The following is a 144,179-nucleotide window of genomic DNA, read 5'->3' on the forward strand; positions in this document are numbered from 1 at the left end:
AGCATATTGTCTTGCAAGTATTGCTATTGCATTGGTTCGCCTTTTAGCCTATGTCTCTCCATTTTGATGTGGCCCTTCTCTAGACTGTTTATTATATACTATTTAGCATCATTTTGAAGATAAAATGTTAAAGACTGTGGCAATTTCCTCCTAAGCAAAACAAACACTCGGGCCTTTATATGCACACCAATAAGACAAACCACAGAAGTGAACTTTCCTTTTTGGCATTATATGTTCTTTTTCCCTCATGTGTCAGCGATTTGACCTAGCTTACATGATTTCTTATGCATCAAAAGGCGGTTTCTAACTCAGGAGTTAGGAAAGATATGAGATTGTCTATCACAAATAGTCCTGCCTATGTTGCTTGTCTGCAAATCACATGTGGAAATGACTCCACTAAGTTGTCCCAGAGATTATTAGATGTTAAGAATGAATGCCATTTCCTCATCAGAGAAGTCTCTTTGTAAGTCTTTAGCCCACTTGATGAGGGGGCTATTGGTTCTTTGCGGTTTTGTTTTGGAAGAGGGTAATTTTTTTAGTTCTGCATATATTTTAGATATGAGGCCTTTGTCCGTTGAATGTCCAGTAAAGATCTTCTCCCAGTCTGTGGGCTTTCTGTTTATCTTGCAAGCTATGTCCTTTGCCTTGCAGAAGCTCTGCAGTTTGATGCAGTCCCATTTGTCCAACCTTTCTTTGATTTGTAGCCTTTCTGGGTCTTTGTTCAGGAAGTTCCGTCCTGCGCCAAGGAGCCCAAGTGTTTCTCCTACTCCTTCCTTTAGTGTTTTCAGGGTGTCTGTTTTGATTTCAAGGTCTTTAATCCATTTGGAATTGATTTTGGTGCAGGGTGATATATAAGGATCTAGTTTTAGTTTGTTGCATGTGTTGAGCCAGTTTTGCCAGCACCATTTGTTAAAGAGGCTATCTTTCTTCCATACTATTGTTTTAGCTCCTTTATCAAAGATTAAGTAGGCGTAGTTCTGTGGGTTCATTTCTGGGTCTTCAATTCTGTTCCATTGGTCTCCAGGCCTGTTCCGGTGCCAATACCAAGCTGTTTTTATTACTACAGCTTTATAATACAGCTTGACTTTGGGTATGAGAATGGCCAGGAGACATGAAAAAATGCTCTACATCACTGGCCATAAAAGAAATGCAAATCAAAACAACATTGAGATTCCATCTCACCCCAGTAAGAATGTCATATATCAAGAAAACTAACAATAACAGTTGTTGGAGGGGATGTGGCCAAAAGGGAACCCTACTTCATTGTTGGTGGGAATGTAAACTGATTCAGCCACTCTGGCAAGCAGTATGGAGATTCCTCAGAAGGCTAAATATAGAACTCCCCTATGACCCAGCAGCCCCACTTTTGGGTATCTATCCAAAAGACCACAAACAAAATCACAGTAATGCCACCAGCACAACAATGTTCATCGCAGCACAATTTGTCATAGCGAGAATCTGGAACCAACCCAGATGCCCCTCAGTAGACGAATGGATCAGGAAAATGTGGTACATATACACAATGGAATATTATGCCTCTATCAGAAAGAATGACATTGTCCCATTTGTAAGGAAATGGAAGGACTTGGAAAAAATTATACTAAGTGAAGTGAGCCAGACCCAAAGAAACATGGACTCTATGGTCTCCCTTATGGGGAATAATAAGTACAGGTTTAGGCAATTCATAGCAGAGCATCACAAGGCCCAATAGCTATACCCTTATGAACACCTGAGACGATGCTAAGTGAAATGAACTCCATGTTATGGAGACAATTGTTATATCACAGTTGTAACTACTTTCAACGTCACATGTGTATCTGTAGCTTCTACTATTGATGATGTTCTTGTATCACCTTCCTGTGGTTGTACCTACACTATCTCTGTAATCTTATCTGAGTATATTGGAAACCGTGTATACTGGTATTGGAACTAGGAAATTGAAAGGGAATACCAAAATTGAGAGACACAGGTTAAAAAAAAAAGACAAACAACTACAAAAGCAATACTTGCAAAACTGTTTGGTGTAAGTGAACTGAACACCTTAGGGGGGAAAGGGTAAGGAGGAGAGGGAAGGGGGGTATGAGGGACAAGGTAACAAACAGTACAAAGAAATGTATCCAATGCCTAACGTATGAAACTGTAACCTCTCTGTACATCAGTTTGATAATAAAAATTTGAAAAAAAAAAAAAAGAATGAATGCCAGTGTAAGAATCTCACAGGCTTTACTGGCAGGGCTGGCTTTGAGCCACAATTCTCAAATCTCAGCCTCTTTGGAAGTTTTTATTACAGATGTGAGCCACCGAGCTCTGCTTCCCTCGCTCCTTCCTTCCTTCCTTCCTTCCTTCCTTCCTTCCTTCCTTCCTTCCTTCCTTCCTTCCTCTCTCCCTTCCTTCCTTCCTTCCTTCCTCCTTCCCTCTTTTTCTCCCTCCCTCCCTCCCTCCCTCCCCCCCTCCCTCCCTCCCTCTCTCTTTCTTTCTTTTTGAAACACTACATCCATTCTCCAGGGGTCTCATCTCAGATGATCCATCCCCGCTGATATTTTTTAAAGTTAAATTCTATTCAAACCTAATCATATGGATAAAGAAGAAAGAAGCAAGTGGGGAGAGAGGGAGAAGAATGGAAGAAAGAAAAAGAACAGAGGAAGACAGAGGAGATAAGGGATATTATACTGTAGATTTTATAAAGAGGATATTTTGAGAAAAAAAAGAATGAATGCCAGAAGAATTTTACAGATGCCTCCATATTTTAAATCATTAAAAAAAAAAACAAACCTGTGGGCACAACTCACATCTGCTCTGTCCTCAAGCAGCAGAAACACTGTATTTAACATATTATTGACCTCAATTTCTCTTTTCTTCAAAAATGTGGATGTTTAATGCATATTATAGTTTATAAAAGCTACATAATAAATAGGAAGTTATATAATAGTAAAAGGAGAAGCATTCCTCATCTGGAAAGAAAAAGTCCTGAGCACCAGGTCAAAACTGCAGTTACCAAACATTTCAGCACATTGTAAAACTTATTTCTGGAATTTAGTTTGAATAGCTCACTGAAGGAAGATGTGATTATTTGTGCATTTTGTTTGGGTTTAAACAAATCTGTTGGCTTTCTGCAAAGAGAACAGAGACAAATGGTTTAAACAGACCTTAGCGCTGTGTTTCACTACACTGCCATAAACAAGCTAGATGAAATTAAGCATGCAGCAGGATGGAAAATTTTTTGCTGGCGTTATCACAAGTGCTTACCATAAATATGTTCTACTACATTCAGAAACTAGGGCTTTCAAAGCTGTGGATTTATCTCATCTGTACTTTTCATACTGGCTGCACTTGTTTGTTTATTTTGGTTTGCTTTGTTTTGTGTGATTATCATACACAACTGAATTATGCAGAAAACACACCATTAATTTTCTCTATTGTTTGCAAAACATTAACGAGGGATTATGTAAACATTGATATTTTTAATGGAAACACCATTCATTTTAGTGAATTTATTGGTTAGGAAGGTAGAGATGGCTGGTATTATTTAAATAAATATGTGGAAAAGGCTCTCTGTCTTGACACATGACTGATTTTTTTTACAGAATTTTCATACATGTATCTTGGACTATTTTTAAATAATTATGAAAGCATTGGTATGTCATACTGTATAAAAATACATAATTAAGTGACCTCAGTGCAGTATTGAACTTAGTTTTCTTTTACTTAGAGCAGGATGTAAGTCTAATAAGAGTAGAATTTTACAGTGATAAACACAAGGACAGAGTTTTTTTTTTTCTTTTAATTATAGAAATAAGTAAATAAGCCAGGCACTGGTGACTCACACATGTAATCCTAGCTACTCAGAAGGTTGAGGTCTGAGGGTCCCAGATCAATGCCAGCCCAAGCAAGAAAGTCCATGAGACTCTAATCTTGAATTAACCAGCAGAATACCGAAAGTGGAGCTGTGGCTCAAAGTTGTAAAATGCTAGCCTTGAGCAAAAGAGCTCTAGAACACGGGAAAGAGCCCATGCAGAGTTCAAGCATCAGAGCTGACCAGAAAAAAAAAGAAAAAAAAAAACTAGAGAGGGACAGAAATAAATAAATAATAAAGATAAAAAGGTCAAACCCTTTTTCAGCATGTCATCCAGAAGTGTGTATATGTATACATATACATACAATTAGATATATAAATTACATGTGTGCATATGTACATATGTACATATATACATTGAATAAATCATACATACACACATACACGCACATATATATCCATATAACTATACAACCAAATAATTATATTTCCTGAAAGGTAAAGCCTTCTATTTCTATTTTTTAAAAAATCTCCAGTATATCATTGTTATTTATACTTACTTCCTTATGTTGCAACAAGCCAGAACTTATTACATATTTCTGACTATAATTTGGTAGCCTTTGATCAAACCTTTCCACATCTCTCCATCCTTCCTCCCAGGTCTGGGAAGTTTACCTCTTTCTATTTACAGTCATGTTGTAGGAGTTTCTTTATTTAAGAAGTATGCCATGGGATTCTTTCCTAAGGCTGCATATTACAGTACCTTTGGCTTTATCACTGCTTCATAGAGTTGTGTCTTTCCATTGTACCCACAAGCTACAGAATGAGTAATTTGATCAAGGCATAGAGTCCAATGTGTGTTTGCTGTTTCCAAGGAAATATTGTTAAATAAGTTGGTACATTTGAATTACAAAGAAAGGTGCAACATTTTTGGTAAGAAATATAAGTAGTAATATAAGTTTGTAGTTCTAGAGTTAAAATTTGTGCAAAATATCTAGGAAGTGGAAAAATCTTTTCTCAACTATCTGTGACCTGTACATGCAGACAGTAAAATCTCATTTTACTTTTTATCTGCACTATAGATTGGTCACTGGCCACATATTGCTGTAGAGCGAAAATTAATTGCAATCAATTAATTTACCAACATTGTAAATTGATTTTGTTACTCTCACTAGGCATATTGAAATACTCAGTAGCTACATGTAGAACCGCAGAAGAATATTAGTATTGAAAAGTGAACTGAATATATTTCTCCAGTAGAGAACATTTTACCCAACACTGCTGATCTGCTTCTCTACCGTAACTAGGTATGGATCAAAGTTTTTATTTCATGAAGTATTGTGTTTGTTATATTATTGTGATATATGTTTATATTTTTCTTTTACTAATAAATACTGTCATTTATGTCAAAGTGAATTACAAGGAAAGCCATGGTGATAAGTGTTTTTTATATATTTATTTGCAAATGTATATATGATATATGATAAATATATTATAATCAATTTATATTTATTTATAAGTACATATAAATGAATGTTTAAATAAATATATTTAATTTTTATATTTACCACAAAATTATAAATAAATTTATGAATATATACAAGTATATGTATAAATATATGAATATTAAATAAAATATATGAATATATATTGATTGCATACATAATACATTTATATTAAATGAATATATAGCTATATAATAAATTTATATTATTTATATATTTGTAATATATCTATAAATGTGTGTGCATATAACTGAGTTTTATTTTTTAGCATTTATTTATTTATTTTTAAGATTTCTTAACTTTTATTTATTTATTTATTTTTATTGTCAAACTGATATACAGAGCAGTTACAGTTTCATACTTTAGGCATTGGATACATTTCTTGTATGGTTTATAACTGAGTTTTAAACAGGTCCTAAATAAATGACTTTGTATATCAACACAGTAATTCATCAACATAAGGTGTACATATTTTTCATTTCTCCTAACAATGTGTAATTTGAATATATTTAATCACTTATTCCTTATTAAAAACACACAGTGCTATTTTCTTATATTTTCACTTTAATAATAAACATCATGCTGGGAGCTAGGGCCCCATGCCTGTAAGCTTAAGTACTCATGAGATCTGAGGACCCCATTTGGAGACAGCTTCATGGGCAGGAATGTCCGTGAAACTCTCATCCCCAATAAACTACCACTGAAAATGGAGCTGACAATGGTAATTGGGCTAAAGTGGTAGAGTGCTAACCTTGAGAAATTGCAGCTCAAGGATAGTTCCCAGGCCCTGAGTTTTAAGCACAAGACCATCACCAAATATGTAAATAAACAAAGAAATTATAGTCATATAAACATGATATTTATTTTTATCCAACTCCCAATTGCACACTTACTACCCTAAAGGTGTATTTAATTCTGAAATAATTTAGATGGTCTTAGATAAGGAGCATAATTAGTAATTTTTCTACAATTTTATGAAATTGGCACTCAATCTTAAAAAATATTAACTAGGTTTTTTAAAGTATTGTGAAAGCAGCATTTTACTGACTTCTTCCTTCCTTTGTTGCCATTGAGAAATGAATTCATAACTTGTCTTCTCCCATTAACTTGTATATCTTTTTCAGTCCTCTCCTTAATATTCTGTCCTTGAAATGCTTCCTAGCTCCTATTTCTCCAGTTTCTTTCCTCTGCTGACTCTTTTACATCTATCCATGTAGTATGGTGTGTGTGTGGTGAGTAGAGGGATAAAAGGAGAAGCTGTTGCTTTTGTAAAAAATTTAATTTTATTGTCTAGGTGAGGTATAGTGTTGTTACATACATAAGGTAATGAATACATTTCTTATCAAACTAGCCGACCTCCTCTCTCATTTTTCTTCCACTTTCCCTCTTCCCAATCATCACCCCCTTGTTGTACAGTTAATTTCCAACTTGTTGTTTTGTGAGTCTTGCTGTTGCATTGGTTCGCCCTTTGTCCTTTGTCTTACCATTTTGATGCTCCCTTCTCTTCCCTAATTCAAATAAACATATATGCAATACCGGGAGTACCAAAGTCGATACAGTGACAATAGAGGATAAACCATAGAAAGGAAAAACACAAGAAAGAGAAACAATTTCCCAAAGTACATTAAAAAATAACAGCAACAATGAAAAAAACACCTCGTTTCCATATCTTGGAGTTCATTTCGATTGTCATCATCTTATGTGATCATATGTGCATAGCTATTGAGCTCTAGTGATCGCTACTACTATCCTAGACATACACTAGAATTTTTACCATGGAGGGAACTATAGACTGTGTTTCTTTGGCTCTGGCTCAACTAATTTAGTATTTTTTTCCATGTCTTTCCATTTCCTTACTGATGGGGTTATGTCATTATTCCTGGTGGAAGCATAGAATTCCATTGTGTATATATACCACATTTTCCTCATCCATTCTCCTATTGTGGGACATTTGGGTTGGTTCCATATCTTAGCTATGTTAAATAAAGCTGCAATGAATATGGTTGTGCTGGTAGCCTAATTTGTGATCAATTGAGTAAATGCCCAGAATGGGGTTGCCGGGGCCCCACGGGAGCTCAATGTTTCGTCTTTCAAGGAACTTACACACTGCTTTCCAGAGCATTTGAACCCGTTTACACTCCCACCAACATTGTAGTAGCCGTGGCTGGGGAAATGGCCTAGAGGCAAGAGCGCTTGCCTTGTATACATGAAGCCCTGGGTTCCATTCCCCAGCATCACATATACAGAAAGCAGCCAGGAGTGGTAGCGTGCTAGCCTTGAGCAAAAAGAAGCCAAGGGCAGTACCCATGCTCTGAGTCCAAGGCCCAGGACTGGGCAAACAAACAAACAAACAAAAAACATTGTAGTAGCCTTCCCTTTGAGCCACATGCCTCCCAGCCTCTGTTGTGATTACTTTTCTTAATAATGGTCATTGGAACTGGGGTGAGGTAGAATCTCAGTGCTGTTTTGATTAAACCCTGAACGGAAGAACAGTGCGGGAGGAATATCAATACCAAACTTCACACTCTATTATAAAGCTATCGCAACAAATAAGTTGATGCTTTTATGTGAAGCAAATTTCCAAGAATTTTCCTTGGATTCTCTTTGGCGTCGACGTCTGCAGATAAAGACCCACACTTTCAGAACCACATTTTAGCCAATGTCAATATGAGCTTGTGTAGCCATTGTTTTCCCCCAAAGAGAATTTTGTCCTGCATCCTGGCGTGCTTAGCCACCTATAATCCAAGCTACTCTTCAAGTGGAATCTGTGTCTGGAGTTCTCTTTCTTTACCCATAGCAACCGACCCACTAAAACACAATCTGTGCGGTCCATTACAAGCCAAAGGTCTGCGGCTACACCTATTAGCAGAGGCCTTGTTCCTATTTTCACTTCATCCTCTAGGATTTTCCTTCGTGGATGGATTGGGTCACCGATTCCACAACCCTACCCCTGATGCTATATACAACCCTACATATGTAAAATCCTTTTGTGTTTTTTGTTTTTGTAAGTCACTATCCTAGTACTGCAGAAAATGGAAATTTTATAAGCAAGATTAGGTTGCTAGTGCCATAGAGGTAAGAGCTTATCCCAAGGACAAAGACCCTGACCTTGAGGGCTTCTTCCCGGGCTAACGCCCCCTCCATCCCTGGGGCAGCCTCGGGACACCCCATCACCCCAGGGGAACTTGCCTTCCTGAGTGGCACTGCAGGCCACCAAGCTCCCCAGAGGCTGCTGCTGCTGCCCCCATCAGCACCCAAAGCAAGATCCCACCCCAACGACCCCGAGCTCTGGGGCTGCTGGCACCCACCACCCAGACTGTCAGGGGTAAGCTCCCCACCACAGAGGAGGGCCCCCGGGCAACACTAACCGACACCAATCCCACCAGAGCTGAGCCCACCATCACTGCGCCCCCCCTCCCCCCGTGTCTCAGCCAAGACCTCAGGGAAGAGGTATATTTTCATTAGGTATATTATATATCACATTCATTATTATTATAAAATTGACTTCAAACTAAAATTAGTCAGAAGAGACAAAGAAGGTTATTACATACTAATAAAGGGATCTCTCCTACAGGAGGACATAACCATCCTAAATATCTAGTCACCAAAATGTGTCCAACGAACACTACTGACTCTCAAAGCACATTTAGACCCAAGCACACTGGTTGTTGGAAAGGTTAGCACACCACTGTCACCTTTGGGTAGAACAACACACGGAAACTCAACAGAGAAACCTCAGAAGCCAACAACTGCCTAGATCAACTAGACTTAACTGGTATCTAGCTACAGAATATTCCACCCAGCAACACCAGAATATACGTTCTGCTCCGCAGCAGCACAAGGATCATTCTCCAAAATAGAACACATTTTAGGGAACAGAGAAAATCTATACGAATTCAGAAATAATGAAATTATTCCCTGCATTCTCTCAGACCAAAATGGAATAAAATTAGAACTCAACACTGTAAGCCACAATAGAAAATACTGTAATTTGTGGAGACTGAAGAACACACTGTTGAATTGCCAGTGGGTCATTGAAGAAATCAGAATGGAAATTTTTACATTTGTGTGATTTAACCAAAACGAGCACACAAAATCCCAACTTCTCTGGGACACAGGAAGGCAGTTCTCAGAGGAAAACTTATAGCTCTGAGTGCCTTCATCAACAAATTGGAGAAGTCCCAATCCAACAATGTAATGCACTTGAAACTCCTTGAAAAAAAAGAAACAAGCCAAAACCTAAGCCAATAGATGTAAGCAAATAATAAAAATCAAATCAAAATTAAATGAATTAGAGTCCAAAACAAACAAAACAAAAATGAACCCACAGACAGAATGAACAAAACAAAGAGTTGGTTCTTCAAAAAAATTAACAAAATTGAGAGAGCCTTAGCAAATATTACCAAAAAAAACAAACAAAACAAAAGAGCACACACGTAAATAAACAAGAGAAAATGATTGATACATTACAACAGAAAAAACAAAGATTTGGAATACTGTAGGGAAATGTTTCTCAAACCTATATCCTAACAAATTTGAGAATTTGGAAGAGATGGACAAATTACTAGCAAATGTTGTTATGCCCAAACTAAACCAAGAAGATTTAAACCATCTAAATAGACTCATATCAAGTAATGAAATAGAAATGGCAATAAAAGTCCTCCCAACAAAGAAAAGCCCAAGACCAGATGGCTTCATAGCTGAGTTCTATAAGGCCTTCAAAACAGAATTCACACCAATACTCCTCAAATTCTTCAACGAAATTGAAAGTGAAAGTTTGCTACCTAACACATTCTATAATGCCAGTATAACCCTCATCCCAAAACCAGACAGGGACTCATCAAAGAAAGGGAACTATAGGCCCATTTATTTGATGAACACCGATGCAATACTTATCAACAAAATTCTGGCCAATCAATTTCAACAAGTCATAAAAATAATGTACACTATGATCAAATCAGATTAATTCCAGGGAGGCAAAGCTGGTTTAATGTAAGCAAGTCAATTAAATATTGCATCAACAGGAGCAAGGATAAGAACCACATTATGTTTTCCATAAATACAGAAAAAGAATTTGACAAGATACAACACCCATTTATGATGAAAGCTCTGGAGAAACTTGGAATTCAAGGAACGTTCCTGAATATAATAAAGTGTATGTATGACAAGCCCACAGCTAACATAATACATAATGGTGAAAACTTAAAACCATTTATTTTAAAATCAAGAGAGACCAGGATTTCTGCTCTCCCTACTCCTCTTCAATATAATAAATACTAGAATTCCTCACCAGAGCAACAAGGAAAGATGCAAATACAAATGGGATCCAGTTAGGGAAAGATGAAGTAAAACTCTTTCTCTTTTCAGAAGACATGATCCTGTATTTAAAGAACCCTGTAGAATACTTCCAAGTTATTTGAGCTGATCCAAAACTTTGGCAAAGTAGCAGGATAGAAAATTACTCCTCAAAATTCAATGGCTTTTCTGAATGCCAACAATGTGAATAGCAAGGCTGAAATCAGGAAAGCAACTCCTTTTGCAATAGCTCCCCCAAAATTAAAATAACCTTAACTAAAAAAGTGAAAAACCTCTAGGACGAAAACTTTTAAAACTTAAAAAAGGAAATTACACAGAACTAAGGAAGTGGAAAAAGCCTCCCCTGTTCCTGGATTGGGAGGATTAACATCTTGAAAATGGCCATACTTCTAAAGGCTATCTACACATTCAATGCAATGTCCTTCAATATCCCAACACCATTCTTTAATGAAATAGATGAAGCAATCCAAAACTTTATATGGAACAGCAAAAGACCCCAAATAGCAAAAACAATCCTAAACAGGAAGCACAGTGCTGGAGGGAATATCAATTGAGAACTTCAAAGACTATTACAAAGTTATAGTAAAGTCTCTAGCAATCAATGTGTTTGGATCTATGGTGTTTTTAGAGTCAGTAGTGTTTGTTTGATAAAGTTGGGTGCTCTGTATTTGGTGTGTAGATGTTTAATATGGTTATATTCCTATAGGAGAGATCCCTTTATTAGTATGTAGTAAACTTCTTTGTCTCTTCTTACTGTTTTTAATTTGAAGTCAGTTTTATCTGATACTATGACTGCAACTCTGGCCTGCTTATAGAGGCCCTTTGGTCAATAGATTTTCTTCCAGCCTTTCACTTTTAGAATACGTTTTCTTTTGTTATCTAGATGTGTCTCTTGGAGGCAGGAGAAAGATGGATCTTGATTTTTGATCCAATTTATGAGTCTATGCCATTTAACTGGTGAGTTAAGTCCATTAATATAGGGAGTTAGGATTGAGAGATAATTGATAGTTCCTTTCATTATGTCTATATTTTTCATGGCTCCATCTTTCCAATTCTTCTTCTAATAACCTGGTTTTCTATTTAGGGTTCATTTCTCTGTCTTTATTGTAATCTTGATGATTTTCAATTTCTAGGACATCCTTGTGGATTTTCTGTAGAAATGAGAATGGCCAAGAGACGCATGAAGAAGTGCTCCATATCTCTGGCCATAAAAGATATGCAACTCTAAACAACAATGAGATTCCACCTCACCCCAGTAAGAATGGCCATTATCAGGAAACATAATAACAAATGCTGGAGAGGATGTGGCCAAAAGGGAACCTTATCACATTGTTGGTGGGAATGTAAATTTGTTCAACCACTCTGGAAAGCAGTATGAAGGTTCCTCAGAAGGCTAAACATAGAGCTCTCCTACCACCTAGCAGCCCCACTTTGGGTCACCTACCCAAAAGATTACAAGCAAGAAAACACTACAGCCACCAGCACAACTATGCTCATCATAGCACAATTAGTCATTGCTAAGATATGGAACCAACCCAGATGCCCCTCAGTACATGAGTGGATCAGGAAAACATGGTACAGATAACCAGTGGAATTCTATGCCTCTATCAGGAAGAATGACACTACCCCATTCATAAGGAAATGGAAGGACTTGAAAAAAGTCATACTAAGTCAAGTGAGCCAGACCCAAAGAAACATGGATGCTATGGTTTCCCTCATAGGGAATAATTAGTACATGTTAAGGTAGGTCATAGCAGAAAATCACAATAGCCCAATAGCTATGCCCGTATGAACATATAAGATGATGCTAAGTGAAATGAACTCCATGTTATGGAAACAAGTGGTATGTCACTGTTGTAATTATTTTCAACATACCATGTGAAACAGTGCCCTTTTTTCCCTTTTTTTTCCTTTCAGAAAGACAAAAGATGAGTGTTTTCTCTTATATAGAGAAGCTAGTTTAGCATATAAATGTCTAAATAAGTATGGTTGATGATATGAAAGGTATTCAACTATATTGACTGAAACAGGATAGTATAAGATAGAAGAAAAAGATTTAATGGAGATCTCAAATAGTGCAATAACTTAGAATGGCTAAACTGAATGGCTAAACTAAATAAAACACCAGGAAGTGGGTTCTTTTAAGGAGTGGGGTAGGTTCAAAGGGATAAGGGTAGAGGAATGAAGAGAACAACAGGGAGAATGTATTTAAAACAAACCCAATGTATACACCACAAAATCAAGAAAAAATGATTTAAGGGGTCAGTGGGGGAGGGATATATGAGAATGTTTGAAGGGTGAAAGGGGAGACACTGGTGTAGATATATTGTACTCATAAGCTGCTCTGTTTCATGGAAATGCCTTTTCAAAACTACTTAAAGATTACATGTATATACATAGATATGTGAAATGTGTGTATTGCACCTAAGAATATGAATTACATGTGACATTCAGAGTTATTTGGTTCTAATTTGAGCACAGTGGTTTATGGCTGTAATCCCAGTTACCTGAGAGGAATGGTTGCCCTGATCACAAGGCACAAGACCATATCTAACAAGCAACCAATACACCGAACTAATGTACTGCAAGTCTGAGTTTATTTTCCAGGACCACATATACTTATAAAGGATATTTAATTGTATTAAAAAGTTGCTGCTAAGAATTTATAAGTGATATATTTACAATACGTCTTAACAATATTTATTTAATCATTTGTGTTCACATCATTTGGCTGTAATAATTCAAATTTAAATTGAATGTCAGCTGTTATAAAGCAGAAAGTTAATTTTTTGATGTGTTTAGAACACTAAAATTACTTAAGAAGGGGCTTCTAGTTTTTAACTGGAGACTTTTTATTACTGAATAATGTTAGGTCCTCTCCCTGAGGGCTACATGCAGATGCCCCCACCTCATTAAGTCTCCACCCAGTTACCTGGGTAACCTGCAGACCGGGAGGCAGTTACCTCCCCTTTCCCTGAGGTCACCTCCTAATCCACCTGGCCACACCCCTTGCCCCTGCCCTAGATAAAGCAGGGCTGGGTGGGGGTCTCTCTCTCTCTCTCCCTTCTCTCTGGCCATGGATCACCTTGGCCACAGGCCAGCAGTTCGGTAATAAACGTTCTCTCCTGCCTGAATACCGCGTGGCGTTCTCCTTTACCGGCTACCTACTTTAAAAAACCTAACATATATGGTGCCATGACTCGGGAAGGGCTTAAGAGTCAGGACAGGCAGAATTCCCATCTATTTTTCTTCTTTTTTGGGAGTATCCCCAGTCCTGACGGCCCTTTTTCCGCGAACTGAACTGCTGCGAGTCGCCACGCGGCACTTTTCACTAATACCATTGCGGGCCTCCACATCCACATCCACCTCCACACCACGTGTCTACCCTGGTGAGTGAAACTGCTGCTGCTCGGGTTCTCTGCCGCTCTGTCCGCCGCTTCTGCCGCTCCTTCCGCCGCTTCTGCCTGGTAAGCTCATTCACTCACCAGGCGCCTCCCTCCCGTGCTTTTGGGGTTTTGCATCACAGACACACCCGAGCCCGGACGCTGCTAGCACGCCTCTTGACAATGAGGCCTGCTCGAAATACTCGCTCAGATACAGTTTTTGCCACTGCAATGAAGACTCTGCTAGCACGCCTCTTGACAGTGCAATGAGGCCTGCTCGAAATACTCGCTCAAATACAGTTTTTGCCACTGCAATGGTAAATGGTTAGAAGTCACTTATATTCAGGCTCTCTTTCTCTTTTCCTCTCTTTCTCTTCCTTTTTCTCCCTCTCTCTTTCATCTTCCTGCTTACTTGCTTACTTTATAAAATTCCCAAGTCGTACCATCATTGTGTGCCTTGCTCACAAAGCTGCCTCTTTTCACAGACCTCTAAAACTGAGGCTTGACCACCAATGTGCTTTGTCAGCAAAGATATCTAAAAGTTCTCTTCTCTAGCATTGACCACATGGTTTTAAAATATTGGGCAAAAAAAAAAAAAGAAGTCATTTACTATTGGAATTCCAAGAGTCTACTGCTGAAATTCATTTTTGCATGCTGTAAAACCTATATGCACAGTGTATATGTCTGTGTAAATGTCATTAGTTAGTATGTCCATCTAGCTATATATCTGTGCTAAAACTCATCACATCTACTGAGTTTTGTCATTGCAGAATTCTGGCAAGTATTTGGTCAGTTCTTGACAAGGTACAGGTAAGCTCTAGTCCCCTTGGTCTCCTTGTTGTTTTAATTGGAAATCAAAAAGGGCTTTTGTGGCAAAGACTCCTTGGATTGCAGTTCGAAGCCAGCCAGGGCTGAAAATCTCTCTCAAACTCTATCTCCCAACTAACCAGCGAAGAGCCAGGCTGGAAGCATGGCTGAAGAGACTGATCTCTAACCAGCCAAATGCTGGAAGTGGAGCTCAAGTGGTAGAGTACTAGCCTCGAGCAGAAGTGCTCAGGGACAGTGCCCAGGCCCTGAGTTCAAACCCAGTGAATGCCAATGGGGGCAAGCCATCCCAGCAACAAGCACCTAGACCACTGGGACTCAGCCAGTTCTGGGAACAAGGATCAGGGAGAGGAGTAAGAGGAGAATTATGTCACATCCTAAATGGAGTCACTTTGTCTCGCCCTTTCAAAATTAATCAGAGCCGGGGGATCAAGAGATAGTAGCTTGTCCATATAATGTCCATGCCTGAGTATAAGAACTGTTCAAGTAATCCAATTTTTAATTTTGTGCCCTAAACCCTTCCTTTTGCCTTAATTTTTTTTTTGTCCAGCCCCTGCCTCATGAGACTTCTTCCAGGCTTCATTCAAGGACTGGCATCTACCACCAAGGGCCCCTGCTGCTCGCCTTCTCCAGGAGAGGCCACATTTCTGCCTTTTACCCCTAATGCCGACGCCCCTTGTCAGCAGAAAGCAGCCAGAGAGAGTCTTCATCCTTTTTCATAACTATTAAAAGGCTGGAATGTTAGGTCCTCTCCCTGAGGGCTACATGCAGATGCCCCCACCTCATTAAGTCTCCACCCAGTTACTTGGGTAACCTGCAGACCTGGAGGCAGTTACCTCCCCTTTCCCTGAGGTCACCTCCTAATCCACCTGGCCACACCCCTTGCCCCTGCCCTAAATAAAGCAGGGCTGGGTGTGGGTCTCTCTCTCTCTCTCTTCCTTCTCTCCAGCCATGGGTCATCTTGGCCACAGGCCAGCAGTTCGGTAATAAACTTTCTTTCCTGCCTGAATACCGCGTGGCGTTCTCCTTTACCGGCTACCTACTTTAAAAAACCTAACAAATAATAATTTCTTTAAGCCTAATAGGTATGGAGTTCAAAAAAACACGCAGTTTTATATGCCTACCTGATCTAGGGAAGGGAAAGAAAAACGAGGGTGTAAGATATCACAAAAAAATGTACTCAATGCCCTATTACATAACTGTACCCCTTTTGCACAAGAACTTGTTAACAAAATTTAATTAATGAAAAAACAATTTTATAAAAATGGGGGAAACATAAAGTTTTTACTGTTATTAAGCACAGCTCCTTTAAAATGCTTATAGAAAATTAGAAATATATAAATGAAGAAGCATCATTCTTTATGATCCAGTAACTTACTTACATATATAATATCCAAAATAAATGAATAGTCTTAATAATATTTTTTTCATGAACCAAATTCGAAAAATACATCTGCACTAATAAAATCTGGGAATACAAAACAAAGGAATTCATATATACTTCTATTATTATGAGTCTGTGTGTGTGTGTGTGTGTGTGTGTGTATGTGTAGCCAGAGAGACAAAAAGTAAGTCTGCATGAGATTCAATTCATCAATTGAAGGAAAGAAAATCTGAAGAATATAAAGCACACCTGACCATGAACCTCATGGAGTTACATAGAATGGGTTTTCTGCCTCTCGTCATGAAAATTCACAAAGGGCTGATGGTGGGTCTGATCTCATCTATGTGAAGCTCTGAACTACTATTCCACAAAGACACAGAAAGGGACCGACCAAAGAACAGCAGAGAAGCCATGCTGACATTCAATGAAGGCCCTAACTGCTTTTTTACAGTGTTCTTCAATGTGTTACTTCTATCATGCTGAGACCTGCATAAAAATGAAATGTCATACTTCACTACCCTTCCAGCCAGTGGTAGAGTTTATTTTCTTGTCTTCTGATGGAGTTCACAAATTTAATAACTGCCTTTTATCCTAGTCTCTATACTCCCTTTCAGCCTCCTATTCAGTCTTCCCTCTCGGCAGGCTTGCAGGAAATGCCTCATTTTAGGTTTTCTGTGAAGGACATAATAGACAAGAAAAGCAAAAGAGAAGAAGATATTATCTATCATTTAGAAATGGACAAGGGGCAATCAGACCATTTTAATAGAGGCTGAGTGGAATAAAGGACTCCTTGTTATTGTGATATTTACCATGTTCTTTTGGGTGAGACAATTTGGGCTGGGATAAATTGAGTAGCTTTTATGGAAAAGTACATTATGATTGTTCTGATCATTGTGTTTTTAAAAACATAATTTATCCATAATGAAATATATAGGTAATGTCAGAAAAAATGCTGATAAAATATGACTGATTTTTTTCTCATTAACAAATACAGTGATGCATTTGAGTGTTTCTGCTCTGATGCATGTGGCTATAATTAATAATGACTTCTTCCACATGCTTCCTAAATGACAATGGCAATATCACTATTAATAACACATATTATATTACTATATAAGTTTTTCTGAACGTTAGATAATAATAAAGTAGGCAAAGACATTGTTTCTAGAGAAATATCATCTGTGGAACAATAAATAATCTACTTGCTTATTATGGACTGAATGGGCAGCACATGGCCCTTTTTGTTTGTTTGTTCATTTTGTTTTGTTTTGAAGTTCTTTCGGGCCTACAGTAAAGCAAGAGCATTACAAGCAAATTGCAAGAGGAAGTTGGTAACTAGTCATCTTTGTTCCTATTCCATGCTCTATACATTTCACCTCTGATTAAAAACACAGCATGTGAGAATGAATCATTGTTAATCTCAAAGAAAATGGATGCTCACATTGAATTATTTAAATGCTAATTGCAGTGCTTTGCCTACAAATAATCAACCAGAATTTTTAACTAGAGGATGCTTAATTCTCTTCTGAAATACCAAGTGGCTCTCAATGTTTCCACAGTCCTTCATGCATTCCAATAAGTCAACATCAAACTAGGTGCTTTAAAAGAAGCCTGAGACTGACAAATGGTGGAATTAATTTTCTACCACAATGCATTCTTGCTTTATAGCATTAGAAATAGGAATACATGTTTTCCCATGCACTTGGAACATTTGAATAGTAGACACATTTATTATGACTCTGTTCTCTTTATATCCTTTACAATTTCACCAGAATTCTTTTTATTCCATTTCAGTTTTACCCTTCCAAAGCTAAAGGCAGAGGATTTTGTGAGATATTATGAATTGTCTCACAGTTAAATCATAATCTCAGTGAAAATCTTGAAAGAACTAATAAAAGGAGATAGTACGGGGCTGGGAATATGGCCTAGTGGTAGAGCACTTGCCTCACATACATGAAACCTTGGGTTCACATATACCACATATACAGCATAGCACCACATATACAGACAAAGCCAGAAGTGGTGCTGTGGCTCAAGTGGTAGAGTGCTAGCCTTGAGCAAAAATAAGCCAGGGACAGTGCCCAGGCCCCAAGTTCAAGTCCCAGAACTGGCAAAAAAAAAAAAAAAAGGAGATAAAACAAGTTGGACTATTAAGGAGAACAATTCATTACCTTTGGTGGCTCAGGGTTCATCTGAGGCATTTATTGAAATATAGAGGTCCCTAAAATATATAGAAATACACGTCTGGGGATTTGTAGTAGATATTTTTGGCAGGAGCTTGACAAATTTGCATTTTGATGTTCACCTTTTCATTGACTCCTTTGCATTTAGCAAAGCATATTTTGAGAAATTTTTCATTTGTGTTTTTATTGGTGTGTGTATAGTAACTCTAAAAAATACTAGGTTTAATGATGGCATTTTCATACCTTATAAAAGCATTCATACTTTATAGAAGCATTTTATTGCTTTATAAAAAAGCAATTTTGGTGATATTTACCCTTCCTATTATGTAAACACCCCCCTTTCCCTTCCCTTTGTCCCTCTCCTGTTCTGCCAAGGGTTTCTTTCCATATCTAATTCTTGTACATTCCACATATCAGAGAAATATGCTCATTATAGCCAATGTCCTTCTTCTAATTCAGCTCAACAGATTATTTTATTTCACTGCTTCTTTCCTGTAATCTTACTCTAAACTAATCTTTCTCTCTTTAAGATAACTTCTGTTTCCTAGACATATACTAATTATTTTCAATGAGAGAAACCATAGAGTCTCTGCTTCTTTGGGCTTGGATCACTTCACTTAGTGTGATTCTTTTTTTCCAAATCTCTGTATTTCTGAACTAATGGGGTGATGTCATTGTTTCTGATTGAAGCATAGAATTACATTGTGTGTATATATCAAAATATCTTGATCCATTCATCTATTGAGGGCCATCTTGGTTGGTTCCATATTTCAGCTGTGGTAACTAATGCTACAATGAAAATGGTTGTGCTGGAAGCATTGTATGGCCTTGCTTGTGATCCTTTTGGTAAATGCCTGACAGTGGGATTGTCCTAGCAGATGATCACAATAGCTCAGTAGCTCAATAGCTACCTATGATTACATAAGGAGATGCTGAGCGAAATGAACTCCAAGATATGGAAAAAAGTGGTTTATCATAGTTGTTTATTTTTAATGTATTATGTGAAATTATTTCTTTTATCTTCCCTATGGTTTATCCCCTGTTGTCACTGTATTTGATTTTGGTACCCTGGTTATTGTATATATTTATGTGAATTAGGGAAGTGAAGGAAAACATGAAAATGGTGAGACAAAGGACAAATATTGAACCAATGCAACAGTGAGACTTACAAGAAAATAGGGTGTAAAGTAACTGTAAAACTTTGTGGGGGGAAAATTGGGGTGGAGGGAAGGTAGGAGAAAAATGAGGAAGGAGGTAACAAGTTTGACTAGAAATGTACTCACTACCTTATGCATGCTGCTGTAACTCTTCTGTATATCACCTTGACAGTAAATTTTTTTTAAACTTCTGTTTCATTGTTTTCCTTTCTTTGTTTCTATTACTATACCTAAATAAGTGTATTTCACACACATAGAATAACACAATAGCTGTGTGTTACTCACAAGAACTATTTTCACCTTGCCATGGTATTGTATTCACTTTGCCATATTGTCTTAATCTTGTCATACTTGTAACTGAAACACACACACACACACACACACACACACACACACATGCATTTTTTTAATGAAGCAGCAGTAGTAGTAGTCAACAGCATTTGACTCATATCTGATACTACTTTGTTTGTTCTCTTAATTTTAATTGGTGCTAAGTACTCAATCTACCCACACATGAGATTTCACTTGTTTTTTCACTATCAGCCCTAGAGTCCCAGGGCCCTTCAAGTGTCACTGTGTATAACGACTTACTTGACAGTGCCTTACTGTCCAAAATGTCAGCACAGGACACATACATTTGTTTGGTGATACAGGAGAAGATGTGCTTTCATCCTGATTTGTCTGAGGATAGGAACACCACCTACTATATAGAATACTTTTACTCCCTGTGAACTCCTTCTGCAACTATAAGATGGTATCATCCAAATAATGTAGGTTTAAAACTTTGAGTATATTACTTATTTACTGGTCACCTTCATCACTTCAGTTACTTTCCAATTGAAAATGGCAAGTTGTCAATTAAATATTTATAACTCCTTTAAATAATACATACTTAACACTGTGAACTCAATGTCCATAGATGCAATGTAAGTTGCATTCTTACAGTGGTAGTTTGGGGTCCCTAGGCTTTTTCACACAGTACCTAATGTTTTTCACTTCTTGGTAAATAGTGTTTTTGTTTGTTTGTTTATTGAAGTAATAAACATCCCAGATCACTCTTAGTTACAATTGTAGCTCTCAACATTTGTAGTTTTCCTGATACAGACCCAGGTTTGACAGTACACGGTAATGATGATACTACTTCAACCAGAGAACTTAGAGGATGATGAAGTAACTTAGCAATCTTCAGTGAAGTTCTCATCTGAAAGTGAATAATTGGATAGGATAGTTTTGACATTTCCATTGTAGGAAATACAGTTCATTCAATGTTAATTAGTTTAGTTAATCTATTGTTGACATTTACATCAGTGAACGAAGCAAACAATACCAATGCTATGTTGAAGGTACAGAACCAACCTATATGAAATAATTTTAATATGTTGTATTGTAATGTTTACATGAAAGCTATTCATGTAATTTACTTTGACCTATGAAGTAAGCATAATACGACTCCAATTAAATTAAATCCTCGAATTCTTAGTAATAAGACAAAGATGTTAAAAAAGAATAATGACTAGCTACTAAAGTGCATAATGAATTGATCTTCCATACACTTCAATAATATAATTTAATATATTCCTTGGCAGCAAGACAGTAGTTTTGTCGGGAGATGCTTCAGTGAGTAGTTTCTGAATCAGAGAGATGAATTCATTTTGGATTTCTACACTGGCTGGATATAAAATATATTTTTCCACTAGGAAAAATATAACAGGGATTATGAATAACCCAACAGCACTAGGTATTCAGATGACACAGAAGTATCTGCTCAACATTTTCATATATGCATTAACACTATGTATGTTTCTAATAGATCAGGAAAATTTCTTAGCAATATGTTTTCAAATTGTCTCTTTCAGTGAGCACATTTACAATTCATATCTCCAAAGTTTTAGAATCATTCATTATTAAAGTTTCAGAAGGCTGAGTAATGCTACGGATTAATGCATATGTACATATGATGGATGCATAATGTTTTCATGACAACCGTTTCAAGTTAAACTTTTTTTTTGCCTAATGAGGTGTGTGGACTTCAAGCTCAAGAACATTTTAATGTAAATAAATACAAGACTATTGTAAAGCCTTGTGCATTCAGCACAGTCATTGACATGATGTCTTCTTGCTCAGTTACAAATGTCCCTGATGAAGAATAAACAAACAGGATAACAAACCACTATGGAATTATGGGAAATTCAAATTTCCAGTTACTCAGCTATTGCACTCACCGGTTTTGATTGCTTCATTTGGAAAGTTGGTATTTATATGCCTCTGACTTTGTTTAAGGAAAAAAAAATAATAATCAAATCCAAGCACAGTAGGCTTTTCAAAGCAATCGCTGTTCTTGTTTTCTACAACATGGGGAATAAAATGTAGCTGAGGTCTGATATTTCATTGGTTTGGTTCGGTCATGTTTTCATCACCTCGGTGCTCCTGCAGAATGGGTGGCACAGCCCAGTCCCCCCAGGTGGGACACACAAAAGAGGCATGGTACTCCGCCTGACAGAGAGGCTGCCTTGCAGTAGCTTTTCTTATTCATTAAAAGATTTGAAAACACAATTCCTTCATGCATATACATCGGATTGTTCCTTCCTTTCACCCATTTTGCCTAGTTGTTAGGACCAAATCTCATGTTCATTAACCTGCCTCTTGTGGTTGTGCTGTAACATTTTCTTTATGTTAAAACATTAAGTAAGCCCAGGCGTAAGTACAGCTGAAATGGCATTCCTTCTTTAATATCCATAGACTTATGAAATAAAAAATAATCAAGATCTCTGTTCATTCAATTTCAGTTATAAAAGTGGAAGCTCTTATCTCAAAAAACGTTGGAAGATACCTGGAAACAAAACCCATTCTCCAAAGCCTATTTAATGAAAATGATTTTAGCCTAAACATTTCAGATAATTACTTCTTAAGTTTTGTACTTGTTAATCAAGTTACTATTTCAGCCATAACTTTATTTCTTTCTGTTGCAAATATTCAAACTTGATTTCATGAAATTTAAGTATATAGGTTATAATAAATAAGAAAAAAGTGTCATAACACATAAAATTTTTGAATACATTAGTAGAAATAAATGAGTCAAAAATAAAATGTATTGATTTGTTTTGGATACTTCCTATTTCTGTTGAAATTTTAGAGTACAGGACATGCTCACATATGAAAGATACATACATCATTAGTAGATTAATATATGCTATCTAGTTACCTCCAAAGCACTTGTTCATCTATGATGACCTATATTGCAGAAAACCATTTCATATGCTTATTGGCAATCAAAAACCTTGCGATGCTAAGCACTTCATTGTCTACTGAAAAGAATATATTTTTATCCACTAGTAAGAGTTGTACGCATAAGTTCTGGACGTACCCTCTTACAGGTGTGTTTAGTATATCTTCACCAATATCTGGCCTGTACTCTGTATGCCATTTGATAATAAACAGAAAAATTTACCAACATGCAGTGCCTCTGAAAATTTCTTTGTTAATTTTAATTAAAAATTAATTTTAATTTAAAAAATTCATTGTGAAATTTTCCACACACATAAATCCTCATAATTCTTCTTAATCCCCTCCCTCCTCATTCCTTTCTTTCTTTCTCTCCTTCATTCCTTCCTTTCTGTCTGTCTCTCTATTTCTTTCTTTTTTTCTTATTTGTGTCTTTTTTTTTTCTTTTTCTTTTTTTTTTCTGTTGTTGCTTTGCTCTGGTCCTGCGGCTTGAACTAAGGGTCTAGATCTGGACCCGAGATTATTGGTCAAATTTAGCACTCTTGTCATTTGAGCCATAGTTCAACTTCTGGCTTTTTGGTGTTTAACTGGAGATAAGAATGTTACTGACTTTTCTGCCCAGGCTGGCTTCCATCCGAGATCCTCTGAGCTCAGTCTCTGAAGTAGTAAGATTATAGGTGTAAGCCACCAGAGCTTCATTTCTCCTTTCCCTCCGATTCTACGCAATAGCTTTGGAGAATGAGTGTTGTGTGTTCTTTAATTATATGTTAATGTAAGTTTGTGTTTCAATTCTTAGATATGTAAATCAAAGTAGATGTATGTATATTAGTATATTTATTATATTAGAATAATATTATATATGTAAGGTTAAATACCTGCCTTCTTGATCCCTGGTTGAATTTTCTGCATTCAGCATTGGTTTGGTAAGGCCTGCTTTGGTCTGAGCTGGTAATATATGCTACTCTGGACTTACAGCAGAGGTCATAGTCCTTAGGGCTGATTATAAATTGCAATAACCGTTGTCACAGGGCATGGGACGTCTGCTTATTTCTTCTGTCTGAACGTGTGTTTTGTCAGTCACACCGAGCCATTCTAGGCATCCAAAGAAACGAACTTTCTAAGAGTTAAGGTTCCCATGGGTGAGGAGAAGGGGACAAGAGGAAGAGAAAAATCCTTTTTGAGATGACAGAGGCGCTCCACCATGAGGGGAGGGGAAGAGATGTAAACAGGGCAGCGTGACATTGAAGAACGAGTTTGTCAAAAGCTAGCTGGAAACGGTTTCCTTTTTTAGGGATTTTAGGAACATTTCCTCCACTTATCTCAGTTGGCAGCAGCATAGCGGTTGTTGTCAGTTCTCAGGAAGAAGCAGCTGTGAATCTCACATCTGCTCGCTCACTCCTCTGCTGGTACCCGCTTCCAGGGAGGAACAAGCTCTGATCGTCTCCTCAAGGAGGATGCTAGGAATGACACTGTCCAGCTTCTCCGCCGGGGTGTGCAGGTGATGCGACTCGCGTGCTAACAGATATTCCACTCATTTTAGTAACTTCAGGTGAGGTTACCTGACCATTTGAGGTTAGATTTATTTGGGCATATATACATATATATATATATATATATATATATATATATGGTAGGTCACATAACTATCATAACTATGTCACATCAGGGCAAGTAATTACTCTAAGAATTTAAGAAGGAGCCCCATCCCCACTTTCTGTGACTCAGGGAAATGAAAGCACGTATCAAGGTAAGCTTTCATCCTTCTGGTGATTACACTGAAAGCCATCTATCAAACCCACATTGCCCAGGAAGTACCATCCACACACCATCCAGAAATAGCAGTTTGTGACATTTTAATTCCAATATTTTGTTGCTGTCACCTAACCAACTGGGCTAACAACAGCATTTCCCCATCTCTCTCTCTCTCTCTGTCTTGTCTCTGTCTCTACCTCTCACACACACACACACACACACACACAGACACACACACACACACACACACACTCAAAGGAAGAACACGTAACTTTTCTATGTCATATCACGTCAGTGTCAGGTTGATGAAGGGCAAATGTGGTCACCCTCACTACAGTTTTGACACTGATGAAATGAGCACCCATCATATTAAAACGTATCCATCATGGTGATGATAGGGAAATAACTCTTTCTAATTGCTGCTCCAGAAATGACTCATAAAATAATAGCTAAATTTTGTTGAGCAAAGCAAATCACAAAAAATACTTAATTTCTAGAATGCAGGGTTGTACAAATGAACATACTGAAGAAATGAATTAACAAATGTAGTACTGATCATAATGATTATTACAATTAAGTTAAAAAATGCATTTAGAAAGACAGAATGCGTTATGAAAACTATGAGGTACACAAACAAAGGTTGACCCATGTTGACCTTTCCAAAATTTAAATCTAAAAATATTTAAATTCAAATAAGCTGTATCCATCAACAAATTAGACACACTAAAGCTTTAGAATTTGAAAATAAAGAAATTAAAATGATAATAAACCAGTGGAACTCCATTTTTAAAGAGGAGATATCAATCCTTTGTCTTATAGATGTCAAGGTTTGCCTCAGCTCTGAGTACCACATTCATGACATTTTATACCTTTTAAAAAATAGAGGATATTTTTTGAGAAAAAAAAAAACAAGAAGTACTTATTCACTATTCTCTTTAATTTACAATTCAATAATTGTTATTGGAAAATACTTAGAAAAGAATTATATCTACTATTTATTCTAGGAGAGAATAATCATAGACAATGCTAGGCAGGATTAAATTCTAATGTGAGATTTAACATCTTCAGTGCCAATAGAAAACAACAACCATTGATTACCATAACAGTGATAATGACAAAAAACAATGAAACAAAGAGATTTTGATAGGATATCCTGTTGATACATAATTTACAAATTATCTATCTAGCACTGCCCTGTAGATATTACTAAAGCAATCTTACTGTATGAGGTATTTATTACCTAAAATGATTAGAGATTTTGTTTTATTTAGAACCAACAAAGGTCAGGCTGAATAAATAGCCAGAAGTGATACTGAATTTCAGATCATTTAAAATTTATTGTTTGTCACATTAAATAGGTTTTCTTGACTTTTCTGGAAGATCCTACTAATTTCATGTTCACTTTTTATGTAATCCTTGCAAAGAAACATTCACATTTTTTTTTGTGTATGTCTGGCAAGAACCAAGCTAAAGCAAAAAAAAAAAGGTTTTATTTAAGATGAAATATTTTCAATGATTTGTGTTCATTTTGTTTTATTTTGACATGAAACTACTCGTTAAAAAAAGTCTGTGACAACTTTCTGAAGCTAGTAAATATGTCTTAAAATATATGACATCTGTTCTTGAATAAGCTTTTTTTTTTCTTGTGCTGAAGTTTGTTCTAAGGCACTTTGTTACTTGATCCACACATCCAGCCCTTTTTGCTTTATTTTTAAGATAGGTCTGGATGGTAGCGTTCCAATCACACTTGCCATTGTAGCTGAGGAGACCTGTGCACACCACTGCTTGAAGTTGTGAGTTTTCATGAGTTGTGAGTCTTTTAACCTAGGATGACCTATAGCTTAAACCTTAGGTGGATCTAGGATTATAGGAGTGAACCACTGCATCTTGACTCAAATCTGCTTAATAATACATATTCAATATTTCTTTTTTTTTTTTTTTTTTTTGGCCAGTCCTGGGCCTTGGACTCAGGGCCTGAGCACTGTCCCTGGCTTCTTCCCGCTCAAGGCTAGCACTCTGCCACTTGAGCCACAGCGCCACTTCTGGCCGTTTTCTGTATATGTGGTGCTGGGGAATCGAACCCAGGGCCTCGTGTATCCGAGGCAGGCACTCTTGCCACTAGGCTATATCCCCAGCCCCATATTCAATATTTCTAAAATTCATAATATCCATACAACAATTTTGTACTTTGCATCAAATTCACTTTAAATAAGGAAGCCCAATTTATCATTAAAGAAATGTATTTGACATACATCTCTCTAAAAGTAAGGAGAATATTCATTGTGTGTGTGTGTGTGTGTGTGTGTGTGTGTGTGTGTGTGTGTTGCCAGCTCTGAGGCTTGAATTTCCCGGCCTCACAATCTCACTTAACGTTTTTCCCCAGTGTTGATACTCTACCCCCTGAGCTATACATAATAGTTTGGACATTTTGCTGATTGGAGGTAAGAACCTAGTGGACTTTCCAGACTGGCTTAGAATTAGACTCCTTCGATCTTAGTCTACCAAGTAGTGAGAAATACATGGCATGAGACACCAGAGCTAGTTAAGAAATTATTGAGTAGAATGGCATGCTTTTATGTGTTTTTTTTTTCTCATGTTATTTCTTTATAATATATATGAGGTTTTCTGGACCTATGCCTCTTAAGAATCCATTAAGCAGAAATGAAACCATTGGGGGAAAAAAAAATCCCACGGGTTGTGTAGTCGGTCTCAAAAGTGTTTATTACCATCGACAAGAAAATACATCAACATTCATCAAAGCATCACATATCTTAACATGTGTAAGCATCCTCAAAAGGTCCAAGCTTATGAGAAGAAAAACAAGTGAAAACTAAATTTAATCTGTATTTTCCATCCTTCAGAAAGAGTTCAAGACATGTGTCTAATCAATCTACTCATTGACTAATCATTATTGACTGGAGATAATTGCCTTTAAAAAAGCTTTTATTCCTTTTATGCTTATCCCAGGATACTTCAAGGAGCCTGTTTGTAACTAGGACAACAACTTGAGACATTGCCTCAAGAAAGATTTATTTAAAATACACGGATATCATTAATCTCATGTCAGCACTTGGCTAGGCAAGCAATTCTGCTTAAGTGTGCAATTGCACACTGCTGAGCTGTCATGCTGGCATGCACACTAGAGCTCTGACATTTCAGTTTAGCAAAGTGTATTCCTTGGTTCCACAGGAGATGAGAAGATGAATTTAATATTTGGAATACTTTGCCTTTATAACTAATCAGTACCTTCATCAACAATAGCCTGAGGGAGCAAGTAGCATGCATGAAAAAAAGTGGTGTCCTTTACATACTGCAAGATTTTTTTTTCTTGTGAAAAGGTAAAGAATGTCCAACCATAATGTTTTTGAAAAAATACATAACCCCCCAACTTCTTTATGATGTATTACACAGACAGAATAAATCCAACTGGGTGTGGTCTCCTTTTGAAAAGAATAATCATTGCTCCTCAACTGTTAAAGGGATGAAACACATCATTTCTCTAAAGCTAAAGTGAAAAGTGATCTCTGTTCAGAGATTATTTTTATGATCATGTAGGAGATTTAGAAAATCCAAAACATTTAACACCCCAACTCTGGATCAGTGATCTTTCCCAGAGTTATCCAGGTCTCTGGGACTGGTGGCAAGAGCAGTGGCCATTAAAACTTCAGGTATGGTGTCTATAAGTAAGTCTACAAGACGAGTAAGAGACCCATTTCTTGTGGATTTTACCAGCACTAATAGGAAGAGGAATTGAATGACATCCAATTGTGTGCCTATACTGCAAACTATATGTAGAATTTAAACACAGAAAAATAATGTAGAATCTCTACACAATATGTAGATGCACTTTCTATATTCTGAGGTATGTATATGTTAAATAAATATAAAATTAAATAAAATGCAATTGTCAAAACTTAAATTGTCAAAATTCTGACATATAGTGTAGATACAATAGGTAATCAGAAGCAAATAAATAAGAAATTATTAGATATTTGCTGGAGGAAAGCTTAAGCAAGTAATTATTATAATTTGGTAGTGTTTAAACAACAAAATCCTGTATGCATAATAGGACAAAATAAATGATAAATGAAAATACTATTTTTCAATTTCTTATGTTCACCATAAGGTGATTATTTTGTCAGTCCTTCTTAGGTGACAAAATTGAGACTTAGAGGGTTGAATAATTTACTTAGGAACAGACAGGCAGTAAGTTTTAGGACTTAAATTGGGGTATGAATTGAATAGAAATCTTGGATTTTTAGACTACAGAGCTAGTATTTGAAAGCCCCAAACATCTGCCAAAAGAAGAAGATTACAGTAAATTTTTAACTAGCCAATATATCATGGACAAACAGAAGTTTACTGTTCATTAGGAAAATACATTTTTCTTGAATGCATTCAACATTTGGTTTTTGTTTTATTTAGAAAGTTCAAGAAAAATAATATCCCTATGTGGTGCAATACACATATGGTGATTTATACTTGAATATATTCACACTCACAGATGAAATCTGGGAAGAGGATAAAGAGTAGCGATATGTTCCTGGTGCATTTCAATTGCAAAAAAACAAGTTTCTTGAGTAGAAGTAACTCTTTATGAAACAGGATCAATGGAGAAGGCATTTGTACACTAATAAATGGTGGCTTTATAGGAAAGTTGCAATCAAAGGTAATAAGTAAGTATCCTTGGTATTCATTCTATTAAGAAAATGTGTTATTCCTTTCAATGTGGAAGTAATTTGAAAAAAAATAATAACATAAGAAGAATAGCCTTGGCAGGTAGAAGTCCTTTTGTCCATTCATAGCATCTGTCTCTGCCACCCTAACTGATTTGTTTATGAGCCCACTGGACAAAGATGGGCTAAGGAAAGAAGCTGGCTGTTTTCCACAGAATGAAGCACGATAGCCAATTAATTAAATTCCTCCTCTCTTGAAGTCACCCTTTGCTTAGCACAATTACGGGATGTAGACACCATCTTACTTTTGTACATTTTGATAAATCTGTCCTTCCATATATTTATCTCTCACATTTCCAAACTTGTGCAGCTCAAGTTCATGACCATAGGGCCACTGCAGCTTGTAAACCAATGCACAGTGGCACAGTTGGGCACTTGCTTATTGCCATGTTCAAGCAAAGTGAATAATAAGTTGTAATTCTGGAAGCACTGTCCTCTAGGAGAATTTTCCTTCTCCATTCTCCATCAAGGATGTCTTAGAAAGTAGCAATCAGGCTAGAGACATAGTTTTTACTCAATGTCTGCTCATTGTACAGAAACTTCTAGAAACCAGACCACAGCTCTGGTTTTGTCTGTCAAATGACTCTAGGGGACTCCTTATAAGGCTATAGATTCAAGCTGGAAAATGAAAAATAATGTTGCAAAAATTAAGAACCAAGGGCCTTGGAGCCACTTGCTCCTTTCAGCTACTGACTTATGTTAACTAGATCACATAGTAAATTAGTGACTCTTGGATCTCTATTAAACCCAGTGTCAAGAAAGGAGGAGTTACCTGCCCAAAGTGGTAGAAGTCTGCTCAGAAATACTAATGCTTACACTGTGATTCACCCCTAAGATCCAGCTACATGCTGAAGAGCACTACTAACACTTTGAGCATTATTGGACCCATTGGATCACAGGATTAAGCTAGGAAGAAATCCTGCATGACAGTCTGATTCTGTTACAGAGTTATCTCTTGTTCTGGGCTCCACTGAAAACTAGCAAGCAGCTTTTCAAGTAAATCTGTCAGACTCACACACTTGATGAAGGGGTGTGTTCAGCATTTCAAATTCATAGGGACTTACTTAGATGTTGCGCATCCTATTTGCATAAGCAAAAATGAAACAATTTACCTTTCTCCTGAAAAGTGATACTTCAACCTTGCACACATTGGAATTTCATGAAATTCATAACTTGGTGAAATTTAGTTGGATTTGTTTCCCACCCTTTGACACAAGTGTTAGCAATACATCCAAAGAAATTGCTAATTAGCCCTCACTAAACTCCATCCACACAATATAATCAATACAAGGGAGCAGTTTGATATTCTGTGGAAAAGAAAATTGATCAAAACCTCTATGAATTTAACTACAGCATGAGTTTGGATAGTTGATGTACCCCTAACTGCTAACCTTGCAAAGTGACAGCAAGGTGCTTCTAAAGGTCCTTACCAACAGGCGTAAGTGGAGAAATATATGTTGTGACAAAACTAGAATACCAGGATATATTTAATTGCTCAAGCATTGAAAGCACACATATAACAGCAGCTGTAATGTAATAGGAAGGAGAATTTGATATAGCAGGAATCACCACAGCTCCATTTGTCTAGTCCATAATGTTGTCACTAATCTCTTCAATTCCTGGAGAAATATGGTATTGCTTTTGGTCTACTCTATCGCTAGGAAGATGAAATTCTAATAGCTTCCATATTTTTGAACCTCCACACAATAATGTTTTTACTCTAAATGTCAAGTGATCAATGTGAGAATTCTGGGGCTCTAGAATATATTGATTCCAATTAGACATTCCAGAGTCCCCTTGACTCAAGTGTGTGTGTGTGTGTGTGTGTGTGTGTGTGTGTGTGTGTGTGAAAAATGAAGTTCATGTTTGGCAGTTAAGGAGCTGAAATACATTTGTCTTATGATTTGAGTTAGAATTTGTTTCATTGACTTAAAAAGTTTCTATTTATATGGATTTAGTAAAAAATTAAGAGTTAGAACTTTCAACCTTGCTGTCCATCAGAAAAACTATGCCTACCTTGGCAATTATCAGTCAGTCCTATCACTCCTAAAATCGAGTATTCCTGTTCCAGTGAGAGTTGCCACAGCCGGGGCCTCAGATCCTAATGTTGCGTCTGGACTACTAAGGCAAACAATCTTCGAACTCATTGTATTAATAACTGATTGCTCATGAGGAAAGGAAAGTTGTATTTCCTAGGCTCTTCATTGTTCGACTCTCAGTCAACGAATTCTAATATTCCAATCTCCCAAAATACTTGAAATCTTCCTTTGCATTAAAACGAGTCCAAGCTGATGTTTCCGAGTGGCTCACTGCAGGCCACTACTTGATACACATCTCAGACAACAAATCAAACACACTATTTGAGTGCCTGTCGATACCTAGAGTAGCAGCGTTTAATAAATTTCCTGCTTGATGAGCACACATTAATAAATTTGGACAGCCACAAATTTCCATTCCATTGACCATTATCCCATACTTCCATGGCCCACACTCTCCCATCCCACTTATTTCTTTCTATGTAAATTTAAAAACTGAACTAGTGCTTTCGGAGTATGGTACGTCTCTGAATAGTGTACACTTTTGAGCTTTAGCCAATGGAAGTTTTATCCTTTCAGATAGGAATAGAGAGGTTTAAAAAAGTCGCTTGTTCTGGCAAAGAAAACTTCTGAGAATTGAGGGGCTCAATGTCATAAAGTCATGAGATTCCTTCTCTACATTCCCGTTTAATTTTCACAAAGCCGCTTCTTAATCATGAGAACTGATTCACAAACAATAAGTAGACAGCTGTAGATTTATAATTGCACTGAAATCCAAATAGTTACAGATTAAGTCTCTGTGTCTGACTCCAAACGATTTTCAGCCCTTCAGCTATGGAAGCTACTGACCTCTCTTAGGGTACAATAGAGACTCTCAGATCACGTAAGTTGCACATTTGAATCCCTCAGGTCACCCTTTTACCCCATTTTATCCAGCATCCAGTGCAACAACGATTTCTTATGCCAATTCATTTGACAAAAAGGTTCAAAAGAAAGTTACACATTGTCCACCAGATTTTTGCTTCTTACAAGCAGTTAATTAAAAGAATCCAACAGGAATACTTTGTATATCTTTAATACAAGGTCACATCATTGACAGCTAACCTGTGGCATGCTCTCTTTGATACCTGCAAGATGGACATTTGTATCTCCAACTCTAGTCAGTTCAGAGATACAACTTCAGAAGCCCAGAACACATAGGAAAAAAATTACTTTTAAAAGTGTGTCTTTCTTTAAAACAGCTCTGGGGACTAGATATGTGCAGCTCTCCAAGTAAACAGAAACAACAGGATATACATATGCACAGAAACACATTTTCATAAATATTTAGCTTACATAATGTTGCACATTACTCTGGTTCCCCTTTAAATTCTTATGTGGAAATATTAATCCTCAATATGATAGCATTAGGAAGAGAGGAAGCTAGTTAGATCATAAAGGAAACCTCCTAATGATTGTGATTATTGCCCTAGAATAGAAGCAGCATAGAATTTCTTAGCCTTTCCCTACATGGATAAAGAGCATTAGCTCATATTTTATAAGGAAAAGTCTCTCAGCTGATACTCTATCTGCTAGGACCTTCAGATTGGCCTTTCCAGGCTCTCTAGAATTATGATAAACAAAAGTTTAAAAAAATACAGTTTGTTACAGTAGACCAAGCTAAGAAAATAATTAAATCATGAAAACTTTCAGCAAGATGAAGACCCAAAAGAACTGACTGTATTGCTCTCTCACAACTCAGGAATGTTATTCAAACCCTAATAATAGTTGAACAAGTATCTGAGCATTACAAACCTCATTCAAGTTGACACACAAGATTGACCATTATTGAACATTATGGCTGGATCCGTAGATGGATGGACAAATAAATAATTAGATAGCAGAGAGATGATAGATGTTTGATTGATTGATTTATAAATCATTAATAACCAGATATAGCATACATGTATATGTGTGCATATATATATATATATATATATATATATATACTTACAATGAAATAGAAGGAATGACATGAAAGAAGGAAGGAAAGACAGAAGAAAGGAAGGGAGGGAGGAAGGAAGCAAGGAAGCAAACAAGGAAGAGAAAGAAAATGAAAGTTTGCTTCCAAAACTAAAAGGAAAAATATGCATACCAAATGAAACTGTGTTGAAGAAATTAGCAAAGTAGCAATACTGATTCATTAGACATATCAAATGTTTCAACCATGCACATAAGACAGGTCAGTAAAATACTTCATGTCTCCAATTGTGCTTAATTTGTAATTTTTCCACTGAACTTTTACTCTCATTATTATATTTTTGTATTTTAATGGAAGATTTTAGGGACTCAAAATACATTATTCACTAATGAAATATTTTTGTGTGTGTATGCTGTAAGGAGACTTTTTCAGGGTCAATTCCATTGGAAAGATTAAAGGTCTCATGCATTGAAATTTCATTTCCTTTGACATTAAATTTATTGATTTTTTTTCTTTAAAAGATGTTTATATACTTCAATTTCACTATGTTCTAGAGGGGAGTGTATAATTAAGTATTGATATTCTGAAATACATGTGTTAAAATAGAAGAATTTATAGCTTCTTATTTTGAAAATAGTCAAAATATAAGACTAGAGACATTTCTTGATGTTTATGATGATGTTCAATTATTCCTACATTCTGCTTCAGAGAAGATCAAAATTAATTCATAGCAAAGAAAAATCCACTGAGGATTTCTTACAATTATAATTATATGTTTTTGTCCTTACTGAATCAAACACAAACACAAAAACGATGATTGATTTTGAAACCAGGGAATTGCTGTGTGTGTCAAACATCAAGTCACATTTCTTTATTGAAAAAGATACTATCTGCACCAAGAATACCAAGTCAGAAGTCATTGTTATGAGTTGTATAAAAATTCAATGCGATTGCAGAGGGGAAAATTTTTTAAATATATATTTCAAACTCACTGTTTCTTTGAGTAGGAACTGTTTACATCTGATCAGAAATAACTAAGAAATACTTGTGATTCATAGGAGATGAGGAATGAAGAGTTGTTGTTTTCCAGTCCTGGGCCTTGGACTCAGGGCCTGAGCACTGTCCCTGTCCCTGGCTTCTTCCCGCTCAAGGCTAGCTAGCACTCTGCCACTTGAGCCACAGCGCCGCTTCTGGCCGTTTTCTGTATATGTGGTGCTGGGGAATCGAACCTAGGGCCTCGTGTATCCGAGGCAGGCACTCTTGCCACTAGGCTATATCCCCAGCCCCAGGAATGAAGAGTTTTAACTCCATTTGTTACTTCACTTTGCCTACTAGAGAGGATGGCAAACGGTTAGCGTGCAGTTATCTGGGAATGAAGCATCCACACACACTTAGTAATCTACACATATGTATATGAATACTGTGCATTGCAGTGGAGGATAGAAATGGAGACAAAATATTAGTTTGAATCATCTTCCTATTAACTTTTAGTTATATGATCTCTCTGAAGTTCTATTTGCCCTCTTTAAAAATACAGGAAAAGTCAGGTAGTGGTGGCTCACACCTGTAATGCTAGCTACCCAGGAGGCTGAGATCCAAGGGCTGTGGTTTAATGTCAACCCAGGAAGGAAAGACATTCTTATCTCCAGTTAACCATTCAAAAGTCTAAAGGGGGCTGGGGATATGGCCTAGTGGCAAGAGTGCCTGCCTCATATACATGAGGCCCTGGGTTCGATGCCCCAGCACCACATATACAGAAAATGGCCAGAAGTGGCGCTGTGGCTCAAGTGGCAGAGTGCTAGCCTTGAGCAAAAAGAAGCCAGGGACCGTGCTCAAGCCCTGAGTCCAAGCCCCAGGACTGGCAAAAAAAAAAAAAAAAAAAAAGTCTAAAGTGAGTGGTAGAGATATAGCTTTGGGCAAAAGACATCAGAGACCGTGCTCAGACTCTTAGTTCAAGCCTCAAGAGAAATAGAAAATTAATTTTAAAAAACATTAGGCATAAAATAAGTACTTTATTGTATACTAAGACTCTTATTATGAGTAGACTGCTACTATAGTGCTTGAACAAAATATTGTTTTGAGTTTACTAATATATAAGGAATGCCTTAACTGCTGTACAATATCTGTATTTGCCAAATGAAATTTTATTAAGGATAGCTTTTGGTAGCTATTCATGTGTAAAGTTACCAGAAAGACAAACTTTTCATGACTTTTACCACTGAAAGAATAAAAAAAAGACAGAAGTGTCACTTCAATGTCATATTTAAGTTTTTATCTCCATTATTTCACTTACCACATTATTTAATTCTGATTTAATGGAAAGGGAAAATACATTTAAACTGATTACAATTTTTTTCATAATGTGATGCATAATAATTTCATTGATTTACTGAGATGTGAAAATTTATTTTGGACTGGCTGCATTTACGATAAAGCACATCACTTTATTTATTTATAAATTATATTTTAGGTTGAAATGTATGTTTATGATAGAAAGAAAATTAGAAGTGCTAGCGTGTATAATTAACATAAACATTATCAAACTTGTTCTTTTACCATATCAGCAAATTTTTATGTGCTCCTAAAATGATAAGCTTTGAAAAGCCATATCAGCAAAATAATTTTAATAAAAATGTTAGAGAAGAGAGAACTATGGCATTTTTTTATCTTGTTAAATATTTAGGCTACATTGTGAGTTATCTTTTAAAACTCTTGATTCAATGTTAGGTTCCTCCTTTTTGCATAAATTTCATCAGTTGCTGACAAAATAAGAAAATTTTAGGTGAAATGAACCAAACCACATTTTGGATTTTCTTCATAAAACCTCTAAAGACAAAGTTTGCATAAGTATACTGCAAAGAAGAAATTTCTGTTATCTTTAATCTCTTAACATTGACTAAAAATTTTAATTTACCTTGCTTCAGAAATTGGATTATAACTTCTTGCCATTTTGTGGCATATCATCTAATGTTATTTCAATATAATCTCTTTTATTTCTGAAATCCACTATATTTACATAGCTATTGTGATTTTGAAATACAAAAAATAAATATTCTCTTAAAACAGAATATATCTATGAAAATATAGAAGAATATAGAAACTGGCAAATATCAAAATTTAACTCCTCAGGAAGCTGAGATCTGAGGATCGCCATTCAAGCCAGCCCAGGCCAGAAAGTCTGTGAGACTCTTATTTCTGAAAGTAAACTACCCAGGAAAAGCCAGAAGTGTCACTGTGTGGTTCAAGTGGTAGAGTTCTAGCCTTGAGCACAAAGAGGTTCAGGAACAGTGCCTAGGTTCTGAGTTCAGGTCCTAGGACTGACAAAAAAAAAAAACTCACTGAAATTTAGGTGATATGTAATGGAAACTACATCTTAAATTGTGCTTAATCCAATATAAACAGATTAGAATAATTTGTATGCTTGGAAAGATAGGTTAGTCTGAGACAGACAGAGGCAAACCACAAAAATGAGTTCTCTAAGTAGAAGGGGAATACTGATTTCTCTGTGGAAACATTCCAACCGAGAAAATAGCTTATTCCTTTAGACATTTCCCTTTGACCCGAAGATATAGGAAAAAGAGGAGCAAGATGGAATTCAATGAGAACTACAGACAAAATTTCTAACCCAATGACTGAAAGAGCAAAGCAAACAAAATGTTGAGGGCCTAACAAATGCTAAAATAAGCTTCCCAGCCTCTAATTATCACAAAATGAAAGCAACGCCCAAAGCTATGCAGAAAAACCTCCTAGAATCATCTACTTCATGGGCAATGCTCTACAGAGACACTTTTTGCTTGGTGCGAGCTTTATTTCTTTTCACTTAATTTTTTTCCAGGTCCTCCCATGTCTTCACAAATGATATAATATCATTCTTTCAAATGGATGTGTAAAACTTCATTGTGTACATATGCCACATTTTCCTGATCCATTTGTCTATTGAGGGGCATCTGGAATGATTTCATACCTTGGCTATGTCAAACAGTGCAGCTGTTAACATAGTTTTACAGGCAGCTTTACTGAATGCAGTTTGTAACCTTTTAGATAAATGCCCAGAAGTTAAATTGCTGGGTCATAGTGTTATTCTATTTTTTTTCTGATTTTTCGAAATATTTTTATGATCTTCAAGTAGTTGTAAACAAGAGTTCCCATTCAGTATGTGCCGCTTTGTGAGGAACCTCCATACTGCTTTCCAGGGTGGTTGACCTGGTTTCCATTCCCATCAGCAATGTATTAGGGTTTCCTGTTGTGCAGATCCTTGTCATAGTCAGTTCCTGTTTTTAATCTTGATGATGGTCACATTAACTGGGGTGAGAAGGAATCTCAGTGTTATTGTGATTGGCATTTCCTTAATGCCCAGAGACGTTGCACATTTGTTCATGTTTCACTTTTTTTTTTCTGACAATACTCCCTTTAGTCCATTCATGAATTGGCTTGTTGATTCTTTGAGGGTTTAGTTTTTGAAGTTCTCTGTATATTCTGGGGAGTCGATCATTGTGTGATACAGAGCTGGCAAAATTCTCCACCCCTTCTCTCGGCTGTATATTTAACTTGTTAAGAATGATTTTTCTGTGTGCTTCCATACCCACTCTTCATTATCTGTGGATTTCATTCTTTGACTTCAGGAGACAAGGAACCCAAGATGGAACTAGTGGTAGTTTGCTGGGGAGCAATAACTATGTTGGAGATTGCCTGCTGCTAAACTAAGAGAGCTAGGACATAAATGGGTTTTCCCTGCCGTAATCACAACAGTAGAAATATCTGTCTAAGTCTGAGCTGCAAAAATTCCCACTTCTTGCCTACTGTACCGATTTTCTTATCAATAAGTCAATAGGATAAATAGTAATTACTGTTGATTATACATCAAAATTAACCGTGGAGCTCAACAGCTAAAGTTCAATTTTTTTTTTTTATTTTAGTGAGAATATAGCACTGTTGCATTGACCAGTAACTAAATCGGTTTTCAGGCCTAAGGAGACAATGAGACAACTGAAATCTAAGTATAATAGCTTCTCATTTCATGTGAAATTAGAAGACTAATAATTTTTACATCCATTCTTTAACTGGGTGTTTTGTTGAGTAGGAATAGACTTTTTAATTTTTTTTAATCTTCAAGTAGTTGTACAGAGTGATTTCAATTCAACTTGTCAGTTTATGAGTGAAATGCATTTTGGTCAAACTTACCCTCTCATAATTCTTTCCTATAGCCTTTTAAAAACAGGACTGGCATGACAGAATGAGGTATGTCAACTCAATTCCCTACTGGTGTTGTTAATTCGTACCAATAGTGTTATTTGTTGAAGTCTTAACTTACTTGGATGAGAAATACATTCACCAAACGCAGATGATGGTATGTGTTGCACGTTTAGTATCTCAAGATCTGAAAAATGAGCTAATCTGGAAGGAAATGATACTGAACTTGTCAGGAATTCAGCTGTTGTGATTCAGCAAGCCATAACATCTTTTTAAAAATGTGGACTTTTTTTTCACATGAATCCTTGTTTACCAGAGAATTTTTGGAATAATTTTAAGTTTCTGAAAAAGGAACAGTTTGGCAGGATGATGAACAAAATCTGTGTCACCCAGCTACAGAACTAAGATCAGGATTGTGAAGCAAGTTTGGAATGCTTTAATGAAACAATATGAAGAATTTCCAAAACGAATGGATTAACTTCTTTACCTCACCTTACAATTTGCTTCAATTTGAACAGTTCACTCTTTTAACTTATTTTAAAAATATATAGCCGATTGATATATAAGTATTTTCTTCAATACTTTTTTTTTTTTTTTACTGAGGTACCACATCAGTTCTTTTATTACATTTAGGAGCAAGAAAATCAGTCTTACTGACAAAAAGATGTGGGAAGGGAGGCTAGAAGTGTGCATCAGTGTTTGACCCGTGCCTAACATTCATAAGGCCTGGAGAATGATCCTTAGAAGAAGAAGAAGAAATAATCATAATATTCACAACAACAATCACAATTATATGATCAGTTCTTTTACCAACCATCCAGCACAAATATTTGAGTCATTTTAACAGGCTGGGAGACACACAAAACACCTCATCTTCCATGTACCTGGTGCTTACCTGTGTGTGCAATGGAAGGCAGGAAAGCCATCCTCAGGTTGTGGGAAAAATGGGAGTATCAGAGGCAGGTAACAAGAAGCTTTGCAGTTCTTACGAGCTGAGGTTGCAGGTTTGGGAAGCACACTAGAATCTTCGCAGGGAAATGCCTCCAGTCTTCCATGGACCACATTTTTTATACATATGCCAAAGACCAGACAGGTCTAAAGATAAACTGACATCCCCGACTGACCAAAGCTGTTTATACAGAAAAGATAACAAGAGCGCACAAAGGTTCAGGGAAAAAGGTCCTGAGAATAGATCAGAAAAGTGCCAGATGTTTGAAGGTACTTCCCAATCTACTGGAGCTCAACCTCTAAAACGCTTGTTGTCAGACTTCCAAGCCCTGGAGGGGGGAAAAAAAAAAAGGGTAAATTCTAAGGTTCAAGGTTTAAAACCTAAAATGTGAGCTGTGTGTGCGCTCATTGGCAGAATGCTTGCCTAGTGTTAAGTCGTTGGTCTAATCCCCAACGCTTCTAACAAAAAATAAATCACAGGAATAAAGACAAATCTAAAATGAAAAACAAAGAAAAAGAAAAACCCTCTAACTGAAACTGAAGAGACATGGCTGGCCATTCAGTGTTCTAGAGACAGACATTACATATTTAACAACAACAACCAAAAGAACAATACCCCAACATGAATTGCAATGTAAAATCTTATGAGGGTGATGTCAAAAATCAAAATTGCTAAATATCTATCTATCCAGTTTGCAATAACAACAAATTATCATCTAACATATAAAGAGAGTGTTATTGACTAACTCAGGGAGTCAATAAATACTAAAAACTCCCTGATTAGACCTAAAGACTGGTTTAACAATGACAGCAAAGCAAACATTTTCTATATGTGGCCAAAGAGTTAAAGAAAAGAACATTTAAAAGTGACAAGATAGGGTAAGGCAGTACATCTAAAAGGGTATTCATAGAGAATAATATTGTAAAACTTTAAATATAAACACAAACACGGTAATTATAAAGTAAAAAATATACTTTTGGTTATGTTTTTTAACTGTATTTTTGTTTGTTTTCTTTTTTGGTCCTGGGGATTGAACAGGACATTGCCTTTGTAGACAAGCACTTTGACACTGAGCTACATACCCAGCCCAAAAATTACATTTGTGAAGTATATGCTTTGTTACACCTATTTTTTTTAATCTCAAGGCCTTATTGAAATAAGAACAGTATAGACAAAGAGGTATATTGAATGTATAAAGTCTAAAAGTTGGCCCCAATTAATTGTACTTAAAGGCACAATGGCAATAGCATAAAGAATTTTTCATAAATATTGCTGAAACAAGTAGACTATTTTAAAGGGCAGAAAATTAAGCATTAATACTGAATTTGAACCATACACAAAATTAATTGATAATAGCCCCAGTCTTTGGAATCATATAGCCATTATTTTTTGCAAAAGTCATAGAAGAATCTTTTGACACTTTGAAAGCAAGGCAGTATGTATGTCTATATAAGACATATATACACATATATACATATGTATGTATTTATATATACATATGTCACACAAGAAAGTCAAATTAAACATCAATTCATCTTGCATAAACATGTTAGCTTTCTTAATGACATCTTGTGGAAAATTAAAACATGAGTAACTACCCATCTACCCATTTGGCTTCCATATCTACCATTTTACTTATGAGTATATGTATGTATATATACATATACTTGGTATGCATACACACATGTATATTAGTATACACACAAACACACACACACACAATATATATATATATAATCTAGGCAGTGACCTCTCACTCCAGCCGGCCGTCAGGACTCCATGCAACATCCAAGGTGCTAACATGAGCCTTTAAGCATCTGTCAGCACAACATTCCTGTATAGGTGTTCAGAACACTGTTTCTTTTTACTCTTGTTCCCTATCTGTGAATAATAAATTCACTTGCCTGGAGGAGTCACTGTGGTAGGTAGTGTTCTGTTTCACTAAGCTAGTCCTAAAACCTCTGAAACAACGTTTATATATGAGGATTAATTCTAGCATTTGTACATCTATTTGTAGGAACAGAAAAACATCACTTTATTCACGTACTGAATCTAGTTCATTTCCCTTCCAAGACACAAAGGATATCCTTGGATAATTATCGCTGTACGTGTATAAGAATTTCTGCAGTCAAAAAAATTATGGACACAAAGTGAGATCTTCTTCAACCATAATAAGGTGTACTAATTATTCCACAAAGTGTTTACACATGTTTCAAATCCTGGTAGGAAGAAAATCATTTCTCACATCTTGTAAAAGACACATGCATCTATCCCACATTTATTTGTTTTGTTACTCTGATGGGTGTGAAATAAACTTTTATGGGTGTTGTACTCTATTTTACTCATATTTCTAATAATGTTGACTGCCCATTCTTTTCAAGTATCCTGCTTACAATTTTTCAAACGTGTTAATCGTTTCAGTTAGGAAACAGATTTTAATTTAGGTCACAATCACCTTGATGAGTTATATGAATATAAGACATTTTTGCTTTGTTTTAATTAGGAGTAGTTTTACAATATAGATTTATAAACAATGGAGATAAATTGACTTGCATCTATTAGTGGTGGTCAAAGCAGGAAAAAATAAATTCTGATAATCTATTTCACAGAGAATATTACAATCTTATCTTTTACTCTATGTATTCTATTCCCCCATCTCTCACTTAATTTTTATCTAATAAGTTCTTTACTTAAAATCATGGTCAAGACTAGGCAATGGGGTTTGAGTCTAGACCGTAGACTCTTTATCACCATGCTCTATCATTCCAAGGACAATGTTCAAACACATTCTTACTACTCTGGGCAAGAGTTTCTATGCCCGGGAGGCATGCTTTCCTCAGGGAACTGGCTGGTTTGGGAGCAGGAGGGGGGATGATTCTTCACCTGTCTCTGGAACTGGACCATTAGCCAACAACTGGATTTGGAGTTTCCAGTGACCGTCCATGGCTTTCCTGGAAAGCAGTCAGCCGAATGACCTTCTCACAGCACAGACAGAAGACATCTGCACACAGGGAGCCACTTACCAGCCCGTGGGCCTGTGAGTGAGGCCAACTTTGGTTTCTGCCTCTTAGGAAAGGTGGATCCCGACCCACGAATGAGGGAGGCTAAGGCCAGGCGTGGGGAAGATGAAGTTTCTACTGTGTGCTTGATCCTCAGCTAGGGTGAATACTATCTTCCGTAGCTCGCACGCAACCCTAGGAGGGAAGTAGTCATAGGGCCCTTCTACAGGTAGACAAACTGAGGCTCAGAGTGGCTAACTCATCTTCCCAAGGTCTTACAGGAGGTAGCACAGAGCGCATTGCTCCTCCTCCCAGGCCTTGATCTTCACAGTTGTCTCAGGCAGAGCCTTCTTCCTGTTTTGGGTAACTGAGAGGTGGCATGTGTGCTGGATGTTGGAAAGAGCTGGTCCCCGGGGCTTTTCCATACCCAACCACATTCAGCCTGTGAGAAAGTGAGGAAGGCGCAAAGGGAGACTTTTGAAAACCAGGTACTGGCCAACCTAAAGGTTCCAGGGCATTTCCTGTCCCTGACTGGAACTGTGGGAAAGGATTGTGCATGAGAGGCAGGTCCTGCCTTTCTGCTATGACATCCTGCAATGACTTCCTGCCTGTAGACCGTTGTCTGCAAAGGGGTGGGCGAGATGGACAGCTCAGTCCTGGTCATCAGTGGGGTGTAAAACAAAGAAAACAAATTATAAAAAAAAATCATGGTCAAAATTGTCTTCATCATTCCCCTTTCCATTAACAAGTAAAGTTTATAATTCAGTTACTCCTAGACTACTTTTGTGTGACTTGTATTCCATATATTTAAAGAAAGTATGATTTCAGTTGATTTCATGTCTTTGATAATCTTTGATTCAGGGGTCTAATTTTCATTGTGATCCTTGCATTTTTATTAAGGAGTTGCCACTTAATAAAGTAATTTATGAATACAATGCACCTTGATGGACATTCTTACCCTTCCCTACCTAGACACATCTTTTCTCACTCTTCTTAACTTTGTGGGCTATACACTGAATTTTTGAATGCCTTCTTCCCTTCTGTTCCTCTTCATTAGTCTACTCCTTTCCTCCTTATCCTAGCCCTTTTCTTTCAAGTACCTGCTTCCAAGGGTTCATTTTTTTGAATTTTGACTGTGATTTTCCAAGGAATTATACTATTTCAGATCTCTCTTGAATCTACCCTACATTAATTAATACACTTATATACAATTGTATATAACCCAACATATTTACTTACAGGATTATAAGCTAAATTTATATGTCTATCTTTGTCAACTGAGATGTATAGTGTATTTTAAATTTTACATCTACTCACTTTTTTATATATATTAGGGACTTAGAAATATTGTAGAAATTATGTGCTTATAAATCCTTTTTTTTTTTTTCTTTTGCCAGTCCTGGGCCTTTGACTCAGGGTCTGAGCACTGTCCCTGGCTTCTTTTTGCTCAAGGCTAGCACTCTGCCACTTGAGCCACAGTGCCATTTCTGGCCATTTTCTATATATGTTTTTCTCGGGAATTGAACCCAGGCCCTCATGTATAGGAGGCAAGCACTCTTGCCACTGGGCCATATCCCCAGCCCCTGTGCTTATAAATCTTGCATAGCTACTTCCTGGAACTATATTTTATTTTGCCTATAATTTTACAGCTACATTAAGAAAACACAGCATTTCCTTGTCACCTAGTTCTTATATAGATTAGCACACAAGATTCGCAAAGTAAGCTGAGGGTGATTTTCTTTATTTTTTAGTGTGGGGACGTATTTCTAGAAAATATAGGTGACGTAAATTGTAAAATTATCTAGCAATCGATACAAGAGATAAGACCTGGCATTATGGTGTGCTTAAGTAATCATCTTTTTTTTTTCCTTAATGGTTAACATTTTCAGCCTGTTCTGAAGAGTTGGTAGGACGGAGGGAGCTCGTCCTAGGGCTTGATCTTAGGGCCTGGGAGCTGTTCCTGAACTTCTTTTGTTCAAGTCTAGTGCTCTTCAACTTGAGCCACAGATTCACTTCTAGCTTTTTTGGGAAATTTTGTGAAGATAAGACTCTCAAATGGGGCTGGGAATATGGACTAGTTGTAGAATGCTTGTCTAGCATGCATGAAGTCCTGGGTTTGATTCCTCAGCACCACATATATACAAAAAGGCCAGAAGTGGCACTGTGGCTTAAGTGGCAGAGTGCTAGTCTTGAGCAAAAAAGAAGCCAGGGACAGTGCTCAGGCCCTGAGATCAAACCCTGGGACTGGCAAAAAAAAAAAAAAATAGAATTCAATGGCTACCCTACAGAACTGATAAGAGTAAGAGAAGGGATGGGTAGAAAATGATGAGTGAGATTGTAGAAAGGGGTGACAATGATCAAGATGCACTTTATTCATACATTCATTTGTTAAATGGCAGCTCCTTTGTACAACTACTAAAGGTACTAAAAATTTAGAAGCAAATAAAATTGTATATGATAATATAGAAAATAAGTCATCACTACTATGGATTTTTAGATTTTCTATAATATTTTTACTTTAAAATATTTTTGTTTAAATATCTATTTCTCTGCCTGCCATCTTTAAACACTTGAATTGCATTATAGGAAGGGCTCATAGCTCCTGTTATATGTAGCACCTCAACACAACGGCTAATGCTCTATAACCAGGCTAAGATTTGTTTGCTACTTGGATGAATAAATAAAGAGTGCTCTGTTTTGTGCACTATTGGATCTGTTATTAATTCCTTTTTGGTCTTCTGCTTATTTTAAAATAATATTTTAGAAGATGAAATGTTAAGCTCTGAAATTTTTCTGACCGCTGGCAAAAGCTGGATTCAAGCATGCCATTTCAATGTTAAATAGATGAGCTTCCTACTTTCCTCATTTGGAATTGAAATGGGGCAGTTTGTTCAGATCCAACTTTACCTATAAGACTGACTTTGGAGATAGATCAGGAGGGAGAGGCAATGATAGATTCACCCCCTTGAATGCTTTTTTGCTTTGGAACATCTAATGGAAAAGTAGAAAAATAAAATTGGGAGTCTAAAGAACATTAGATGTAGCTTAGTTATATCTACTTTGAAAGGCAGAGCTCAGACTCTGGCTTTCTAAATAATTATACCTCATAACCACAGACCTTTAAAGGAAACCAGAAAACATCTTATAGTGGAAGCAAATATTTAATTATAGTTTCCAGAAGACCTAAAGAAAAGTAGTCATTATAAAGCATCAATCATGTAAAATGGTGTTATAAGACACTGCAGAAATCCAGATTTTCCTATTAAATTTAAGACAAACCACCTAACTGCCATTGCCAATTTAGAATCATAATACCAGATTTTTGTGAGATGTTGGTAACAGCTAAAATCTTCACAATGTACAAGGCATCTTGGAGTATTCAACAAAAGATACAATTGATAAGATAGAGAATCCTAATGACAAGATATGATCTTTCTTAATATAATACTTGACATTTTTAAGAAAAACAAAAACTCAATTACTCCTATCTGGAAAGTGTAAAACTTGCTGTGATAAATTGATTGTATGAATTTTTGCAGTTTAGAAAGTTAACACAGTTGGTTCCTTTGAGCCCTAATAGAGCAAATTATTTAGTAAACTCTATTTTCATGTTCTTTGTATCCTTTTATGAACATCACACTGAATATGATTTTTACACAAATAGGTAGTCAGTAAATTAGACAGATATTTATGGTATGATTTCATGCTGAATTCTTCAAGTGTATCTGAATTTGAATTTGTAGCTCAACACAGGCATAGCTTGACTCTGGAAAACTATAAGTTTAATTGTATGAATTTAGTATAAGCATGACCTAATTTACCCATCAAATTTTTGTTGTTGTTGTTTTTTACTAGTGTGGTTGTAAATGCCCATAATTCCAGATTTTTGACATGGAGAAAAAGATCATAGTTTCATTCACGCACGGGCAAAAAGCAGGTTAAGTTTTCTTCACAGTTAATAATGATGGTATAATGTTGTGCAGGAGGCTTTTGTAGGAAGAACACAGTATGAGGCTGACTCAGACTGTTTTGCCCAGGCTGGCTTCAAACTTCAATCTTTAGATGTCAACCTCCTGAGTAGCTAGGATTAGAGGCCTGAGATACTGGTGCTCAGCAATGAGATCTTTCTAAAGTATGGTTTAGGACTATAATTAAACCACAGTGGTCAGTTTGTTAGCTTTGTGTCTGGACAACGTGCCTACTAGTGACAACTTAGGAAGGTAACCTCATCTTTCCTATATCACTCTCCTGAAGAAGTAGTGTTGACTTTCAGGCCTCTTCTTTTTATGCTTTCATCACTAGTTCTATCAGCACAGTATTAATTCTAATTATGTCATCCCTACACTAATTACTAGCAAGTTCACCTTTCCATTCCAATTTTGCTTTCTGGACATTGCTCATTTGTTCATGTTTTTATTTTCTGACTTACCCTCAAGATACAAAGATCCTTTTCTAGCAATATTTTCCCTAAATTAGACCAGGAGACACATGAAGCCATAGAATACAGAAGACACACAGCCATTGGATATCCATGACAGCTACTCATTTTCAAGTTGTGTGGAAGGAAACCTTAGTTAGTATTCCAATTAGACCAATGTACAACCATGTGCCCTACACATTCTCAGATCAAACTTTTTTGTTTGTTTTGATACCTAAGTTTGTTTCGATACCTAAGTGTAGGGCTTTCAGTTTTACAGTGTTTTTAGGAATCCAGTATTTGCTTGTGTGGTAAATTTAAGGTACATTTTTTTTCTTAATGTCATACAGTGAATTCCGCTCATCCAGGTCACCCTGAATTACATTTTAGACAGAATTCCATTAGGTCTCTGTAGTGGCTGTTCTTTCCCTTACTTGCCTTTGTGTTGTTCTTTCTGAGGTTGACTCTTCCTCACACAAATCTCCACCTCCCTGTGGTCTGTTCACAAGGGCCCTTTGTTTAAAATGCAGCCTTGTTCCCCACCACAAACTCTTGCTCCTCTTGATCTACTCTATTCCACTTTTTTTTCCCCCCACTGTTGTCCCATCTTCACGTATTATATAACTTGGATATCACTGTCATTATTGTTTTATTATATATCCCCTCTCCATTTTAATAATATAATGGTTAAGTTCCATAAAGGGAGTAATCTACTTTTGTCCACTAGTTTAAGTCCACGAAAAATTTCCTAGAAGAATATGAAAACTTGGTAAGTTTTAGATGAATGAACTAGTGGAATGAATCATACCAATTTTGTCCTATTTTGCCTGCTCAACTATAGACATACTAGTTTTAAGTCTGCATTGGTGCTAAATAGAAACTTCTACACAGTTATAAGAGGTAATATACATTTAAATTTCCATTTGAAATCCAATATATATGCTAACTCATTACCCTATGACCGATTAACCAATGCTTAAAGAGAGGAAAGGCTTTGGGAAGCTCACTGTGTCTCTTCCAATAGGATATTTTGTTTCTTTTTCCTAGGAGAATTTCTGTGACAGTTCTGCTAAAGGGTATACTTTTCTTTGTTATGTTATCAGTGCCTTTGGAAAACAAATCTTAAATGGTCAAGAAAAAAGTCTTGTATTTTAGCACCAAATGACTTGCCAACTATACTTCCTTCTTCTAATGGAGAGAAAGACAGGCATTGAGGATTGTTTTCCCACAAAAGAAACAATTGCTATGTTTAATTTTACTGCCGGTCATATCACATTTTGGGAGAAATTATATTTTTATGCAAATCTCATTTTTTAAAAAAATATACACATATACCTTTGTGTTATCCTCATGAGAATATCCTTGGCCTCTGTGTGTTTACTGTATTTTACAAATATCCTGATGTGTTTTTTTATTCTGGCCTATATCATGGTAGGCCGATATTATTGTTTTCATTTTAGTTACAAGAGAAAAATGAAGCTTGTATTATTTACCCAAAGTCACCTTCTTAATTGCATGTCCTTTCCTCTGAATATATGTTGGGTTTTCTCTTTTTTTACTGAGTCACGCTACTCGATTATGATACTAGGAATGGCGTTTTGGGTGTTGTTAATTCTCCAGTCTGAGTGTTCTCTAGCTTCTTCAGTCTCTGTTACTATGCTTTTCAACAAGATCTGTCAGCTCGTTCTACGTGGGGTGTCATTATAAGGATTTTTCTTCTTGCTGTGGCTCACACTTCCCTAGTATTGCATATGTCATGTAAGCTTTAACTGATGTGCACTTCACTTCTGACTGACAGGATCTTTGTTTCCCTTTTCTTCTTTTGTTAGATTTTGTTGGTGCATGAAATTAGATTATGCATTGATGTGCTCATTCCCTTTGCAATGATTTTAAAACTTTGTTTGGTAGGGAGAGTGTTGCCTCTGATTATGACTCTATATTCTGTTTTGGCTATCACCGGAATATGTCCCTTTCCTAATCAAACTCTAAGAATGGAGCATTTTATAGTGTTGTATAGATTTCAGCCCAGCCTCAGGGTATGAGATAGTTTCTGGCAAAGGACACAAGGGGACATCTTATTCTGCATAGCTTTTGCCTCTTCTCTTTGTGCTTTTCTGCATAAGTTTATCTCCAGTTTTCTCTCCAAACTCCAAACATCATCTCCTCTTTTTGATGAGTCTTCTGTGCTTGGCTCAACATTCCTGTTCTTGCTTCATATGCTTCCACTTGTCACCAAGTGAAAAGGTAATATGATATAGGACTTACTGCGGTACTGTACTTATTGTTCCTACCTTAGAATTCTGGTTCCACAATGTTTCTCAGTATCTGAAAATGATATTTTTATATAATTTGCAAAGCTTCCTATAGTTAGGTTTCTGCTGGTACATTATGATTGAAATATAGTCCTTTCATTTTCTTAGACATGCAATCTGAAGAGTTTACTGTCTCTGCCTTCCATTTCCTTACCTTTATTTATTTGGAGACAAAGCAGTAGAAATGAAAAGTCGTTATAAAAGTACTATTTTTTTTCTAATTTTATTTTTTTATTAAGACACACTGAATTAGTACAAATATAAGAATCAAATGGGGGCTAGATCTCAGAAGAATTTACAAAACTGGTGCATTTTACTTACTCATAATACAATATAGCAGACACTAGAATACTCAAGTTGTTAACCAGGCTAGGCCTATGGGAAGCAGAGAATACTAGACCCTAACATTTTTGAAAGGCACAACTACTTTGTTTTCAGTAGGAGAGGATGAAATAATGCAAATATATGTATATATACATATATATGCACACACACATATATATTAAATCAGTCTGAAAGTTTTCCACAAGTTCTAAAACAATGATACTCACTTTATGTAGACTTAAGGATCAAAGCAAACCAGAAATTCGTGGGATGCTGCTGGAAGGAGGAAGTGATCTGAGAAGAGAAGTGAGATGGCTCAATATAACAAAAACTGACTGTCACGGGCCTCCTGGTAATGGGATGCAATACTGTCTAGAGTCTTGCCAAAGTAATTAAACTGGAGTAGGATCAAAGCTCTGGATAGAGCTGATTATTTACAGGTGATAAAGAGAACAGAAAAGCAGGTCAAACCATTCTGGGAGAATGAAATCATCCTGTGGACATCTCTGTGGGTCAAATGGCCCAGTTTTTCAGCACATGAGGCAAAGCTTGTAGATTATAAGAAACTTAACATGCCTAATCTTTATTATTGCAGCAATTGTTAAACTATTAGGGTTTTAGTTTTATCATACAAATGTGAATCATTTGGCATTATAATTATGACTAATCTAAATCCCATTGCATTCTTGTATGTTGAAAGTAGATTTAGTCAATTAAGAACAATTGCTTGTATGTCTAAGATTCGCAGGATGTCTTAGGATCAGAAACCAGCACAGATATTTAGAAATGCCCAACCTCTCAATGCACTGCTCCTAGAAGAAATCCCAGGGCTATTTGCTTTACAAACAAATAATACCCTTGTGCTTGAAATATTGAACTCATATTTTGTTCATGTAGGTAGAGACTCAAAGGTAATAAGCACATTTTAAAAGTCAAAATAAACAAGTATGTCATTTCATAATTAGAAAACACACTACCCTTTGCAGAACTGTTGTAAAATAGGAGAGAGGAATAAAAAAGAAGGATGGTCAAAACCATGGACTAAGAACATCAGTGACATACTGCTCACTTTATTTTTATCCAATGACTCAAAATAGAAAAATATAATTAGAGTCTATAGCACACATAATAAATAGTATGACATATATAATGAACATTTTATGTGTACTATACAATTCTATTCCTTGCAAAAAGTTTAAAACATTTAAAATATAATAGGAATCATTTTTTGAATACATTTGAATCATCCAGTTTCAAATATTCTGTGTAGGAGTATATAAAGTTATAGGTAGTACTCCACATAATTGTCTAGTACAAAAACTATCTTTGAATCTAACTTGGACAAAGAAGTTAGGAAAATATTATTGCCAGATAATTATCTTGTAGCAATTATAACCAAAGAAAGAGATACAATACGTGGAGAATGGCAGTATTAGGGGCATCAGGAAAAAAGTTCACCAGCCCATCACAACAAGGTCTTAGAATCTATGTACCTGATTCCAGAGAATCAGAACTCATTAATGTTATCTGAGGACTACTACACTGGGAAAATAAAGAAGCATATAAAGGAAATTATAAACACCAAATTGAAATAGCACAACAATCTATCCATCTACCTTTCTATCTATCTATCTATCTATCTATCTATCTATCTATCTATCTAGATTGGCAAAGCCTAGATTTTAAATTTGGTTTTAATTGTGATTTGGGTGCTAAAACTTAAATGCATGGCACTAAGATTGCTTATAAGTGAGCTCCTTTTCATCTCATGGCCAAAGTTTTCAAATGCACATCCAGAAGAAACTAAATGACTTGTTAAACCTTGACTCTGTGTTGGAGATCTGAAGTTTTTAGGTCCACAGTTTTAGTTTACTCTGGGAAAATAGGGAAGCTTCAGCGGATACTTGTGCTCCTCCAGGAAACAATAATCTTTATAAAATACTTTTGTTTCTCAAACATCTTTACACTCCTTGATGCTCAAGAAAATGACTTCCAGGCCATCTAACAAGGACCAAGGTGATGAACACGTTACTGTAAAAAAAAAACTTGCCATCTTCCTGGGATGTCTAGAAAATGTCAGATGGCTGGCAGGGCAGAGGGCAGCAACAAAGTATGGCAATTAAAGATTTGAGTAGGTTCACAAACAGTGTCCTCAAGTGAATATTAAAACCTGAATTTAGCAGGGAAATAAACCATCTTCAGGTTGTGGTGAGAGATAGGATTCTAGAGAAGGGCACCTTAAGGGGCTTTGTATCCAATGGAAAGAAGTTATTTGCAAAGGAGGTTTACAACAAAGGAACTGCAGAAGAATGGAATAATTTGCCGTGGAAAGTGAACTAACATGTACAGAATACAACTTTAAACCTCTTGTATCATTACTGCCTATCACAGTATTGCTTTTCTCATCAAGGCATTTGTGTGATTTGAAATACATTTCTTCTTTCTCTCTAATGAAAATGAGCAAGAATGACAACAAGAAAAGCACCTCAAACTATTTGAAATAGAAGACACAATGACAAAAATGACTTAATAGAAATCCACACTTAAATGAGCTCTGGGCAATGTTTCAGATCCAGTCTCTGTGTTCTTCCTTCATGTCAGCAAAGTTAACAGTTTGGAGGCTGTATCTAAACCAGGCAACATGGTGTTGTCTTGCATTACAAACCTTGTGGCATGACATTTCTATCTTTGGCCCGATGTTAATGATGTTCCACTCAACCCTCTTGTGAAAAGGCAGAGCTGGAGAGCTCCGCTTTGATAGCAGTGTTGACATGAATGTTTGATACGCATCTGTCAGCTCCTCACCCTCAACAAGCCGAGGAACACAAAAGGAGCCAGGGAACCCTGGAGCCTTTGCCACCTGAAAACAGAATCTGCTTATGTTTGCTGAATTTCAAATCAGCATCCAGATTGTTCTCTTTGTAGCTCAGAGTGCAATTTGTGTATTAGTACTCAAAAAGAGAAATAAACCATATGAGACAGTTGTTTTTTTCTTCCTTAAAAAGGTATTGAAGGAGGAGGTCAGAATTCATACTTATCTGGTTGTATTTAGTTTTGTCCTCCAGGATACAGAACAGTAGGTAGATTGGGACAGATTTGATAGGCTAAACTCGGTTTTAGAAATACTGTGCTCCTTCCCTCCCCTCAAATCATCTTACATGTATTTATACTTTGAAAGAGAAGATAGAATGCAGGAAGATGTTCTATGTATACAACTAGCAAACTCTGTTTTTAGTTTGTCTCAATGTGGGAAAATAAAGAAGAAACACAATTTGAATACATTCATTGGCTTTAAAGTATCCAGGGGCCTAACACCCTTCCTTTGACAATATTCTTTATGTTCCTTTGTTCAATAATGCATGGGCCCTGGAAAAACTGGTGATAACATTTTGTTTTTGACAGTTCAGAGCTGTAATAAGTTAAAATTTTGTGCTGCCAGAAATATCAACTTCGTACTCTTTAAATAATGTCTCTGCACATTCAATGGTATTTCTGCCATCAAGAAAATGGCTAAGATAGCCTGCTTGGGCTTCATGTTCTGTAAATATCAGATTAGATTATAAAAATACTGCAGTTGGTATTATGACGTTATGCATATTATACTGTCCTGCTATAACTGTGTGTATGACTGAATTTTCATTAATTTGGAGACCTTCAAAAAGCAAAGGAAGGGAAATATTGAAAATAGAGGACAAGGCAAGAAGTCTAATGACCTGCAAGATGCCTTTCATCTTTCCTGCTGACTGGTTGTGTTAAATTGACTGAGTTGTGTGATCTTTCTCAGCATGATAAAATTGTTTGAATTTCCACATCAAGCTATTCTTGAAGTGAACTCCATCCCTCAGAGTTCTAATTTACATGAGCCAATACATTCTATAAAAACTACCACAAAAAGAGCACTTCATGTAGTCGAAAACTTCTTAATTTGTAACAAAGAATTTACCAAGACAGGAGAAGAGAAAACAAAGGTTCATTAGGAAAGACAATCAGCAAAGAGGCTAAGCTTTATTGTTGCTCCTAAAATACTACCACTGCATCAGTTTGGAGTTAGAGACAAGCTTAATGGAGGTAGGGGTCTTTCGCTGATTGGCTAGTATCTCCTTTTGTGGATCCTATTGACTGGATATGTTGTTTGTAGTCCATGGTTAAGGTTCCGTTCATGTGGGCATCACCTGACCACTCAGGTTTCATACCTGCAGTCCACCTGGCCATTTCAAGGCTTATCATTTTTCCCATTCCACCTGGCCTGTTTCCCACCCTACAGTCACCTACACCTACAAGGACCTTGACATTTCTTGGTGTGCAATGTCTCATTAAAGAGGGGAGGGCACTTCTCTACTGTTAGTAAAGACTTTAAATATGAGCATGATATTTTCCTATTTGTACGTAAGGATGATTATTCTGAGAAGCCTTGTGTAATTTTAGGAGCAGTAAATGATCACGTTGTTATGTGTTTACTTTAGATGATAAAAACATATGTGGTGATTTTGTTTTCTCTATTTTTCCACATTTATCAAATCATGTGGTGAGCATCTTTACAGCTCTAACTTTGAAAAGTATTAGCTCTTTGCTTAAGAAAGGACAGAGCCTGACTTTAGAATAGTGAAGTACATGTTGGGAAAAGAAGAAGGGATGGATACACATAATAGAATGATAAGTATTAGAACAATGACAGAAGAGGAAATGATGTTGTTATACATCTCGAAAATGTATATGACTGCCAAGATATGATAAATAGAGTTGGAAAATGATGGGATGTGCAGATTCTTTGGATTGGGTGGAGATGGAAATGTATCACTGCCTCAAAACAGTTATTTGGGGGGAAATATAATGTGCACAAATCCACTTAACATAATTAAATATTATGCTGTATATAATAGGAGAAAAAAGAGTTTACAGAAAGGGGGATTAATGTTAAGTTGAAAAATCTGAAGATGGAGGTGTAGGAGATGGCTATCTCTGAAAGGGTGATTTAGATAAGAATAGATAAGAGGAAAGGGTAGCACAGGGAAGACTACGTAAGTGTAATGGAGGAAGAGAATGAGAAAGCAGATCTCACAAGCCTTGGCTGTGTAAATCAGTGCAAGACTCCAGGATGCAGAGAATGAACATCGAAAACACTTTTTTTTTTCTTTGTCTAGCATAGAATATCTCAGTTTAATGCCACCCCCCAGCCCCCTGTAAATTTGACCTATTTTCTATGACAGATCACTGATGGGAAATGAAACCATCAAGAATAACTTTCAGGGTTTTCAGATGAGTGGTAACATTTATGGTGACGGAGAATATTTTGCATGATGACACATTTTGAGCAATTCTGGGCTTTTTGAAAGCAATTAAGAGTAAATCGACATGGAAGACGGTGTTACTAGAGAGATGTTACTAGGCAAGGTATTAAAGAGAGAATGAGGAAAACCTAAAGTGGCTAAGGCAAAAGCAGTATTTAAACAGATAAGCCTGAGTGGAGCTGGGAACACTGAAGAAACTGATGAGCTCTTTGGTAGTACTTCCTTCCTGTTCTGCTCTGTGAGGATATATAGTTTCCTAGAGTCATCCGGCTAGTTTAACCTTTGCAAAGTCATTGCCCTTCAACTAACTTTTCCCCCTTAATCTTAAGAGAAGATAAATAAGGAGGTACACCTCATCAAGCACCAGACAGATTTAGTTTCTGAACCAAATGATAAATTTAGGCTTTCCTTGTTGTGTTATTGGAAAGAAATCACATAACTTGAGAAAATCTGTGAAAGACCCAGGATTAACAGCTGAGATTTACCTCTGGTAGTAACTTGAAGATTTGTGAAGACAATTTCTAAAAGCAATTAACACTTGGCAAATAAGACTTTCCTGAGCTTTAAGAGAAATATTTTTCCCCAAATACTAAAGTTATTACTAGGAAGAAAAGAGTTCGCTTTTACCACATGATTGTAATATGGTGAAAATTGCATCTAATTTGACTTAATCGAGAGAAAGTTACTATGAAGTAATAGAAACTTACAGAAAATAACTCTTCTTAAATTAGTACAAAATTGTTAGTATACATTCTATTTCTAAAATCTGTTTACTGAACTTAGAAAAAAATAATTTTAAATTGGTAAACAAAATTATCTATTTGCCAACACCTTTGGATGCATTTAAATTATTCCTAAAATCACGATTAAGGTTTATTTAAATTCTAATCACCACAAATAAATATACAAGTCAACAATAATCTTATTTGGCATAAAGAGTAATTGTTATTTTCCAATCTGACTCTGAATTAAAACCAATTTCAAGTTATAGAATTCATATTCCTCAACTACCATGCGAAAATTTATTTAATAGAAATGTACTGCATATGCACAATTTAAAAACTGATTTTTTCTTAACGAAACCCTTTCTTAATCAGATAAACTTATGGTATAAATCATTTTTAAACTTGGCATGAATATCACAAAATATTAAAATTAGAAACTCTGCAGACCTTTTATTTGACATATTTCTTTAATACTTTTTAATAAGCTAAAAATATCTTTATTTTCACACCCAAGGGTTATAATTAATATATACTGTGTGTATTTTTCCAATATAAGCTCTATGTTTTATGTGTGCCAGTTCATTAGTATTAACAGAGACAACCCCAGGAGGAAATTTTAAATAGCTTCTATCATATTTTCCTAGAAAATTAAAGAGTACAATGCTAATTAACATTTGTTCCTTTGTTCTTTTAGTTATGAAATAAAATGAGCCTTATATACCATACAAGGAACTTATAGTAACCAGGGGTTAAATTCAAAATATTATACACAGATATAATTTTTGAAGGTATATTTTTATCAACATACACTTTCTCAAAAAAAAGTATCATTTCTATTAGAAGCATTTACTTATGAAAATTCAGGTCATTCCAAGGTGTCCTATTTCAGGCTGGGGATATAGCCTAGTGGCAAGAGTGCCTGCCTCGGATACACGAGGCCCTAGGTTCGATTCCCCAGCACCACATATACAGAAAACGGCCAGAAGCGGCGCTGTGGCTCAAGTGGCAGAGTGCTAGCCTTGAGCAAAAAGAAGCCAGGGACAGTGCTCAGGCCCTGAGTCCAAGGCCCAGGACTGGCCAAAAAAAAAAAAAAAGAAAAAGAAAGCCAAGCCAAGGTGTCCTATTTACTACTATACAATGGGGGGAAACAAGAGCAAGACATAAAAATCATAAATACATTAAGAAAAATTCAGTACCCTATCAAAGGCTGCATTCTTTGTATGTGATAGTACTAATCCTTAGAAACCTCTTACTTAATCAATCACTGGTTTCACACCTATGTTTGCATCGAAAAATAACATGGCAGGTTCTCTGAACAAACTTAGAGGTTGCATTCTTACCTTCAGGAGTTGCAGGTTTCTTTGCAAGAAGGTAAAGACTCTTTGTTTGTTCTTTTGTTTTTGTTTTTTACGAATTTTTATTATCAAACTGATGTACAGAGAGGTTACAGTTTCATACGTTAGGCTTTGGATACTTCTTGTACTGTTTGTTACCTTGTCCCTCATACCCCCCTCCCCCCTCCACCTTTCCCTTCCCCCCCACCCCAGGTGTTCAGTTCACTTTCACCAAACAGTTTTGCAAGTATTGCTTTTGTAGTTGTTTGTCTTTTTTTACCCTGTGTCTCTCAATTTTGGTATTCCCTTTCAATTTCCTACTTCTAATACCAGTATACATGGTTTCCAATATACTCAGATAAGATTACAGAGATAGTGTAGGTACAACCACAGGAAGGTGATACCAGAACATGATCAATAATAGAAGCTACAGATACACATGGGACGTTGAAAGTAGTTACACCTGTGAAATAACAATCGTTTCCATAACATGGAGTTCATTTCACTTAGCATCATCTTATGTGTTCATAAGGGTATAGCTATTGGGCCTTGTGATGCTCTGCTATGACTTGCCTAAACCTGTACTAATTATTCCCAATAAGGGAGACCATAGAGTCCATGTTTCTTTGGGTCTGGCTCACTTCACTTAGTATAATTTTTTCCAAGTCCTTCCATTTCCTTACAAATGGGGCAATGTCATTCTTGCTGATAGAGGCATAAAATTTCATTGTGTATATGTACCACATTTTCCTGATCCATTCGTCTACTGAGGGGCATCTGGGTTGGTTCCAGATTCTCGCTATGACAAATTGTGCTGCGATGAACATTGTGTGCTGGTGGCATTACTGTGATTTTGTTTGTGGTCTTTTGGATAGATACCAAAAGTGGGGCTGCTGGGTCATAGGGGAGTTCTATATTTAGCCTTCTGAGGAATCTCCATACTGCTTGCCAGAGTGGCTGAACCAGTTTACATTCCCACCAACAATGAAGTAGGGTTCCCTTTTGGCCACATCCCCTCCAACAATTGTTATTGTTAGTTTTCTTGATATATGACATTCTTACTGGGGTGAGATGGAATCTCAGTGTTGTTTTGATTTGCATTTCTTTTATGGCCAGTGATGTAGAGCACTTTTTCATATGTCTCTTGGCCATTCTCATTTCCTCATCAGAGAAGTCTCTTTGTAAGTCTTTAGCCCACTTGATGAGGGGGCTATTGGTTCTTTGCGGTTTTGTTTTGGAAGAAGGTAATTTTTTTAGTTCTGCATATATTTTAGAGATGAGGCCTTTGTCCGTTGAATAGCCGGTAAAGATCTTCTCCCAGTCTATGGGCTTTCTGTTTATCTTGCGAGCTATGTCCTTTGCCGTGCAGACAAAAACAATCCTAAGCAGAAAGAACAGTGCTGCAGGAATTACAATACCCAACTTCAAGCTGTATTATAAAGCTATAGTAATAAAAACAGCTTGGTATTGGCACCGGAACAGGCCTGGAGACCAATGGAACAGAATTAAAGATCCAGAAATGAACCCACAGAACTACGCCTACTTAATCTTTGATAAAGGAGCTAAAACAATAGTATGGAAGAAAGATAGCCTCTTTAACAAGTGGTGCTGGCAAAACTGGCTCAACACATGCAACAAACTAAAACTAGATCCTTATATATCACCCTGCACCAAAATCAATTCCAAATGGATTAAATACCTCGAAATCAAAACAGACACCCTGAAAACACTAAAGGAAGGAGTAGGAGAAACACTTGGGCTCCTTGGCGCAGGACGGAATTTCCTTAACAAAGACCCAGAAAGGCTCCAAATCAAAGAAAGGTTGGACAAATAGGACTGCATCAAACTGCAGAGCCTCTGCACGGTAAAGACTCTTTGGAACAGGTTTCTGTCAGTATGTCCAAGTGCAGTTCCCACTGCTCAGGCTTTTAGCACTCCACAAGAAGGAACAGTCCACATATCACCCTGGCTCATAGTCTTACCTACTTTATAGGGAAACTGATTTCATTGCTGTAAATAAATTCAAGCACTATCTCCTCTGGAGATATTTGCTAATGACCTCACCTGAAATTCCATCTCTGCTGTTTCTTCAGCTTCCTTATTTTCTTATTAGATAGTTAGCACATTCCTACACAGTGTACATATCTTTTTTTTTAATATTCGATTTGATGTTAACAGTTCTATTCTGTTTGAAACCTCAGGCTATGCCAGGTTGTGACACCCTGTGATAGTTACTACTTTACAATGCTAACACAGAGAAACATCAAGCAAGATTCAATATGATAGCTTTCAAAGGATTTCACTCCTTGTAGGAGTAGCACTAAAATAAATACTTTTTTCCAGAGAGGTGGATTGAAATTACTTCTTTCCCATTCCCATCCTCAGCCCCACCCATATTTCCCTACTTTTTGTGTGCCCTTTAGACTCTACATGTTTCATAACTTGTGAATCAATATGTATATGTTATTACCAAGTAAAGTTACTACTCTATCTACACTGGGATTACTACTTGTTTTACATTTTGCAGATTTTCACACAAGTAAATGTATCCACAATATCATGAAGTATAGACTAACTATATTTTTGCTGGAACAGGAAAGAGTAAAAATGCTCATTGGTATTTACTGCAAAATAAATTGGGCATTATACCCTATGCAAGGTGTCCACAGTAGCAGCATCCGGAAAGATGACATGTAATGGCTACTTTCAATGCCAGGGGTTGGTTTTGTTTTGTTTTTAGATTCTAAAGATTCTTAATCTCCCTCTGCTGTGGATATTCATCCCCTCTTCCCAGTCTCCCCCTTGGCAATTGCTAGTCTCTACTTGTCTTATTTTTAATTTTCCAGAATATAATGTACTTGGAATTATAAATAGCCTTTTTAGATTAGCTTTTTTTAAAAAAAATTTAGCCTTTCAGCTCCACTATTTCATTTAATTGCTGAATAACATTCTGTTGCATTAACGCTGCACAATGCACTTATGGATTCCTCTGTCAGATGATGTCTTCATTGTTTACTGATTTGGAAAATTATACATAAATAGGCTATCATAAATATTTGGCAGGTTTGGTGTCTGGGTTTTCACTGAAAAACTCAACATGATTGCTGGCTCATTTTGTTTTATAAGATTTTCCAAAAGGTATTCCAAACTGGCTGTCCAGTTTCTCAATTCCATTTGCAATGAACAGCGCTGTCCATTTTTCTACCATCTCTCTAATTCTTGTTGTTATGGGGGATTCAAATTTTAAACATTCTAGCATATGTTAATATTTGTTAATGTATAGCATAAGCCTGATTAGAGGGCATATTCTAAACCTGTGCCAGTGGTTCACACCTGTAATCCTAACTATTCAAGTGGCTAAATTCTGAGGAAGCTAGACTGAGCAGGAAAGTCTAGGAGACTCTTTACTCTAATTAACCACCAGAGAGCCATAATTGGCACTATGGGACAAAGTAGTGAAATGCTAGCCTTAAGAGAACAAGCTCAGGGACAGATGCTAGGCTGAGTTCAAGTCCCATGACAAGAAGAAAGAAGGAAGGAAGGAAAGAAGAAAAGAAGGAAGGAAGGAAAGAAGGAAGGATGGAAGGAAGGAAGGAAAAAGAAAGAAGAAGGAAGGAAAGAAAGAAGGAAGGAGAGAGGGAGGGAGGGAGACAAGGAGGGAGGGAGGCAAGGAGGGAGGAAAGGAAAAGAAAATAAAAGAAAGGAATATGTATTCTACTTTTGCTAGGATTCTACTGTCTATCAGATCTAATCGATTGGTGTGATTTTAAATGCTGCCATGGTCTTACTGCTTTTCTGTTGCCAGAGCTTTTCATGACAGAGTAATGTTGATGTCTGCAACTACATTTATGCATCAATCTATTTATTTTTGAAGTTCTACTGGTTTTTTCATCACCTCTTTGGAAGTTCATTTTATGTGCATACATATTTATGTATTCTTCTCATAGAATTGCCCCTTTAATCATTAGCAAATGCCTTTTTGCCAAATTTCTTCTAAAGTGAAGAATTTAAAATACTTCTGCTTTGTTTGAAATTCACATGGCCACATCACTTTTCTTTTGATTAGAAACAACCACCCAAACACATGTTTCCCTAGCATTTTACATTCACTTGGAGTCTCCAAATAGGTTTAAAATAGCAAATATACAATTAGGTCTTATTTATTACTGAAAGCTTTTATTTATTCTGTCTTTTCTTAATAAGATAAAGTAATATCTGTCATATATATTACTGTTCAATTTTCATTTTATTTTATTTTTATGCATCTGCTGTTCTTTCTGCTTTCTCTGATTTTAATTGAGAAATTTAAAATGTTTTGTTATTTTATGTCTAAACATATGTCATACTTCTTTTACATTTTTGAGTAGTTTCCCTTGAGGTTGCAATATACAAAATTTAAGTGTAATAATAGATCATAACCTAAGTATTTCTCAAACTATACTGTGTAGTTCATGGATAGTACAGGTATTTTCTAACAGAGTAATTCCAATTGTTCTTACATTATTGCTATCATTTATTTCACTTTTACATTGGCTACAACTGTGAAATAAATTACTATTATTTAGAACAATCTGGTATATTTTAGAATAAGATTCAGAAAAACAAAACCCTTATTCCTTATTTAACCATTTATACCTCACATAATATGCTTCCCTTTTCAAAGTCAGTATGAGTTTTTGACAGATTTTTCTTCTTTTTTTATGAAGAATTTCAGAATGTCTTGCCATAAATTTGTGGTAACCAATTCTGTCAAAAAACAAAGATCACTTGGGTAAATGCAGAATCTTAGATTGCCTTTGTAAAAATTTATTGTTTTACACACACACACACACACACACACACACACACACACACACACATATATGGTGACAATGTCAATCTTATCTTTGATCTTCTGTAGGTAAGAATTTCCAGTGGAACCCCAACATTCCAGATGCTTTCATTTCATTTTCTGCAATTATGTAAAATGTACCTAGGTTATTGGTGTTTTACCTTGTTGTTGCTTTCTTAGATTTCTGTATCTGGGGTTTGGTACCATTAATTAGATAAAATTCTTAGCCCTTGTTGCATCATATCTTGATTTTTTTCATCTCCTTGTACTTTCATAATGTATTGGTTATACCACTGTGAATCATTTCAGTTTTAAATATTTTCTTTTTTATTATATTTTTCTGTTTGGAAGTACATATTGTAACATTCTATTGGCATTTCTTTAGATTTCACTGCCTTCACCTTCCCTTGTCAGGGTTCAGTTTGTGTAAGGTTCTTTCTTAGCATTCCTAGAATTGTATAAATTATCAGTTCTATGTGAAGCCTGAAGTCTTAATCAATTATAACTTAGATATTTCTGTCATGGTGCTGGCTCTTTATTGGATTTTTCTGCTCCTGTTAGCCTGTGACTACTTATGTCTTTCACCAATTTCAGAACAATAATTTTCTCTGTGGACTTAATTTGCTATTTGATTAAGAAAAAAAGGAGTTGGATTTTATTTCAGGTTTTTCCTTTCTTCTTTATTTTTTTCCTCCAGTACTTGATTTGAATACCTCTATTTAGCGGGTGCTTTACCACTTGAGCCACCCTTCTTGCTATTTCTTGCTGAAGATTTTTGGAGATGTAGTCTCCCAGACTTTTTTTTGCCTTAATTGGCTTTGAAGAAATGGTCCTCAAGATCTCAGCCTCCTCAGTAGGCTGGATTTCAGATGTGAGCTGTCTCCAGTGTCCAGCCCAGCTTTATCATATTATAAGGATAGGAATGGATGATTTCTTCAGAATCCTTTATGTAGTAGGAAAACAAAAAAACAACCAAAATCTTGTACATATTTTGTATGTTTTTCTTACAGCTTATCCTTACAACCTTAAGCTGCTAGTTTTGAAAAATCCCAAAGTCATACGACGTGTATTCATGGAAATGTAAGGGAAATTTCTCGAGATTCAAGGATTATTTTTACATGACCAACATCACAGCACCTACCCAATAAGGTATTGTTAGTGAGTTAGGGATTTCTTTAAAAGTATATCTTGGTGTTCTAGATCAATGTCCTTAGATATGTTCTAACTTCCTATGCAAGAGAAGAACCACAAGGCACTAACATAAACACCTAATTTTAATTGACCACATGATTCCTAGTAGTAAGATAGTTTCTACAGAATAATTAAAGACCAGCACACAATTGATGAGACAATTCAGGTTATACCAGTAAGCTGTGAACTGTTCCACCCTGAAACTTCCTCACTTATCATTTTGTACACCCATTTGCAGGAAATAATGAAAACCAAACTCATAAACATGAATTAACATTGGTGAAGATCTATTTTGTCAAGAAACAGTGAGATGGCTTTAGTTACTCTGCAATCACTCTTTTGCTGCCTAGTCTCAATCTATAAAGACTGGATTCCTGGGGTACAAAATGTCTGTCTTTATGCTTTCTCCCCATTTAGCATCTTTATGAGGAGATTCACCACTGAGTGCTTCAAAGGGGAGCAATTCAGCACCCCAGGGCCGGTCCAGCCCGCAATGCTTCCCAAACCATCATCAGGCACTTTTAAGGATGAACAACAGCTCCCCAGGAGGTATGGTGCAAATCCAGCCCTTTAAACTCATTTGCTTTAATTGCGTAACATTTTAAATACTCTACGCCAGTGAGAGGCAGGTGGATCAGCAGGTGCAATGTGGCGATCTGCCAATAATGGCATCAGAAAAACAGTCCCTCACAGAGGCAAGGAGCAAAAGAGACTGAGTGAAGAACTCCTCTGAGCTTAATGTCTATTTCATCCGGTAATTGCAGCAGAGGGGAGGATTTCCAAGCAATCTAAAGCAAAGCTGTTTTATTCATTTTTAGCTATGCCTTTTTTTTTCTTTTTAAAAAACAGGGAGATGTTCTCAGAAATAGAATTTTCATCTAAATCGAGCCAAGTCCTTCCTGTATTCACCAAAACTTGAGATTGTAACAGCAAATGTTTTCTTTCTAAAAGTTTTTCATGGAAACTAGGCAAGATAGCCTGCCGTTGTTTTTGTGTTTGAATATTGATTTAACTCGTGTAGAATCTGACATCAAATTAGTAAGAACTCATGAGATTCATTACTAAACTACTAATAAAATTTACAGCACATTAAATTCAGTTTCTTCTTTTTTTGGCACTTTGTATCTAAAAGGAAAGATATTGTAAACAAATTATAAAAATGCAGAAGTTATCCTATATCTAAATAAGACTATCAAAAGATAAGTAGTTTTAGGGCTGGGGATATGGCCTAGTGGCAAGAGTGCCTGCCTCATATACATGAGGCCCTGGGTTCGAGTCCCCAGCACCACATATACAGAAAATGGCCAGAAGTGGCGCTGTGGCTCAAGTGGCAGAGTGCTAGCCTTGAGCAAAAAGAAGCCAGGGACAGTGCTCAGGCCCTGAGTCCAAGCCCCAGGACTAGCCAAAAAAAAAAAAAAAAAAAAAAAAAAGATAAGTAGTTTTAGAAACATGGCAAGAAGCATTTGAAAGATGCATGAACATAAATTTGTTAGCTCCACGATTCACTATTTGTTTAAGAAGATGATAAGTCATGATACCCTTTGGTTGGTTTGTTCATATTCACAGGTGGAACTAATTAAGTAACTATTTATACTTTTAACAAAGGCGAGCTACAAAGATGAAGCTGAGAAAAATGAGCTTCTATTTATTAACTGCTATCTTAGTGTTCCCTTCTACACAAGTGCTCCACTTTGAAATTTGTACAGAATTGGCCAAGTATCATTAAAATCTACTTTCATTTGACCACTCATTATAATCTAGAATAAGCCAGGAAAGAAAAAAAAAAAAAGGAGATGGGGTAAAGATTGCCAAACACTGGAGCTTTTTTTTTCCCCAGGCATTTTTGGTAGGTAGTTTATCTGTTTCATTCACAATTTCTAGAGACATTCAATTTTTTCTGCTTTTCATTTGTTCTAAGGATCAGAAATGTTAATTCAGAAGTGAACAAAACACACATAGTAGTGATGCAGAATAGTTTCATGTGATTTCTACTCTGATCACAGTGAGTTATTTGCTTGGAACATATGCTTTGCAAGTTATATCAATAACTAAATTAGTTCCCAAAAAACATTTGGGCCACCTGAGAAATCAGGAAATATTTCCCATTTAAAAACATTTATTACTGGCCAGGCATTCGTGGCTCATGCCTACAATACTAGCTAGTCAGGAGATTGAGATCTGAGGAGTGCATTTGAAGCCAGCCAGACAGGCTTTTATCTCCAATTAATCACCATATAGCCAGAAGCAGAGCTGTGGCTCAAGTGGTAGAATGCTAACCTTGAAAAAATAAAGCTCAATGACAGTGTCCAGGCCATGAATTCAAGTCCAGGACTAGCACCAAAACAAAAATTAGTTCCTTATATTTCAGGTTTGTAAAATTATGTTGGTCGCCATGATATCCAACATTTTCTTGTTAGGTATACACACCCTTTTGCAAGTCTCCGGTGCTATAAACTAGGCTATCCATTTCAGATATGTCAGAACAATGGTAAGAGAGGGAGCAGAAACAAAGATTTAAACATATAACTGTATCATACCAAAATAATGCTGATACACAAAGGGATGTCAGAAAAAAAATGAGTAATGATAAGTTGTACACTGAGGAATTCATAATAAGTATCAATAACTTCACCATGTCTAAGGTAAGTTATTCCTTTGTTTCTGTTGTTGAAAATTCCCTCTGGTTATACTAAAGTGAGTCTCTTGGCCTTGGTGCTTTCTGCCTTGACTAATCATTCCAGCAGCCCAGGAATTGTCAGGCTAAGTCAGGCAGACGCAACAAGGTGGAGTGGTGATCCCTGATGAGCCCTCCAAGGGCCCACAAATGTGTTACAACGGGATTTGACACTTCTTACCAGGTATCTAGTGAGAACAAACGACTGGCTTAAAATCAGCAATGGGTTTTCATTTGAAAAGTGAGAGGTTAGGCAAAAGTTGATCCAGTGCGTGGATTGACCCTGATTCTAAGTCTCATCCAACCTCAGACAGTGGAAAAGTCATTTGGTTCTTTCACATTTGATTCCTTTTGTTGCTGGAAATGCAAGGTTAAGAAAAAGGTCAACGTTTAGAGCAAAAATCAATTCAACAGCAAAAATCAACTTTTTGACGTTTGGGTTTGATATGTGTAACTAATTAAGTAAAATGACAACCTGCTGAGATACTCAGAGGAGAGGAAGGACGTTGTCTGGGGGTGTACAAGCATCGTTTTTATGGCCGCTGCTTCTTCTCTTATGTCTAACAGAATAACCTCTTTTATCACAGGAGATGAGACAGAATTCAGAAAGGGCAAGTTAATTTCTGTTGTGTGAGATCAAAAGTTACTAAAAATAAGGTAAAAATTTTCATTATCTGAAAAGAATAATTGAGATATAGATGATGGAGACAAGGAGTTTTGAGAAATTTAAGTGAATCTTAATTGGCTCTTAGCTAAGCCAAAAATAAGTAGATCAATAAAATGAATTTGACATATATGGGGCATGCAAGAAAGAATTACCCCAGATACGCCTTTATAAAAATGATGTTAATCCCAGAGGGAAGGATTAGAGTAAAGAATCAATGATAAAATGTATCACTTATCTGGGGGTAAATTAAAGTAGGTGAAACATAATAAAAATTAAACATAATAAAATGAAACATCATAAAACTGTTTTGAAGGTGAAGATAAAAGTAAAAGTAAAATTATGTAAAACATGACCTTTTTGTTGGGGGGTGGTCAATACTAGGGCTTGAACCAGGGCCTGCGATCTCTCTTTGAGCCTCTCTGTGTTCAAGGCTAGCGTTCTAGCACTTGAGCCACAGCACCACTTGCAGTTTTTTCTGAGTAGTATATTGGAGATAAGAGTCTCTCAAGTTTTCCTGCCAGGGATGGCTTCAAACTGCGATCTCCGGATCTCAGCATCTTGAGTAGCTAGGATGACAGGCTTGAACAAAATGTGCCCAGCTAAAATGAACATTTTTGAGAGTTGTCTTTTAGAGAAATTTTCAGTAATGAGGATGTAAAATGTGTTTTTATTAACATGCTTCCAATTTGAAGTCTAGGTTCTTATGCTAATAGCAAAAAGTCTAGTATTATCCAGTTTTCAGGTCAGTAGTTGGGAAGAAAAGTAGGTTTTTAGGGAAATATATTTATTTCAGTGGAAGGTAGGAATAGACCACAGAAAAGTAAAGGGAATACTTTGCATTAGCAAAGTATGTTTTTAAAAGGAGAAATGTGGCAAATTGTAAATTCAAATTTGTTTCTATAATTCCATTAAGTATAAATGGGTTAACATCACTTAAGTGATCAAGATTCAATAGTAAAATGATTGATTTCATGAGCCAGGAAACAGTGGGTCATGCTTATAACCCTAGTTAATTAGTAAACTATGATTTGAAGTTCAAGTTTCAAAGCCAGCCTGGACAACACATATCCTGGAAACTCTTATCTCTAATAAACCGTAGAAATCCTGAACTAGCAGCATGGTGTGATAACGTGAAAGCAGTTTGCGGCCAACCTTTTGAGAGTAGAAGGCCCTGTGTTTAAGCTTTAGAAACTGTGTGCACACGTGCATGCACACAATATTTAACAATGTTTTATTGACTTTATTGTTATTATAGAGTGATGTACAGAAGGGTTACATATATGTGAGTCGGGTAATGAGTGCATTTTCTTTCATAGAGTGTCATGGGTTCGCTTACTCTCTCCCATTCCCTCCCTCCCATCTCCACCCACAGTTGTATAGTTCACTGCCATCAATGTCCAACTCACTCCACTACTGAGCTTTTTCATCCTTTTGCCCTTGCATTCTGTGCCCTCATCCAGAATACATACACATGGACACAACATATGTAAGGTAAAGAAGACAGAATCACCAGAGGAAGAAGAAAAACAAACTCTTTTGTTACCATATCATTTTAAAAATTAAATAAATTTTATTGTCCAGGTGAAGTACAGAGGGGGTTAGAGTGACATACATAAGTTAGTGTCAAATTTGTTACCTCCTCCCTCATTTTTCTCCCATTTTCCCTGCCCCCACACTCTCCTTCCAACTTGTAAAGTTAATTTCCAACACATTTTCTTGTGACTAACACTGGTACATTGGTTTTTGTTTTGTTTTGTTTCTTTCCAGTCCTGAGCCTTGAACTCAGGGCCTGGGCACTGTCCTTTTGCTCAAGGCTAATGTTCTACCACTTGAGCCATAGCACTACTTCTGGATTTTTCTGGTTATGTGGTACTGAGGAACCGAACCAAGGTCTTCATCCATACTAGGCAAGCACTCCACCACTAAGCCACATTCCCAGCAACCCAGTTGCACTGGTTCACCCTTTATCCCTTGTCTTACCATTTTGAGGTTCCCCTTCCCTTCCTTAAATCAGATAAACATACACACAATACCCAGGGGCCAAAATCAAATATAGTGACAACAGGGGATAAACCGTAGGAAAGAAAGACACAAGAAAAGAAAATCATTTCACAGAGTACATTAAAAATAAAAACCATGAAAAACCTCTTGCTTCCATATCTTAGAGTCCATATCTCTTAGCATCATCTTATATGATCAGAGGTACATAGCTATTGAGCTATTGTCATCCTCTGCTAGGACTATTCTAGACATATACTAAGTATTACAATGAGAGACCCAATGAAACATACATTGGGTCTGGCTCACTTAATATGATTTTTCCAAGTCTTTCCATTGTTCTTATTAATGAGGCAATTTCAAGAGTTCATTTCAGCATGCATATTATTTTATATAAATATGAAGAGGCACTTAGGCATTTCACCTTTGTGATTCCTAAGACTATCCTCTTTTGGTCTCAATTTTTGTGAGATTCTAGAGTCTTGTTAACAGCAAATTTTTAAGAAACTATTCAGAGGTAATGTGTTCATAGTTGATTTAATCAAAGCAGAAAAACATTAAAATTAATCATGAATGAATGGAATAAATATACTAGAAAAATATAAGGAATACCAAGAATACAATTTATATTAGGCCTTAGTAATACATGCTTACTTAAGGATGAAGACAAGTGTGACATACTGGTAAAAGAAAGGATGTTTGGACCAGGAGCCACTTTGAATGAGAAAATGACACTTCCTAGTCGATGAGTGACTGTCACACCTCTCTCAGTTTCTTCTTGAGGAAACAGTATACATTATACTTAAATTTTAGTACAACTGATGAAGGAAGCACCATGCATTATTAAATTGACAATCTTATGTAACTGATAAACGGGATCTCAAATATATATTGAAGAATGTACAAGAAAAAAATTAGAGACTTATTGTCCAAACAGTCATTGATTATTTATAAAGTTTTACATATATAAGAAAAACAAAATGAGTTATATTTTATGTGTATTTGTATATAATAATACAATGGTATTCCCTGTGAAGTTTCTGCATTGGCATAGGATATAATTTGATCTATTTTTCTTATCCTCTATGTTTTATTTTACAGTTAGAGTAGTTCTTATTGCTTTCTATCATATATGCATGTAAAATACTTTCATGCAATTTATCTCCCATTAGCCTGTTCTTTTTATCTCTCCACTCACTCTGGTCCCTGCAAAAAACTCTCATCACTAATGAAAACAAATAGAATCAGAAACACAAATTTTGCATTTCACTGTCAAATTTGGCAACTAGACATAAAAAAGTAGTTCTATTTTAATATATTCAACATAGAAGGGGACAGACTAAATAGAAAGTGTACATGTGATGTACAGCTTAATTAATGTAGAGGAATTTCCAAGCTTTCAGATATGTCACAATACATTAGGATTATGTGATTCAATAAGCTAGAAAAATTACAATAAGAGAAACAAAAAATAAAGACAAAAATAACACAAAACAAGCAACACAGAGATTGGAAACAATATTTTGAAATGCTATCAAAATTTATCATGAAGATATAAGAATAGAGTGGGCCATAATTATAGCAGCAAGACCTTTACATCTATGCTTTTTGGCAAGCATGAAGCTTCCATATTTTAGAGAAATGTCAAGGAAAATATACTTTGGAAATTAAATATTAACAAAAAACATATAAAGTAAAGAATTATACTTCCATTAAAAGTTTCTAGTAAGTCCACTGACTTACAGGTTCATACCAATCTTTGTGTTTCAATAGATATTTGGTGGCCTCTATTTGGTGAAAATAATCTCGAATCAAAACTGAAGGAAAATGACTTATCAAATTTTGTCATCCCATTAATTCTGACACCAAAATTAGATAAGTCCAATAAGAGGAAAATAAATAGAAGACATAATAAAATTAAGCAGTATGAACCAAGCAATGCCTTTAAAAAATCACAGTTTTGTTGTAAAGTTTAGAAATGAACTGTGTTTTGATGTCACTAAACAAGATATACGTGTATCCAAAATGAGTTCAGCAAGCACATTCAACTAATTTACACAAATTGAACTTAAAAACTCAGTATACACATGAAGAAGTGCTCAACAACACTGGTCATAAAAGCAATGCAAATCAAAATAACATTGAGATTCCACTTCACCACTGTAAGAATGTTTGTTATCAAGAAAACATATAAAACCGATGCTGGGAGAATGTGGCCAAAAGGGAACCCTGCTACACTGTTGGTGGGAGTGTGTACCTGTTCAACCACTCTGGAAAACAGCAGGGAGGTTCCTTAGAAGGCTAAACATATAACTCCCCTATGACCCAGAAGCCCCACATTTGGGCATCTACCCAAAAGATTACAAGCAAGACTGCACTAAAGCTACCAGTGCAACTATGTTCATCACAGCACGATTTGTCATTGCTAAAATATGGAACCTGCCCAGATGTCCCTCAGTAGATGAATGGATCAAGAAAATGTGGTACACATACACAATGGAATTCTATGCCTCTATCAGAAAGAATGACACTGCCCCATTCATAAGGAAATGGAAGGACTTGGAAAAAATTATACTAAGCGAAGTGAGCCAGATGCAGAGAAACATAGTCATTCTTTCTGAACATAACAGAGTTTTCTTGAGCACAAATTCATCATTGGAAGATGACCAGAGCAGTAGTATATGCCACACTATTTAATCTCTTTTTTAGATAAGGAAACATATTTAAATAGATATCATTTCTCTCCAATTGTTTGGATGTAAGTTATGTTAATGTTACGCAAGCCTGTAGAAAAATAAGATAGAATGTGTATTCAATAAAATATTAGAATAGAATTGCTACCTTGAAGACCAACTTGGTAAATTTGATAAAGTATTTATACTGTAAGTGCATAAATTATGTTTTCAGATATATAGCTGAGAGAAATGTGTGTATATATATCATGTATAGTATTAAGAAAATAGAAATAAGTTGTAGAAATTCAACATAATTATCTCACAAGAAAAGGAAAATGTCATTATGTAGAATTATCCATGTCAAAGTATATCTGTAATTGTGGAAATACATGAATATACCATGCAAATATGCTAAAATCTGGTCACGATAAAGTGGTTGGAAACAAGGCAAGCATTTTGATCTTTCCCATCCAGAAGATCCTACAGAGCCTGTATGAGTACCGGATGCTGAATCCGCCCAGTGGGCAGGGATCTGAGACATGCTACCTATCACTGATAGCATGGTCAGTCTTCTCTTCCCAGAGAACAAGCTGTCATTCGTCTATCAAGTAGATTGACTCATGTTGTTCCCTTTCAATGAAAAGTGAGGAAGGTTGTCAGAATTGAAGAAAGAGACCTGGAAAAAAAATAGAAGAGAAATTCTAGCATGTGACTATTGTCCTCAACTAGTGCCAACAGGATTATCTGACAATTAACCTCGTTTTACTGAATTCCAATATAGAATGCACATTCTATATTGCAAAATATAGAATGCAAAATATCTGAGGAAAGCTAGCAATAGATTTTCACATAATAACGGATTTCAGATTTTTTTAAGAGAAGCTATATCATAGTCTTGAACAAGAGAAAAAGAGAAAGAAACAAAGGGATAATCTTGAAAAGAAATCTGATATAAAGAAATATACATCTGAAAGAAATTTTAAGTAGAGTGCAGAAACTGTATGTGTGCACATTTATGTCCATATCTTTATCATCTTTATTTCTATCTTTATCCCTGTCTCCATCTCTACCTTTACATCTATCTCAACCATCTACATATATAAGTATATCATATTTGTATCTATCTCTATTTCTATCTCTCTCTTTACCTACATCTACATTTACATATCATTTATCTATTATAGTTTCCAAATAAAATACTTAGCTATTGAACGGAATTCCAACACAGAATAAGCACAATTGAAAACTGAATTTATGATCATAAAAAATCCCTGAAAACACCAAAGAATAAATGACACATCTATAAAGGGAAGAAAATAAGAAAGAAAACCAAGGGCTGGGGATATGGCCTAGTGGCAAGAGCGCTAGCCTCCTATACTTGAAGCCCTGGGTTTGATTCCCAAGCACCACAATACAGAAAATGGCCAGAAGTGGTGCTGTAACTCAAGTGGCAGAGTGCTAGCTTTGAGCAAAAAAAGAAGCCAGGGACAGTGCTCAGGCCCTGAGTCCAAGCCCCAGGACTGGCAAAAAAAAAAAAAAAAAAAAACAAAAGGACAAAGTCTGATCTAAACTTACTAACCATTGTCTACTAGAAATTGATGATCTAGACAGAGCAAACATCACACACAAAAGGTAGAAAATATTTTCATCAAAGTAATTATGAAGTATTTTGATTAAGATAAAAGATATCACAAAATGTAAATCAAGCAAGGTTAATAAGAGGTGAAAAGAAATGAATACAATCAAATATTTGTGTATGTATGAGTATGAGTGTCTGTATTGAAATTTCACAAAATTGAAGACAAGCAGAAATGCCTCAAGAGACAGTATTTATAAAGGAACAGGTCTTACACTGAAGTCAAATTTATAATCACTAATGTGAAGAAAGGAAATCAAGGGAGCAAGTGATAAACTAGGAACTGTATAACCAAAGCAATAGATATCACAAGTCAATAGATATTTTTTGATGTTGTGTTAACAAACAGAAGCTGGTGATTTCGGCTGAAAAATAGCATGCAAATGTCCTAGAGTCTGTAGCAAACTCCCACGTACACTAAAGGAAAATCTATAGTTTTGATAGGGCTAGAAACTAAATATATTTTAGTGGAAGAAAAATCTTCCATTTTAAACACAATTCTGTAATCTTAATGATCACCCTCAATAAAATCTGGAGAGAAATCTCATACATTTTACATGATTACATTCATAACACAATTTGGATAATTGGACCATTCAAAATGATTTAAAGTGGCTTGATAAATCCTGTCCTAAATTTTATAGGAAGAAGCTCTTCCTAATTCATGAAAGACTCCCTAATTATAAAGTGTCTTAGATGTAAAATTATATGGAAATAGTGTTTCTAGATCTGCAAATCAATCTCTAGCATTTTATCTTTTGAATCAAGTAAATCATTTACTATTAATTATGAAAAATAAATTCAGAAATTTCTATTATTTATTACTGCTCTAATTTGCATACTTTGGCCAACATTAACAAGTCCTGTATAGGTATAAAAATAAGTATTCAGTTACACAAACACTAGCAATGTTTTCTTTGGTTGAAATATGATTTAGACTTTGCCCTTCATTTACCATATTGATCTCATTTCTCATCTTTGAAATGGGTCATTTCGCACAATTTCTTTGCCAAATATAGTCTTCAGACCATGAGTTTGCATAGTAGTATAGATTTTCTTCATACTGACAAAGATAGATAAGAAAAAGCTTTTTAATTTTATGGTGAACTTTATATTTCAGTATGTCTGTTAAAAATATACATCAATAAAAATGTGTGCCAAGATACAAAAAGAATATATTTTAAATAAGTCATATCTCCTTGGAGTAGATATTAAATTATTTATAGAAATGTAATTTCAATGTTGTGTTTACTACACTATAAAAAGAAAAGCTGGAAGCTAGTTTTAATATGGGATGTTTGATATTCTGCTGGTCAAGAAATTGTACAATTACATTACAGCGTGTGAATCTACAGGATTAATTACATAACATTGCTTTTGATCTTTGTTTTTTGTTTTTAATTAACATGTATTAGATGTACAGGGTGTTTTCATTGTGACATTTGATACAGGCATACAATATATCCGAATCCAACTAACTCTCTCTTCTCACCCTATCCCCTTTTTAAAATAATTTCAATAGCTTTCACTGTTCTATTAATCATACATATGGAAAAACTATTTATCTTCATTCACCCTTTCCATTACCACCACCCATTCCCTTAACACCCAACTATCCCAATAGAATTTGTTTAACTTTTCTTCCACTCATAATTGTTAATGTGTTTTAAGTGTATGCACAATTTTCATAAATTTTCCTGCCTCTTGGGCAAGACCCTGGAACCCTGGCTAGCAGCAACTGTGTCTCTATGTGTGTTTGTGTGTGTGTGTGTGTTACATTAAGTATGATACCAGTGCACTTCTGTATGTATATTTTATAATCATGGTAAGGATTAAGCTGTTCATTCCATTTCTCATGTGCTTTAAAATATGATGGGTTTGTAAATTTTGACAATTTTCTTGCAGCTAATGAAAAGTAATATAATAGTTTATCCATTGCAATGATGTGTTAGTCTCTGTCCAAAGGTGTTTTTAAAATATTGAGCCATGTAGGTTCCTATACTTAACAATAGTTTCTTGTACTTTTAAAGTATCACCTTTCAGTTTTAAAGAACAAGAAATACTTACTGGTCTGGTGTTCTACCAATTGAGCTACACCTCCAGCCTAGCTGTTTGTTGGTTATTTTGGAGAGGGGTCTTCTGAATTTTCTGGCTGTGTTATCTTTGAACCACAATCCACCAAATCTTGGCTTCCTTAGTAGCAAGGATTATAGCATAAGCCACCAGTGCCTGGCAGGTGTACTATATTTCATTAAAAAAATGATAGAGGAAAGGTATTGGGATGACATCAGGACCCACTAAAAAACCAAGAATCACGTTTCTCCTGACTGGGTAAAGTAGAAGTTATGAAGTCATGTAGAACACCTCCCTGTAGTGTTCTGGGCTAATAAGATAAAATAAAGTAAAAAAGAAGCAGAAATAGTAACCATAGCTTGGGTTCAGCATTCTTTAGATGACAGTCTAATGCAAGAAAAAGAAACAATTTGAATAGCATGACAGACTGCCAAAGTCAGAATATCAGACACTGGAGTTTAAGTGGTTTTAAAATCAGATTTTCTAAGATAGGCAATGAAGAAATGGACAAAAGCACTATGAAGAGAAACTTCTTAAGTGAAAAAGAACAAATGGTTAAAAAAAATCACATAAAAGTTTGCACATCCTTATCCATCAGGGAAATGCAATCCAAAATACAAACAAACAAACAAACGACAGCAACAAATGCCAGTGAGGATGTAGTGTGACATTTATTGAAGCTACACAATGAATGTTTTGGGGTTCCTTATGGTGGTTTCTCAAATGTGGCTTAAAATTATTTCAGGTTAAGATTTGAACATAATCGTAAGAGGAACATTCCAGAGGGGAAAGAATAACAGCTACAATGAACGAATAGGGTGTTCTCTTCTCGTGTTAAAATTATATTTAAGTGGGCATTCCTTTTATACCTGCTGCTACAGCCTAAGTTAAATGATTTAGAAACACGTCACTACATAAAAACAATCTTTGCAAAGACACATCCAGATATTATTTTTTAAAAAAACTTAAAAGATCTCACTCAGAACTCTTGTCCTATAAAATACTCCATTTCTATTGCCTATGAAGAAAGGGCATTGTTATTGCTCAGACCATTTTCCCTTTAATAAGAAACAGATACAAGGTTTTATTGATTTATATTTTTCAATAAGGATATGTACAAACTAGCACGTAAGCACCTTGTGGAGTTTTTTTGTGGTACAAATAACTTGCATATTTAAATAGTGTAAGTCAAAAAAGTAAATCTGCCTTTTATTTATAGATACATATTAAATATTAAAAGGGATTCAGTCTTATCTTTAGGAAAACAGTTTCAGTTGCCATGCCTACAAGGAAAAGCAGACCCAGAAACTATACTAAAGTAAGTCAATTTCTAAGAAACAATTTTTTAAATATGTACTTCCAGGACTGGTTTCTTTCTATCTAATCAACAAATTCATATTAACTTCTTCTACTAACCAGTGAAAAAAATGGCTGTAAACCTTATTCCTGATAGGAGCAGGAAAGATTTTCTGCATCATGAATCTTCTGTCTGCCATGGAGAGGAAAATTGAAAAGTGCACGAGAGCCAGAGAACAGCCATCCATTTTGTTTTCCATCCGTTTTTCATGGGAATGCTGGCACTTTGAGGACAGCAAGAGAAGAGGAAGAAGCGGGAAGGAAGGGCTAAGAAATAGTCCACTCATCACAAGAACTGATAGCCCAGGCAGGATTTTCCAGATAGCTGTTGATCTGCTGTCTGTAGCCCTACTCATGACTGAAAGTGGTTAAAAAAAAAAAAATCAGCTCACGTATTTTTGTATTGCTGACTTTTTTTCTATATAAAATTTGTCTTGCTTCAGAAAATATCATGAATTCACTTATTCCTGCGAACAAAAATTCCAGAAAGTATTGTGTCATATTTGAAATGTTTTGTGGCATATGTTGAGGACTATGATGCAAGCTATCCTAGTGGGAAATGCTGAATTATCCCTCCCTGATGAGCCTTTGTAGACCCACAAATGCCTCAGAGAAACAAATATAAGCAAATACAAACAACTACTATTCCAGCTTCTCCAGCCTATTGGAACAATCTGGTTTTTATCCATGAAACACAAAATCAAAGGTGAAAATGATTGGGGGAAGAAAAAAAAACCAACAACAAGAACGAGACGTTCATAATTGAAAACCGCTTAATAAACCCTCTCCCTCCTCCCCCAGGAAGTGGCTTTTGACCAGGTGAGAGCTCCTCCCTCCCTCCCTCCCTCCCTCCCTCCGTCCCTCCTGGCCTTCCACCCTGCAGAGCTCAGTTCTGAGCTCTAACAAAGGCAGGGGGGAAGGGAAAGCCATGGTGAGTCCCAGGGCATGAAATTACCCACAGGCATCTGCCCTTGGTGGGCAGCCTGCAGATCTTCTGTATGCCAGCTTCACAGCAAGAGCCAGCACTTCTTCCCTTGAAAAAGAAAACCCACTCCAAAAAAGCACCAGGAAGCAAAGTAGAAATACAGAAGATTCTGTAGGGGAATAGAAAAGAGGATTTATGGCTCATCCTAGAAAGCAAACAGTCTAGCACAACATCTCAATCAAGATTTATAGTTTGCCCTCACACTCCTCTCTTACTAATAGCCAGCACTACCCCACTCTGAATAGACTTTCCACAGTATTCCTTCTAAGACACTAACCCAGGCTTTCCTCTTTCTAACTAGAGTGATTAGAGGACTCCCAGGCCCTGCAGGCCAATTCAGAGCAGACTTATCAAATCACTTTTAATGAACTGCTCTAACTGCCTAGGGGGAATCTACGGCTAGGAAAACTCAGTTTTGTGTGTCATTATCTTTGCATCCAGGAATGTGAATAAGCAATTGTTAGAGCACAGGCTGGAAGACCTCAGTAAAGCTTCTTTGATTGTCTGTTTGCCTAGTGTGTACTGGGTTCCATTTCCTGCACTGGAAAAAAAAAAATTGGAACTCTGAAAGGAGAAACAGACCAACAAAAAAAGACTCAATATTTGTGAGATCATGTACTTTGGAAACAATAAGATAATGATGGCATAGTCACATGAATTATCCACTGAAATGCTAAATCAAAACATGTATTGAAGATTGGTTGCATAACACGTGCTTGAAAATCATACATATGGAAGAAGAAATCTAGCTCCTGTTATCAGAAATGTCATTGTCACCCTCCAATCGTTAGAGTGGAGTTTGTGATTCTGATGACTGAAATATAGCAAGAAAAACAGGTCCAGTCACAAAACCTTCCAGAGGGGCTGACCTAGATTGGGGATTAAGGGAGGTCTTCTTGTAGAAGTTTATCTAAAGCAACACTTGCAGGAGTTAGCAAAAGTCTTAGTAATGAGGTCAGAAGAGTGTTACAGTCAGACGTATGTTCATGTACTGTGGCCCTTGAATGAGAGAAAAAAAAAAAAAACACCTCTCTTTTATCTCATTTTTTTAATGTTTTTAAAAGTCTAAATGAGAAATTACAAATTTGCATTTACAATAAAATACTCTATATCCGAAGCTATAATGAAAAGGGGAAATGACATGGGAAGAGGTGAATAATGTATTGTTGAAAATGCTCTATTTTGGGGCTGGGGATATAGCCTAGTGGCAAGAGTGCCTGCCTCGGATACACGAGGCCCTAGGTTCGATTCCCCAGCACCACATATACAGAAAAAACGGCCAGAAGCGGCGCTGTGGCTCACGTGGCAGAGTGCTAGCCTTGAGCGGGAAGAAGCCAGGGACAGTGCTCAGGCCCTGAGTCCAAGGCCCAGGACTGGCCCCCCCCCCCAAAAAAAAAAAAGAAAATGCTCTATTTTAACAAATGACTTTTAATACATTTTATAAACGTGCTCACTTTTTTACATAAAAATAAATTACTCAGATAGGAGTCAGTGGCCCACTGCTGTAATTCTAGCTACTAAGGATGTTGAAATCTGAGTATCATACTTCATAGCCCGACCGCACTGGAGAGTCAACACGACACTTGTCTCCAATTCACTACCAAAGAAAAGCCAGTTTAGCAATGGATTAAATGGTAGAATGCCATCTTTGAACGAAAAAGCTAAGGGAGAGCACCTAAGACCTGCCGTTTCACATCCAAAAGCCAATACAAAACAAACAAGGGAAGAAACAGTCATTCCCATCGATTAATACAGTCACATATATCATCAGAAACCTGGACTGTGTCTATGTAGCATCACCATTCTAGATGCCTGACTTTGCCTTCCTCTCTTGCCTCAGAGATATAAGGTGACTCCTGCAAAACCACCTATCATTCCCAACGCTAAGGCAAGGAGGAAGGGACAAATTCTTTTCAATTATTATAGAAGAAGAATTCAAAGGCAGTATGCATGAAATGGAAAGGTCCAATTCCATCTGATATATGTACATACATGTTATTATATAAATAAATTACCTAACTTGTACTTTCCTAGATTCAAGACACAGTAGCAAAGTGTTGTTAGCTTTTCCAGGAGCGATGAATTGTGTTGCAGAGTGGTCTTGAGTAATATAAATAATGTCTTCCAGGAGAAAAGAAAAAAAAAGAAAAAAAATCAGGTTGATTAATCTCAGTAGACTTATATTCTCTGTTTACAACTTATCTATACTCTTAACATAGGAAAATATCAGTAGGTATATGGGAATCTACAAAAATGATATGATTTGAAAGAACAGCTCCTATTATAGATGTTTAGAGAGTGAGAAAGAGAGAGAAAGAGAGAGAGAATGGAGAGTTGAGGAAAAACAAGAAGGGAGATAATAGGAGAGACAATTAAGAAACGCCATCTCCAAGACTGAAGGTTGACTGATGACAAAAGTGACAGAGATGAGTGCCAAAATGATTTTCAGGTCTTTCTACTTGGACATTGGAGTAGAGTTAAATGCTAAGTGGAGTGAGATAGGGTTTTGAGGGATAAGAAATACAGACATTTTTGAATAATTGAGTTTGAGTTTTTGAAAGACATCTACCTGGAGGAGATGATTGTACATCTATTTGGAACTGTAATTCAAAGGTGTTTAAAATTTTGCCCACAGAAATGACTCCTATGATATTATATGACTCATATGATATTATATAAAGAGAGTGTTAGAGAGAAATTCTCCAGAGAGGACATAGTACCCATGTATATTATTACACATATAGTTCTATTTATCAGATGAAAATTGATTTGAAGACAAGTTCAGTGTGTGGTTCACTTGTGTAATCATAGCTACTTCGGAGGCTGAGATCTGGAGGATCAACATTTGAAGCCAGCCAGGGCAGGAAAGCGTGTGAGACACCATTTCCAAAGTAACCAGCCAAAGTTAGAGTCCAAGTGGCAGTCAAACAAGTAGACTCAGCCAGTGTGAAGACACGAATGCAAAACACAGTAGTGCTAAATGAAAAGAAATATGGATATATAAAGAAAGCATTGAGGGAGAGGTAAACAGGGAGAGAGAGGGTAGAGAAGAAGAGAGGAGAGAGAGAAAGAGAGAGGAAGAGAGAGTCAATCCAAAGAAAGTGTGCTGACAATAAGGGAAAATAAGGGAACCACATGCCCAAGGCTGGACTGATGTAGAGAAACCACCATAGCAGAGGAACTCCAGACGTTCTATATTTTGTCTAGAGTTGTGATTTAATCTGTGGAAAACTGCGAAGTAAGCAGATGGAAATTAGTAGTACAGACTGGCCTAGCCCCATTCCACCTGTGAGTCCCAGAAGTCACATCTTTTAAAGGCATTTGACTGCAAAAGCAATGACCATAGTCGAATGCAAGGAGGGGCTTGCGCAAAGTAGACATGTGTATGATGGACAAATGCAAAGAATCAAGTGCATGCGAACGCTAAGGAAGGTCCATGGGGGTAAAGGGACAATTCAGTGTGGCCACAGCAAGAGAGGCACGCGAGGCAAGCTGCTTTTCAAGTATGGAACCATTGTGGGCTGCCCACACCTATTCTGCTTGCTCTTTTCTCTTGGAAGCAAGAAACAATGTCATTCTCTACATGGATATCGCAGGAGTTGAGGAGCAGGGGCCAGTGAAGAATGTAGGGCACGTTTGAAGTGATTATTATGAAGAGTGAGAGAAACATCTGCCTGCAAAAAAATGGAAGAGTTGCCAGAACGTTATGGAAACCTGGTTGACATTGGACCATAAATTCACAGTGGCAGCTGGGTTTAACCACACAGGTGCGGGAAAGGCAGATAATTAGATTTGCCCAACCCCGCGGTTTTGGCAGGTAGGTGGTTTCAAAGGACAAAGGGACAAGAGACTTTATACATTTAGCAGATTATGGCTAAAATGATGAAGCACTTGGGATGGCTCTGGGAGCACTCAGGGAAATGTAACAGAATAATGAGGCCTGTTTTGTTGCTTTAATTTTTTTAAAGTCCCCAGTGCTTTGTAGCTCTTATGTGGGGCTTTACAGAGAAGCAAGTCAGAGAGTCAACTTTCATTGGTTTAAAATTTTTAGGTAGTCCAATAATAGCTAAGTTATATCAAATATAACTTTACAGCTCATAGCACTGCGGGTTTCTGAATGTCATCTCTAAGCGCTGCCTTTGCTCTCTAGGTCATATGCTAGATATGCTAGTTGATTGTCCAGGGCATCACCAGCAGGTAACTTTAGCTTCAGAAAGCAGCCATCAGCAGAGAAAAACACGTAGCCTTCTTCTTCCTGATTCATCCCCTACCCTCTCAAAGCTTTTTTGTTATGTCCAAACTTCATTTTTTTCTTTTGCTGGTTGTGGGACTTGAACTCAGGGCCTGGGCACTGCCGCTGAGCTCTTTTGCTCAAGGCTAGTGCTCTGCCATTGTGAGCCACAGCCATAGCCTAACTTCAGTAACATGTAAAATGCCAGTTCCTGGTTACTATCTCAGCACACTCAAAGATTAATTTCTCCAAAGGCATATGCAATCTAATTCATTTAACAAGTTCTAATCTTATTTCTTCTTCTTTGTTACCCAGAAAAACTATTTTCCTCTTTTGATTAGAATTAAAACTCCAAGGACCTTTCTAGCAGGTTCCAAATTGCTAATAGTCTCCAGGTCAATTCTTGTTTAATAAACTTATTCCAGAAATTAAAATATTTCCATAAAATGAAGATATTCTTTGGTGATTATTTTGCTCATTGATATTTGATAAAGCTTATATAAATGATAATTTGCTTAGATAATTATGTGAAGATTAAGAAAATGTTTTTCAAACCAAAGCTGAACAAAGTTTTATATTTTTATATTTATGCACATATATTCATTTTTAAAGCAGATAGCAATTGTCTATATCTCTAACAGCAAACAAACACTGAAAGAAGATGTTATAACAAATATTTTCACAGTATTCTTCCAGAATATCTGTGTCCATACTGACAAATGGATGAGACTTCTGTGCACTTCACTTCAATATTTTGTTTAGATTATTAATCAAGAATTTTGAAGTCCACTGCATTTAGAATCATGAACTGCTTAAAGTAACAAATTTTGGAAACGCTTTTCAAAAGTTTTATTCCTAAGCAAGGTCAAAGTGCTTATGTGGTATCTCCTATTGACCTTGCAGTTCTATTTTGGGGAAGTGACTCTAATAAAATTATCTTAGGTCTATGCAAATATGTTCTGTTAATCATATTAATTATTATAGCATGCTTAATCAGTAAAATATTCATATCCAAAAATAGATTGTTATAGATTGTTTGCATACAGTACAATACCATATTACCTTGAAAATTTTGTTCTTAGTAACAAAACTTCTGACAAACAAAAATGTCATGATCCTTCTGAAGTAATAGAATGTCAGAAATATATTTAGTCTACTTTATAGTAGCTCATGTCTGCTAACCTAGATACTCAGGTGTCTGAGACCAAGAGGTTATAGTTCAAAGCTAGCCCAAATAAAAATAATCCAGAAAAAGCTGAGCTGGTTTGTGCCTCAAGTGGTAGAACACTAGCCCAATATACAAACCAAGCAATCATGGGATCAATGCCCAGTAACACCAAAGTACATGTACATATGTGAATAAGGTGTGCATGTGTTTGGATATATGTGTGTGCCCATACACATGCACACATTATGCACATATGTGTGTTTATAAAGTACATTTAAATACCTGTTTCATGTCCCTTTCCATTCAAATAAAATACAGTGTGAATTGCTCCAATTCTTTTTCCAATATTGAAAATTCTTGGAATGAATGCTGAATATTAACAGGGAGCTGAGACTAGTATATTGTCAACACTATCCTAATACACTTTGACTTCATAGCTCATTAGGTGTTTTCTCAAAAACAAGAACAGGTGACTTTTACTGACAAAATGAATCACGAAAGGGTTCTGTTGGCTTACATAATTGCTAGAAATCAAAGATTCAACATGATTCAGCATTAAAAACAAATTTAAATGTCGACCCATTCCACTATCCTTACCATGGACAATCTTAAACAGAAACAAAAAACAACAAACCCAGCATGTTGCTTTAAGATCTCCTAAAAGATGGCATTTACACTTTCTCCTAGGAATTATAGAAAAATTCTCCTATAATTAATGTAAATTCACCATCACTTGAGATCTATTATGTACTTTTGCATTGTATTTTCTTCCAGATTTGATCAATACATTCTCCTTTCTTAAGCATAGCTTTCATTTAACTTAATCCATTTATAAACTCTACTTTAAAATGCACAAATGTATCTTTATACAAAGAAAAAGTGAGTTAAAATAGTATCACTTGATTCTTTACATTCAAACTTCTAGTAGCTCAAAAATGAGTTAAATATTAACCTTGCCTTATAAACACATTCTCAGATACCTTTTCCAAATAAAATCGCATATACTAATTTCCAGGTTTGATATTTCCTATAATTTTAAGTGGTTAACTCTGAGTTATTTTGAGTATTCTAAATATGATTCAAAATGAATATCTATGCTTGGCTTGGTGAATAAAACAGAAATAATAACTCGTGATAAAAACACTTTCATGTTGTATTAAAATAATTTTGCATGACAGGAGTGAAACTGTATAGATAAATGGATCAGTTAGAGTTTACATAAAAACAAAATTAAAATTTAGTTGTATTTTCTTTAATTTTTATATTCTTTTTATATTTAAAATATTGAATAATACATACTGTGCCTGAAGCAAACTATTATGCTGAGTCACTTGAAGGCTAATGTGACATTTTTAATTTAGTCTTCTCATGGAAATCAGAATATAGTTGTAGGCACTGTTAATATCACTGCCTTAGGAAATTGTTCACTTCAAATGACTCCTCCGAGTACAAAACTCACAATAACAAACTTACAAAAAGTTTCAGTCAGGTGTACTGTGGGATTTCCTCCCCAGCAAGCTAATAAATATTAATGAAAACCTGACAGTGATAACGCTCTTTTAAAATATCATTTGATAGGATAGAATGCATTTAATTACAATAGAAAAACGATAGAAAACACTTGATAATATGGGGACTTTTCCCCTAACTTCTCTACTATTATCTTTTGTTTATAAATATTAGAAAGAGGTAATTGAAAAATGAAAAAAAATAGTCCTCACCATTTTTGTTTTTCTGATTCTTTTTGGTTATATTATTTGTTTAATTGTATTGTCAAGGTGATGTGCAGAGGGGTTACAGTTACATATGTAATGTAGTGAGTATATTTCTTGTCAAACTTATCATCCTCTTCATCGTTTTCCTCTCAAGTCCCCTCCCCCAACATGCCTACAACTTGTACAGTTTACTTCCAACATATTGTCTTATGCATTTCACTGTTGCATTACTTCACACTTTGTCCTTTGCCTCACCATTTTTTATGTTCCCCTTTTCTGCCTTAATTCAGATTAAAAAATATATACAATGCCCAGGGTACCAAAATCAAATATAGTGACAACAGGTGATAAACCATAGGAAAGAAAAATGAAATTATTTCACATAGCACATTAAAAATTAAGAAGAAAAACCTCCTGTTTCCATATCTTGGAGTTCACTTAGCATTATCTTATACGATCATGGGAACATAAGGATTGAGCTATTATGATACTAAGGACTACCATAGAGGTATACTAATTATTACCAATGAAGGAAACCATTGACTCTATCCTTCTTTGGGTCTGGCTCACCCCACGTAAGTGATTTTTTCCCCCAAGCATTTTCATTTCCTTATGAATGGAGTGATGCCACCCTTTCTGATGGAAGTATAGAATTCCATTGTGTATAGGTACCACATTTTCCTGATTCATTCATCTACTGAAGGGCATCAAGGTTGGGTCCATATTTTAGTGATGGTAAATAATGCTGCATTGAACATGGTTGCGCTGGTAGCTCTAGTCTGTGCTTATTTGTGATCATTTGGGTACATTCTCAAAAGGAGTATTGCTGGGTCATAGGGGGGCTCTATGCTTAGCCTTTTCAGGAACCTCCATATTACTTTCCAGAGTAGTCGAACAAGTTTACACTCTCACCAAGAATGTCACATCCCCTCCAGTATCCTTTGTTATTAGATTTCTTGATAATGGATATTCTTTACTGGGGTTAAGTGGAATCTCAATGTTGTTTTAATTTGTCATTTCTTTAGGGCCAGAGATGTTGAGCATTTCTTCATGTGTCTACTGGCCATTCTTATTTCCTCTTCAGAGAAGTCTCTCTTTAAGCTATTAGTCCATTTCTTAATTAAGTGTTTTGTACATTGAGGGTTCTTTTGAGGGATTTAATTTTTTTGAGCTCCAAGTCTGTTCCAGATATGAGGTTCTTGTCTATTTTAACAGCTAATGAAGATCTTCTCCCAATCTGTGAGCTTTCTTTTTATCTTGCAAGCTATGTCCTTTGCCATAAAAAAGCTCTGCAGATTAATGCATCCCAGTTGTTCAACCTTTCTGAATTGTTGTGTTTCTGGGTCTTTATGAAAAAAGTTTTAACCTGTGTCAAGGAGCCCAAGTGTTTTGTTTTTTGTTTTTGTTTTTTATATATTTGCTTTTATCTCAAGGTCTTTGATCCATTTGGAATTGACTCTGGTGCAGAGTGATATGTAAGGATGTAAATTTAGTTTTCTACAGTTGTTTAACACATTCTCTCAGCACCCTTTGTTGAAGAGGGAGGCTATCGTTCTTCCATCCTATTTTTTTGGCTTCTTTATCAAACATTAGGTGTTCATAGGTCTGGGGTTCATGTCTGGGTCTTCAGTTCTATTCCATTGGTCCTCAGGCCTTTTCTGAGGCCAGTACCAAGCTGTTTTTATTACTATTGCTTTGTTATAGAGTTTGAAGTTTGGTATCAATATTCCTCCAGCATTTTTCTTCCTGGCTAGGATTGTTTTTGCTGTTCAAAGTCTTTTATTGTTCCAAATTAATTTTAGATTGCTTTCTCTATTTCATTAAAGCATGGTGCTGGGATATTAATGTGTATTGCATTGAATGTGTAGATAGCCTTTGGCAGTATTGCCATTTTCACGATGTCAGTCCTCCCAATCCAGAATCAAGGGAGGTTTTTCCACTTCCTTAGATCTCCTTTAATTTCCTTTCTCAGGTTTTTAAAGTTTTCATCATAGAAGTCTTTCATTTCTTTAAGGTTATTCCTAGGCTTTTTGTTTTTAAGGGTATTGCTAAAGGAGTTGCTTTCCTGATTTCAGCCTCGCTCTTCTCATTGTTGGCATACAGAAAAGCCACTGATCTTTGGTGATTAATTTTATACCCTGAAACATTGCCATATTTTCAAATTGGCTCCAGTAACTTGTAAGTAGAATCAATGGGGTTCTTTAAATACAGGATCACGTCATCTGTAAAGAGGGGCCGTTTTACTTCATCTTTCCCTTATTGGATCCTCTTTATGTTTGCATCTTGCATTAATTGCTCTAGCTAGGAATTCTAATGCTATACTGAAGAGGAGTAGAGTGAAAATGCTTTTCTCCTTCTTGATTCTAGAAGAAATAGCTTTAATTTTTCACCATTAAGTATTATGTGAGCTATAGGTTTGTCATACACAGCCTTTATTATATTGAGGAATGTTCCTTGGATTCCTAGTTTATCCAGGGATTTGATGATAAATGGATGATGAATTTTGCCAAATGCTTTTCCTGTCTTTATAGACATGATCATGCAGCTCTTGCCCTTGCTCTTATTGATGTGATGAATTACATTAATAGACTTGTATATATAAGAACAGCTTTGCATCCCTGGAATGCATTCCATTTAATCATAGTGTATAATTTTCCTAACGAGCTATTAGAGTAGATTGGCCAGAATTTTTTGGGAAGTTTTACATCACTCTTCATCCAAGAAATGGGTCTATAGTTCTCTTTCTTTGATGGGTCCCTACCTGTTTTCGTGAAGAGATTTATGTCACCATCACCATCATATAAGGAGGTTGGCTGTGAGCTTTTTTTTTTCCAGTCCTGGGCCTTGGACTCAGGGCCTGAGCACTGTCCCTGGCTTCTTTTTGCTCAAGGCTAGCACTCTGCCACTTGAGCCACAGCGTCACTTCTGGCCATGTTCTGTATATGTGGTGCTGGGGAATCAAACTCAGGTCTTCACGTATAGGAGGCGAGCACTCTTGCCACTAGGCCATATTCCCAGCCCCTGGCTGTGAGCTTTTGCTTTCAATTTCATTGAAGTGTTTGAGGAGTATTGGCTTTCAAAGCCTTACAGAAGTAAGTTGTGAATCCATCTGGTCCTGGACTCTGCTTGAATGGGAAGTCTCTTATTGTTGTTTCTATTTCCGTATTTGATATGGATATGTTTATTTGGTTTGAATCTTCTGGATTAAGTTTGGGCAAACAAATATTTGCTATCAATTCTTCCATTTCTTCCAGATTCTCAAAGTTATTAGTATGAAGGTTTGATACATATTCCTTTATTATGTTCTGAATTGTGTGTGTGTGTGTGTGTGTGTGTGTGTGTGTGTAGATGTTTCTTTTTTCATCTCTGATTTTATTTATTCTGATTTTGTGTGTTCTCTTCTTTTTTTGGTAAGATTTTCTAAGGGTTTGTCAATTTTGTTAATTTTTTCAAAGAACCAAATCTTTTTTTTTATTCTTTCTATGGTATTTGCTTTTACTCTCATTTAATTCCTATTTTAATTTTGTTATTTGTTTCCATCTATTGGAATGGAATTTGGCATATTTCTTTTTGCAAGAACTTTAAGGTGCATCAATAGATTGTTAGATTGGAATTAGTCCATTTTTTTAAGGTAGGCACTCAGAAATATAAATTTTCCTCTGAGCACTACCTTTATGGTGCCTCATAAAGCTGGTGTTTTGTGTGTCTGTTTTGGTTAAATACCATAAATGTTTGAATTTCCATTCTGATCTCTTCAGTGACCCATTTGTGATTCAACAAGGTGTTATTTAGTCTCCTTGATTTACAGGATTTTCTATGGTGCCTTTCAGTGTTGAGCTCTAATTTTATTCCATTGTGGTCTGAAAGAATGCAGGGAATAATTTCAATATTTTTGAATTTACATGGATTTGCTTTGTGCCCTAAGATGTGATCTAATTTGGAGAATGTTCCATGTCAGCTTTTTGTTCCAACTTGTTGGTCTATGTCACTTACTTGGAGACTTAAATCCATTAATATGGATAGTTAGGATTGAGGGGTGTGCCTTGTCAGTTATTGCTATAATTATGTGGTTTTCTGCTTAGGGGCCAGTACTCTTCACATACAGCATTCCTGTTGGTTTACATTATGTGGAATATGTTGGGGAATTTTATGGTTTGGTTGAGACAGATTGTTTCAAATTTTCCTTGTGGTAGAAGTTTTTTCTTTGTCCCTCAGCTATGAATGTGAGTTTATCTGGGTACACTATTCTTGGTTGGTAATTATTTTACTTTAGAGTGTGGCATTCGTCATTCCAGGTTGTCATTGCTTTTTTGTGGTCTCTGCTGAGAAATGTATAGTTATTCTGATTGGTCTTCCTTTATAGGTGATTGTTCTCTTCTTCCTGGTAGATCTCAGAATACTTTCCTCAGTTTCTATTAATCCTGTACAGATTACAGTATGTAGGTGGAATGGCCTATTCTGGTCTGGCCTGTTTGGGGTACAAAGCCATTTTTCTTGTGTTTCTATGGCTTGTTCTGATCATTTGATAATGAAAGCAAATCCAATAGCACACTAGAAAACAATTTTAAGACATGAAGTGAACCAGCCCAGGGCCCTGTAGTTGCACAGACTGTAGATGTTCATATCATAGATAGTTATTTTCACTCTCTCCTCTTTTAGATATAAAAACAGAGCCAATACCACCACAGAACAGTTTTAAGACAAAAATGACAAAAAGTAACCCCAAGCCCTGCTATTGCACCAACACTAGAGTTTCAAAATCATGGCTACTTATTCCCCAATCTATTTCTGCTTTCCTTTTCAGGGAGAGGGTATTGTGAACCAAAAGTATGGATTATATATAGTTGTAATCAGTGAATAAATCTGTCATTAGGTTTAAATCAATCTGGAATGAAAGAAAGGATAACTCCATGAGCCAATTTGACATAATAAAAATGAACACAAATACAGTCTAGTTCAACAAACAGGGATCTGTGCACTAAGAAAATCAATGAGGGAGCAGATGATCAGAAGTTAAGAGGTATAAGGAAAAGTAGGACAAAATAAGAGTAGAGGAATGTAGGGAAGGGATTGAAGATAACTAAGACCTAAGTTCAGAGAATGGAAAAAGACAAAAGAAAGAATAATAATAAAAAGAACTGAAAAATGTAAAAAGACTAAGTAGAAAGAAAAAGCACTCAAATTAAAGGCACCAAAGTTGATAAAAGGAGAAATGAGTGTTGTTTGGGTTTTTAGCCCCTGTTCCCCCAACCTGCGGGAGAGATGGGGAAACACACCCCGACCCGATGAGCCAAGAAAGGAAAGGGTCGACAGACTGCCTGCACCCAGCCCTCCCTCACCGGAGGACAACAGACGTGTCCAGGAGCTAAGTCAGTGCAAAGTCTCGTTTATTGAGGTAGATCCTGCTATTAAATAAGGCATAGGAGCCAATCAGGTCAAGGATCGGCAGGAAGGGGAGGGGTGTACATGCACCTATCTAGGGACTGTGAGGGGAGGCCTGAGCTGTCTGTCAAGGGGGGAAGGGCCGAGGGACCAATCCTAGAGGTGGCCTAATTTTCCCTCACAGCTCACAGGACCGCCTCCGGGTTCACCATCAGGCGCCATCTTGGTCACACTTGGTCCCAGGGCTGGGAGGTGGGGCCAGCTAGAACCGCCTTTCCGGGTTCCGATGTAACAGCCACATGTGACCCCAGGGCTGGGAAACAGGCAGGGCCAGCTAGTTGCCTCTTTCTGATGTAACATGCCCTGGCATGTCCCACATCTCCCCCTTTTTGTTTTATTAGCAGGTGGCCACCCTACTCAAGAGTGTGCCTGTCTTAGGTTGCCCCCCTCTGAGGATCTTACCCATCATTGACTACCACTCTAGATCTTCAGGCAATCCTACCTGCGGGGCCTGCCAGCCCAGTAGAAGGACTCGGGGGGGGGGGGAGGGGAAGGAATTGACACTCAAGAGGAAGCTCTGTTATTTTTGCCTCGCACCTATACACCCTGGTAGGGGCCACGGCCAACCTCATAGGGTTCTCAATCGGCTTAAGACAGCATATTGCTGTCGGACCACCATTAACTGGACAGTTCTGGCTCGTTGCTTAAGAAATTGGAGAAGCCTATTAACCATGTAAGGGCCAAATGTAAACACAAGAATCATGGTAACCAAGGGGCCCACAAGGGGGAGAAGGTAAGGGAGCCACCCATTTAGCCCAGTCCAGAAAAAAATTGGAGTTCAGTCTGTCTCAGTGCCGCTCAGGATAAAAGAAGGCAGAGTCCCCCTTCTCTGGCGGTGAACAGGTCCAGGCCCCAGTGATTCTAGAGGACCACGGCAGCCAAGGGATAAAGTTGAAATTGCAGATCTAGGATAGTGCTAGCAACTTGATGCATATCATTAATCATTTGTTTAGACAGCTTATCACAAACATGAAGTGAGGTACCAAGAACCCCAACATCTGTTCCCACCCCAGCAGCGACCCCTAAGCTCAGCAACAAAGGAAGGGCAAGGGCAGCCCTAGATGAGCTGTTAGCAATGTGGTCTACAATGGGGATAGGTAAAGACTAATTATTGGGAATGACATCAACGTCCAGCAAAGGGAAAACAATAATACAAACTTCATTCCAATTCTTTGGCAATAAGCTGTAGGTGGTATCGCCACAGAGAAACACCATGCCATTGGGGGGGGGGGGGCATAAGGATGTTGAGGCCGTCATATACCTTACTATCATTGCAAAAGGCAGGGTTCAGACCTCCTACATCAAGGGTACCATTTCCAATAAAGCAAATAACATTTACTAGAGAAAGGGTAGGGGTGGATACCCCCTAAACGAGGGGGTAGGGCTGGGCAACTGGAGGGAAGGGAGGAATCTTGTACCCCATTCCCAGGGGCAAATGACTCCTCTTCAAAAGCTGCTTGAAAAAGTGCGTTACTAGTCCTTGTACAGGTCCTCCGGCCCAGGGAGGATGCATGCAAACAGGCATCCAAAGTGAGTGGCGCTGGGTCAAAATCACGATCCTATCTTGACAGGGTAGCAGTGCACAGAGTGAAGATGTAGATGCTTCCAGATGACTGTCAGGCGGTCCTCCATCTTAACCCAAATGGGATGAGCAGGGGCCCTGGTGGCAGCAGGTAGCAGTGTCTCCCAGTGGCTCCAATAGAATGTCACACATCCTGCTGGGCTGCCTGCAACTTTCTGCCTAGACTGGTTAGAGAAGCTTAACCTAACGCCTGACTTGAGCAAAATCTAACCTTTTCCAGGTTGTTTTTTTTAAGTACACTGGCTTTTGCAAGCTGGCGCCCCACTAAATTCCAAAACAGCTTTAGGCAATCAATGGCCCTTGGGTAATTTTGCCAGGGCAATAATTTTCAGTAATCAGACATTTTTAATAAGGCTAGGATTTTCTTGGCCAACATAGAAGGCTTGGCCTCTAGCCATCTCTCACAAGTGCAGTCTCTGCTCTTGTACACTTGTTAGCGCTGCTTTCTATAGCTCTGGTTTATCCTGCCTCATCTTTTAAAAAATAACTATAATCCCTCAATCCTAAAAGGGAGCTGATGGGCAAAGATCATCCATCTTCTGTAACTTTTCAGGCTGACAACAATGCCTACATTAACTTTTAATAATTATATACACTTTTTCTTGGGGCTACAGCACTGTAGTCTTTTAACATTTTACTTTGTTAAAGTATTTTTCTGACTGGCTGGGGGAACTGACAGTAAGACCATCCTAAAATCTGCAGACATTGAGTTGGACATGTTCATAGATAAAGTAGGGTCACAGGATGGGTTATATTCAGTGCAGTTTTGTAACCATACACCAAAAGGTCCCCAGTCATACCAAGTATGTTGGGATGTATTCCATATAGTTGGAAAAATCCCTCTACAAGTTTCCCAATGCCTTTCAGTAAAATTCAGGTTCAGATGAGTAAAATTGTCACATTTAGGAGGCCAGCAGGACTAGAATAATTGTATGAGATCCCACAGACCAAAAAGACAGTCTAACCAGCCGAGTTCTACTGGAATTACATGAACCTCCATGTTGAATCCAGTATTTAATATTTAAAAGGATAACATGGAGAACGGCCTAGACAGAACTGAGAATAAGAGAAGTTAAAAGATTGTCCTTCTTCCATGGGAAAGACTGGAATGCCAGACCCATAAGGGAGAGAGAGTAAGTCAGGAATAGATGTGGAAACAGAGACGGGGGCTTCTGTCCATAAATATGGACTTAATAAAGGAGGGTTAGGAATATAGGCCCAATACATTACCCCTGATGTAGCCCCTACAGGTTATCAGTGCACACCTGTCCATTAGAATGGCCTTATGACTTGGATGAGAATATCTCACCCCGGTCTTGATGCACAGGGGGGGTGTTTGTTGCTGGATCCACTGGAGCAGGTGCTAGAAAGATGGGCTGTCTTCTGTAGAAGCATAAGCATACCCTCGCCCCTGGGTTATTATCTCCCCTGGAACACAATCTAGCCCCACATCCAATGAAGTCCAGACAGCCTGTGGCTTGTTTAACAAAGGCAGGGCTAAGAAGTGGTGCTCTGCTCTGGCCATATATCTCCTAGAGGCAAATTTTAAAAATTAAGAACAAATATCGCTTCCTCAATAATGGTTCAGGCTATTTCATAAAGACTTTTCATAGAAGTCTCATACCCCTCTGTAGTATCCATATTCCCCTTTTTTTATTTTTTGAGCTTGTTTTACTACACCTTGACCTTGAAGATTATATTTAATTTATGTATGAAATTTTAAAGATAGCATATTCTTTTAAAGCATCTACTTGAGAATTACCATATGCCATAGGACCTGGCAAATTAGAATGAGCATGAATGTGAATTACATACAGGGAGTGCTGTCTTTGGCGTAACAGGCTTTGTAATTGTTTAAATATATAACAGCCCATAAGTCATTTTGTTGTGCTGTCCCACAGAGTAATCAAAGTCTGAATTAAGTATGCACACAATGAAGGAGCAGGCCTAATAAACACCGTCATCTATGTACCTAGGGATAAACAGAACAGCAATGAAGTAGACAAAAAAAAATGGGGAAAAAAGAAAAATAAAAAAATAATAAAAAAGTGGAAAAAATTAAAAATATATAATTAGAAAAAGGAATTCTGCAGTTTATTTGGAGGATCTTACGTCCTCTTGTGTCCTCTATCTACTGTCTTGATAGAACCCCTGTTTTACAGTCATCAGTTTTCCTGTGGCTTAGTTGGTTTCTCAAATCAGTTTGTTTGACAGGGCAGAAAAATGTTCTGCCTTACGTGGGATCTTGTGGAGTCTTTGTGACCCTCCTCCTAGACTAGTTTAGTGGGATGGTGGTCTGCTTTGCAGGAGGGAGGTGACCACGTTTTGTAGCTTGGAGTCACTTCCAGTAAACTTGGCTGTGTGTGTGGTTGTGGACTGTCTGGAATCAGTGGCTTTTTCCAGAAGGGTTACCCTTTATGATGACTATAATTATTTAATTATATGACAATATGTCTTTTCTTCAAGATACTAACTTAGAATTGTCACATAGTCTCTAAATTGTCATATTCTATGTGACACTTGTACTGCCTACAATGACATCAGGTGAAAACTTCCTGTTATTTTTGTTCTAACTAAATCTTTTGTGCTATATAATATTCACTGTATCCTTCCATTGGCAAAACTAGTGCTGTTTCATGAACACATCTTTTAACAGATGTCAATATTTTGATAAGGTATAAAATGTATAATACCTTCTCCCATGCTGTCAAATGTTGGCATTTTATCATAAGGTTAAATGCTTAACATTATTTCTGAAAGTTGTTCACAATTCCATTGCTTGGAAACTCTTTGTTTCTTTTTCATATCCAAATTGTTTATCATGTGTCATTTAAAATACTCAAGTAGAAGGTCAAAGCCAATGATGTTGAACTGGGATGTTGAAACAAACCCTGTACAAGTCTATAATCACAGTGCACTTCCATTCCAGGGGAAATATGACATAAAGATTGGTCATCCACAACGTGTTTCCGCAAGGTAGTGGAAGAATCTTCTTGCAATTTTTGAGAGATGTCGGCCTCTAGAATTGTTTTAATGCTATGATTCTGCATGGTTATATGGATCTCTGCTAGTTCTAAGGGAAGCTTTAAAGGATATGAAAAGGCCAGGGAATGCAAATGAGGAATGATGGAGAAATGATGTCTTATATCTCTCCTGATGTTTTATATCTCTTATCCTTCTGCATGGTTTTATAGATCTTTGCTAGTTCTGAAGGAACCCTTAAAGGAAAGTCTCAAGATTCTTTGGTGATTAGATATGGGCCAGAGCCATCTGCCTTAGCTAAACTCAATTGTAAAGAAGACATGTTCAATACTACTTAAATGTGGTATATTAAAAATAGGTAAAAGCCTCATGGGAAAGTCCCTTTATTGATTAACTGATAAAAAATAGACATCACTGTACTTCAGGAAAAGCTACAAAATACAGACAGAACTCAACTTGCCAAAACTAGTCAACATAGTAGCAAATAAGACATAAACCTAGATTTGGTCAACACGATAAGTACATATCTTAAAATTGATAAACTTTTTTCTGAGATCATTAAAGTGATTGATTTTTGCCTTGGAAGAGAGAGAATGAAACTAATTGTGAAAAGTGTTTCACCAGCCCAGATGTTACAGTGAAGTTTGAGTTAGGAAGAAAGTGAACAAGGGCAAATAATGAAAAAGATACAAACATTAGTGATAATTAACAATAGCTATTACATTTCACATTTATGGAACACAACCTACATCATAATTATACTACATGTTTTACATGCTTTCTGTCATCTGAAGTTTAATCCAGTGTGATAAAAAGTATAATAGTTCCATTTTAATGATAAAAAGTTTGGCTGCAAAGAAGTTTCATAACTTTTCTAAGATCATGTAGGAAAGGTAGAGCAAAGGGTAGCGCTAAGATAGGAATTATGTGTTTCTTTTCACAGCATGGCACATTTAAAATTTTAAATAAAAATCCAAGCATTCACAGAACAGCAAAGATCTCAACTTGTCTAGATACATATGTAAAACAAAAATAATTTTTATATTTTATATCATTATTTAAACTATGTGGAAAGCAACAAAAAATACCACAGAATTCTTTTAAAAAAATATGTCACCTAAGAAGATATTTGAATAGGAGATACCCACACGAAGAGAAACACATTAGCATTAGTCATTGAGAATATATAAGCAGAAATTACATGCAACAGTATGACTAAAGGACAACACTGGACCATTTTCTCTCTGGCCCTCATACATAATTGGTGAGAATTCTAAATGAAAAACGACTTCAGCAAACAGTTTAGTTTAATTAACTTTGGAAAACCATTGTGTTGAACATGTTCTATAACACAAAGAGCAAAAAGTGCTGCAAGTAAACATTCTATTTTTCTCCAAATATGTGTAAATATATCTGAAAATACTACAATAACAATGATTAAAAGACAGAATGAGGAATGTTTGTTTTCTTGTGGTTTTTTCTGTCAATTCTTTTTTTAAAAATTTTTTCTTCTTGTCAAAGTGAAGTATAGAAGGGTTACAGTTTCATATGTAAGTGAAGTATATTTCTTATCCAACTTGTTACCTCCTCTCTCATTTTCCCCCGTCCCTCCTTCTAGATCCCTCCCCCCATGAGTTGTACATTTGGTTTATACCAATTGGTTTTGTAAGAATCAACCAAGATACCCCTAAGTAGATGAGTGGATCAAGAAAATGTGGAACATATATACAATGGAATCTATGCCTCTATTAGAAAGAATGATACTACCCATTCATAAGGAAATGGAAGGACTTGGAAAAAAATCATACTAAGTGAAGTGAGCCAGACCCAAAGAAACATGAACTCTATGGTTTCCCTCATAGGGAATAATTGGTACATTTCTAGGATAGACATAGGAGAAGATCACAATAGGTCAGTAGCTATGCCCATATGAACACATAAGATAATGCTAAGCGAAATGAACTCCATGTTGTGGAAATAAGTGGTATATCATTGGTGTAGTTAATTTCAACCTGCCATGTGAAACCGTACCTTTTTTTGCTCTATCAATGTTATAATGTCAGGCCATGTGTATTTTGAGGGGAGAAGTAAAGAAGAGACAAAATGAGTGCTAATGTGAAATCGTGGTGAGAATAAATATGAGAGAAACAAGGCACTCAAGAGAAGAATGATCTTATAGAAGAAGAGTCATGTCTTGCTCTAAGTTGTGACAGAATAAAAGCAAGTCTGACAAAATAAGGGACAGATTTTAAGAAACATATACATAAGTGTGTGTATGCGCACGCGCAAGCATGCGCGTGCTTTGGCTTAGTGACATCAATTGACTGGATTACACAGAAGGCAGAAGGCCACTCTGGAGTAGAGAAGTGATAAACTTGGAGGTTACAGTGTGGCATGTGTAACCTTTATTAGAAAAATATATACCCCATAAAGGAAAAACTACTATACTTTTCCATTGAATATTCTAGGAAAGGTTAGCAATTTATGTGAGTTTATACAAAAAATATATCATGATACCAGCCAAAATACTTATATTCTTTAAAACCTAGATTTAATCTATTTAGATTGGCCTGCTTGGAGTGTGTAAGTCTTTGAATAGTCTTTAAATTTTGAAAACAGTCATTAGTGGAAACTTCTGAGCTGCTATTCCTCAAAAAGATGAACTAAAATGGTTCATCAGAGAAGCCTCAGTATCTAGGACTCAAATTATTTTTCTGATGTAAATATATATCTTATATATATCAAAGTACTGAATATATTCATGTGGTAGTTTCCTTAAAGAGTACTTAGAGGTCAAATTAGGTCAAGCAAAGAAGGAAGCTCATTACTCAGATTCTTAGCATCTCAACTTAACCTCAATGTCTCCAGAATCAGTCAATTCAAAATGGTTTATTGTAGCTAACTGCAGACACACATTTTAGACTTGGAAAGAAACTGGTTTTCTTAAAGCAATGCCCAGACTCTGTGGCATTATCTGATGATGATGGCCACTTGACGCAGGACAGGTCAAAAATTACACTCTCGAGCAACACTTCCTTCTCATTTCTTTTTCTTGCTTTCTTTTTCCCTGTTGATGCAGGGGCTTGAACTCAGAGCCTGGGTGCTGTCCCTGATATTTACTCTGCTTGTTTACGCTCAAAGCGAGTGTTCTAACACCTTAGCCATGCTCTACTTTGGGCTTTTGGTGGTTCATTGGAGATGAGTCGTATAGAATTTCCTGCCAGGGCTGTATAGGAACCCTGACTCTAAATTCTCTGTCTCCTGGTTAGCTAGGATAGCAGGGATGAGCCACTAGGTCCCAGCTTCCTGAATAGTTGTAATCCTTTTTTTTTTTCTTTTATTAGCTCATTAGTTACAAGTTAATATTTTAAAACGCAGGTGTCACCAACATGGTAGTAGCATTCTCTGTGGAATGGAAAACTAAGTGATATTCATAGATTTCCAGGAATGTATTGCTTCATCAACCTGCTTTAGATTGTTCCGTATACCACAGTATTATTTAAATACTTCTTTACTTTAGTTTCATTTTCTAAATGCGAGACCTACTTCACTTGAAAATATTAAGTGGATTAGAGAGCAGAAAAGTTCAATGTTATCTGTTTAAGGGATTCAACAGTATCATGCAAAATAGTGAAAAGTGGCAATCGTTTGTCAGTTACTAAGTAGTCTTCAAATAACCAAATTGACCGTCTTATGTTTGGACTTTGTAACAGTAGCAGGAAGGGTTGCAACCTCGGTGGGTGTGGCCCAAGACACTTGTTAAACTTCGTGAAGGACGGAAGATCATTTGTTCAAGAACAATTAGTGGCTGGAAGCTAGTGGCTTAACAGAATTTAATAAAGGTGATCAGAGACATTTTGCTCAAATAGTTGTAAATAATAATGGCTTAGTTTTTGTATACACACTTCCGTATTTCAGTACTAACAGGAGAAAGAGCTATCACTTGGATATATTTTCCAACGGTAAGTCAAATATTCAAAAATATTGCCAAATTATTTTCAATACGCATGCATATTTGCTTTCTAGAATCTAAAAATGTTTTGCTATGAAAGTCATGTGAATCAGATCGTGTCATCTCTCATCCAATTTTTAATCAGATAATACTCTGTTTCCCTCCAAAGAGAGAGTCTATACATCTAGCTTCCTGCCACTGTCTAATGAGGTGCTATTACCACGTGTTCTAAGTTGTGCTCCACTTGAAAGCAGATTCTACATGTCCTAAAAATGATCCAGAAGATCTTATTAATCCAAAGTGTCCACTAATCTTGTACCCAACACTCACATCAAATCCTGACATCTTGTCGTTCTTGCGCTATTCAAATTACATAATGAGAAAATTCTGTGATTATCAACATGCAGCTAGTTGCAAATGAACTATAAGCACCATATCGTAACCTAAAACTTCATGCAAGATGATAAAGAGATATCTTTAAGGGACCAAAAGTAAAATTTTTCAGGAAAAAAGCTCAGGAATTTACACAGTTTGCAAAGCAAGCTTTGAAATTTTTGTAGCTAGTACTTTAAAAAGTGTAAGTCTTTACATGTCTGGCTATTATTTAGTAAGGATCAAACCAAAACTTATTAGTTGTCAAGATTTCCCTTCAAATACCAAAGGTGATAATTATTCCTGATAGAGAACAAAAGATTAAAAATTTTAAAGACTATGATTATCTTATATTATTTGAGGCATATCTCTATGATTTGCAGCAATTGTCAAATAAAGACATACAGAAAAATTACTATCTCACATACATTTTGCTTCCTAAAATATAAATTTCTGTGTTACAAAGCACTCTGAAGTATTACATCTCATCTGCAGCAATTTGTTGTCAATGCTAGTCTGGAGATTTTGTTATCCATTAACCTGAACTTCAAATAATCACATAAGTCACTTTCAAAGTTTAAGTCATCTTACCAAAATAAGCTTAACGTAATGAACCTGTACAAAAAAGTAGACATCCTAGTTTGTCAGCTTATAGAATTATCTTCAAAGAACAGATAGAAACTTATAGAACAATTTTTTGTAAATTATTTTTTCTGACAAGCTTAAAAAGCCAAGCTGTGACAGACTGCTCTTTAGCTTATTTAAAAAAAAAAAATTTGGAAGGAATTTGTTTTACTATGTATCTGAAATGTGTGTCATGATCAAGAATACAAGAGTCTATTTTGGTGATTTCTTCATTAACATTTTTACCATTATTATCTTCGTTCATAATTCCAGCAAGTTGACATATACAATTAAAATTTTCACAATACAAAGAATATTTAATTTACTTTGGGATTTTAATACTTGGAAACACACTGTAGTATAGACTGCATATAATATGTCTGTGGCCAAAAGAAGAGGTCAAAGAACATCTAAAATTAATACTTGACAAAGGGGAAGAACATGAATGTAAAAAACTGTTTTGTTTTCTGTATGCAATGCTAAAAGTAAAGGTAAAATAATTCCAGATGTTGCAAAGGAACAGCATCATGCACTTTTTTTGGTAACAGATATGGTAAAAGGTGCTGACTGGAAAGAATGACATTGTCCCAATTGTAAGGAAATGGAAGGACTTGGAAAAAAAATTCATACTAAGTGAAGTGAGCCAGACTCAAAGAAACATGGACTCTATGGTTTCCCTCATTGGTAATAATTAGCAGATGTGTAGGATAAACCCAGCAGAAGATATCAACAGCTCAATAGCTATGTACATATGAACCCATAAGATGATACTAAGTGAAATGAATTCTAAGTTACAAAAATAAGTGGTTTATCATTGTTGTTATTTTCAACATACCATGTGAAATGATGCCATTTTCTTTTGTCTACCTTTTGCAGGGTTTTACCCTTGATGTCACGGTTACTGATCTTGGTATCCCGGGTATTATGTATACATTTATTGGAACTAGGGAAGGGGAACATCAAAATGGAGAGACAAAGGATAAAAGGTGAACCAATGCAACAGCAATACTTAACAAACTATATGCTGTAAGCCAACTGTAGAACACTTGTGGGAGGGAGTGAATTGGGGAGGGGGGTGTATGAGAGAAAAATGTGGGAAGGGGTAACAAGTTGGATAAGAAATGTACTCACTGCCTAATGTATGAAACTGTAACCCCTCTGTACATCACTTTGACACTAAAATTGTTTTTTAAAGGTGCTGATTGTGCACACTTAATCAATGCAAATTTGGAATTTTGAGTCTTATTTCTCCATCTTGGACTATTAAAAGAAATCATGCACTCATTCTCCTGGATATGTTAGACGGATTTATTTCCATAGTATGACCACTTAAGTGTACAGGGCAGTAAACTTAAGTCAAGGCTTAGCTTTCAAGCAGCTCGTTCCCTGATCAATAAAGTTTTGTTCTTAATGCATGGTTTTCTTTTTACAGTACCCTTGCCTGCTACCTAAGAGTTTATGCTATTTGATAGCTTTCCACCAAAACACATTTTAGCCTTTCTTATTATTTAATCTACACAACTTTTGAGGCCACTCATTATGAGTGAAAAGGAACCATTACAAATTATTTCAGCAGTTACAGTCTTGTTCAAGAATCTGATATAACATCTCTCACACCTGGTACTTTCCTTGTGACAGAACAATTGGAACCGGCATTCATGCTGATGATAGGAAAATTAAATTCACATTTTGATGAAAGAAAGCTCTTGGGGGATCATTATTGATTAATTAAAGCATATGGGATTGTATTTTCTTGAAGTGTTTAGGATCAGTACTCATGTGCTGAATGCAGGGGAATTATAATGATCATGACTGTCTTTCTAAAATGATTTACCATTACCCAAGATTTCACCTACATGTTTGCACTTGTGACTGGAAAGTGGACAATGCCTAAGTAATTTGTCTATGTCTCATGATGTTTCAGTTAATGGCATTTTGTTTCTTTCTCACAATACCAATCTAATCCTTTAGAGATTTTCTTTACTGTACACAGTTTAATTTCACTTCTATTGATCTGAGGGCATTTATTATCTAATTTGTATTTTCATCTCATGTCAGTTTTCCCAGTGTCTAACAGACCATTGTTACTTAATGAATATTTATTGAATTGAATTTTTCTGAATAAATAACACTTTTTTCATTGGTAAGATTTCAGATATTTTAATAAGAAAGGCTTTCCTTTTAGTTTTCCTTCAGAGACTCTGATATCCTTAGGTAAATTTTACTTTTTTAAGTAATAAATATAATTTTCAAAGCCAACAAAAAACATGGTGTCTAAAGAATATTATTTAGTTCATAAGTGGACTCTAAGAATAAATAAAAATATAATATGATTTTTTCAGATAAACACTTGATGTAAACAAGATTTTTAAGTATTTTTATACATAAAAAGCTAAGTAGTTTGTAATAGTCCTCAGCCAGTGAAGCGTTTGTTCAACTCTAACATTCTACAAACAATGCAGTGGAGCTTTCATGTTTGTTAAAAAGCTCAACCAGCTCCTATAGCATGTCAGTGAAAGAACTCTTCTGGTTCTTTCCTAACTGTAGAATTTGATTCTCCTTTAGTATAAAAACAGGAAAACAGGTTGATATTATCATCTTTAAATTTGACCCTTGATCAAAGAAATTATTAATTGTAATAACCTTTAAAAAAATTAAATTCTGCCTTAACCTAAGACATAAGCCAGTGATACTGATGCTGACATGATATGGGCACGTGCGCGCGCACACACACACACACACACACACACACACACACACACACACACACACACACCCAGTCTGTATTTTAACAGTAGTAAAACACATTTCTTCCCAGAGTATAAACCAATGCTACTAAATGTAAGATGACTTTCAGTGCCCACATAGAGGGATCAGCAAATTCAGTCTGTGTGCATGGGCTAATGAGGGCACGTCTTACTGGTTTGTTTTAGTTACATTGTGTGCTATTGCAAACTTAGTGGGAATCAAAACTACAAGATGCCTATCTTCTAGCTAGCCTAGGAACATGCCAAGTAAATTGTGAAAATAGACATTTAGAAACTAGTTTCTAAAATAAGACCTTAAACTCACAAGCACAAGCTTCTTGCAATATTTGTGGGTAAATTAAGGAATGCTTTGGTGGGGTAATGTTTATTTCCATGATCCTAATACATTTTGTTTAGTGTGTTCAATCGAATTATTATATTTTATTTATTATTTTCCAAAAATGTTTCAGAAACTGAAGACATTTTATTTAAGACCTGTAACAAGTCAAAATGTCTGCTTTTGCTATCACTATTCAACATATTAGTAGAAGTAGGAGCCAGAGACATTGTGTAAGATTTTTTTTAAACATCTAAATAAGGAAGAAAGAAGGAACGTTATCTCTATTAGCATGAACTACTGTCCCAACAAACTATATTATAGTTACAAAACAAAAATCATCAGAGTACTGGCACAAAAGAGACCCAAGAATAATGAATAGAACAGACAAGAAGACACAAAAGTTAATCCATGCTACTACAGCCAAGTGATTTTCGAAAGAGCTCATAATATATATTAGAGAATTATAACTTCTAGTAACTCTTATTTTATTACTGGATAAAATATTACAAACAATATTTTCAAAGTGAATGTCTGTGTAGTGAATATTTTTGCTGTCTAAAGTTAGTAATGTGTTATTTTAGCATAGTGACATGCGTACATCTTTTTTTAACAAGGTATAACTTCACACATCTAGACATGGTGTGAATTTGATAATATTTTATATAAATTTCTCTGAAATAGCCAGTAATAATAGCCAGTAATAGCCTTTGAATAAGTAGATTTTAGTATTTCCCTTATTTTTTTTTTTTTTTTTTTGCCAGTCCTGGACCTTGGATTCAGGGCCTGAGCACTGTCCCTGGCTTCTTCCCGCTCAAGGCTAGCACTCTGCCACTTGAGCCACAGCACCATTTCCAGCTATTTTCTATGTATGTGGTGCTGGGGAATCAAGCCTAGGGCTTCATGTATAGAAGGCAAGCGCTCTTGACACTAGGCTATATTCCCAGCCCTAGAAAATATTCTTTTTTTTTTTTTTTTTTTACTTTTCTTTTTTTCTTTTCTTTTCTTTTCTTTTTTTTTTTTTTGGTACTGGGGATCGAACCCAGGATGTTGCACTTGCTAGGCAAGCGATCCCAGCCCTAGTATTTCCCTTTTACAAGACTTTCTTGAGAATTATTTTTTGAGTTTGTTTTTTACTGATTATTTTCTTATCCCTTCCTTGAAAACTTTTTCATTCATTTCATTTGATTTTTCAAATGAAACATTCCCAGCTTAACTGGATTGATATTTTGTTTGCATTAATTTCCTTTCATAAGCCTTATAATTATAATTTCCTGTTTTATTTTATATGATTGGGTATAATAGGTTATTTTTGTGCTTGTGTAAGGATTTGAATTCAGAGCTTCAAATCATCAGCACCTTTAGTGGGAAAATTTGATTGCATAAAACAATAGTTAATAACTTCTCTTCTTTTTCTTTCTTGATTCTGCCAGTTCATATTATATTATCTGATTATTCCTCAGTACCTCTCAGTTAGTAGTTGTTTGGAAATGTTATTCATTTCATTAATGACACCTTTCATGTTAAATTACTTGTGAATGCTTTCTCTTTATTGGTGATAATATTTTCTCTGATTAGTGACAATCTTTTTCCGATTAGTGTCCTTCATCTGTTTTCTTCCCGTTGAGCCCTTGCTCTGCTGATTCTCTCATGTGCATTTAATGTCACATTCGAATTACCTTTATCCTCTTGTTTTTAATGCAGCCAGCAGAAATCTGGATGAATTTTTAAGAGTATACTATTCTTCCTATGAAACTTAAATCTTCCTGTATTTTTTCTCTCCTTGCCTTTCTCTCTGTCTCTCTGTTTAGCTTTGCATAATCTATCTATCTGTCCGTCTTCTATTTTGTGTGTGTGTGTGTGTGTACTGCAATCATTTTGATCTTCCTTACTTACACATGATCAGCATTTTCAGGTTGTGCACCATTTGAACTATCAGCAGCTGAAATAAACTGCTATCTCTTTCTTGACTCATTCAAACATTCATGTGATTTACCCTTGATTAGGCCTGCCATAAATATTTTGTTTTGGGATTACACACGGAGTTTCCTCAAAATCAAGTTTTTTTATGCATATGCTGCAAAATTAAGGAAACTGAGCAAAAGCATCAATTGGGGGCAATGGTTAAGAATGTTGAAAGGGCAATATGGATTAAGATGTGTCATATACATAAACTGCTTTGTTAAATGTCAACTTTTGTATAATTACTTAAAGATAATATATAGATTTATATATGTATGTATGCATGAAATCATGTATGTATGTATGTATGTATGTATGAAAATCACCAAGCTTTCTGAAAGCTATTATTATTTTCAAATACATCTATTCTTATGCCCAAAGTTTTAGAAAAATAGAACTGCAACATTTCTCAAATTAAATTTACAGGAGTTTCCAAGCATTTTGTTTATTTCTTATTTGAATTGCAATTCTTCTTAATGATCTCTTGATGTTGCTGAATATATACCCATAATGATTTCTTGTGCTCAGTCAACATAATAAAGTACCTTAAGCAAGACTTTCCTTAAGATACAACTAGAAACCTTTGCTCCTTCCACCCTTTTTAATCAGAAATGTTTAAGAATTATCTGTATTTAATCATATTAAATCATATACTTATCTATCTCAAATTTTTATTACATAGAATGTTCATTTGTGTTTCATACGTACAATTAGGAAATCAATTGTGCAGTGTTGGTCTTGGTCACTGAAGATAAAATTGTAGTGTGTCATTAAGACCAGCTAATGATCAGCTGATCATCAACTGTATTTTATGGCTTAATAGAGGGAGAAATTTGATATGGGGCATTTGCGACACTTTGACCAGCAAGCAATGTTCATTTATTTGACGTGCCACATAAATAATAATAGTCACCACTGTGAAAGTCTAAACTGGTAACAGATGCCACAAATTTCTGCCTGAATGATCACATCTGACCCTTCTAAGCATGAGTGGGGCATAGATTCACTGGCTCATTAAATAGACAGCCACCACACTTATCCATTTACTAATAATTCATTCAAAATACACCAAATCCTACTAACCACAGGGAAGACCATAGAAATTGTATATCTCACCCTCCTCCCTTTTGCAAGAATGTTTAATGCCAAATGTGGATTTTTAGCATTTATTTTAATTTAGGGAAGCAATTCAATTTATTTTGAATGTGCATGTACTCAACTTCTCCCTGAAGTCAAAAATGATTTTGCTTTTACACCTATTTTTATCATGTTAATCTATGCAGAACATATTTATTTTCCTTTAGTGTGCTAGGACTTCATATTTATTTGTTTTTTTTTATTATTTTCATTTGAAAATGCTAAAAACAGAGGGGTTACAGTTGCACAGGTCAGGCCAAGCATGCCTTTCCTTTGTTGATACGGACACCTCACTCTCAGATCGAGAAGAGAACTTCATACTTAAAGATGATTCTCATGATACTGTGGTATCATACTGTTAAAATTTATCACTTGCGTTTGGATACATACATAACCACAGTTCCTTCAGAATCCTTTGTCTCCTAATTAGTGATGTCATTGTTTTTTTTTCAGTTCTTAGAATATGGCTATCAAAATATATCACGATGCTCCAGAATATTCTGTTTGCTAAAAACTAAATATGCTGTAAATGCTATTAAAGATATTGAGTTGAAAATGTGTTGCTTAAACTTATGTCACACCTTTAGTTTGTATATAGTTGAAAAGAAAGAAAACATTCTTTCCCACACATTTATTTTAATGATACCTTTCTTCTCTCTTAGGTATACAATTGTTACTTTGGATTTATGTGGCCTTTAATGAATGGCTCTTAATATATTTCTTTTTACATCATATTTAGTCAAAGTGTTTATGTTTGTAGGAAGTGTTTATGTTTGAATGTCAACTGCCTTTGTTTTTTTGTATTTTCGTTAAAAGTAATAAAGGTAACATTGCCCTGCTCCTAGTGGGCAATTCCTTTGCTTTTCTTATTACTACCAAAGATCTTCATCTCAACATCACACACACACACACACACACACACACACACACACACACACACACACACACACACACACTGGATCATTCCTTTTGCCTCTTTGCCATAGATTCCTCTTTTAAAGACCTCTGCTCCACCCATCTGTTGCTCTGACCTTCTTTCCTGATACTTATGCCTGTATTTTCAGTGTAACATTCCAGTTCTACTCCATGAATATTTCCAGGTGAAATGGTACATTCCAAGAGTACTTTGTGGAGATCTCCTTTTTTTTTTTTTACTGTAATAATATTATTTGTGTAATCCTTGTTCTATTCGTTGGCCTTTTGCACTTAATGTATCAGTAGAGAATCTTCAAAAGATGTGCACACTCACACTTCCCAACTAAATAATCCTTGATATTTGCTCATGTTCAAAATAGAATCTCCGGGCATATGAGGCTCACGCCTGTAATCACAGCTCAGATGTCAGGTGTGAGCTGAGGATAGAGGTCTATGATCTGTTCAAGAAGGAAAGGGTTTAAGGCACTTATTTCTACAGCATCAACCATGAACAGAAAAGATGATGGACAGAGCACAGACTCTTTGTTCAAGCTCTAGAAACTACAGACACTGAAAAGATAATAATGAAGTAAATCTTCCCTCCCATATTGGAGGCCGTAGATCCTTTAGGAAGTTAACATATCAGGATTTTGTATACTTTTATCAACAAGATTAGATATTTTCCACTTTCCAAACATATTCATTTTTGGCAAAAAGTAATCAGATTAGCAGGTTTTATTGCTGTTTAACATATCCTAAGAAAGGAAATTTTCAACCAGAAACTAGTGGTTTAGCTCAGTAAAATTCTAGCTGCTCATGAAGCTGAAGTCCTCAGAATCATGGTTCAGGAACAGCCTGAAGAGAAGTTGTTTGCTAAATTCATCCCTGAAATAGCCAGAAAAAACACTGAGCTAGAAGCCAGTCTCCAGTGCCAGGCTACCAAGTATGTGGTCCTGAGTTCAAAACCCTCAGTACCGCATAAAAGAAACAAGAAAATACAAGAAAAGAAGAGGGGAGGAAGAAAGAGGAGGGGAGGAGAGGGAATAAAGAAATTTCCATCAGAGGTAAGCTCTACCCACTTTTACAAAAATAATATTTGGGGTACCATTTAGAATTGTAACATTAAAATAATGTCTGTACACCAATGCTTGAAACTAGAAATTTTTCGTATTGATTAGGAAATAATCACCTGTATCTATCACTTCACCAAATGTTATATGTTCCATTTCCCCAAACACTTTAGTACTGTTTCATCTCTCTTTTATTCTAACCTAAGTATTGTCATTAAATATTAATCCAGCTAGCAATATAGGGAGGATATTTTGACAGATATAGCTTTTCTGATTGATGTGTTTCATTGGAACATGAAATCCCACAGTCATATAATTTGACCCATAAACCTATCTCTCTAAGTCATTGTGATAGTAGAGGATTCTATTTGCTTCTTTACAAAAGGTAATTCTTGATTTATTGAAATATTGCTTTGCTGTGGCTGGTAAGCACTTGAATCTTTAAGTAATTTCCAGTCTTTCCCTGTATAATATAATCCTTTCAATCATCGACTCATATGGTGTTTCTAAATATTACATTTTTATTCAAATTATCTAGTTGTAGAGTTGGATATGGACAGTATTTTCTCAAGCCCCAAAATGAATACTTGGAAAAAACACTTTCAGTCTCAAGGTTGGGTGAGAAATGTTCATTTAGTGAGCAGCAGATGTGTATAGAGCGACATGAAAGCACAATTGCTGTATGTAGTTATGAAAGAAGACACAGATCATTAAATAGCATGTCCTGGTCTTTGGAGTAGAAAGAAAACAACCCCAGGGAAGGTGGTAGAATCAGGGGAGCTGTGCTGTCGATATGGGATGAATCAAGTAGACTAGCAGTATCACCACAACCTGCGAAGCTTGGCAGCCACACAACTCTATCTCACTATTTCTTTGCTTTACTTGGTCTTCCTGCCTGATTCTTTTTCTACACCAACTGGCTGTGTTTACTTACTCTAGTACTCCCTTATATCTAATCTTTCTTCATTCTATCCTAGTTCTTCTTGCAATCATTCAAGGCACTGAAACAGGTTCAAACTTTAAGGAAAGGAATCTGATGGATTCATCTTACATACTTTTTTTTTTTACTTGAGAGTCACAAGATTAACTACACATTGGTACTTCTTAGACATTATAGCTCAAACTTTAATCAAATTGTATATGAGTGTTGTACTCACTATACATGTCCTTTGAGAGGAAGCACAGAAATTATGAATGTATTTAAACATGACATGGGCCTAGTCTTAGAATAGGTTGACTTACATTGAAAGCCAGTCCTATTGAGTAAAGAGTGAAAGTTTAAAGTTAGTGAGTTCCTTAAATATGAGATGATGCCTCGGTACTGTAGAGATGAAATTAGTATCTTGTTTAGCAATGAAAATTCCCCTACATTCCACTCTCTTAGAGGACTGAATTCCCTCAAACAACATGAAACCAGAAATTACTTTCAAAGCTATTAGTCTGTTATAACTTGGAAAGGAATTTGGTGAGCATCTAAGATTGGGTAAAGTTTAGTTAATATTGAATAAAGGTTAGCATCAAAGTTTTGGTGTGTTAGACCATGCCTCAAATAATCACATGCAATGGTGAAGATTCATTGCTTCAGAAGGAGCTGAGGTTAACCTATAAATTTGATATTGCTTAGGAAGAACTCAATAATCAAAACTGCATCTTCATAATGGTAAATAATCTAGAGTTCTTTATAGGTATGTGCTTTCGAGACAGCATCTATGTTTCTTTGTTTTCTTTCTGCTTGGTTCTCACTACACTCCGAGGCTTACATCTAAGTAATAAAGGTAGATAAAATTGTTTTTATCTGGAATAAGTTGCTGTCCATAATGGAAGCAATAAGGTTTCCCATTCTCTATGTTCTTCCTCCCTAATACCAGATTTCAAAGAAGCTGAAGTTTTATTGTAATGTATTCCTTCCTTCAAACTCCTTCAACAAGACCGCAGCCTTCAACACCAGGAAATGTACCAGTAGCTCAAGCCTGTGACCCTACATATTCAGGAAGCTGAGTTCTACATGTCTCGGTTGGAGGCCAGCCTTGGTAGGAATGTCCACCCGATTCTTATTTCCAATTAACCTCCAAAAAGACAGTAGTGGAGCTGTGCATCTAGTGATGCAGTTTTAGTCTTAAGCAATACATTTCAGAGACATCTCTCAAACCAGTATATCAAACTCCAGTATTGGTACTTGCTCAAGAAAAAAATGAATAAATAAATAAATAAGGCAGTTAATGAAATTGAAGTCTGAAATGTATTTAATTTGCTCCTGATCTGAATTTCTAGCTTTTTGTGGACCTGTAAACAGGAAATGTTTCCAGACACTGCACCAGAAGCTCTCCCTTTTCTCATCTGCTGCCACCCACAACATGGGCATTTCATCCATACTTACTGCACGTGACTAATTCTGTTGGAATTTTACTAAAACATCACTGATAGTGGAATGTCAAGTGGGCATTGATCTTTGGAGGGTAGTTGGACAGGCTTTCTAGGAGATCATTTCTATGACTTCCTCAGGTTTGGCTACAGCACCAGGCTCTGCAGGAGTATCAGGACATGAGAGAAAGGAGCGGATCTAGTCTTCAGCCATCCTGACAAGCCAAGGTGCCCACTGTCACTGATGTTCACGTTTTCTTCAGATCTGTTCTTTCTATTGATTACAACCTATTTTGGGAACCAAAGACCTTCTTGTTCTCATTTCAGGTGCTTTTCCCATGTATGTTCTTAATACACTTCCTCTTTTAAGACACTTGCTAGTCTGTTCTAAGGGCATATGCTCCTCCTCTCCTAGTATAAACTACATTATACCCTCCCCACTCACATTCTGAAATCCTAAAGCCAACGTTCAGAAAAGGAAATGTATGGAGAGAGAGGTATTCCAGCATAAAGATCAAACAAAGTGAGTTACTCTGGATGGTATCTGTCCCAGTATGATTCAAGTTCTTATAAGAAAATCAATTCAAGACAGGGGAACAGAAGGCCGACAATGTGAAGACAGACATCCATGAGCCAAGGTGAGAGGATGCAAATGAACCCAATTCTGACAACAGATGGTCTCAGATGGCTGGCCTCTGGAGTAGAAAAATGAGTTTCTGTTACTTATGCCATCTAATATGGAATACATATCTGTGACAATCTTAGCAAAACAGTTTCTCTCTCTCTCTCTCTCTCTCTCTCTCTCTCTCTCTCTCTCTCTCTCTCTCTCTCTCTCTCTCTCTCCTCTATTCCTTGGTGCAACAGAAGAAGTAGACCTAGTGTACGTATTTTGTGGACAAGTGTCCGTTGGTCTTTGTTACCAAGTTGCTTTACTTACCCTGTATATCATTGCTTTTAGCTTCTCCAACCAATTGGGAGGATTTCTCTAATACAAATGTGATTGGGAAACTGGAAACAATACATGTTTCTAGCTTATATTGTCCCTCTACCCCAGTATGATTCATACCTTTCTTGAGGTAATGTATACAAAGAAGAATATTTGCTTGCACAAAATAGGAGAAAAGAGAAGAGGAAAGAAATTATACTAACAGCTTAGAATTGTTTCTCCATTTATAATTAGAAGCAAATAATTAGAATAAAAATATCAATGGAAAATTAAGAATAAAGGGAACATCACATAACTTCAGAAGTTTGGGGGTTTTTTGTTCCTCTTTTCCTTTTGTCTTGTTTGTTCATTTATCTGTCTTTGGAAGGGGAAGCAGAGAAATGGTGAGACAAAGGGTAAACAAATGCAGCAGTGATTTGGTGCCATTTACTCTTTTGCGCATTTATGGCCCGATGTTTTACAGTTCTATATTGGTCACCAGTTAGCTTTGATCTGTATTACCTTTCTTCCTAACAGTTGTATTCTCCTTGTTACCTGCAATTGCCCCAGAATTTAGATGAAATGCTTGGACATCAATGACAGGAGAATATGACCTTCATATTCAGATTGCCCTCCAACACACTACAGTAGTTTGGTAAAGTTGCTAGCAAGGAGACAGGTACCCCAAAAAAAAATAAGATGGTGTGAAGGATGGGGCTGAATAACACACTACAATACTCACAAGTCAGTCATAGCAGAAGATCACAAGAGCCCAATAGCTATGCGCTTATGGACACATAAGATGATGCTAAGTAAAATGAACTCCATGTTATGGAAACAAGTGTTATATCATTGTTGTAACTATTTTCAACATACCATGTGAAACCATAGCTTTTTTTTTGTTTGTTTCTCTTGTATTCCCTTCTTGTGTTTGCTCACCTGCTATTACTGTATCTCATCTGAGTACCCTGTATACTGTATATACTGATATTAGAACTAGGGAAGGGAAAGGGAATATCAAAATCAAGAGACAAGGATAAAAAGACAAATGATTACAAAAGCAATACTTACAAAACCATTTGGTATAAACCAACTGAACAACTCATAGCGGGGAGAGGGGAAGGGGGAGGGGGAGGTGGGGGAAAAGTGAGGGAAGAGGTAATAAGTTGAACAAGAAATATACTCAATGCCTATATATGAAACTGTAACACCTCTGTACATCATTTTGAAAATAAATAATTATTTTTTTAAAAGACACAAGAATCTCAGATATTATGCAGCTCCCATGAGTAATGACTCCAAAGTAAGAAGCTCTGTTTGTACACAGCTTTAGGGAATGTCCTCTAGAGCACTCTGCAACTCAGAACAGGGTTTGCCTCATGAGGAGAGGGAGGATGCACTCAAAAAATTCAGTACATACCCTACAAAATTAAGAATACTGATGTATCAGTGGGTTGATATGGGTGAGACAGAATGAAGGAAGAGGTGACATTGATCAAGATTCAATGTATGCCTCACTCTATGCTTTGTTGAATGCCAACTCCTTTGTACAACTACTTAAAGGTTAATATTTCCATTGTATTCAAAGTACATTTCTGTCAAACATATTTTCCTCTGAATGTGTTTCTAAATAAGAAAGACAGTCCTGTGGTTCAGTAGAGGTATATTTTAGGGAGCGGGGAATGTCTTCAGTTAGAATCTAATTGAAGGGATTTCTCTACAACTTTATGGTTAGAAGTTTAGCCATAGGCTTAAGTCTTTATGTCTATTCAATTGGAGGACTCAAGCTAAACCAAAGAATGGGTTCCCCAAATAAACACAAATAGGGACTTGCAAATAGAGTTGAATATTTTGAAAAAGATATAGAAGAGCTGAGTTACTTGAAGAATAAATATGTCATAATATAGGAATGATCCATAGCATGATATTTCAGAAGATCCAGTTAAAATTGTGTACCAATATTCACTAAATTAAAGAAGTTCAAAAAAACTTTCTTCTGGAATTAGGAACTAGAAGTTTTGTTTTTTTTATCCACAGATGAAATGGCAGTTTATATTAGGGAATCAAGTGCTGGTTTTCGTAGTGAGAAAATCCTTTGTCATGTATGTCTGCTTTGTCAGACAAGGCTGCTGAACTAATTCTAGCTACTTGAGAGGCTGAGGCAGGAGGATTGAAGAAAACCAACTAAATAGATCCCCACCGACTACATATTCCTTGTACCCTGCAGCTACTAGAGAATCTGATTGTTTTTGCTATCACAAAACAATCTGCTCTTGGTTACCTGATATATTAAGGGGAAGAACCTTGGCATGAAATTGATTATGAGATTTTCATTTAATATAGCAACTGGAATAAAATTTGTTCAAGATACACTGGCACATAAGTGAGGGTACATGTCAAGGATCAAAAAATCCAGTTACCTAAATTATTACTACTTAAGACAATGAGAAAATAATTGAAAAGACTGAGTATAATTGGCAATGATTGTGAATAAATTTCCAAGTAGTTGTGCCACAGCTTAAGGAGAATTTTTTTTTTTGCCAGTCCTGGGCCTTGGACTCAGGGCCTGAGCACTGTCCCTGGCTTCCTTTTGCTCAAGGCTAGCACTCTGCCACTTGAGTCACAGCACCACTTCTGGCCATTTTCTGTATATGTGGTGCTGGGGAATCGAACCCAGGGCTTCATGTATACGAGGCAAGCGCTCTTGCCACTAGGCTATATCCCCAGCCCCTTAAGGAGAATTTTTTCCTGAAATTTTTTTTTTGCTATGACGGAATGAGTTCACTTCCAATTTTGACATCTATTCTCACAAAACTACAAAACAATAATCTAGATTTTATGAAAAATTGTGAATCTTAAATGATGGCAATTAAGCAGACTTATCAAATTTATCAGAATATAAACATTGTAAAACAAATCTGGCTTGTATTATATAGTCCCTCAGTTTTCAATTTGGAGGCTACGACCATTGGTACCTTATATTATTCTGGGGGAAAAAGCCCACAGAAACTTAATTTGTTTAGGATCTGTTTCTACCTTATAACTACTTTCCAAGTAGTAGATAGTGAATGGGATCCACTAGTTACGCATATAAAACAGTCTCATTTTTAGGAAATAAGTGATTTTAGCTTTTTAGTCATTTGGGGAGGAGAAGGGGAAGGCTACAGTAACAACCAAACTCACAAAAAACCTCTTTAATCTGTCTAAGGTTGCTTGAAAGGCTCAGAGGGATCTGATTAAAATTCATATGGAAGCAGTTTATATTAGTCTTGAATTTTATACACTAAGTTGGGGCTTTGAAGAAATAATGTATATTTCCTATCATGGCTTAAATTTTAGGTAATTTTCTATTAGACACTGAAGTGTGAATTGTCTTAATCCATCGAATGGTTCTCAGTCTCTTCTTAACATTGTATTTTCATGTGAACACCGTGCATGAAGATAAATACGCAAGTTTTCAGGGCTTATTATTCCTGTCCACCTTCCTTTCCAACTTGGTGGATGGATTTAAGCAAAAGCTACTCTGTTGAGACAGCTAGGGCCCAATGTGTCATCTTCATCCTTTCTAGTCATTAAGATGTCACCCAATCTCCATCCAAGTGCTTTGTCTTTGTTCATATTTCCTGAAACATGTTTACACTGTATTTCACATGATCTGTCATGTGGAGGCCTCCTGAAGAATGTCTTGTTGCTTGTGGTGAAACCTTGCATGATCCTTGGGCAATGCACTGTGCCTGGCCATTCCAGCTTATTAATGTTAGGTATCCTAGGAGGGTCTGAGGGGATAGTCTCCTTTCTTCATAATTAGCACTGTCTGCCATTCTCATTTGAGTTCTTTTCATTTCACTCCAATGAGTGAGTCATAGCAGTGGAGGCAGAGAGAAGTAAATTCATTTTGTTGTATATTCTTTCTTTAGGTTCATGAGGAAACTAAGATACTTTCATGGTGATAAATTTAGGGGCTTTTACAATTCCCTCTGGCATCTCATTATTCCATTTACCTCACTTCGATGATTCTATTTTGGAGTAGTCACCTGTTTAATAATTTCACTCTTATATGGCAAAATACAAAAAGCTTCTCTATCTTTCGACAAATAAAAAACAAACCTCATACCTCTTAAAATGTTTAAGCGTGGTTAATTTAGACAACATTATTCTCATCACGCCCCCTCCACTGTTTACTCTCCATTCATTGTAGGGTCTCAGAAAATATGGCTTACTTCTCGTCTGTATAGTTCCATATTTTCAACTGCCAAAGAATTAAATGCCCTTCTCACCATATGCATCCTAAAACAATCCTGCTGCCCTGGTCTGGCCACTGAAATGTCCTCAAACTTATCCCAATTTATTATTTTTGATGCTTAAACCAAATTTCCAACGTTTGGAAATGAGTCCACCACTTGGGAATTTCTATGTATAACTTACCTATCATTTTTATGGTATCATCCAAGTCACACTCTACTCTGCCCCCAAATTGGTTTTCATTTTGGCACTCGGTAGTATCTCTGTCGAGTAGCAGAGTGAATATGTGGATAACTCATTGTTTGGGGTGTTCTTTGAAACTCTCAAAGAGAATAATTATCACATCTTCAGAACAAGACTATTTAAAGTATAAGAAAATTTACTGGAAGCTCTTAAACAACGTTGGGTAGAGAGGACAGGTAAAATAGAGAGAGATGAGTTTAATCTGCTATAGTAGATCCTTGTATGAATTTCCATGGTGAAAATCTGTACAAAATTATTGGATGCTTAAAAATTGAAAAGAGAGGGCTGGGGATATAGCCTAGTGGCAAGAGTGCCTGCCTCGGATACCCGAGGCCCTAGGTTCGATTCCCCAGCACCACATATACAGAAAACGGACAGAAGCGGCGCTATGGCTCAAGTGGCAGAGTGCTAGCCTTGAGCGGGAAGAAGCCAGGGACAGTGCTTAGGCCCTGAGTCCAAGGCCCAGGACTGGCCAAAAAAAAAAAAACAAAAAAAAATTTTAAAAGAGAATAAGAGGAAAGTAAAGCGGGTTATGATGGGGAGAATGGCAAGGAATCAGAAAGTGAGATGAGGTTGAATGTGTGAAAGTACTTTCGATGCAAATGTGAGAACAGAACAATGGAAGGGGTTGGAAAAGTTTTTTGTTTTTTCTTAAGGGTAAGGATAGATGAGGCTGAGATCAAAGGGATGAAGTTGGTGGCCTACACTGTGCACATTTATGGAACATCACCCTGAACCTTCTAAAAAATTGATATATGCTAACATTTTTTTCCCCTTTTTGTGTTTCTGTGTCAGTACTGGGGCTTGAATGTAGGGTCTGGGCTCTGTTCTTTAGTGCTTTGACTCAAGGCTGATGTTCTACCACTGAACCACAGCTCCACCCACATCCTTGTTGTAGTTAATTGGAAATAAGAGTAGCATAGCCTTTCCTGGTCAAGCTGATTTTGAACTGGGATCTTTATACAATAACCTACTGAGTAGTTAGAATTGTAGACATGAGCTCGTTAAATCCAGAAGCTCATGGTTCAAAGCAAAACCAGGCAGAAAAGTGTTCAAGATTATCTTCAAAATAACTGGCAAAAATACAGATTGGAGGAGTCATTCAAGTATTAGAATACCAGCCAAATAGGCAAACCAAGCCAGCAGGAGCCTCTGAGTTAAAAAAAAAAAAAAAAAAAAAAAAGAAATCATCTGATTTGATGATTGGATATTGAGCTTAATCAAATGGCAACAATAGTAGTGTCAATTTTTTTTCCAATGAAAAGCTCCTCCTTAGTCTTATTTTTCTGATTTTATTCTTTGTAATAAGCCAATAAATGTCATCTATAAAGAGTAAAAAGTTATATATTACTTTAATGGGAGTATTGTATCAACATAAATTACTTGGTATTCTCTTGTACATGAAATTGATCTTTCTTCTTATTTATTTAATAATTTACTTGTATATATTTGGTCTCATTGAAAAGAATGCTAAATTTTGTTTAAGATCTAATTTTATTTGATTAATTTCTCAAGACTCCATCTTAACTCAGTTATTTAGATTTAAACCAGCTAAAAACCTTTTTGTGCCAAATTTAAGAAATGTAAATTTACATGTCAATATAAACACCAATGATGTGGTAATGTGGTAAGACTATATTTCCTTTTGTAAGGAACTTTCCCCACTCTTCAGTGAGGCTGACACACAACATTGCCACTACAGCAAGTAAAACTTCCTTTGTTCTACTTTTTTATTTGCATTGTATTGTTTATTGCATTTGCATTGTTCCTTTAAAAATAACTGTTCTAACAATGTATTGTACTTCATTACTGATTAGTGAACAAATAACTAAGAATCAACAATTGTTTGCTTCTGTTTATTTTCCTTTGTGAGATGTGCCATCAGAAATGTTCTCCATTTTAACTAAGTTTTGTATTTTTTGACTCGTAACAGTTCTTTATATATTTCCTCCGATGTAGATCTTCTTTTATAAATTTTTGCAAACATTTCCTCTCATTATGTGGCTTGCATTTTCATTTTGTCAGCAGTTTTCACCGAATGAGATATATTTAACTTTTTAGAATTTAATAAACTGTATTCTTTATGTTGTATTTTTAAGTTCAACATATAAACCTAATATAAATTCTTTTCTACTATTTCTTCTGAATATTTACGCTTTGTACTTTACATTCAGGTACAGTCCCTTTAGGGTTGCTTTCTTTAACTAGCATAGGTCTATATCTGAGCTCACTTTTGTAAATCATTGTCTAATTGTTCAGACTGTTGAAAGGCCCGTTATTTCTCAAGGCAATGTCTTTGCTCTTTTGCTAGAGATGTGCTTTAGTGGAGTACTTTCTGTCTTTTCCCCCCTCTCCTCTATGTCTTTCTTTTAACCAGTGCATTGGTATGGTGATAATTATATCTCTATCTTTAAATATTGTTTAGGATAAAGCTGCCAGCTATACACTTTTACTCTCCTTTTCCTCTTCTTTTTCTTTTTAACTGTTATGTTGACTATTCTAGACTTTTCACATTTAAAATTTAAAGCAAATGCGACCTTATATATAATATTAAGACTTTATTGGAAATCTAATGTGTTCTCAATTTTTTACTGTAGGCTTTGATCAAATTGAGAAGAACTGACAGTCATAATCTTGAAGCTTCAGTGCATGGGCCTAAAATAAATTTATTTTATGTATATTTCAGAAGTCTTTTATGTTTGCTTTATAGTTTTGAGCTCATAAATCTCATAAATATGTGTATATTACAGTGAATGATATTCATAATCCAGCTGTTTGATTCTAATTGTATATAGTAAACCAATGGAGTTTTGCAAAATGACAGTTGTGTCTTTGAAATTGCATTACAAGTTTAGAAGCCCTGAGAGACTGTGCATGGATTGATTGGAACTTTGCCTAGACAATCATGCCTTATCAGTCAGGGTGTTTTACTTCTGATTTACTTCTCTTATGTTCACAGGTATAATTTCCACAGTGACCCTGAAGATGAATGATAAGAGAAATCTTCTTGCCTCTCCCTCTGTTTTATAAGACAAAAGGCATTCAACCAAAGGGACAATAACTCCCTTAATCTTTAAACATTATGATATACATAGTTATTATATAATGTTCTATGTCTAGTTGAGGAGGATCCTTCTTAGTTTGCTGAGTTACATTACCATGAGTAGATATTGAGTTTTAATTTTTTTTTATCTTTTACGAAGGAAAAGGCCATATAATTTTCCTCTTTTTCCAACTGGCATTATAGAATGCATTCACGGATGGGTTATTACTTTCCCCTAGCACAGGGAGAAAATAAACTTTCAACTTGCTAGCTCATCTGTCACTATACTACTTGAGCCACGCATACCTCCAGTTCTGATTTTTGATATTTTTGCTTTTTTAAAACAGTATTGTAAAGGGAAGTTACAGTTACAAAAGTAATGTAATGAGTACATTTCTTTTTCAACGTTGTTATCCCCTCCCTCGTTTTTTTCCCAAGCTTTTTGATAGTTAATTGAAGATTAAATCTTGTAGGTTCTTCTCCCTGGCCTAGCTGCAAACTAAGATCTTCCAGAGCTCATCCTCTTGATAACAAAGATAGTAAATATAAGCTACTATTGCCAGGCACTTATTGACAATTGAATGCTCAACTGATGACATGTAAATCTAAATCATTTAATTATAGTGTGCAATTCTCAGTGTATGTTGTTGTATTGACTTCCTAGTATTTGCTGATTTTTTGCATCTATACTCATTGACGATAAAGATTTGTCTGTAGTGTAACTTCTCAACTATCTTCCATTTCCACTATTTCCTGGTAAAAGAATACATTCTGTGTGCTCATAAAACATATAACCATGCTTCTAGTTTTAGTATTAGGCTATGAATGCAACCCAATGGACAAATACACTCACTAGTTTTAATTTCATATTTTTGTTTGTTTTCCAAAGCTCATTTTATTGCATGCACAATGAATTCTTTCATATCTAAGAGATATAATTACTTAAATAGAAGAAATCTGTATGAAAAAAACTAAAACCCAATGGAATCATCAAACAATTTTCATTGTTTGGTTTTTCTTTTGTATTCCAAATATTTCAAATATCTATTAATTGATGCCTGGAATAGAAAACTTGACACTAATCAAACAAACAAGCAGTCCATGTTTCATGCTTCATCATCCCAGAAGAATGCCACAATGAGAGATCCTCATACAGTTTTTTTTTGTTTTTTTTTTTTTGTTTTTTTTGTTTTTTTTTTTTTTTTTTTACCATATTGATACCTAAAGTCACTATCTGAATTCTGGAATGATTGGGAGAATAAACTTTGCATTTCTGTCCGTTTCTATTGGTAAGACCGCATGAAGAGTTTGTAGAATTAAAGGACTTTTTGATTGAGCAAAACCACACAAACACATATGTCTATGAAAATTTTTTCTTCTTCTTTTAGTGTGGTTGACACTATTTTGCTTCATATTTTTATCTCAATGATATAAGGTTGGATCATCACATTAAGTTTTTAAAAAAGATTAATCTCATTATTGAGAATAAGTTTAGCATCCAGAGCGCTAACGTGAGATCCAAAACTGGCACTCAGTCCAAGAGTCCATTTAAAGAGAGACATATTATTGTAAATTTAAGGAAATCACTATAAGAAATCTAAAGGTGGCCATGAAAAATCACAATTTCTGATTATCATTAAGGAACACATTGGTTTTAATTTCTGAAAGATTGTGGGAAAGGGATATGGCTTCATTGAATGTTTTATAAAAATAACAGGGAAATCACAAAGATTTGATGCTTTAAAAATATTATTAATTATTTACTATGTTTTTTCAGATATAGTATTATTCAGATCCTTTTTTTCTTAAAGATATTTAAAAACTTGAAAAGTATTTGTACATTCCATCTAAGTTATCAAAATTGTGAAAATATAGTTGTTTGTAGAGACTGTTTATTAACTTTAATGACTTTATAATCAGTGTGATAACATTCCTTTTTAGATAATGGCAATCTGTTTTCCTTTTCCTTGTCAGTTTGGCTGCCAAAACAAACCACCATGTACTGGGAGACAACTTAAGCAACAGAAATTGATCACCACAACCTGAACAGGACTGATTTTCATTATCAGTGACTCCTCCAACATAGAGATAAAATGGACTGCCTCTGAAGAGGAAAAGCTACCTACTAAATGGCATTTGTGAACAAATATGGAATTAAGAGAGATAATTAATATGAAAGCACAGAGAACATTCTAGCAATTCTTCATGGGAAATACCAGAAATAGAACAGAATTGTAGAAATTTACAGGAGACTGTTTCCATATTTATCTAGGAAATCCTCAAACAGAATTTAAGAAATAAAACCAGCAAAGGCTCTATAATTCAAGTTTATGGTTTACAAAGTGTGCTTTTTGCCCCTGGTTTTGGTCTTCGAACACAGGGTCTTGAATTTGCTCAGACTGAGATCTACTACTAGGAACAAATCTTTAACCTGACATTTTGCTGGTGAATTGGTGATAGAATCTAGTAGACTTCTGTCTCTTGATTGGTCTTTAACTGTAATCCACTGGATTTCATTCTCCCAAGTAGCTGTGATAATAAGCATGAGCTACCCGGGCTTAGCTAAATTGAACTTTTAACTTCTATATAGGTCTGTTTGTTAACTGGGTCATATGGAGCCCTGAGAGATATTAGGTTTATTTCATGTGGTATATATATATATATGTTTGTGTACTCATGCACACAGTTATGCCCAATCAATACAGACGGGATACACTTATTTATGTAGATATGATTTAAAGTGACCTGACATATTTTGACTTATCTGCTTTTATTCTAATTACTGTAAAATGATATATAAATATATAATGCTAATGCATAAAAATACTTTTAGCAATGTCATCCCACACTTGAAAACCATTTTTATTTTGTAACTTTAAAAAATTGCCTGGGACATAAAATCATATGAGTCGTATATTATTGTTGCGTATGTGTATTATTAACGTATCAGAGTTCAGTACAAATGTAAATTGTGTAATGTTCTTTTTTTTTTTAATTTAAGTTCTGCTGGTTCCTGAGTATGTCCACTTAAGGTCTGGCATGTTGTCTTGATGCTGGGGAAAAGTGAAGTCCCTCTGGGTCCTGCGATGGGCACACCTGAATCCCAGGAGACAGGGGCAAGCTCTTGGCTGATAGGTTGCTAGACCTGTCAGTCCAGTGCCTGAGACTAGGAGCTTCCCATGACCCTGCTCCCTGCCCTGTTGAGATCAGCTGAGGTACAGGGACAACATACCACATGTCTCCATGTTCCTATCCTGTCTCCTGTCTCCTCGCTTGTCTCTGGTCACCATGGTGTCCCACTTCAGCTTTTCATTGGAGCTGATTGGTTTGTTGATATTGTTTTTGTTATTTTTTTTTTTTTTACCTCTCTGGCCTGTTTTCTATGTTAAGTGTCTTTGTAGGCTGCAGGCCTTTGTCACATTGGCTGCTTCTAGACTGCTAATGCTCTAATAAAGACCTTAAATTCAATCCTTCAACCTGTGGCTTCTCTGATTCATCACCTTACAGCATAAGGAAAATAAATTGGGAGCTGTGCCTCCTCCTCCCTTGGGAATCATTTGGGCACCTCCCCCAATTCTCTCAGCAGGCCCTGGAAACGGACCCTACCTAGAGAAGTGTTCAAAGGTCAATTCACATGTGACTGTGCCTCGCGAACAAAACTTTTCTTGGTGTTGTATGTTTAAACAAGGAGATTCTGTTAAATTCTTTTGCTGTTGGCAAAAGTTTGGTGTTTTGTTTGGTGTTGTCTCTGTTTTTCTAGCACTGACCATGCGGTTCTATCATTCAATGGACAGAAATGTCATTTGCCATTGGTATTCCAGAAAACTAAAGGTCGATTTTCATTAAAAAAAAAAAAAAAAATCTAAGTGCACCTTAAAACTTTTGTAACAACAGGTGTGTGTTGTGTATCTATAAACATGTTCAAAAATACCCTCATGTTGACACATTAAAAACTACCATGTTGTGAGAAGTACTAATGTGTTCTGAAATTAAAAGTTTTTGTACTTCACTTGTAACTATTACGTGTGCTTCTTGTGACAGCACCAATACGAGCAATGTAAATCTTGTGTCAAAGGAAGTAATGACCTAGTATGCTGGCTGGTAGAAGAAGATATCTTGAGCAAAGGAAATACTAAAAAGAAGACCCCCTCTTCAGTAGGAGCTTTCCACGGACCATGTCAACATCCTCCAGCTGTTTCTGCCAGCCACAGGAGGCTTGACCTTCCCACACCTGACCTGGACAAGGCCTCAATAGGGTCAGACCATGGGGCAGGGTCATAGGAAGTTTGGGAGTTCATGACCTAAGGGATTGTCCAAGTCCTTGGCCCTACTCTAGGAATTAAGCTACGCCCATTACCTGGGAGGACGAAGTTCCCTGACTCCACCAGGAAGACAAGATGGCGCCAGTTAAACCCAACTCTCTATCATACACCACGTGGCCAAGATGGCACCTGTTTGATACAGCATCCCTACTTCAGTGCTTCTCCTGTTCAGATTCATCTTTCACACTGCAGATTCTCTGTACATCTCTAACAACATAACCAAGAGCCAAATGTCTTGACAGGCCAAAAGGGAAAATGGGTAGGTTTACAGTCTAACTGCAAAAGAAGGTCATCAGATTAGGTACAAACAAATGTTTTGGAGAGTTATAACAGTACATTAAGAAAAACTATTTATTTGAGTTCAAAAGTTTTCTAAGAATTAATTCAAAATTTTATGCTGGCCATGATTTAAAAACTGACCTAAAGATTTTTCATGAGGTCAAGATTAATATACTGATTTAAAACCAGCATCCCATCTTCTATGTCCATCTATAGAATTCATTGCTTGTGTATTATTAAGATTGTCAAGTTTCCATCAGTTATCATCTGAATGTTTGTTTATAGAAAGCCCCATTAAATAATCACTTTTAAATAGGTATGCATAGCTATAACGCTTTTGTTTTGCTGTCTAATATATGTTTCCTAAGTATGTAAGCTGCCTTGAATATCAAGCTGAACAACAACAACATCAACAAGAACAACAAATGTCACGAAGCAGTGTTCCTGCATTCCTTTTTAGAAAAAAAAAAAAAAAGAAAAACCAGACTTAGTGACATCTACAATGTTTTCTTGGCATTTCATTTTTTTTTATGACAAAAACGTTTCAAATCCTTTCTTCCAGGGTTTTGAAATGTACAGTGTATTATTGCTTTCATTATTGCCATCACCACGGTGTGTTCTACTGTCCTAGGGCTTTTTTTTCCTATCTAACTCTAGCTTAGCCCTCACTCATAAAGTTTAACCTCTTCTTTGGAGCCCCTATCATGACCATTTTTCTCTGAACTGCAAGATCAGCATTTTTAGATTTTCCATATGAGTGACATGATGCAGTTCTTATCTTTCTTTCTTTTTTTTTTTTTTTTTTTTTTTTTGCCAGTCCTGGGCCTTGGACTCAGGGCCTGAGCACTGTCCCTGGCTTCTTTTTGCTCAAGGCAGCACTCTGCCAACTTGAGCCACAGTGCCACTTCTGTTTTTTTCTCTATATGTAGTGCTGAGGAATCGAACCTAGGGTTTCATGTATACTAGGCAAGCACTCTACCACTTGGCCATATTTCTAGCCCCCAGTTCTTATCTTTCTGTGCCTGGCTTATTTTGTTTCACATCATGACCTCTAGTTCTATCTATGGTGCTCCAAATGTCTCAGTTTAATTGTGTGTGTGTGTGTGTGTGTGTGTGTGTGTGTGTGTGTGTGTGTGTTTATGACTGAATGATATTCTATTATGTACATGTGGAACACTTTCATTATCCATTCATCCATTTAGGTACACTTATGTTGTTTGAATTTTGGACTTACTTCAACTGGTGTTGCAAAAACATGGAAATACGTGTTGTTTTGACATACTGACTTTATATCCTTTGGATATATTCCCAGGAGTGAGTTTGTGGTTCGTACCAAAGTTCTATTTTTATTTACTGGTGAACCTTCATACTGCTTTCAATAATGGATGTATGAGACAAAATTTAAATGTATCTTTGAAATGTCATCTTTCTATAATGTTGGGTGATTTGTAGGTCTTCCATATAGCATTAAACAAGCAAATCATCTCTTGTTGTTGTTGTTGTTTTGGATTTGAAGGCAAAATCAACTCAAACATTTGCAAGTTCAGATTTAATTTTAAAGGATTTAAATATTTTTCTCATTTCATAACTTTATAAATCTCCATTTTGTGAGCTCAGCTATATGTGTAGTTGATGAGATAGTTGGATATAAAGGAAATAATTTTATAAAACTCTATTTCAAGAGCTCTGTTATATATGTAGTAGATGATGAGATAGTTAGAGATACCTTTTAGACGTAGTGACTTTACTCCTAATCCTAAACAATGCATAAGGCTCATTGCATATGGAATAACACAAAAGCTCCCAATGTGATCTGAGTCACAAGAGTATTAGGATTAAGACAAAGAGCAGAAAACAACCTCAGCAGACCAGATCCACGCTAAGGGAACGTGGAAATGTGATGCCCTGGTGATGCGAGGGGAGTCAGGAGACAGGAGGCATGTGCTAAGGGGAGCAATGGTGGATGGACTCGAGGGGTCTTGGGTGGGGGCAGGGTCCCATGCATATGGAAGTTCCAGAGTTTCATGAGTTTATGAAACAGTGCTTACTCGGGGAGCCTATTGTTTGAGCAAGTCTCCAGTCTATCTCTCAACAAATAGGTACCAAATCTTGAAATCCAAAAAATGGCAACTGCCCCTGCGAGGAATCAGTGGCTTACGAGCCATCCTGAGAGAATCCTACATGAATCCTCAGACTCCTAGATGCAACCTCTGACCACCAATGATCGCATCAGTGGCCGAAGCTGACAGTATTTTCAAAAGTAGGCTGTGTAATTTTTTTCTTAGTTCTCAGCCACATGGTTTATCTAGACGATAGTGATACATTTCAAATTTACAAGTAGAGCCAGTATACTGAATTTGAAACACGCAAGTATAGCAGATGCATTAATGTGTACTGAGAAGTTTCGTGTGTGTGTGTGTGTGTGTGTGTGTGTGTGTGTGTGTGTGAATAATCACATAGGAACCGGGGTAATGAATTTCCTGAGGCTTTTTTGTATGTAAGATTCATAGGGGAAAATAGTTATGTAATCTAACAAAACAGATTCAATTAACAATTATAGAATGGTTTCTCTTTTAGGTAAAACAGAAGTTTACATAAATTGGAAGTATGAGTTCTGACAGGCTAATATATTTGAACCTAAATGTTTAATATGCAGCACTCTTTCATTGCCATATGTCTTTGTGTATAACATAAAATGCAAAAGTATTTCACTGGTTCACCTAAATTTCATTCATATGAATTAGTGTTTGCTTTAGTAAAGCAAAATGGGATTAATGGAGAAATAGAGATAGCTTCATTTAAGTCTGAAGGGTCACTATTTATTTGTCTGTGGTAGAAGGTTATCAGAACTTAGGATTTCTACTCCACTGTGATGGAAGAACCGGGTCTGAGGCTGTTTATTGCTAAGGGACACTGGGATGGATTCCATTGTGCCTGCCAGTTATCACTACCACCCTGTCACTTTAATGTGTTATACACTTTGTTTGCTGTCTCCAAAATCTCACTACAGTGCTATCTCAGTGGTCTGTTGTCACAGACCACTGGTGTGGCAGAAAGCATGCTATCAATCTACACACAGTGACAGAGCGCAGATTACAAAAGGGAAAGGTAATTGTCATTTGAGGCTTTCCTGAATTTTATCCCTAAAGTCTCTGGACTCAAACGATTCCCCTGATGCATCTACCAAACCCATGTCATAGAATTCAGTCTATCTAGCTGCAGATGAAAATATTTCCTCTTTAGAGATATGATATATTCTGGCTTTATTTCTAATCTCTTTTATTTCTCATTTGTCCCTTATCATTGAAGGAAGAGTATGTCCAACTCTTTAATTCACTCCCATATGAACAGAAAAATTTTACCAGTGGGGCAGCCTGTGATATTTTAAGTGAAAAGAAAGATGTTCCTTTTGGGGAACAGGTCCATGACTGAAAGTTTTTAACTGCTTTCATATATATATATATATATATATATATATATATATATATATATATTCATTCCACATTGGTCTGTATAAGTAGCATCAACTTCTACAGGACTGATTACCAATGAGCTGAATTTCCTAAGCATGTCAGAAGAAATTCTGACTGGAAATTCACTGTAAATTATTTTAAACAGCTTAGTGTCACATTCTAGTCTGTACAATGCAACAGAATACTTAATATCATTCATACCTGGAAAAAAATGCTACTATAAAACACACTATTCCCCTTTAATTCTGATTTCTTTTCAGTTACTATGTTGGTGAGATTACACCAACTTTTCTCTAGTGACAGGATTAAAGATGTCACCCTATCTAAAACTAAGCTGGTCTTCTCACTGACTAATCTTCAACAGATCATTAAACGAAAAACACTTGATAATTATACACAGTTGTACCATATTTATTCTTCTCTTACTGCCTTGCTTGGTTGAACATTAATATGCACTAATTCATTTGCTTTAGGATCCTCAGTTTGCAGAAGAGGGCATGGAACTCAAGCCCTCACCCAAGCTAGGCATGTGCTTTACCATGGACCTAGATGTGCAGCCCTGAACTTGATGGTATTGGTGCAAAAAACTTGGTGAGATCTGACCCAGAAAGACACCAGAATGCGAAAAAGTTATCAGGGAGAAAATGTAATGGCAGCATCAAGGCCAGCTGCCACCCAGCTCCGGTCCCTGCTTCGGAGACAGAGTGAAAGATTAGAAAAGATCTGTTGGTTTGCTTTTTATATCTAACATGTATTTATATTTACTTAATTGAATCTGAGTTTCCTGAACCCTAACTGCCCTGAATTAAACTTGCAACATGTACATATTCATTTCCAGGATGATAGAGTGTATTTGAATAATAAAAGGATAAAATAACTGTTAGTCACTAAGGTTCTCAGATCATGTACCTCCGAATCATACAGCGCGTTTCAAAAGTGTAAAGCTTTCTCTATATCTTCCAAATCTTCTAAACACACCAAGAAATTCTCAGAATTGTGCCTTGTAACCTATCCATAGTGATTCTTCTTCTGAGCATTGTCTTTTCCTTTTCAGCGTTACTCAGTTAGATTGTAATTCAATTCTAGGTTCCAAAATCACAACAAATATTATGATGTGGGATCTTTCATTGTAGGCCAGAGACAATGAGGACTCCGAGAGGTGAGAATGTGTGTACTTTATCCAGATATCTTCTAAAAAGTACCCTCTCCCATTGGAAGAGTGCTAGTGGAGCTTCTTTTGACAACTTATCATTCATCCATATAAGAAGAGCATAGCATATGGGAACGGGTTTGGGATGTCCGTTGTTCCGGAGAAGAAATGTGGGATATATAATCAGAACCCCACATTCCAGTGGAGATCATAGGCTCTAAATGTCGTACATGTCAAGTCTTTTGTCTTCACTGTTGAAAGCATGGTAGACACACTTCTCAAAAATTTGGGCCCTAATCAGAAGGCTCTGATGTACAGCCAAGGTTTTTTATTTGGAGATTTTTTTAATCCCAGGAAAAAGTTAGTTTTCTGTGCATACCTGTTCAACTATCAATGAGAGAGGGAGGACTGTGCTATTGGCATATCATCAATACACAACAATAACGGTTTTGGATATTCTACAGTGTGCTGGAAATAGCATTAACACAATAATGATCTATCCTAAATATGTAGAGTATTGGGTTTTGGACACTCTGACCTAAAATGGCCTACAGCCATGAATATTTGATCATGATGTACACAGAAATAAAACAGGTGGTCAAACAGCTCCTTTTACAGACAGTGATGGCAAAATGAAAACAAACCCTGCCCTCTTTCAGCTTTGAGTAATCCTAAAAGGATTTAATGATTTAATCCTATTATATGGAGTCAATAGAAGAATTTAGGAAAGGAGAGAACAAGTAGGAAGAATGAATGGTCAATGAATAATTATTGAAAAAATGCTAAACATATTCTTATGTAATATGATATGTGCTGACGTTTTATTGTTCATTCATGATGCCCATAAATTTCCTATGCTTGAAATTCTTTTCTAGGAAACTTGTTTTCAGAATGGGCTAATGTTCAGGTTCCTGATGAAGATGAATAGGCCACCATTCCCCTCTTATTACATGGCTGTAATCTAGTTTTTAGGATATGAATGATGGAAGGAGAGTCTGGGAGTAAATAAATCATGCCACCCAATCCAAGGCTTTAAGCACAGTTTTTTAATATCCCATAGTATGCATGGCTGTGGCTTATTAATATTTATTCCTCATTTTGGCTAATAGTTCAGGGTTTTTTTGCATTTCCATTTTAAATACAGCAAATGTCTAATTAATATCCATGTAATTCTATTTATATTTAGTTTATCCAAAACATCAATAAAAGAATGAAATCTTTAAACAAACTACCCAGGTATCAATTCATTCTGCAAACAATGAATGTTTCAAATACTTCTGTATTACTATATTCGTGCCTATCAAGCAATGCCGAGAGAGTAAAGATCAGAATAGCCCTTTCTCTTCTCTTCTTAATGAGGGTTACAGAGGCAGAGGAACACTACATGGCTCATCATGGCTTTTGTAACAGAAGAAAATGGCCTGCCCTGGGGCAGGTGAAGCTCTTTCTCAGGTGTAAGGAGTCGCGGGTCCTGAGGCTGAAGGATCTGCTGTGATGTGCCTACTTTCTGTGAAGAGAATGGAGACACTGCCAGTCAGAGGGCTTTGGGGGCTCATCTTCACAAGGAGCGCCTTTCACTCCGTACCCAGAATCCCTGCAGTGGGTTATGTCGCTTTGATCTTTAAATTGAAAAATAGCAGGAAGATTACACTAGCAAAAGATCTGCATGATTAAAAGGATGCTGACACAGTCTCCACAGGGTGCTTCACTTCTAACTTTGTCCTTTTCTAATTTGACAAAGAAAGTGAGGGAAGCATAACAGAATTTACTTATTGAGAGAGTGTAATTTCAATAAGCAATTATATATGCATACTTTTCAAATGAATTTAGGAACCAATCACAGGATCTCACAATTCTCTTGGCAGAAAACGTAACACTCTCCCAACCCCAAACCAACAAATTAAGTGAAAAATTCTGGTAATATTGATGATATAAAATTATAGCGTCAATATCAGTAGTTCACAGCATAAAAACATCTGTTCATTAACCCGGGGTATTTAATAATATATGCAAAATATCCCTTCTTTCAATAGCAGTGAAATGGACACACCTTCTGACAAGTTAACAAAGAATACTTATTAATGCAAGTGTATAAGGTAAAGAGAAACTGAAAGATGCACTCTGTAACTCACCAGCCATGATTCTCAGATAGTACAAGGGGGTGTGCTAAAGACCCTCTTAAGTAAAGTGTTCAAATGTTTCCAAGACCACCAGTTCATAGGCATGCTTACAATGATGCTATGTTTGCTTCTTGAGCCAACATTTATAAATAATTACTACAAACCAAATGCCGGGAAAATGATGAATGGTTATGGGTCCTTAGGATGTAATTTTATTTGTGGTTATGCTAACTCCATTGCTGTCACTTCTCAGTCCCCTGCCTAACTCATCCAGACCTATGGCAGCATACTGGGACTAAAGAAGGGAACAGTGGTTAAAATATTATGCTGTACTGATAAAAATCATTCTTATGTTTACTCATTTACTAACATGCTCATTATCTTTTTCAGTTGGAAAATAACTCAAGGAAAAAGGTGGTTCTTTTTTTTTCTCTTTTTGTTGTTCAAGTAAAAAGGCTATGTAAGAACAAAAAGGAATTAAAGAAAAATCATGTTGGTGAAAGCTATTCACCTGGAATACTGTCATGTCAATTGTAGATTATAAATAGACTTGTTTTCATAACTCTTTCTTCACACATCTCTGTGGCATGGAATCAAGCAGTTATAAATAGGAAGTAGCTGGTTAGATAAAGTTAAGTAAATCCTGAAAAGCTTGCTTCAAAGAACTATTTAAATATCTGTCGATTTCCTTCTTTTTTACTTCAAAATTCAGGGAGCTGATGCTTTATAATACTAGCTACTCAGCAAGCTAAGAACTATGGAGGATCATAATTTCAAAATAGCCCACACAGAAAACTCATAGGGACACCATCTTCAATTAACTGGCAGAAAGCAAGACCAGAGATATAGCTAATGTGGTAGAGCTAACAGGAAACCCTGATTTCAAATCCCAGGGCCAAGAGAAGAAACAAAAATCAAAAGAAAGGAAAAATGTATATGAATGTTTTCTCTCTACATCCTAGAACCAAAGAATTAATATTATTATAAAAATTGTGTTAAAGCAGTGAGATGGTAGTCATGGAGATCTTTAAGAGATTTTCAGTAAATCCATTTTGGTTTCAGCATCCAGGAAAAGTAATCAAATGACAAAGAAGCATTCAAGAATCTCTAAGGAACTTGGTCTGTGTGTAAGAATATCAATATTTTGCTATCTGTGTTGCATATCAGAAGACTCCACCAAAGGAAAGATTGTCTGGCCTTTCCTTATTTCTCAACTGATACTCACACTTTGTATAATATAGTCTTAATTGCCATATTAACATTTTCAGTATGTCTTGTGACAACGTCTTCCAATAATACTATCAGTAATGAATAGCCTTGGTGACTTGCTATTTGCTAAGCAAGTTCTATGTGTTACGGGGATTAAAATCAAATCAATGATTTGATCAGAACTCTGGAAATCTCCAGGTTACCACTGTGAAGTCGCATATGAAGGAAAGAATATGAAATAGGCCTCAAAATGTTGTTAACTTTGTTTGAAGTGAGCCCATACAGTGAAGAGAGGGCACCATGGGGACGATGACTTGGGAATCAGACTTTTGAAGGCAACATGACGCTGCTTTCAGTAGTCATCACCTCCAAGTTGGAAAGACAGAGGCTGTCTGGATTTCCAGCCTTTGAGAGGGGATCCACCCGGTATTTGTCTCCTGAGGCTTGGGCACACAATGGCACGGTATTCAACTTCTGCTTAGTAATGGAAAATCAAGAGACAAAACAGCTCAAGCTTGAGGGGACATAGCTGGCTGAACTGAGGATGGACCTGTATGCCAGTGCTTGGCAGGGTAAAGAATGTTTGTTCTTTGTGGAAAATATATGGGAACAATAAATGGGGTAGACTTCCTTGTGTTGGATCAACATTCATCCTGTCCAAGGAGTTTGGCCGAAGACACTTGCCATTTAGCTTTCAGAGTAGAAGCAGCATCTTGGAAGGAGAAGCAGATGCAAAACGAGAGGCAACTGTATCTTTTTCTATTCAGATTATCTACATAGAGCTGACAACACAAGGAAAGAAAATTTAACTTTAAATGCATTTCAACTCAGAATACTCCTTAATATAGGGGACTGGACATTCTACTCTCTCACTATTGCAAATGCTAAGCAGAGAAAATGGTTCTCAACTGATAATTGAGCACGAAAATTACCTTAGTGGGTTTTAAAATCCAGATACACATGACCAGTATCCCAGAAACTCTGACTTGTTTCGGTGGTGGGCTTTGACATCATCACCTTTAAGAATTTTTCCCTGTGTGATTTCTTTTTACATCTACTTTTCAAATCCAGACATTGAAAAAATGTTTAAGTAGTTGTACAAAGAGTTTCTATTCAAGTTTCTATGTCAAGTTTCTATTCAAGAGTTTCTATGTCAGTTTATGTGAGTACAGTGCATCTTTATCAATGTTACCCTTTCCATTCTTCCCCAGGACTCCCAACTTCATCCATCTCCTTAATTTTCCTAGCTCCATTTTTTACACTCATACTTTGAATAGTATCACTTCACTTTCTCACTCTTTCTCTCTTTGTTTACCCACCCACCCCCTGACCTCAGCAGGTAAAGGAACAGCAAAACTCTGAGATCTGTCAGAAATTTCATCAAGGGAATCAGAGGATGAGACCACAGCGAATACATCCACGTTTTCTGTCCGAGGCCAAGTGGGGTTTCATGATGAATGCATCACAACAGCATCATTTGTTCGCCACACGAAACACAAACTTACCTTTCCTTCTTTTTTCTTACCATTCTATTTCATTCTCACATGGGCAGGATGAACAAGTGATCCATAACTCCACAAGGTCATAGAAAAAAGAAAAATAAAACGGCCTGGGTACAACACCGGAGTGCTATTTTCATTCAACTTTGCCGCATGTTGGTCTAACGGGTACAGAAATAGTACAATGGATTACATGAAATTTGAGACTAAGTTAAGGAAAATATCTCGGATGTGTGAAGAATAAGCTTTCACTCTTTTCCTACTTTCCCAGAGACAGGCCTTCCACTCAATCACCTTATCTCTCACAATGCCCAGGTCGAGATCTTTTCCATATCTACAAGCTTTCAGTATTGCAATTCTACTCTGACTTTCACCTCTAGAATGCCTTTCTTCTTAACATATGGCTTGAGACAGGGAAATGCAGCTGATATGTCATTACTGCAATCTATGAGATAAAATAGCAGTGGCCTCAGGCTTTCCTACATGCATTTCCCATTTTACAAATAGGAATTTTAATTTTTCCATTTAAAAAATATGACTACAACTTCTATTGGTTTGAATCAGCAAAGAGCTGATGGCCAGTGTTCACAGTCCTGTCTTATTCTGAAATGATCATTTACTAAAGAACAATCAATGTTCTCCAAATTCCTTATATTGTAAAAAAATATCGTAATTAAGTTGTAAATAACCTAAAATTAACCTTATAGTGGTGCAAAGGCGATACATAAGATAATATTGTGTGATATTCACGGTAGCTGACTCATATGTAAGCGTGATACATCATGCAATTATTGGAAACATTCTCTAATTGGAATTCAAATAAATGCATTATATTCTTTCTAAATATTATTCTAGAATGGAATGAAGACTATGTAGATAATGTGTGAGTGTTCAAACACATGCACGCCTTTAATACAAACAGCGGTTCAAACATTCAGCTCATGCTGGACCCTTTAGCAGACAGTTAGGAGACAGCCTTTCACGGAGGTGTTCAGAGCCCTGCACAGTCTAGGCTTTGTGAGCACATAGGATGAAAATTTTAGGTGAAAGATGATCAGATGCTAAGTGTTGGATGACCAGATGTTAAGCTTTGTATATTATGGGTAGAGTATATTGCTATAAGAGATGAAAGACACACCTTTCCCTCAGCCTTGGCAAATATTGCAAGGTGGGAACCTAACCCTAACAGGAATGTCCATGTTCCCCAGTGAAGCCCGTGTGTCTGTTGCTTCTGGAGTGTAGAGGGCACTTAGAGATGCTCTAAATTCTGTCGCTGTGGCCTCCAGCATTTCATGTGGCCGTCTGACCCATGTCATATTGCCCTGTGCATTGCTGCAACATAGTGAGTGACTGAATGCTCAGTAAGAGGCTTCCATTTTTCTGAACCATAGGTTGTACACTTTCTGAAAAGACAGGAAAATGCACACTATTTCATGTACGTGCAAATGTGCACACGTGTGTCTAGGTTTCTCATATACAGGTGTTCTCTCCTCTGAAGCATTCCCTTCAGAGTCTTCATGCAGTTTTTCTGACTGGAGATTCACATCTTCAGTGAGGCTTCCAGGTTGGCGGTGAAAAATTAGGTATAACTGTTGTATGTCATGCAGGTTCCTTCATATAGGTATCATTCTTCGTTATAATATTAAAAGTCAGACTTATTTCTCCTCTTTAAAATTAAAATTGTGAAGGGCACTGATCATGTGATGGTTGTGATGTTAGTACTGAATTCGTGTCAGTCCCCGGGGTTGTATGGAAGTGGTTAAGTTAGATAGAACGGTGGGGTGCTGGCTGGTGGTCCCTGCCTGTGATCCCCGCCCTTACTTGGGAAGCTGAGGAGGAAGATGGTTTCAGGGAGAGCCTGGGCTACATAATGGCACCTTATCTTTTAAAACAAGGGCGCGATAATGAGTAGATGAATACTAGGATGCAGGGATTGTTCGAGACCACAGAATACAATCTCTGTTACCTGCAGGTTACGAAATAATTTTTCAGAAGTGAAGTAAATAAAGGAGACAAGCTCTTTGGTATATGCACAATAAGTTTAAGAAAGTGGAGTCAGTCAGATAAATATGGATAGCTGCTTGCAACAGATTTTCAACCTGGTTACTTGATTTTAGGATGAAGATCTTAATTTGGTTAATTCTTTCTTAAGGAAGCTTGATTCTCAACATAGCTCATGGGTCTAGTCTCATCCTCAAACCATTCAAAACAGACTACTTGCTAATGATAGTGGCTGGTGAGCTTGTGTCAAAAGCAAATGCTTTAATTATATTTTAAACAAAAGCAAAAATATAAAGCAAAAGCACCAAATATCTGAAAGAATATAAAAAATTCAAATACATAGCTGTTTTTAATGTGTAGAACCCGTATAGTATTGAAATTTCTGTTTATCCAAAGTACCACAAAGGTTTTAGATTACATATTAATTTGAAGCTTTACTCACCTGATCTTTATGACAGGGTTCTCAAGGGAACCTAGAACAAGCTAGTGATTTGACTAATTAGAGAAAACAACCCAAAGTGCAGTTAAGATCAATGACCACAACAACTTTTCTCTGAGATATTCCTTTTGGTTTCATAAAAAATTAATTTCAAGGAAAATAGGAGTTAGTATATGAAATGGCAAGCAATAGATAGATAATTAGAGATCTACAATAAATATAGTATGATTTTAAATTCTCACGTTTTCTTTGCAAGGGAGTGAGAACCTAATGCACATAAATAGTGCTGTAAGAGTGCTTCAGAACATGGTCTTTGTCTTGGCCTCTGTCCTAGATAATCTGTCTAAAAATGGTGAGAAAAGGACAAAGAGTGAACCAATACAACAGCAATACTCACAAGACAACGTGTCAGAAATTGACTATACAACTTGGGGAGGGACAAGTGGGGGGGGAATAAAAGTATGGAAAAATGAGGGAGAAGGAAGAACTTCGACAAGAAATGTGCGCACTGCCTTACTTATGTAATTGTAACCCCTCTGTATATCACCTTGAAAACAAAAATAAATTTTAAAAAATCATCAAGACATTTTCTAGCAGATGAATAGTATTCCAAATGACCACAGTACATTAACTCAACATATACATATAGTGTATCTATGTGTATATACCTATGTATATGAATACACACACACATATATACACACATTAAATGCATATGGGTACCTTAGGAGTTAGAAATGCCAACACTAAATAGTGTTACTCTACCCCAAAGCAGAATGTTTCCCTTTATTCCCTAAGAAGAGCACTTACCCCCATTTTTTCAAACAAGTTCCCTATTTGAAATATAAATATTATCCCAGGAACTGGGGCTCATGCTTGTGATCCTAGCTACTGAGGAGGCTGAGGTCTGAGGATTATGGTTCAAAGGCAGCCATGACAGGAAAGTTGATGAGTTTTTTGTTTCCAACTAACCAGCAAGAACTAAGAAGTAGAGATATGGTTCAAATGGTAGGACATTAGCCTCTGGACCACACAGACACACACACACACACACACACACACACACACGATAAATGATTTTAGATAGATTGCTAAAAAGAAAGAAAAAGAGAGAGAAGACAGAGAGAGAGAGAGAGAACTAGCATCTGCATCTATGAAATGGACAAAAGTATTTTGTGTCACTTTTCCTTAAGAACAAAACCTTTCCCAGAGTAAATGCACGACGAAGTGTGTATGGAAAATGAGTGACTTTTTGATGTCCATAAGCATAAATGCATGAACAAATTGTGTGTAGAAACATATACATATGTATATGCATAGATAAACTAAGGACAATTTGTATTTATTGTCAATATAATGTTCTAAGGGACTATATAATTAGAAATGAGAGTGGAAGAGAAAAGAAAAAGATAAGACTGATGGGGTTTCATTTTGATTAAATACCTTAAATTTTACTTCTGCATAAAAGAATCAGGTAAGGTTAATTAATGACATGTAACCTCACATAAGTGCTTTAAAACTCCATCCATTTTGCTCTTCCTCCCCTTTTTTGGGTGTTATAATTTCTCCTCCTTTGCATTGAGCGCTCTTGCATCAAATACTTCTAATACAGGCAGCGCTATGACTATTATGGAGGAGTTTGCTACTGTGCATTATAGGTCCAACTATTCTGCATTTTCCCCTGCGTGACTGGCCTTTAGTGATGGAGCATTGAGGAGAAAGAGCACACACCTCCGTGTTACCGCAGAATGTATTGGGGTTGCGTCCGGCCAGGAGGCTTGCATGAGACGACAGGTGTTTCTCACTGCACTTTGCAAAGAGTCCGTGGTTGCTAGAGAAAGAGCTTAGACAGACTTTTCTGCTGTATCGGAATCGAGCAGCTTTGCCTTCGTTCTGGAATGCAGCCGCGCAGAGGGTAGACCACAGTGCTCACAGATAGCCGCATCATCCTGACGCACAGACTGACGCCTCCATGGCCGCTCCCATTCTCCATCCTCTTCCCTAGGCTTAGCAGAAGACTTGCAAGAAATGTATCCAATGCCTAACGTATGAAACTGTAACCTCTGTGTACATCACTTTGACAAAAAAAAAAGCACAAAAAAAGAGTTGCTAGCAAAAATATGCACACATTGCCTTTCTACCCCATCTATTCTTCAAGCAGTTCTCAGTGTTCACAAAGCCACTCATTACTGCATGATCCACACAACAAACTAGAAGATACCTCTAAATGGTGTCTAATTGCCCTTTCAGTGGATTCAGTTTAATACCCCGCATCTCTAAATTTGGATGTTTCTTACTGTAGGATATCTGCTTTGCTCTCTGACACCTTTTACTTTTGTCCTTAAGGATAGCATTTCTTTTAAACTATGATATACCAGAGGATTACTTTTGCACTTCATTGAGGTACTCTTCTGTATTTAAATTTTAATTCAGGCCTCGATTTACCTGAACACTATGAGATCATTGAAATGAAACTTAAACTTTTCTGCAAATAAAAGCTATTTATCCTGGCAACTCATCTTATTAGCTAAATCTTATTTCTGAAAAGAATCATGTTTTTAGAATTGGAAGTTACTTAGATCTTTTGAATTGAGTTCTTGAGAGTATTGATTTTCCTCCCAAAGGTAAGAAGCTGGTTTAAGGAGCAAATGATTTAAAGGATTCAGATGAAATTAATCTGATTTTTTTATTGAAATTGTGTCAGGCAAGTAAAAGTGATTTTTTTTTGTAGATAATAAAGTAATTCTGTTTCTACATCAGAAATGGAGATGTGGATTTGAGAATCATTTAGATTTAACTATTTAACCATGATGCTAAAATAATGGACCTCTCCAAGAAAGCCAGAGTCCAAACACAGGGAATCTCCATATTTTAGGAATGGTAAAGAAGCATAAGGTAGAATTGAAAAAAAAATAAAGACAGAACTGTTACATGCACACACACACGTGCACACCCTGCACACACATGTATATGTATATATGTAATATACACACATATAAAGAGGTATATCTTTCTGCTGATATAGATAGACATAGATATATTTTTACACATGCCTATACATTTATATGCATTTAATACATGTCAAGTTCTTTATGAATACTTTACCCTCATTATTTCACTCAATCTTTCCAGAATTTCTAGGCAGCAATTATTTTTGCAAATTTTATAGATCAAAATGCAAGCGTGGTTACCTTACGTGGCTTGATCTTGGTATAATCACAAATAGATGTAAAATTGAAAGGAAATCTTGTGAAGAAAGGTGAAGCGGTATGGAAAGCCTATCAAGGAAGCAAGGTACAGCAAAGAGAATTAAAGGAGTCAGGGGAGGAGGCGATCACAGTGTCAGATGTAATGGCTGGTGACAAAATTTTAAATAGAAGTACAAAATTAGGTTCTGCTTGTTCATTTGCTTTGACACACTGTCTCGAGCCCAGAGGACTTCATTAAATTTCTCAGAGCTGCTTCCTTTGATTGGCCTAAGATTTTCATCCTGCCTTAATAGAGTTCACATTTCTCTTTACGTTCCCTTGAATTTGAACAAAATTCTGGATAGGCCTTTTAAGTGCAAGTACCTAAAGCTCTCAATATTCAATTCTCTGAAAGGAAATCTACACCAGTCATTATGACCTAAGTGGTACTACAATGCTGAAATGGGGATGAATTCCCAAGATGAACATAGTTGCTTTTCTTAAAATAGTGTAGAGTCCCTTGGAATTTAGGGTCATTTCAAAGGTGTCCAAAATCCTAAGACATCACATCACTGGTTCTGGCATGGAAAAGGAGGAAGATTAATAGAACAGATCAAAGATGACCACATCAGACTAATTACCCTGCCAAACGTCCCTGGTGAAATGGATCCACATAAACTGGATCTGCGGAGCCTGGACCCACACTGACCCTAAGTGATCCACGTAGTATTCCAACCAGTGCGTAACGACTGTTCTCTTCGTATTAGCAGTACCACGTGGACTCACTCTCGTACATTTCAGCCTTATCTCTGTGCCTGTGACTGCGGATTTCCACACTCAAAATTCTTGCTGTAAATGTCTTAAAGCATTATTTTCCAATGACTGTCTACTCTTCTCACTACAACTACGGCCATGCCCTAAAATCATCATTTGCCAACGAATGGATGCAGCTCCTCCAAAACCTCAAATTCATGACTTGCTCTCTCTGGATGTCACCTCCAACATATATTTTGCACCTCAATCTCTTTCCTCCCTAGCCCCCACCCCCAATCATTTAACTCAAACGTATGCAATAATCCATTATCTCACCTTTCATAAATTTTACCTCTATATTCTGCATAACTCTTTTTCATTTCATAAATGCCAAGGCTAGTATAATCTTTACACTGTTCTTTTTTATCCTCAATGCCTGAAAATGAGACAACGTTTATTAAATTCACCTCCACTCTCTAGGTTTTTGCCTTCACTCAGCTAAGTGAGAATGGAAAAAAAAAAAAAAGTACAAGGGAGTCGTTGAGTTCAATTCATGAGCACAAACCTCCAGCAAGCCCTTTAGGCCTCTAGCGTTTGTACTGTGCGTTCTCAACATGATAATCACCCCAAGTCCTTCCCACACAGATGGCTCTCTCCCTTTCCTACTCTTTCCACACATCGCTAATGACTTTCCCCACCCTGATTCCCACTGATGATTGCTTCCCATTTCTGTAGGATGAAGAACTCCATCAAAAAGGAACTTTTACACTCCGTCGCCCGATGTCTTAGCTACAAACACCCCAAAAGAGCTGCACTGTCTCTCTCCACAAATGAAGCACTCACGTTTGTAACTAAAATAAACCTCCCTGCAATGCCTAACCCTCTCACTTACTGAAAGACAATGCTTCAGTAATTCCTTTCCTTTCTGTTTTCATCAAACCTACTTGATTTATAATTCCTTTTGGATGTAGATTTGCTATGAATTGTTCTGTATAAAACATGTTACACAACAGTAACAATGGTAAAAACAATGACAATCTATCTCGCTGATTTATGGGGTTCTGCTCATATCTAAACTTTCCATCTTTCTACTTAATTTAAGCAAAATTGCATTCATTTTTCCTTCATAAGTGTTATTTCAAGCAAATGTAGAATTGCTATATTTACCTGTTGAATGGCCATGCTATTATTATAAAATTGCTTGGTGTTGAGTGGTCAAAAGTACGTTGGTGACTGAACCATGGCCTCGGAAGCTGTGACCCTCTCTATATCTATGTCACTTTTTACAATGAATTACCCTAAGAACTGGACCAGAGAACTGAAACAAATTTTACTTCCCAATTTTAGTAAAAAAGAATTCTATTGTGTACATTTTTGTCTCTTATCTGTGCCTTAAACCTTTTTTTATAATTATGTACTCTGAAACTGTCATCTTGCCTTCAGTGTATCCATGTATTGGGGTAATAATATCACTTCTCTATATTGTTTAGAATCCAACTTTGGTCATTTTTACCCTAATAAGATTGACTGGACAGCAAAACTACAGGACATTTTCCATCTGCCTTCATTGCTTACATGTATGCATAGTAATTACATCTAGCAATAAGCTTAGAACTTTAACTTCAGTCAAATAAGAGAATCGTGTCTCCAAGCTTTCATGCATAATGTACAGAAGGACTTGAATATCCTACCTGACCTAAGTTTCAATTAATTTGCTGAATTACTGCAAAAAATTAATCCAATATGACAAATGGTTTGAAAGAAAGGTACATTAAGACATAGGTAATCATGAGGAAAGCTCAATCAAAGATAAAGAGAGAAGAGACCCATCTATAAGCCAAGGAAAAAACTTTTTAAAAAATCAACTCTGGAATCATTTAGATTAAAATCTTGGCTTCTAGCATTCAGGATGATGAAGTTAGTAGTATTCATTGTGTCCCCTCTACAAATTAATAAAGTTTACTATACATTTGATGATGGCTGAGAAACAATTTATATATACCAGTTTTCGAGAAGTTCTGGCACATAGTTTACCAACATGATTTAATCAGTACTCATGATTTTAATGTCAGCAACAGCTTAGTTCACTAGCATTTTGGATAAACTTTTAAATTGAGAACACTTACGATTTGTGAAAATTCTTAACAATATAATACAAAGTATTCCTTGGTGTCCTATAAACTTTCTTAATATTTTGCTGAGAATGTATTTACCATGCATAAATAATATTAATACATTATTCATTAATGTCCATTTCTTAATGCACCTAAAATATTCATGGGAAAACCCTGTATATGTGTTTTTGTTTCTGTCTGTCTAATATCCTAACATCTATCTATCATCTGTCTATGTATCATTTATCTATACACCTAAGTATGCATTTATAGATTATAAACAGCCATATCTATCTATCCATCTATCTGTCTATCTTGAAATTATACCTACAAGGAAATGAGCACTGAGGTCTGAGTTCTGAACACTGAAGTCTGAAATTTTAACATAGATAAAATTGATCAGTTATTTAATGATAGTCATGCTCTAACTTCCTAGCTTAGGGATAGTTACTTTACTTCCAGTGTCAAAATAACCTCAGTTGACTTATTATCTGCAGATTTAGGATTCCCAGTACACTTTCCAGATTTCTGTTTTCACAATTATTCTGGTCCCAAGTTCTTCCCTCTCTGAATTCACTCAGGTTAGTTATGTCTCATTTATTCTGCATATATTGTCATCTTTCCTGGCTGTATAAACACAGGTGAAATTCTTTTGCATTGTTTCTAAAATACATATTCATAAATATGCATATTATTAAAAGGCATCTGTGTGCTAAAATTCATTGAGAACTTGTAGCAAGTAACTTAAATGAATATTAATCAATTTTCACGTAAAGAAGCTGCAATAATATATATTCATTTTTCAGGTTCGACTCTAATATATCAGTTTTCAAGTCTCCTTTCTGTCCTCTGATGATTATTTTTTGCTTTGAGTTTACTCTGTATACCATAAATTACCTATCCTTGGTTGATATTGTTCAACTGGTGACAGCACATACTAGGTATCTTAACCGAATACGGTGGAAAGGGCTTACTGGTTTTGTATATCCAACTAGGCTTCTAAATCTACATACTCCTTTTCAACCTTCATGAAAGTGCTGAATCATGTGAGTTTTCTCATTGCATTCTCTTATTGTACAAAGGAATTTAGGTACTAACAGTTTAGAGGGCTACAACAAAAATCAGTTGTAGATGGATATAGTAGATCATGCTTGTAACCTTATCTATTGAGAAGCTGAGATGGGGAAGATGAGGGTTTGAAACCAAGCAAAAGTAAGTAGTCCATGAATCCCCATCTTCAAAATAATCAGCAAAAAGCAAGACTGGAGGCATGGCTCAACAGTTTTGCCTCAGCCAAGCAAAGATGAGGCCCAACATTCAGTGGGGTCCACTAAATGCCAAAAAGAAAAACAAACACAAAAATTGAAATGGTTTCTTGGTTACAAATGCAGGGTCTAGATTACTTTTTTAATATTTATTTAAAAGATGATGAGCTCTAGCCTTTCTAGCTAGAGCTTCAGTGTGACGCTTCTGATGCTGATCTCCAGCAAGTATGCTCTAGCCTGCTGAACCAGGAACCTGGCAAACATCTCTCTCCACAATCTGAAACAAGAAAGACATCAAGATGGAGACATTAATAATATCCAAAGGAGTGCTGGATTCCATTTTACCAATCCACTGCTCCTGGAATTGATTCATCTGTATATGGGGAAGGTGTTTCAGCCACCACCCAAAATAGCACTAGTTTGTGGAACAAAAATTAAAAATAAGAAACCAACTCAGATCTCATTGTAATTGCTTAGGCAGTTACTCACTAGCTGTCACCTGCCACTATAAATTAGAATGTTCACAGTCACAAGCAGGATTTTTTTTTGTACATAACTATCCAATGATTTCATTTTTCAACCAAGTTGGATCAGTTTGCTTCAGATAATCAGATACTCGATAATTTTACTGAGATCTGGAGAAGTCTTTGGCTTATTCACAGTTCCGAAAAGAGTTAAATTTAAATGACTTCTTTGTTTCACATTATTTTTGTCCTGAAGCTGTGAATAATATTATTATGCAAACAAACTAGCAGTTTGTTTGCTTAATATGTGCACCAAAAATTGGATATGAGGAAGAGATTATCTTTATGTAAATATTGACTTTAAAATAAATGCTATTTAAAAGTGTTTTCAATTATGACTTTAATAATGAAGTTTCTACATAAAAATGCCTTTGAAATAATATAGAGTCTAGTTGCAAAGAATTCCTTTTCTCATTTGACTCATTCTTATTATCTCTAGAATTTCTGTTTACTTGTTAATGCATACATTTTTGTATTTTGTGTTGATCCTGGGGCTTAAGATCAGGGCTTGGGTTTGTCCCTGAGCTATTTTGCTGAGACTAGTACTCTCCCACTTGAGACACAACTACTCCAACTTTCTTCTTCTTTTTTTTTAAAATTAATTAATTTATTGTCAAAGTGATGTACAGAGGGGTTATACTTTCCTACATAAGGAAGTGAGTACATTTCTTATCCAATTTGTTACCTCCTCCCTCATCCCCCCAGCCTGCCCCTACCCCAAATTGTACAACATATTGTCTTGTAAGTATTGCTGTTGCGTTGGTTCACCTTTTACCCTTTGTCTCACCATTTTGATGTTCCCCTTCCCTGGTACTAATACACATGCATACAATACCCAGGATGCCAAAGTCAGTTACAGTGACATCAGGGGTAAAACCATGGGGAAGAAAAACACAAAAAAGGCATAATTTCACATGGTATGTTGAAAATAACAACAACAATGATAAAATACTCATTTCCATAACTTAGAGTTCATTTTGCTTAGCAACATCTTATGTGTCCATATTGTGATCCTTTGCTGGGACTATCCTAGACATGTGCTAATTATTCCCAATGAGGGAAACCATAGAGTCTATGTTTCTTTGGGTCTGGCTCACTTCACTTAGTATGATTTTTTCCAACCACTCCCCTCCCCCATTTCCTTAGGAATGAGGCAATATCATTCGTTTTGATAGAAGCATAGAATTCCATTGTGTAAATGTACCACATTTTCTTGATCCATTATTTACTGAGGGACATTTAGGTTGGTTCCATATTTTAGTGATGGTAAATTGTGCTGTGATGAGCTTACCTGTGCTGGTAGCTTTAGTGTGATCTTGCTTGTGATCCTTTGGGTAAATTCCCAGAAGTTGGGCTGCTGGGTCATAGAGGATCTCCATGTTTAGCCTTTTGCGGAACTTCCACACGGCTTTTCAGACTGGTTGAACAAATTTACACTCCCACCAACAGTGTATTAGGGTTCCCTTTTGGCCACATCACCACCAGCCTCTGCTGTTATTAGTTTTCTTGATAATGGCCATTCTTCCTGGGGTGAGGTGGAATCTCAATGTTGTTTTGACTGTTTTGATTGTTATGACCAGTGATGTGGAGCATGTCTTCAAGTGTCTCTTGGACATTCTCATTTACTCTTCAGCAAAGTCTCTTTTTAGGTATTTATCCCATTTATTAATGGGGCAGTTATTTCTTCGAGGATTTGTTTCAGGGGAACTTAATTTTTTGAGTTCTAAGTATATTTTAAATATGGAGCCTTTGTCTGCTCTATAGCCAGTGAAGATCTTCCAACCTGTGGGCTTCCTATTTATCTTATAAGCTATGTCTTTTGCCAGGCAGAAGCTCTGCAGTTAGATACAATCCCATTTGTCCAAACTTTCTTTAATTTGTTGTGGAATAACCTTAACCACAGAAGTGAAAGATCTC

The sequence above is a fragment of the Perognathus longimembris genome, chromosome 14 (genome assembly GCF_023159225.1).
Source record: "Perognathus longimembris pacificus isolate PPM17 chromosome 14, ASM2315922v1, whole genome shotgun sequence".
Taxonomy (NCBI): domain Eukaryota; kingdom Metazoa; phylum Chordata; class Mammalia; order Rodentia; family Heteromyidae; genus Perognathus; species Perognathus longimembris.